The 124,272-nt window shown below is 33.3% G+C and overlaps 2 protein-coding genes across 2 annotated transcripts; one reads left to right on the forward strand and one right to left on the reverse strand.

Moving 5' to 3' along the window:
• The first annotated feature begins 9,929 nt into the window (after positions 1-9,929).
• Positions 9,930-29,887, forward strand: Oatp33Eb (Organic anion transporting polypeptide 33Eb). The gene is made up of 9 exons (XM_089650156.1): positions 9,930-10,236; positions 20,946-21,134; positions 23,554-23,745; positions 26,190-26,390; positions 27,495-27,764; positions 27,844-28,366; positions 28,609-28,772; positions 28,859-28,999; positions 29,403-29,887. The coding sequence occupies exons 1-9, from the start codon at positions 10,140-10,142 to the stop codon at positions 29,879-29,881; spliced, it is 2,256 nt and encodes a 751-aa protein (XP_089506282.1). The 5' UTR covers positions 9,930-10,139; the 3' UTR covers positions 29,882-29,887.
• Positions 29,888-30,153: 266 nt separating this feature from the next.
• On the reverse strand, positions 30,154-68,087 carry LOC149425231 (uncharacterized). The gene is made up of 18 exons (XM_089650750.1): positions 67,230-68,087; positions 65,691-65,960; positions 64,025-64,180; positions 63,177-63,470; positions 62,155-62,515; positions 61,689-61,836; positions 60,578-60,780; positions 59,514-59,617; positions 59,088-59,343; positions 46,849-47,168; positions 41,746-42,015; positions 40,933-41,091; positions 37,740-38,033; positions 36,486-36,846; positions 35,321-35,468; positions 33,383-33,597; positions 31,579-31,682; positions 30,154-30,492 (listed from the first exon to the last, which is right to left on the reverse strand). The coding sequence occupies exons 1-18, from the start codon at positions 67,549-67,551 to the stop codon at positions 30,173-30,175; spliced, it is 4,305 nt and encodes a 1,434-aa protein (XP_089506876.1). The 5' UTR covers positions 67,552-68,087; the 3' UTR covers positions 30,154-30,172.
• Positions 68,088-124,272: the final 56,185 nt, after the last annotated feature.

Raw genomic sequence — 124,272 nt, forward strand, 5'->3', positions numbered from 1 at the left:
AAAGATAAATATGATTTTTGAAATTGAGGTGACCACTCAGACCAGTTCTACTCTTGTTAAATATTTTTTTATTTTTATTTTGATTTTACATAGCTTTTGTGAAGATTAGCAGAGTGTTGAAAGACCAGCGCATCCAAAGTTGAAGCATCCATGTTGAAGGACCAGCGCATCCAAATAACTACTAGTTCCGATCAAGTTAAGCCCAAACGGAACATTCAACTGTAAGTTGAAAATATAAGAGAAACACTTTAATGGTTTGATCAAAGATCATCGGTTTGATTGATCAGTCCCCAATCATTTAGCACGATTTCTTTAAAAAAAATGTTTGTCGATTAGTTTAGTTATTAAAGAAATAACCGAGTGTTACGATTTAATTATATATTTTAATTCTCTCTACTCACATCATTAAGAGCTTAAAATTTTTCTTGCGCAATTATGGAGGATCTAGCGAGCAGATGATTGAAATCCCGACACCTGCATTCAACCATATTATATAAAATTAAATAACGTAATTAGACCAACCTCTCTGCTGTTATATTTGTAACGGACAATATTTGATTATTCGGTAGACAATAATTACGGTTGAAATATAGATCTACAGTACAACCGTAAGATTAACTAATAATATTTATTTAATTTATTCGATATTATATTATTTTACTGATTTCGGCCCTGTTACGACACGGTTACGCATCAGTTTCCTCGATTTCAATGAAAATTAAAACCTCGGAATGTTGAAACGTTTTTCACCCATCAAATGAAATCATTTTTCACCATGCTGCTTTGTGTACACGTAACATATCAAAATAAAACTTCTTAGTTATATTCAGAATTTGCACGTTGTCAAGCAAATGTTAAGGCGAAGCTTAATTCCAAATCACTATTTCGATTAATCTTTATAACGAATTGGTGTACATTATGAATATCAAAAAATACGTTTTAGATAAATTGAAGGTTTTCCTATTGTTACAAATAAAAAATAAATTACTCAATTAGAAATACAAATGTAAACTTCTGAAAAAATATTTTTTCAATAGAAATGTACGAACGCATAAACAAAACAACTTTAAAAAAATACAGTATTATAGCTAAGATTATCTGTGACAGTTTCACTTGATTAACTTTTTTGCTTTCTTATAAAATTATTTACAAAATAAATAAAAACCAGCTTTGTACTTTCTAGACTCCGTTTGTCAAGCGATTTTAATGCCTATTACCTACAATTTAAGGTATACCAAGAATATACTTACACATTTTTGGCTTATAGCTTCCTAAATGTATGGTCGGTACGGAAATTAAATTGTGATGTGATTCACACCGATATGAAGATAAAGCTTTAAATTCCTATTAATTTAATATTAGTAATGACTATTATCAGGTGAATTTACACCTGCTAGCTAATAGCAAAAACATTTATTATCAACAAGTTTATAGCTCCGCTTTAATATCTTTTCTTTTACATCTCCATTGTTTATGAAAAATTGGGAATACAGAGCTATCAGCAAGTACCTACCGTATGTACACGATGGAAGATGCTGAAAAGGGTTCCATGATAACTCAACACAGTGACAATTCAACACACTTTTAAAAAGTGATATAAAGTCATTAGAAACGATGAAATTTTTTTTTAACCCAAACTAACCTAACCTAACCTACTTATCCCAGTTAATAAAGTTTTTGTTTCATCACTTTCCATGACTTTACATAACTTTTTAAAGATGTGATGAATTATCATTGTGATGATTTATCCGGTCACCGCTCAAAAGAACTAGCGTCATTGATCATTTCGGCACCGAGTGCGGGAAACACACAACACGCGCGATCAATATTTGTACATGATTGATATTTGCAAAAAGTTTTAAGCTTAAAGGTTTTAGGAAAAGTTGACATAAGAATGCAATTGGATTCAGGCTACCGTGCCCAAGTTAAATACCATAATGAGCTAGTTAATAAAAATCGATACATCCTGTCCAAACTTATTGATTGCGTAAAATTTTGTGGTGCATTTGAATTAGCTATGCGTGGACATGACGAAAAAAGAGACTCGGTTAATCCCGGAGTGTATCGTGGTTTAATTGATTTTGTGGTCGAACTTGATATGGCAATGAAGCAGCATATGGAATCAGACTCTATATTCAAGGGTACTTCAAAGACAATACAAAATGAAATATTAGATGCAATTTTGGAAGTGTATCACAGCGAAGTAAAATCACAAATTTCAAAGTGTGAATTTGTAGCGATTCAAGCGGATGAAACGACTGATGTATCCACAGTTATACAAATGGTAATGATCATTCGTTACGAACGGAATGGCGAAATCTGCGAACGGTTTTGGAAGTACTTAACACCAAAATCCCACTGTGCCGTTGGATTATCAGATTCGCTGTTTCAAGAACTTGGCATTTTAAATATATCTCCGAAGCAATTCATTGCTCAGTGCTACGACAGTGCTTCTGTAATGAGTGGGAAAATTGGCGGGGTTAAGGCCAAAATTCAAAATGTGTTTCCGTATGCGCATTACATCCACTGCTACGCCCATCAACTAAATTTAATTGTAGAAAAAAGTGTGTCCCAAAGTAAAGAAGTGAAAATGTTTTTTTCGAATTTGCACACATTCCCCAAGTTTTTTTCGCGGTCGTCGAAACGAACAGATATTTTAAATGAAATAGTGAAACGCAAAATTCCCTCAGTTTCTCAGACGAGGTGGAATTTTAATATAAGGACAATTAAAACCGTTGGTACTAATCGCGAATCCCTAAATGAGTGCATGCTGACGATTTTGGAATCCGACAAGGACAGCAATACCATCAATCAAGCTGATATGCTCTTACGCTACCTCAAAGATGAAACATTTATTTATTGGTTGAATTTTTTCCAAAAAATTATGCCGCATTGTGATATTTTATTCCGACAATTGCAGTTAAAAAACTTAGATCCCGTTATAATCCGAAATAACCTCAATGAGTTTAAAAATCTGTTCAAAATGTACGCAATTTTACAGACAATTTTCCTGAGCCACCTACTAAACGACTAAAAACCACCAAATCAATTGTTTGTAAAGAGGTCTGCGATACAATTCTGTCCGAAATGAAACAACGCCTTGAATTCAGTAAACATCTTTCTGCAGCAACATTACTCGATTGCGAAAAATTCACCGTGTACAGGTCAAGTTTCCCAGAACATGATTTCAATTTAACGCTTAACATATGACTTCCTAAATAAAGTTCAGTTAAAAGGTGAACTCTGTGCAATTTACGCCCGCCACGATTTTTCAAAAGCTGACGGAGCTTTATCAATTTTACAACTTTTTTATAGTACTTGTTTATTAGAAGACTTTTCCGAGACTGTGAAATTACTAAAACTTGTGTGCACCATTCCAATGACTTCAGTTGAAAGCGAAAGATGTTTCTCAACGTTAAAAAGAATAAAATCCTTTTTACGAAACACGGTTAGCCAGGACAGACTGAACGCTCTATCAGTGTTAAGCATTGAAAAAAAGGTTTATTCAGTCTATGCCTGATTTCAACACGAGAGTCATAGAGGTCTTCGCTAAACAAAAGGAGCGGAGAATAGAACTTCTTTATAAATAGATATGTACCTTTATTTAATTTATTTTCTGACTTAATGTTGTAATCTCTGTGTTTCCTCCTTCCTACAACATGGGACTCTTCAAGACCCATGTTCACTCCTTCCTCTCCACAAAAAGACCCTCCACACAGCATCCCCAAAGATGACATAGGCCCTGAGGGAAATTATTTTCTTCAGGGCCTCCTGTGTGGAGTTAATATAAAAATTTTTGAAAAAATCCGGTGAACCGCCACATATTTTGACCACCGGCCGCCACTGAGTGTTACCACTCTGTAAACTTGTTGAAGAGATAAACTAACAGAATTACGTTGTGGTCGTTTCCGTGTACCAGAATATTTTTTATTTATTTCTGCGGTAATCGATAACATATTTCGAAAATAAGAATTCAATCTACGGCAGATAATCAATTTTATCGGCATCTCTGATCTCTGATCTCTAGTCAAAATGTCTTATGTAAATTGGTGGCGTCGCTCAATGGTACTCATCTTAGACAGTGATATTTATAAAGATTTACAGTCTTCTCCTTCGTAGTCCACTATATTGTAAATAACCAAATGTGTAAAAAATGTAAGCAATAAGAATTAGTAAACTTTTTAAGGTCACTTTAGAAAAAATCTCCAGAGTCCTAAATTCTCAAGTCTTTTAAAATAAATATATAAACTCTGCTTTTGCCACTAATCTTCTAATAAATGTAATATCAATAGTGATGGAGGGTAAAATAGCAAATGAAAACTTCTTACTAATAGTATGTTTATCTGAAGTGACCTGTCTATTTCAGATAAACAGACTTTTGCCACGTATCTTCTAATGAATGTAATTTCAATAGTACTGGAGGGTAAAATAACAAATGAAAACTTCTTACTAAAAGTATGTTTATCTGAAGTGATCTGTCTACGTCAGATAAATAGACTTTTGCCACGTATCTTCTAATGAATGTAATATCAATAGTAATGGAGGGTAAAATAACAAATGAAAACTTCTTACTAAAAGTATGTTTATCTGAAGTGACCTGTCTACTTCAGATAAACAGACTTTTGCCACGTATCTTCTAATGAATGTAATATCAATAGTAATGGAGGGTAAAATAACAAATGAAAACTTCTTACTAAAAGTATGTTTATCTGAAATGACCTGCCAAGTAAGTATTTTTGTAAATAATAAAATTACAGAGAGTACCTATAAATAATAATACTCGCAATATTTAGCTGATTTAAATTCGCCGTTTTCGTGAAAAAATCACACCAAGGGCCCTGTGTAAATATATACACTGCATAATAAATAATAGTGGCTTACAACTAAGATCTATATATATAATGACTTACGACTAAGGTTTATAACTACTGACTTACATAAGCTTATATCTATTGACTTACAACTAGGTATACATAACGACTGGCTTAAAGGAACTTATAATATATTTCACAGCGCCCTTCAGATGATTTTTAACGAAAAAGGCTCTATACATTTTTTAATTTCCGACTTTATGTTCGGGTTAAATCTTCCCTATAGGAAAAACTAAACCCTTCCACACACTTTTCCACAAATTATCATCTAGTCAATCAAAATTATGCAAGTGCATTATATAAGCAAAATAAATACAAAACAATACAAGAACAACATGTCAACTCACCAGAGATCAAATGGGAAAATAATTCACCAACTCCAGATATTTTCATATCAGATGGTTCGGCTGGGTAGAACTCCTAACAGGCCCTATAAATCCTACTGATCCCTCAACATAAATATTTTAAAAATCTTTCGTTATCCTACATGTATTCAAAATGACCGACTTTTGTATCTTTATATATAAATTTTTTGATAGATCCAATAAGCCTAAATTTTTAATGAGAGAGCTAGGTATAATGCCAGTAGCCGAAATAACGAATGGTAATATATTTATTGTTTGAGAATGCCAAATTCTTTTTATCTCATTTTATTATCTGATTATTATTATTACTATTCTAATCGTCTTTCTATACCACACTTCTAGTAATAATTTTTTCAGTGTTCAAAACAGAACAAGATAATAAAATGATGCATATATTTCCAAGTTTCAGCTATGAAATTCTCGGAATGTGTATGGCGTTTGTCCTTAGCGTGCCATGCTAAAGCAATGATGAGTTGTTCCGGAGTTAGAACATACCTATGTAACACAATGTTGGTGCGTAATAGTGAACTATAATCAGTGACTGAAAGCATTCAGTGGGAGTCCCATCACTTTACTGACGTTTATCACTGGTTCTTCTTCCTTATTCACTGATACTCTTTGAATTAGCAATGTAACATTGGAACAAGTTTTTTTATTGAGTTAAATTTTTTTTATGTGAATACCGTCCCAACTCCCAACTGTTCATGATTTCCTGAGGTTTTTATAGAACTGAAGAGAGTGAGGAAATGGAGGAGAGAGGGGAGAAGGTTGAGAACTACCTGGCTATTCACATCTGGTCATCAAACAAATAAGTAAGTCAGAATTAAAAATTGTTTTTTTCCAAATCATTACAGTAATATTACACATAATTGATAGGTATGCACACAGATAAAATTTCGAATATTTAGCGATATTGTTGAAATACCGTTATAGTGTCAATGTTGAATTTTCGTGAAACCGTAAATATTTAGTCGTAGGATCTTGTGTCGATCGATGTACGTGCTTTGCATCATTCAGTTCCTAAATATATTCAAAATATTTATGTACATTGGTAATATTTCAAATTCCTCCATTATTGATTTGAGATAATAATCGTATATGCTCGTATATTATGCTACGTACACATACGCGAGCCGAACTGCCGAACTGAACATCAACTTATAGGAAAGGAATAAAGCAACCGCAAAGGGCGTGAAACGCCGCTTGCAGTTTCTTCGTTCCTTTCCAGTAATTTATATGTAACATTATGTGTCAATAAACGACGTTGATTAGATTTTAACATTTAGAAAAGAATGTTTATTTGATAAAAACTTTTTCCTAAAATCTGAAATAACCTCTTTAGGTACTCGCAGAACGCTTAATAAATTTATTTTATAAAAACCTCTACATAAAATCTGAAATAAAGTGCCTAGATACTCGCAGAATAGTTAGATATTTTTATTTGTTAAAACCTTTTTTAAATCTGAAATTACCTCCTTAGGTTCTGGCAGAACGCTTAATAAATTTTATTTGCTAAAAACTTTTACATAAAATCTGAAATAAACTCCATAGGTTCTCGCAGAACACTTAATAAATTTATTTTTAAAGATTGTTTTGATATTTATATCTAAAATCGTTTTTAAATATTCGTCTCACAATATTAATATTATGTTGAACTACGTGGAATACATAATTAAACATTTTACGTAAAATTAAACAGGATTTTTATAGAATATGAATATTTTTAGATTTCAGTCAAGTCCGAACTTGTTAGCAATAAGAATCGAAAATAAATTTGTGCAAAGGTCAATCTTGAATCATTTTATCTATTTATTAACGCTTTATTAGGTTATTTGCATACCTATATTACGAAAAACGGTGTTCACTGATACTTGTAGTTTTTAATTGCATAATATGTCTGCCAAGTCAGGATAGCATGTCAAAATGCGACACAGCTAATTGTAGATTAGCTGTAAATGCACAAGAAACCTAATTACATGATAATTAAGTATTTATTTAGGTATTGCCAACAGTGTCCTTACCATATTTTAAATAAAATGAAAGTTGTTTTCATGCGTTTACCGACCAAGAGTTCCAAAATAGAAATAAAGAGAGATATTGATTTTTTTACATTAGCTCCACACAGGAAGCCTTTAAAATATTTTCCCTTAGCATCTATATCATCTTATAGGATGCTGTGTGGAGGGTCTTTTTAAGGAAGGAAAGGAGAGGGAGTTCTGGGAAGGAAAAATATGTGATATGTGGTTAGGAATCTGGGGGTCAGTATGTCCAGGAATGACGGACGTATGAATCCACTACTTCAACTGCGGTGCGAGGCGATGGATCGAGAGAGTCCGGCCGGTGAGGTCAAAAGACCTCCCTCAACCAGTCTATCTCGATCCGGCCCGCCACCCATCAGGTAGGTAGACGTATCCGCCACTAAGACCTAGACAAACCTTACCCTCACCCGGGAACCTCAGTCTTAAGTCACCAAACAAAGTGAACCACTTGGGTTAAGGCGATGCCATACGTAGTAATGCAAAATCATGTGTTTTTGGTTTGAAAATTTGGTCGCCTAGAAATGTTTCAGATGCTTTAATTAAATACTGCGAGTAGAATACATCTTGGCCTTCGAAATTATTATTTTTTAGATAAGACTTTTTATAAGCCCAGAAAAAAACAATGTATAAGGTCTATGAAAACTGCTTTAAAGTTCAAAATCTCCTACTTACGAACCCATTTTCGGTTATAATTTTATTGTATAGTGTGGCAAATTAAGTTATTTATAAAATGATCGGAAAAAATTTAAATATTTATGCCTGAACATCCACAAAATAAAATAAAAGGCACTTTTTGGCCATGCTTTTTTCTTGCATAAATCAAAACAGGCGGATGGTGTTAAGCGGGAATTTAAACATTATCGCCATCTACATAAGGGTTGTTATTGATAGCGGCTCAATTTAAAATACTACACGACGTAGTGCATCGCCTTAACCTATGACAGAGGAGTTGGTTACCCGCCTCGCAAATTGTAAAACGTGACTGAAGCGTGACTGTCGCCGAGCTACGACCAAGTTTGACGGCCGACATAGTCCAGTGGTAACGCATTGGACTGCCATTCCGAAGGTCGCGGGTTCGAACCCGGCGTGTGCAAATAAATTTTATTTGATTAATTTGTGTTATTTCACAATTAATTAATTAAAATAATATATAGTATATTTGCGGCACGTTCCAGAGTGGAAGATACTACCAGTATCGCCCTGGTGTAAGACCACCATTCAGAATTGAAACGTTGCTCCAAATGGCTTTAGCCGTGTTTAGTGACTAGATCTGAATAGCCAGGTACTTCCCCACCTTCCTCTTTCCCTTCCCCACTTACCTTCAGCCTCACAACATCCCCCAATTGGGGATGCCATAGTCTCACTGGCTCCAGACGGGAGCAGTTGGGACTCTTGTGAGGTATTCACTGTAAAAAAAAAAAAAAGTGGACAATTTATAATTATGTGTTTGGTATGTAGGTAGAAACAAAGGAGAGGCGCAGCTGTGCATGCGATCCGCAGTAGACTGGATGAATGATGTATTGATTATTTATTGATGTTTCACTTTTGTGCGGGCGGTTTCATGCTAAGATGGTTCGTGGTTCATCTACCTTGTCTCTATTATATGGGGTTAATTGGGTGGAATTGAGTGGAGTTGAAAGAAGATCTGAAAGTGGAAGATTGGAAAAGTATCAGGTGACTAAACATATGTAAAACCATTGCAAGAAGTGACATCTAGTTTCGAATATGAATTTTAGTCTTTCATACGAGTTACTTTTACTTTTTTTCAAAGAAAGACAATCACACCCGGGTTACGAACAACCTGGCAATATTTGATAATCTCCTACTACCACCACCGTAAACGGAAAATGTTGCTTGTGTTGTGATGGAGGACTTATCCAGCCGAGGAATTGAACGCACTGCTCCTGGGTGGGACCCAAACGCGATGCCAACTTAGCCACTGACCGGTCAAAGGATATTATATATTATAAGAAGTCTATAAAATAATAAGTCTATATTAAAAATCTGATAGTATTGTGAGGCTGAAGGTTGTGGGGATGGGAATGATATGAGGAAGAAGATGATGGGATGGCTATTCAGATCTGGTCACCAAACACGGCTAAAGCTATTTCAAACAACGTTTCAATTCTGATTGGTGGTATTACACCAGGGCGATACTGAGAGTATCTGCCATGCTGAATGTATATAGAGGTTCATGTTTATTTATTATAACATAAATTATAAGTAAATTATCATTCTGCTATTTGAATGGTTGACCATGATTATTACGGTATTTGTAATGATTTTCATGATAATGATACAACATAATAATTATGTTGTATCCATCAATGACATGCCACATCTATAATAATAATAATTGTAATAATTGGTTCATGTGGAATCATACGGTTCAAAAATTGCCGTAGCGCGGTAGTGACATCTTTTTATCTGTCTCTTTCAACAAGCAAACATTTATTATCTCTCAGAATACCTGAGTAAGTGTTTAGTGCATTTTCCGCCAGGTGTCTTTGTGTTTAGTGTTGGAAGTTATCAGAATCGCTATCTGCCGTTCTTATCAATCGTTATCAACACCTTTGCTACAATCAATTTTTATCTCATTTTTTATGAGCCACATGGGTGTGTTTTTAATTCTGTCATAATTAGAACACCAGTCAGACATTGCATTTCAGCTATAAACGAAGTTATTTCGATAATATTTTGTATTTTTGTATCAAAATTCGCACTGTTTGCTTTCTAAATACATAGTTGATAGAGTCTGTGTGGATTTATAGGGCATAGAAACCCTTACTGAGTGAAGATATGCCGATAGTGAAGTGTCTCCAATTTAGTGACTAATAGGAAGAGGCTTCCCTCGTATTACGACCATGGCCAGTATGGCCACTGACAGACGCGGGTCACTCCTGAGGACTGACTCAGAACATGCAGCAGAGTTTAGTGTCCCAACAGTCAGTATTAAAAAAGGTGATTTTTTTAGTTGCTATTAGCGGAGTGTATCGCAATTATAATTTAGCCATATACGAGTATGTAACTCAAAATGTCTATGTTACGTGTAAATTAAATTTGATGGTTTCAATTTTATCTAATTACCTTTAGATATCTAATTTTATAATAATAAATAATAATTGATTTATGACCATTTAATGCGTTACATAAATAAATGCCTAAAGTAAATACACAAAAATGTGGAGATATGTATAAAAAATGTTTGTTGAAGATATTTGATCTGCATATATTTTGGGTGCTTTTTTTCGTTCTAGAAATTTTTTGTTACTTTGGAACAGTTATAAAATCCTTACTGAGTGATGAGGCAATACAACGAAAATACAAGTAAATATAAAAAAAATTATTACAAAAAAAATATCCCATAAAGCCAAATTAAACGGTTTGGAATAGTTGAAAACGCCAAACCGAGTACAAACACGCACTGCGGATGGCGTTTTTACTTAAGACGAGACAATACCCCAAAATAAAGCCAGAACCTTAACGATGTAAATGAAGCAGTCATGCATAAAAATATGTGATGCACAGCCCTTGTGTATTGGAGAGACCTGCGGTTGAATTTGCCCCAACAAATCTCAAAAATAAAGTGGGAAACTTAACGACATAAGTAATGAAGCCGTGTAAAAACAATATTCGGAACGGGGCCCGGCGTAATGAACCGACCAATGGTCAAATTTGTCCTAGCAGGCCTAAAAAATCGATTATTCTGCGGGGTTTATTTTAATTATTTCTGATGAACGTATTACTAAAATCTCAAATGTTTCTTGAGGGGATCCTTGGGGAATTTACTTATTAATCGTCTAGAAAAATAAAATCTGATGCTCGTCGCTAATTTTATACTTGAAAAACTTTTATACAATTTTCAGACATAATTAAAATGTGAGCGTCGAGCAAACCCCCATTATTTTCTTTTTCATTACCACCATGGATCTCTGGTGAGCAGCGTGTTTTGTGGCTTTAGTTTTACTGCGCTCGCCATTGACTAATCAATGGCGCTCGCCCAGTCGATACTGAATAGAAAACCTCTGTGCGTGCGCCACCATACTATTATTACTATGGGACATATTGCGCGTTTTCAATCCGCTATCCAAATGTCACAGAAAGAAATCGCTAATGCATGCACTTATAGATATAAAAAGCTATATGTGACATTTTTCGACGATTTCCAAACGCTTGCGTTTAATCAAAGTGGTGCTAAGCCAAAAATAATAAGTATCTTACAAAGTCTTACTGTTATTGGAAGAATTATATAAAACGGATTTATAAGTGAGATAAAAATCGGATAAAAAGAAGAAAGGTTAAATACTGTCTAGGAGAAAATAATGTATATTATAGATGATGACTGTTAATACTTATTTATCTATTTCGGTGAACTTTAGCCATGATTTGATATTTTTATAAGAGTTAATGTTTTGACGTAACATGATCTCTCCAAAGGTTGCAAGTAGTGATTTGTACATTTTAGGGGCGATAAAATTACTATTCATTTGGGTTAATCTGGTTTTGTTATGGGGTACTGCATGTACATGTGTGCCGTGTCTTTGACTAGAAATTGTTTTCAAGCATGTAAATAAATTTGTTTGGATGAGTAAGTTTATATTTCGTAGCAGATAATCTTGATAATTGATTTTAGTACAATTTCCGGAGGATTTATGTGATTTTCGTAGGTTCCGCCACGACCAAAGATATTAGGTTCTTCTAATATCTTTGGCCACGACCAATAATTTCATAGGAAACGATTGAATGAACTAGTGCATCGAAAACATGTGTTTTTTTAAATATATTCATTTGTTTAAATATATACGTTCAGTATCTCAGTTTATTTTTAGTTTTTTCTTCATGGTTGGTCCATTTCAGTTGACAATCTATATTTACACCTAAATAATTAATGTGTTTTCCTGGTTTGATCTATTCCCAGCTTAAGCATATTGTCTGATTACAATTGACATTATTAAACTTCAGCTTAAGATTAGTTTTAGGAGCTGACTTTTGAGTGTTATAGAAAGGAATAAAAATATTTTTAACGTAATTTAAAGTTAGAAGGTTTCTATATATCTAGCCATTCATCCGTACTTCGTACTCTTTTTCGTAACCATTATACGAATACGACAATTACAAAAGCATGTACATGTACAAACAATTAAACAATTCAAAGGGTTGCTTTAAAGGAATAGAAAATACGTAATTCTTGTCGTGTTGTATTTTATCTTGTTTCTTTCTATCTCTTTTTCTATTCCCTGTATTTTTAATCGAGCATAATCTATTTATGACAATGTTTTAGTGGGTAAGTACCTTTTTGTAAATTCCTATCTTGGCTTTGTACTTACGTGCATATCTCTGTCTGTTTCTTTTTTGTTTTTTTCTTGTTGGATCTAATTAACCTTCGTTTTTCTTACTTTGCAATGGTTACTAAGTGAAACTTACAATTTTGATTATTTTTGTACTTTTCGTATATGTAACTTTTGTTTTCTTTTTTTGATACCCAAATACATATTAATAAATTGGATATCTCATAACGCTATTGGTGGATGCTTTTTTTAGAGTGCTTTCTAATTTGGGGTAAAATTTCGATTGACAAGGACCAACGGAGAGAGGCATACAGAATTAAAATGGAAAACTGGTTTATTTTTCGACTTGTGAAAATGAGAAAAAAATGACACGAATTATAGCAATAGTTAAAAAAACAAATCTTTAAATAAAATAAAAGGTTTTTAAATTGCAATACCTACTTATTGTAATTATATGTCTCACAAATATTATTCTATCTAAGCTCTATGATTTATATGTATGAAACCGGTCTGTGGCTGAGTTGGCATCGCGTTTGGGTCTCACCCAAGTTGTGAGTTCAATTTCTCAATTTGTTGTCCTCACAACAACAAGCAACATTTTTTACTTTGGTGGTAGTAGGATATTTTTAAATCTTGTCATCTTGTTCGTAACACGGAATGATTGTGTTTCTTAAAAAAATAAGATATTTAAATATGTATTAATTTGTATTATCTACGTGAAATGTGGATTTTTTAATCTAGAGGTACAATGTAAAGAATTAATAATTTATCAGAAGACAATGATATATTGATATGTAATAATTTTAGATATTATTTTATTATAATTTATGATTATATTTTATTGTTATATATTATTATATTATATTATGGTTAATTTATTTATATCCAATTAAAAAATATAATGTGATTTTATTTCGAATTGAGTTTTGTGGCACACCGTTATATTAATAGATAATATTAATTAATCTTCGTAAAAATCTTTGTTATTCTTACAATCACCTGTAAAGAGCGTTTTGTTTTTATTTATAATTATTTGTACGTTTTAGCAATGTACAATACACGTACAAAAATGCACAGTACACACACAACAATGTACAGTAAACACAAAACAATGTACAGTACACAGACAACAATGAACAGCACACACACAAGAAAATTGCGCTTAAATAACAAAATTACCTATTTATTAACTATGCTTACTGTGTACATTATGTAATTATATATTTTCAAATTCAAATATAATATTATCTTAATTTATTACATTTAATTTCCACGCCTAATCAAATTGAAGATTAGCGCCATTTCTAAATTTACCATTCCTTATCGGTAATGTGAAATGATTTGGCATATCTATAACTATTCTAACATCTCTATAAACAAACTTAAAACAGAATTCAAATTTTAGACGTTCGTCAGCAATACATTAAAATTAAAGTATTGGATAAAATAATGTACGTATTAATTTATCAAACAGAAAAAAAGTGTTGTTGAAATATCGGGAAAAACCCGTTAAGAGGAAGCTACAAGCCAAAAATGTGTATATTCTTGGTACACCTTATATTGTAGGTAATAGGCATTAAAATCACTTGACAAATGGAGTCTAGAAACGTTCAATTTCAAGCACAAAACTGGTTAATAATTTTATAAGAAAGCAAAAAAAATTAATCAAGTGAAATTGTCGCAGATAATCTTAGCTATAATACTGTATTTTTTAAAGTTGTTTCCGTTATACGTTCATACATATCTATTGAAAAAAAATTTTTTTTAGTAATTTACATTTATATTTTTTATTGAGTAATTTATATTTTTATTTGTATTCTACTCAAGCGAAACGATAGGAAAACCTTCAATTTATCTAAAGCATATTTTTTGGTATTCATAATGTACAATAAACTCGTTATAAAGATTAATCAAAATAGTGATTTGGCACTAAGCTTCACCTTAATCCTCGTATATACGTACGTCGGCGTGCAAATAGTGTAGTAGTGAGTGAGAGGGCTACGGGGTTTTGCTCACCGTGCCACAATGCGCGATTGTCAGTAATATCAGGCGTTCTGCCGGCTGTAATGGAAGATTCATTCATTTTATGCGGGGCCTATGTTTTTCCTTCTTTTCTGCACTAATAGACAATATTTTACTCATACCCGTGTTTCCATATGTATCTATTATTAAAAGAAGATTTACATAAGTAATAATAAATGCAAATAAGTAATACATTAAATATGTATGTATTGTTAAAAACGGATTTACATAAGTAATAAATGTAAACTATTGATTTTTAACCAACTTAATAAAAAATAATAAAATCCTAAATGTGTAAGTACAATGTGTGTAGACCGGTACATAGTAATTATAATTATAATAACGGTAATAGATTTTATAGGGAAAGGTTTAACACGACGAAACGGGCATAGAATCGGCAGTCAATGGGCACCGTTTAAATGCCAAAAATGTTGAAAATTTTATTAAATTTTACGGTGATTTAAAACATTCCAACCTTGGTGATTGCTTTCCACGCAAACAAAATTGTTATTAATTTGGCAGAACGACGCAAATTTTCTTTACATTATGATAAAAATATATATTTGGTATCTTTGTGGGTACAAAGTACATAAGAAGATTATTAATTGATTTCAGAGATCGACGTAAATTACATACGTTCACAACATCTTTTTTCAATGAAATAAGAAGGTTTGTTTGTTTGTTGCTTTGTAGTTTGATTGTTATTTCCGCTTAAACGTTTCTATAATTTTGAACGATTCCTTTTGAAATCCGTGAATCACGTATCAATGCTATGAGCTCCGTTATCTATGTTCTACGGTGTCAGATAAAATATTGATCAACGAGTGCTGATTAATAAAATATCGAATATTTGCGAACTGAGTGTGATTTTTCAGTTATATAAATAATGAAGTAACTTTTATAAAATTACTGAAAACCTGTAATTTCGTGTTCCAACATAGACGATGAAAAATCTAAATCGAATGGCGGTATTACATATCACAAATGAGTATTTTTAATATATTTAAATAAGTTTACCCGAGTTTATAAAGATGCCCAGAGCCGAATTAGTTAAAATTAGCATTTAATACATTTAAAGTTTTACAATTATAAGATTACCAATTATGTATATAAGCAGTACAAATATTTGATTAATTTATTATTCATAATGTTATTTTGTATTTGTGTAATATCATATTATTTTGTGTACATAAATAAAATTACCTTTCTTTCACCGATTTTTAAAAACTAGTTAAATTTCCTTGCATGTTCTATCGAATTGAATTAATTTGTTTAATATTATAATGAGATACTTATGTCAACATCTTTTTTATTGTTTTATCAGATTCGTGATTTGAGTTGGAAATCTAAACACCACCATGTTATTTGCTCTGTTCATTTCATGAAATTACATTTCACCGTTTCTTTTTGAGGACATAGAATGTTGAATAAAAGCGCAGTTCCATCACTTTTACTGCAACATCCCGATTACTATGAGGAATCGTCTAAAATATACTTTATTGTATTTATGTATGAGTATTTATGCGCATATATTTCCTTTTTAAAACAACCTAACACTTTTGTATTATTTCAGTTGGATTGTTGTCTCTTCAAATGCTTTGTCAAAGCGACAACTTTACAAAAATTAGAAAAAAATCATCTAACGCAATGTGCTTAGACTCCACTCACCCAGAGTGTATAGATTAAAATATTTTTTATAGTTTATAAGTCATGTATTATTATTTTCATTTTTATAACCTACCACTTATTGTGTACATGCTTATTAAATAATCACGAGTTATAAACGCAAACTATGTCGAGTAAAAACATATTTAAAAAACAAATAAAAATACATATATTAACTTTCAGGTTTATTTTTGTATTATAAATTATGTATCAAGGTTTTAAATAAAATAAACCAATAAAATGCTAGATAATTTTATAGTTACTAATGAGCGACCTCTCAGCTATTGAAATATGTGTGATGTATATTTTTTTGTTGTTTGTTTTTGGGGTGTTATGCCGTGTTGCGCTAACTCCTTATTTAGCTAACGTTTCGGACAACGTTACAGTGTCCATCATCATGGAAGATGTGTAATTGATGGTTCCACGATAACTCAACACAGTGACGATTCAACACACTTTTAAAAAGTGATATAAAGTCATTAGAAACGTTGAAAAAAATTAAATTTAAACCTAACCTAACCTACTTAACCCAGTTAATAAAGTTTTTGTTTCATCACTTTCCATGACTTAATATAACTTTTTAAAGATGTGATGAATTATCATTTTTATGATTTATCCAGTCACCGTAATTGATAGTGGTGAAATGTGTGCTTAAGCACGTCTGTGCGAACCTTGTAGCCAGCTTCACTACTTCACGAGCTGGTTTTACAGTAAAATTTAAAATGGTTTACTGTGTTTAGCTATTGAGCTTAGCTCCGTCGTCTCTATTAATATTAATAATAATGGGATTTTTGTGAATTTCAATTGCTTCCGTAATTAGGCGAGCTCTGTGAGTTTTGGGTCTTCCCGGGACTTCAGGAACAAATCCAAAGTAATAGCCGGTTTCTATCAAATGCTCAGCGATTGCCGATTTGTCAGAATGGCCGAGTTTACATGCTCAAAAGTGTTCTGAAATCCTTTTGGAAATAGTCCGCTCTGTCTGGCCTACATAGACCTTGTCACATCCTGAGTCTGTATATATTTATATATTATATAAATGTTTTTTTTTGTTAATAAAAAAAATAACATCGTAGCCAAAATTTATAAACATAAATCCACAATCCGGCCCTGAATCTACTTACCGTATTACCATGACAACAGCTAGTAGGGCGGAGTTTAACTCTAAAAATATGCTTCATTCTCTTGTTTGGAATATGGGTTCTATTCATTGTCTTTCAATGACTTTTTACTTTCACGGGCGCCGCTAATCATCTATTTTCGACAATATCAAATTTGACAGGGGTGTTGTAAATCTGAGCCTTTGTAAATATGACAAATACATTTTTTACACAGGATAAGAAAGGCGTTGAGATCAAGTGATTTTCGATCTATAAATTTATTTATTATTTTTTGGGAAAATATTTTTTTTTAAACTTTTTTATTTTTTTTATTGTTTTTATTTTTATTTTTTTAAAAGAAAGTCAAATATTCCCGGGTTACGAATAATCTGACAATATTTGAAAATCTCCTACTACCATCACAGTAAACTGAAAATGTTACTTGTGTTGTGATGGAGGACTTAGCCAGCCGAGGAATTGAACACACTACGCCTGGGTGGGACCCAAACGCGATGTCAACTCGGCCACCGACCGGTCTAATATACAATGTTGGCGCTTGTAAATAGCCCCAACAAAGGCGGGTTTTATAACCTAGAAAGTATAACAACAAATCATTACGCAGCGTTCTCACCTGAAAGATTATGGTCAAGGATTGTCTTAACCTATAATAAAAACGTGCACTAACCTAATGGAGATCCCTTCTTGCAATAGTAAGTCTTCGTCTGGCCCGTGCAATATGGGCAGCAGATTCTCTTATCAGTTGGAAGATCAATCAATTTGTTTTATGGTGGTGAGGAGAAGGAATTATTCAATTTTGCAGATGACACGTCATTTTCCATACAAAAGTACAAAGAGACAATAGAACACCGAAAAGCACGATGCCAAATAGTTATTTTTTTGAAGTATTTTATCAAAACAGACTAGCCATTTGTTATGCATTCGGGTAAGTACCTACTAGATTAGTGAACATTATATCTTTAATTAATCTTTAAAGTACTTATTTAAAATACTAGGAAATTATAAACTAACCGAAACAAAATATATAGTATAATTTTTTTGTTTTATATAATTTTCTTTCAAATTTAATTATATTCTTTTTTCGTGCTGTCTTATTAGAGACAAAGTCCCAAATAGGAATCCGTAATTGGTTTCATTTTGGCTACATACTACACATATACAAACTGAAATAATGTAAACTGTCTGGATAAGCACCATAATATAATTCATATTATGGTGCTTAACCAGACAGTTTACATTATTTCAGTTTGTATATGTGTAGTATGAATGAGCCAAAATGAAACCAATTACGGATTCCTATTTGGGACTTTGTCTCTAATAATACGGCACGAAAAAAATAATATAATTAAATTTGAAAGAAAATTATATAAAACAAAAAATCTAAAACAAAATGTCAACACGGTTGTCGAGGAAGTAATGAAGCGTCCAGTCTTTTCGTGGTGGTCTCCGTTAAATGTAAATAACGGTTACATTTTCATACCTGTCTACTAATCACAATTTGATCAAAAGTTAAAACGGACCGAGATCAGCGTCTCAATATTTATTTATTACACGCCCTATTGGGCTTTTATACACTACAAAGTTTAATAGTTGAGTATCACAGTTATCATAAATTCTACAAAATTAAAACAATAAATCAAACATAATACAACAAAAGCATATAATAAAATAAGATACATTAATAAAAATGATAAGAAGTCTCACATAAATAGATATTCAAAATAAAAATAAAAATATATATTTATATATTGCGGAAATAATAGATGTCTATTTGTGTCTCGATATATAAAAGAATTGAAATAAACAATATTTATATTGATTATTTTTAAGATGAAATATATCTCCCAGATCAGAATATTTATTTCCGAAACTGTGAAGTCTTGGAATAGGGGAATTTTGATAAGACAGTGTCCTGGTGTTGTAAAAATAAAAGGGCAGTAAATTTCGGCAAGATCTTTTGGGTATGTGGATGCTGATTAATTGGAGTAACTCAGGGCAGTCAATTTTGTAATGAAGTATTTTATGTAATACTATTAAATCTGTGTTTATTCTTCTTTAAGAAAGTTTTAATAGGGACAATTTACCTAGTAAGTAGTTATAATCAATGTTTTCTACAGAAATATGCAATTTATAGTTTATATACTTCAGGAACTTATGTTGAATCTTTTCAATGTTATCGGAATGAATATTGTAAAAGGGAGACCATAGCGTAGAGTTATACTCGAGTTGGAATGTAACAAGGGTTTTATACAACATGATAAATGTGCCTTAATTATTGAAGTCTTTTGAAACTCTCAAAACAAATCGAAGAGTCTTAAGAGCCTTACTGATAATGTTATTAATATGATACACAAAAGTTAGTTTGCTATCGAACAAAGTACCTAGGTCAATAATTTCACTGACGCAAATTAAGTTTTTATCATTTAATGCATATTGAAAAAATATTTTATTATTTATTCTGTAAAAATTAATGAACTGACATTTCTTTATGTTCAATGCAAGTTTGTTGATAGAGCACCATTCAAAAAGATTTCTCAAATTAGTTTGTAATATAATGCAATCATTTATGTTATTAATCTCTTTATAAAGTTTCATATCATCAGCAAAAAGTAATACTTTTATGTTAGTAAATATATTAACAATGTCATTTATGAATATAATAAACAAAATGGGCCCTAAATGAGAGCCTTGTGGCACTCCACTTGTGGCTATAAATGTATAAGAATTTGTGCCATTTATTTTCACATTTAGACTTCTTTTGGACAAATAACTAATAAACCAATTTAATAAACTACCATAAACTCCAAGTGTGGCTAATTAATTAATTAATATTTTGTGACACACCTTAACAAAGGCCTTGCTAAAGTCAGTGTATATTGAGTCAACCTGGCATCTGTTTGCTAAAGAATTGGATATGAAGTTTTCGTATATTAGTAAATTAGTTAAAGTAGATTTATTTGAACAAAAGCCATGTTGGTAGGAAGCTATAATTTTTTGTATGTTGGAAGATATTTTAGAGAATACAATTTTTTCAAAAAGTTTGGGTATCGCTGATTGGATTCATATCGGTCTATAATTTGTAATGTCCATTTTTTCATATGGCGTTGATCGTTAATTTTGTGGTCACCAAATGGGATGGTGTTTGGAAGACCCCATCCAAAGTTTTGCCGACAGTCTGTACATGTAAAACAAATGTCAGTCCACTGATAGTCGTATATTGTAAGAGAGGCGTACCTACTCATTTTTAACATTATTTAAAATATAAATTTTGAATACCGCACAAGATTCCTAACTGCTCCCAACCGTCTGAAACCATGGGGAAAGCTGGACAATGTCATTCCCAATTATTTTGTTATGTTGTTAGGTTGAAAGTCGTGAGTATGTAAAAGAGTTGGAGAAAAAAGTTGGGAAGACATGGTCTATACAGATCTGGTTACCAAACAGGTATAAAGAAATTTCAAGCAATGTTTTGATGGTAAATGGTGGTTTTCACCGGAACGATACTGAGAATATCTACCAATCAGTAAACATATTTCTCAATTAAAGTACCTACATTATCATATTTTTTGTTTCCTTTCAGGCACCATCGACTGTGGTATCACTGCCATTCCCTGCTGCTTGCCGGCCTATTTCCACAAGTTTGCCACCCCCAAGGTGTTCCTGCTAGCTCTGGTCCTTCTGGGGATCTGCCAGGGTTCCGCCCAGGCCTACTTTGCAGCAACTGTGCCTTACATTCAAAAGGCCTTTGGGTACTCTCCAGTTATCATAGGTATATTAATTAAATATTTTTTAAATTAATCTTGAAGAAGTTTAAAAAAAAAAAAATGGTATGTATGAGGAGTGGGTTGGAATTTTGGGGTCCGTATTAAGTCCGGTAATAAGTATTTTTATATTTTTCTAATTATATACAAATTAGTTAGATAGTTAGCAATTACATATATTATTAAAAATCACAGATATTGCAAATTTTTATGAATCTCTTCATATTATTCGTAATCCGATTAAAAATGGGATTGCAGGTCTGTAGCGAATAAATTGTGAGGTTTCCTAATTAATCCGTTTTTTACCAGATTTTAATAAATACTCATTTTTCTCCGTGTTATATATCGGGTTAATATTTTTTCCACTGTTGCCTTTATTCTATCTACCTGTATTGTGTTTATTTATGATAATATGCATGTTTCATTTTCTACTTTTATCATACCCAAAATAAAGTCGTAGACTACTTGCTACAACACGGCCCAAGCTAGCGAAGCAAGTAAGGGAGATCAATGAAATGTAACAAAAAATTGAATACAACAATAAAATGAAATACAATAATAAAATGAAATACAAAAATAAAATGTGATACAATTATAAAATTAAATTCAATAATAAAATAATAATAATAATAAAATAATAAATCATTAATAATAAAATTAAATATGTCATTCTCAGACTATACAAATATTACCATTCGTTATTTCGGCTACTGGCATTATACCTAGCTGTCTCATTAAAAATTTAGGCGTATTAGATATATCAAAAAATTTATAAATAAAAATGCAAAAATCAGTCATATTAAATACATGTAGGATAACGAAAGATTTTAAAAATATTTATGTTGAGGGATCAGTAGGATTTATAGGCCCTGTTAGGAGTTCTACCGAGCCGAACCCTCTGATATGAAAATATCTGGAGTCGGTGAATTATTTTCCCATTTGATCTCTGGTGATTTGACGGGCTGTTCTTGTATTGTTTTGTATTTATTTTGCTTATATAATGCACTTGCATAGTGTTGATTGACTAGATGATCATTTGTGGAAAAATGTGTGGAATGGTTTAGTTTTTCCCATGGGGAAGATTTAACCCGGACATAAAGTCAGAAATTTAAAAAAAATGTAATACAAAAATGCATTGAATACAATAATAAATAATACAATAATAAAATAAATTCAATAATAAAATTTAAATGTAAATACTTCAGAACAGGTAAGGTAAGTTAAATTATGTAACAAATTATGGATTATGGGAAATGGGAAATGGGAAATTCATGAGAAATCATTACTTGGGTGATATTGACATATTCAATACCAACTTGGCAAGTTTTGTGGATCATTTAAAACATTTATTTCAACAATACTCCTAAACACATCATGTAAACCAACAAATAGCTGTAATTTTCTGTTTTTGTTTCTTGTGTTTGTATAACTTGTTACATAGCTTTTATCAAATGTAATTTTATTCTTATTTTTTATGTTTGAAAGTATTTGTCAAATTAAAATTATACTACCAACCATGTAAAAGCCCTCTGGGCGTTAAATAAATAAATAAATAAATAAATTATACTTATGAATATACAATGCAATATTTATATATATATATACAACATTTCAATAAACGCCAATTTATCCGCACTGAAACTGAAACTGAAATGGGTCTCCCTCAATCGGCTTCTGCCGATCCGGCCCGCCACGCAGTAGGAGGACTGATGCATTCACTGCCTCGTTGAACAAACCTCACCCCATAAACCCGGGCATCACTGCTAAGCAGCAAACAAAAAGTAAAAATAAGTCACAAACGCAGCGAACCACTTGGGGTAACCTATGGCAGAGGAGCTGGTTATTCAATTAATGGTTCATGGGACGGCGCGCGTGACAGTAATCATACCCGCCTCCTACCTTACTTTTAAATTAACATCTTCTTCTTCTCCTGTTTCCCAAAAGGGCAATATTTACCCTGCACGCTGCCGTCCAGAACAACTCTGCGGAACCTTACTTAGTAAGCGTTCAAAAAGAAGAAGAAGAAGATTGTTTGAAAGGGAGATATGTAAATACTAATGTTAAAGGGAGCGCACTTATAATTGATAAACATAATAAATAATCGAAAAATGTTAAAATATTTAATAAAACACGACTCACTTAAAAAAGAACAAAAATCTCTCGAAAAATGCTTAAGTTGCATTTAAAGATATACTGCGAATTTTTTCATACCTGACATGTAAAATAATAGAAAAAATGTGTTTTTAAAAATTTTCGGAGCATACTTTGCGATTCACGGAATTTTTTTGTTTTTCTATCGAGGCAATTTTATATAATTACCATTTTAGCATAACTAATGTACAGATATACATTACAAATACAAATGCATTATTATGATCCATTTTTTGATACTGAGCAATCAATGACATATTATTTTTTAAATTTCAGAATGGCTTCTGGTATCCCACGACTTATTCCTGGGAGTGTTCGGCTTGTTCGTCGCCCACCACGGCACCAAGTTGCACAGAGCGGCGTGGTTGGGCGGGCTGGCCTGCCTACAGGGGGCCTCCTGCTTTCTGGTCATCATACCCTATCTGGAGCACGCGTCCAAACATGTCGGAATCATCACCCTCGCTACTGGTAACCAAGCGTTCCGATATCTGGGAATATAATTCTCGAACACGGAGAAAACTTACTGATATTTTCATACTGTTAGTTTATTAAAAATCTGGTAAAATTATTCGTTTTTCTGGTAAAAATGGGACTGCAGGTCAATAATCAATATCAGGCCAACGAATTGAAAGAGTTACAGTAAAAAACGAATATTTTATGAGGACGGCGGAACATTGATATTAAATATTGATTATTTAGATATTGATATTGAAACACTGGTATTGTCGCATTCCGTCATGATAGGTATGAGAAAAAGAGCACGTGTTCTCGATATACTTTATCAGGAAGTTGGCATGCTGTCACTTTTTTAACGTGATCATTTTCCTCCGTGCACTGAAAGATAAGCCGATAGATATGTGATCTATTGGTTTATCTATTACACCAATTACTCTCTTACTACAACAATTTGAAAGAAAACCGATGTCGTCAGCTTTTTTTGTTTAAATTTTTATTTTATTTACTGGGCCCTAAGAAGTAGTGTGTAAAGAAAAGGATACTATATCACTACCCGTTTAGGAAGCGTTGTGAGGCTATGGTAGGGGCTTTAAGATAGGATTTATTAATGCGGGTCTTGATAAGCCCAGGTTATACGAAGGAAGAAACACAGATTCCAAAAGCATGATCCTCATACGAACCGACTTACACAAAAACCACCCATACTCATGAAGTCAACATCAACCATGAACGGATGTTCCGCTCGTATCCGACGGGTTTCACGCATTTGCACCGTTGCCGGTGCATTGAGGATCAATGCTGCTAACTCATTCAAGCAGGCTTCAATGGAATACCTGTAAAACCGACTCAGCATGCCTACATTACGTATGTGCATTGGCGATGGCAACCGGCTTGTTAACAACGGATGTCTATCAGACGGTCCGCCCACATTTACACAGAATCAAGTAGGTTTGTCAAGAAAGTTGGGTCTCCTGCCCAGAGTTGGCTCCCAAATTCAGTTTTGGACGTACTTTTTCAAAAAAGATTAGGTACCTACCTATATTTTCCTCGCTAGGAGTTCGCCTGTATTGTGGACGACATTTCTAAGGGTAAATTGATTCAGCATGTACAATGGAAAAATAAAAACATAAACACGTTTTAAAAGTAAAAAAGCAATATAAACAATTAAAATAACTTCATTTCCAAGGGTAAATTTACTCAGTACAGTTGAAGAATTTAAATTAATAATATAAAAGCAGTATTCATTAGACCTTTCTGCTCCTAGGCTCCAGTGAATATATTTGATTATTTACACCAGAAGTAAGGAAAACCTTCTTTCACAAAAGTTTCTTTCATGCGTACGAACACTTTCACAGTATACTTTACGTTTTATATCTTCACTACGACCAAAACAGAAGAATATTGAATACACGTACCTTACACGTACGGTGAAAAATTTTTTCTCATTATTTTGGCCACACCGAGTTAAGGCGAATTTGGATCAATTTATAGTAGGTAGCTACTTTCAAATGTGAGGTTATTCTGGTCTTGCGGGTTATCGATATTGGTTTGTACAGTGTACATGTTTCGATAGCTCTTGGAATATTTCCCGCCCGAGTTTCTTGTGTACAAAATATAAAAAGATGAACAGAATGGAACTCTGAGAGGATGCCACCAGAATATAGAAAGCTCTACCTTGCATTTGGTGTCCTTAGTTTCCCTCTCTCTCCACGGTGCATTGCACGTAACCCGGAATTCAACTAGCAACCTGTGTTTGGTTGCGCGGTAGAAAAGGTACTGTCTTGGTACTTCCCTTCTCCTGGTGAGAAAGATGATAGGACGGGTATTGGGGTAGGTAGGTAGGTAGTAGATAACAATCGGCTTTATGCCCGAACAATACACTGATGTGAGAATTTTTGTTGTATGATTACTAGATTCCAACATTTTCACTCTTGAATATCTAGTTTAAAAATCTTACAGTTAGTACGTACATAGGAACGTATTTTTGGCTATGGGCGCAATCGATGTAATAAGTTTGAATCTATTTGAAAATGCTCATTTGATTGATTGAAAAAACAATTTGACGTACCTAGGTAATAATTCGACTTTGCCCAACACTACCGTGCAATAGGAATAATATTATAGTGATAAGGGTGGGGAAATTCCGGTTCCATTTAAGGATAAGAAATTGTCCTTAGCCTTAAAATTATTAACGACTTTTATATTAACTTCGATTCTAGTTCTTTCGGATGACCGCAGAATTGTCTTTAACCTTAAAATTAATGACTTTTTCGTTAACCGCGATCCCAGTTCTCTTTTTCTCAATTTTAGGATTAAGGACAATTTCTTATCTTTGGGTGGAAGTGATACTATGATACAGTACTTTGCAACTTTAACCACAGTATTATTTTCGACTTTGTTCTTGTCTTGTATTTTAACTCATTTTGCATCATCTATTTATTTTTTTATTCCAACAGGACCAAGCCTATGTCGTAATGAAAAGACATCGAACTTGGAACTTGAGGGACTGACTGACCCTGATGATTATTGTATTTTAACCTTGGTGGTGCTGTTCACTCTGCAACTTCTCAATGGCTTGGCAAATGCCTCGTTTTATGCACATGGATTTTCATATCTCGACGACAATATTAAACCTAAGAATAGTCCCATCTACTTAGGTAAGAATCATTATCTAATTTATATTCCAACCTTCCAGTTCTTATGTAAAAATTGCAAAATAATGCCCAGGATTCCATGGACAGTCAAATTAATATCTTTCCTGGAAGAGCTAAGCATCCACAATAGACTATCAACTGTCTGTATCCTTAGATATTTTGGACACGTTGCTGGTTAAACTGAGAATTCGGGCCTGGGAGAACATGGTCACTCTCAAAGTGGAAGGCGGGAGAATCAATCACCAATGCTTTGGAATGATCAAATATCACCTGTGTCTGGAACATCGCGTCAGGACCGCTAGGGATACGTGGTGGAGTCTTGTTCACCAGAGAAATTGGAGTGGGGCTCTTGACACTTTAATATAATCAATTATCATCTGTGTATGGAATGTCAGTCGCGTCGGTGTCCTACAGTCCTACCTACTACTTTTAAGCAATTATATTATTCAAGTAAATAATATTTATTTATTAAACTATTGTATAATTAAATAAACTAGCTCCCCAATCAGACCCGAGAATATTTCTCTACTAACTGGGAAATTAAATTAGTTAATTAAGAATGCTAAGTTTTATGTATGTACCTTTACATTATAATTTCTATAAAAAAAAATTATACTTAATAATAGGGATATTCCTTACCGAGCCGATATTTATGGTCACATTAATGTAGGCATATCCTTACAACATGCAATGTGGGGGTAAATGACAGAAAGTCCACTATTATCCCATTGCTCTGCTCCTAAAGGCGTAAGGTTGGAAGATCACAGGTCTAAAATTGTGTAACTATATTTTTTGTTTTAATGGATTAACAAACGTGGCAAACGTGATCAATTTAAAACAAATAATATGATGATGTTTCAAATTTCGATTTTCGATTTCAATAAGTTTCGATTTTCGATCATCAGTGAGGGTCACGGGCAGTTTCACTTTACGTTTCAGTTCAGTTCACTTTACGGGCAGTTTTTATAGGAACTTGAATAATCTTGTGATTCCTTTTTTTTACCGAAATTACCTCTTGCTTTTGATATTTTTTTAGCCAAGTCAATGGGTTGGCGGGTTGTATCAGAAAAATGAAATGTATTTATAATTCTAATGTGTTATTTTCAGCCATCCTGATAGCAGTGAGAATGTCATCCATACAATTCGGATCGTTCATTGCCTGGACCCTCCTCGGCCATGAGCACTCCTGGTGGGTAGGATACCCTGTCATCGGTTCCTTGCTTATCCTCTTCGGTACATTGGTGGCCACCTTCCCCAGGGATCTGCTGGATGTCGTGATGGATAAAACTGTCGCCATCATATTGGAGAATGTCAGAGGAAACTCATCTCACGATCTAGATGAAGATCTGGTAGAAACCCCCGAAAAACCAGAAACTGGTAAAGGCTAAACAAAAAATATATACAAATAGGATTATTGCATGTGTGGCTTAATAACCTCTTGTCTTCCCTTTTGCAGGTTTCTTTTCATCGCTGAAGCGAGTTTTAACGAACAAAATATTGATCATCAACACATTATCGTCTGTCTTCATGTACATGGCAGTGGATAATTTTGCAAGCTTCGAAGCCAAGTACATGGAATCCGAATTTCATATCCCAGACATTGAAGAAGGGTTCAGCGATCCATGGACTTCAAGATTAGTTAGAAACGTCCTAAAATTCCCTATCATTGCTCTCTGCATACTAATATCCGGTCTGGCCATCGCCCAATTTAAGCCCAGAACAACTCGATTGGCTGGTTGGAATGTTTTTACAACTTTAGTTGTTGCTTCTGTTTTCATTGGTTTCACATTCATAAGCTGTCCGAAGGATAAACTTACAGGAGAAAGTAAAAACGAAGTTTTAATCAAAGATTGCAGTCGCACGTGTGAATGCGATAGCAGTGCTAAATTTGATCCGGTTTGCACTGTGAATGGATACTATACTTATTATGATCCTTGCCAAGCTGGATGCAGAAAAATTAAATACGAAAATAACGTCAGGTAAGTGTTCCGAGGAGGATTACTTTTTAGTAGAATACAACTTTAGTTACATGAAATTTTTTCGTCATTTAATTAAATCTTGGAAGTTTCTCTTCACCTTCCAATACAAATGTTCAGAAACCGACAACACCTATAGCGGTAGATGTCTAGGCAATTTTGTCAAATTTTCGTAAGTAAAACAAAGCTCATGTTTATGTATTCAATGTGTTCAGAATCTCAACTAACAATTTTTTTCATTTTAGAACTTACACTAACTGTAGCTGCAGCGTTACCGTAGTTGATAAACATCTCTTCCCAACGAACAACGATGAAAAAATAGCTACTTTAGGTGCATGTAATAATGAAAAATGTGCCTTCCAATGGAGACTTTTCCAAGGACTGAGCGTGTTCGCAGCTTCTTTACTAGGTAAATATTGAAAACTTACAGTTGTATTAATTAACTATTTGGCGATTTATGTTTCAGTTTTTAAAAAAATTGTATTTATTTTTCAGCTACTGGGTATGTAGGAAACTTGCTAATCACTCTGAGGGCCGTCCTTCCTTCAGACAAATCTTTAGCAATAGCTTTAGATCTGTGTATGGCAGGAATACTGGTGCATGTTCCAGGGAAAATTGTTTATAACGTTATTTCGGGTATGTAAACAATATGATGTTTTTGTATAACTTATAAATTCAACTCAAACTTATGAAACTCAATTGTATTGATGATTTATCAAATGAGTTTCAATTTTTATTGTAACCCTTTTGACGTGTTTTTGAAGGAACATGGCATGCCTTGTCTAGGATCAAAATATGATAAATTTTAATGGGTTGTACATTATCTCAGGATAAACAGAAACTTTCAGTTGTACCAGTAAATTTAAAATTATTTCATTTTAACCCATTTGGTTTCGTGGTCCATTTGTAAATATATCATATCAAATGGTATAAGTAATTTAGTGAATTGAAAAACATATTTCAAAATTATGTAAAGATGTAATTGTAATAAAGTTTCGATTGGAATTTATCGATATTTTTAATGATTTTTTTACTTCAGATGCAACGTGCCAGTATATAAGTAAAGAAAACAAAACGTGTAGTCTCCATAATGACAAGTTTGGAGAAATCCTCACCTTACTAACAGCCGCCCTGCTCCTGGTGTCCATACTACTGGACTGTCTAGTCCTCTACTTCGTCAAGGACTTGGAGATCTTCGACGCAAATGATAAAGCCTACAGTTTACAGAGGAACCACTCTGTGAGAGATGATTTCAGTAGGCCAGTGAGTGTGCAGCCGATGTCTGAACCATCAACCTTGGAGCAGAGAAGGCCTCCCAGACCAAGGAGTTCTGTCAGATACTCCAGTGCTGAGGCGGAGCCCCTGACCTCTGACCATAACTCCTTAGTGCAAGAGACAAGGCAATCACCCAGAATGTCTTTCCAACCACAAAGTTCTGATGGCAGACCTTTGAGCAATCAAAATGCCCAGAGAGATTTGATACAAGAGTTCAGGCAACTGAAATCTACGCAAATATGAATTTTGCTATTCATGTATTTGCGGAGAATATCATAAATTAGACTTTTAAGTGACTTACGTTTTACTATTGACAATCTGATAAGGTATTCTTGTATTTACATTAACAACCACATATTACATAATTTAGCTGTACATTCATTTGAATTATTTAACAAGTGGATTCTTACCGACTTTTTTCATTATTGTTGTTGTTTTTTTTTTTAATTATATAGGTATTAAATTAAATAATTCGTTTTGCACACATTAAATTGTATTTTTGGTTTGTGTTATAAAATTGATTTATTTTCGTGGCTACATCTGCTCCCGATTTGCAACACTTTGTCCAATTTCTTGCAAATCTCTGGCTTCGTCGTCTTCTTCACAATTACTGTCGACCTTTTCATTTTTATCGTTTCCACTTTCAAGTTTGTTATTTTTTTCCGCCATTTCTAACGGATCACCAAACATGTTCAAGTCACTAACATTTAACCAGATTAGAATATCAAAGAATAATCCTATGCAGAAGAAGATGGCCGCGTTGTAGTTTAGTTTTTTCCGCAGCAGAGCGGCATTGTAGAGCCAACAGTTTCCATTGTCTGTGCAGGTTTTACCCCAAACCAGGCAGGTAGAGTCTGAAAATGAAACAAATATTTATCTTAGAATAGCGGGATTTACTAGTGTGTTACTTCTGGCAAGAAGTCGGAACAAACCATTAGTAGTAATATTGCGGTTTTTTTTAAATTTATCAATCTCTATAACAAAATTTGTATATGGTATCACGATGGCGATATAATAAAATATATATTATATTAAAAAAGGCTAGTAAAAGCTTTTAGGTAAACATCTATATTATATTTATTGTCTTTGTGTTAACTCAATTTTAAAACAAAGTAAATCGAATTTGATAATGTTGTTAAGTTCAGCTAGAATTTTATTCTTTTTTACTGTGACAACTATTTTGGCATTCAAGGTCATTATCAAACTGTGGTGACGTCACATTGAGATGACTTGTTGAAATGCTTTTGTTTACACCTCCTTTTTCTTTATTTTTTATTTGTGTGATTTTTCAAGTGTTATTAATATTTTCGGTAAACAAAATCATAAAAAATTAGTCGTCTCAATGTGGCATAACTACAGTTTAATAATGATCTAAAAAAATAAATTGCTTTAAATATATATATACATATTTCGACTTAATAATAATATTGTTATATTTGATTCACTGTAACTTGAAAAAAACTTGTATTCAAATGAATATTTTTTTAAACTTTTTACCTAGCAAGATAATACATTATTTTTTTATACAGCAGGTAGGTATTTGTATATTAAGAATTCATTTTACAAAAATAAATCTATCAACGTAATTAATAAATGCGTATTTTATTTTAAATTTAAATAATATATTTAGATACTTTGGTGAAAGGGGCGTATAAATGTTAGTATAAGTATACATGTTTATTTACAAATTATATCTATACTTGTATTTAGACTGTGTACCTATTTGTGCAACCATTTTAAGAAAATTGTTTTTTATATTATAATTCTCATTCATTCATTCTAAAACCTTTAATGATGTTTCCATTAAGAAGTCTCTTTAAAAAATCATAAAAGGATAATATTTTAGTATTTGTTTGAAAATTTGAATGTTTTTATTTTATATTCGTACTAAATGATTCTTCAACCCAAAAAATAAAACAGAAAATTAAATAGAAACTTACCCATAATGTAGCCAAAATAGATAGGAGAAGGAATGAAGCCAAACAGACTTATTGCTGTCATTCCTATACCTAGGGAAACTGTTTTATCTCGGTCTTCCACACACCTAAACAAATCAAATTAAATTTTAAATAGATATAAATAAAAAAAAAACGGAAACAAACAAACTGAGTAAGGATTGAACCTTCCTCTCCAGGGACTGGAGGCAACTTAGCTGACAACTACGTCGTATACGATTGGGTAGGACAGACATTTATTTCCCATATTATCTGCAATGATTAGTGTCCGCGTGTACTCGATAAGTGTACTCCTGATTGCCACCATTGATAAAATGCATTTTCATCGACGACGAGTCTATCTGCCAAGTTTCAGCTCGATCAGATGTCGGGAAGTGGGTTAATTTCTACTTCAAAGATTTGCATTCATGCGATCACGAAAAACAAAGATTTGCATTCATGCAATCACGAAAAACAAAGATTTGCATTCATGCAATCACGAAAAACAAAGATTTGCATTCATGCAATCACGAAAAACAAAGATTTGCATTCATGCAATCACGAAAAACAAAATTAAAATTCAAATATATGTATTTCAAAATAATACATAACGATTGACAAAACATAGTATGGTGGTTGATTTTTGAGGCAACGTTTCAGACAGCCTTCCAGGGACCATCACCAAGGTAGATGTGGTGATTGTCTAAAAGTAATGCCGTGTCGTCATTCTTCTGCATATGTGATTTTCTACGGCTAGTTTTGCGGATAATCACTAAGTACGGAACCCAAAAAGTTAAAGCGTTTGAATTAATTTTTTTTTTAAATTTGCCCATTAATCCTGAGGATGGACATCGCAAAGCTGTTTGAAACGTTGAATCGACGAGGGAAAGTACAACAACATGGGTTAAATTTGGATTTGAGGCCGAAATGCTTAGCAGAACGAAATGATTATATGTTAATATATTATTATAATATTTTTTTGATCAAAAGCGATTACAAATATCTAGGTTATTTTAACGAAGACAAACATTCCCAGGTTACGAATAACCTGACAATATTTGAAAATCTCCTATTACCACCACAGTAAGCGGAAAATGTTTCTTGTGTTGTGATGGAGGACTTAGCCAGCCGAGGAATTGAACACACTACGCCTGGGTGGGACCCAAACACGATGTCAACTCAGCCACCAACCGGTCTATATGTGCAACTTTATTTATTTGTGTTTTATTATAAAATAAAATACCATAAAACAATTAAATTTTTGCGAGTAAAACGTAATTATTAAATAAATAATCTTGCCTAACCACTATGAAAATAAAATGAAATATAAAATAAAACATTGTTTTTCAGGTAGAAATTTTTAATTCAAATACGAAAAATTTGAGTACTAACATAAATCAGTCGTTTGTATATTTAAAAAAAAATTTAAAACCATGAAATTTTTTTTTGATGAATTATACTTTATTTTATTTTGAATTATATTTATATAATAGGAAGGGCAAAATCATATTTTTAAATAATTATCATTAACTCACAAATAATTGCCCAAGTTGCTCCTAAAATAATGTGATTAATAAATGCATGGACCACTCTGAAATTCTCGGCAAAGTAACATTATACATACGAAACAAAATGCTACCCTTTTCTGTGACAATCTTTCATGCTGACACACGTATAAATCGGCTGCATAATTTTGTTAACTGATTTTGGGAATGTTTTATGTTTAAAGATTCCGTACCAATAAAATACGCTAAAAATCAATCACCGTGATTTAAATGAGTATAAGTATTATTAATTGTTCTTTACGTACCTGACGCTCAGGAGGAAGTTAGTGACTCTACCCATGGCACCAAAGAACTTAAGTGTGCACACTATGACCAAGAAAAATATGAAGTGTTGCAGGCAGTCTACGTCGCATGGACCAGAGAGGGCTGACCCACCGATGTATGAATCGTCACCGGGCACATAGTCTTCCATGATGAGCGATGAAGAGTTGTTTTGAATGCATGAACAATTTGTGTAAACCTGAAATATATTTTTCAAGATTCAGTTTGGTAATTGGCAGTTAGCAAAATAAGGCTATTTGGAAAGTCACAGATTCACGAAATCCATAAAACCGATGGTACATCTGCTGTTTTTTGGCTGTACTATATCAGAAAATATGCGATGAAACAGGATAATGTTTAAAAAAAATAAGAGTAAAAATTTATTTTATGACCGAATACGAAAAGGAAAATTAACATTTTTATGCTATTGTTTTACGTTAGAATATTGAAGTAAATCAGATGTCTAAGCCGGTCTCCTTGATAAGTGGTAAGGCTCTCGACTAGCAATTCGAAGGACGCGGGATCAAATCCCAGCGTGCGCAGGTAAATTTTATTTGATTAATTTACTCTCAGTATCGGCCTTGTGTAAGACCACCATTCCGAATAGAAACGTTGCTTAAAATGGCTTTAGCCCTGTTTGGTGACCAGACCTGAATATCCAGGTACTTCCCCAACTTCCACTTCCCCATTTCCTTTCCTTTCCCACTACCTTCAGCATCACAACATACCCCAATTGGGGATGCCATAGTCTCACTGGCTCTAGACGGTTGGGAGCAGTTGGGACTCTTGTGCGGTATTCACATGAAAAAAATCAGTTTTACTTCCGATCAAGTAAAACTAAAGGCAGTTACACTAATCAATTAGCATCATCATACACATTAGAAGAAGAAGTAAAATTATCTGACAATTTTAAAAGATAGGTACACGTTCATTCTGTTATTCCAATAGAGGTCTGCGTAAACAATGCCTATCAATAAATTAAGACATAGTTACACTTTCATTCTCTTATTCATATTTGAGGTCTGCGTAAACAATGCCTTTCAATAAATTAAGACATTAGGTACACTTTCATTCAGTTATTCACATGGAGGTCTGCGTACACAATGCCTATCAATATATTAAGACTTTAGGTACACTTTCATTCATTTAGTCACATGGAGGTCTGCGTACACAATGCCTATCAATAAATTAAGACATTAGGTACACTTTCATTCATTTATTCACATGGAGGTCTGCGTACACAATGCCTATCATTAAATTATTATTGTTGAACTCCATAATACGATTAGATTGTCATATTTTTAATGTTAGATTCAGTTTCCTTCGCTATATAATTTATTATTATTATAATAATTTTATAAATATTATATTATCTGAATACGTACAAATACTTTTTATTTAATTTTTTACAATTAGTCAGTCTGCAGAGTTAAAATTATGTTCATTTAAGATAACTTTAAAAACTGTTTTCATAATTTTTCAGTTTTTTTTTTGTTCGCATTCGTAATTGTATTCAATTTATCTATTTAATATTTTATTGTAATTAGATTATGTTTTGTATTGGTATTGCGCAAATGAGGTGTCACATTTATGAAATGGGAATAATTTTTCCTGTCGCAAGCGACTTTTGAAAAACTAAGATTTTCTCGTTAATTTTTATTTTTTTTTGTTTTTTCGGACTAGATCATTACATTTTAATAACTTAAATTCTATGTAAATAATTTTTTTTTGATGCTTGTTTTTTTTTTTAATTATTTGACTATGCACAATTTGTAAAGGAAGTATATTTGTTTTATACTCAGCTCTCTAGCTCTCAGCTTGAAATAACATTTGATTCTAAGTATGCTTGTTTGCTGCTGTAACGACTTATTAAGATAATGATATCTTGCTAATGATTTATTAAGATGATGTTAATTACTCACTGGCTTCCCATTATCTCCGCTGTACTGCTGTGTACATCCAGCGTGACAAGCCGAAATGAAGGTTTCCTTGCTTTCCACGGAACACACGGGGGAGAACTTGACGTAGTCACACTTGCAGTCTGCGTTACATGACATGTTGTTGTTAATCCTGGAAAACATCCACAAAATGGTGAAGGTATACTACAGAACAATATGAATGTTGTAATATCCGACAGCCGATAAATAAAAAAACGTAGGCACAGGCAAAATCGTTTGAATGTATTTGTGAACACCGATCGTATCAAAGGTTTCAAAAAAGTTATTAGCGGGTAAGCCAACATTCCTCAAAGGGTTCCATGATAACTCAACACAGTGACAATTCAACACACTTTTAAAAAGTGAAATAAAGTCATTAGAAACGATGAAAAAATAAATTAACCTAACCTAACCTAACCTAACCTACTTAACCCAGTTAATAAAGTTTTTGTTTCGTCACTTTCCATGACTTTATATAACTTTTTAAAGATCTAAATAATCATTGTGATGATTTATCCGGTCACCTCCTCAAAGATACTCGGTGCGTAGCGACGTTTATCAATTTCGTTTAAATTTATACTCTCAATTCAATTCGAAAATATGTTATTTTATATTTTTGTTTCATTCTTTATCTTCCTAACCTAACCTAACAATAATATTTTTATTCGTGATTGATCCAAAATAAGTATTTTTGATTTATTAATAATATCTTCAAATTATTGGTAATCCGGTTGAAAACGACCTTAACCAATGAATTAACAGATTTCACGGTAAACTTTCAGTAAATTAGGAATATTTTATCACGATATCGGAACACGTGTTCGTGGTGCACGAATGCAAATCAAAAAAATTACTCTTAGTTTCTCATGGCTGTGTCGGCGTGCTCACAATAGCACCGGGCAAACCCCTCTCAAACCTAACCTAATCCATCAGATGGATCAGTGTGGGGATCGTCCAAATGGTGGGCAATAAAAAACAAGAGGAACGGTGTTTGCTTACATTTGATTAAGAGGGGTGGGGCAATGCGATAATATGTTGATCCAGCTACGATTAATCGTGCAGTTTTAGTTTCGAATGTATTTTGCGCATGCTTTATCAGAAGTGGTGTAAAAAGTGGCAATTGAGATTATTAAAGTTGTAGATAACTTACTCTCCATTGGAAAACATGGGCATCTGTTCATCTACTGCTGTACACCCGAGGGAAGAGTATCCGAGAACTCCCAAGAGAGTGATCAGTCCAATAATGGTGTTCCACAAGGCCATGTATTTGGCCTTGGGCTTGAATCTCTGCAGTATAACTCCGGAAATGAGAACCCCAAGAGCTGAGAAGACAAGACCAACTGTGCCAGTGACCAGACTGGACACGGAGGCTGACTGACGGTACTGGGTCTCAATGTACTTGGGAAGAAAGATCCAATAAGGAGTATAGCCGAAACAGTATGCGATGGAAGCGAGCTGGTTGTAGTTGTATATGGAATTCGTCATAAGTCTTTTCACAGTTGCCATCATATCTATGGGAATAATGTAACAAATGCTTTTTTCAGAAAATAATTGAACAATTATAAGGATGAAAATAATCAGAATATAAACTATTATGAATCTTATTCTTCAAACAAAAATACTAAGGACGGGTTTTACAGAAAATTTGAACAAATATTCTTATTTCAATGTTCATTTTCGGGTTCTGTGAAAGTCCCATCCAAGTTTTGTTATTATATCATTCTAGGCCAGCTGCTTGACATAACTGAAATTATAACAGAACATGAAAAAAACCTCCACAGAACTAAGAAATGACACACAACTTGAAATTCTAAGAATTGTTCAAATTTTCCAAAATAACCCGTCCTAACATACACGAACGAAAATAATGCGATTCAAAACATCACCTTTTCAAAACATTTTTTTTTCATTCGATTCTTGAAATGAACCGAATTCATAAGTGAATATCATTTTTAAATATCTCTGGTCAGTGCGGAAAAATTCAATTTCTCAGCAGAACAGTAGCAGTTTAAAATGATCGCAGTAGATTTTAAAAAAAGGTTTAAAGTCTTAGTTTTAATGGGTTATGTCTCAATGTTGTGAAGTCCATTTTTTTCCATAATATTAAATTGCCACTGCAAATCGAACGATAATGAGTTTCACCGATTTGTTTGCTTTAGTGAAGTTTGTGTGGAATTATCATTAAAATATAACACACATGATGTGAAGAAATGGCATACATATCAAAAAAATTTTTTTTTTCAGATATCATAAATTTGGCATTTTACGTTCAGACAAAAGGATGGGTTGTTAGTGGAATGACATTGAACGTTTTTCTGTATGGCTAATCACAACATGACCAAAAAGTTAAAAACTACGCTATCCAAAAGTTTTGATTGAAACACATAAGATTTTGAAGACTCACCTTTCACTGAAGGTTTTATAAACACTTCCGCCTTTGAGTCCTTGCTCTTCTGTCTCAAGAGTTGTTTCCTAGCAGCCGCCCTCGGCAACTCCTTGGGCAGCATGAGCAGCAAGGTGGAGAAGAAGGTTAAAAGGGCGCCCATGAGCAGCCACCCGACCCACCAAGCGCCCAGCCATCGAGGATCCGAGTTGTCGATGGTCGGGGTCAGGCCCGGGGCTATGTACATCCTGAGGAATATGGACACGAGGGCGTACCCCACTGTTGGACCCATTGTTCTGATGAAGAATGTGAAACCTGGAATCATTCAAAACATTGAATGAAAGATTGAATAAATTTGACCGGTCAGTGGTTGGGTGGGCATAGCGCTTGGGTCTCACCCGAGCGTCGCGTGTTCGATTCCTCGGCTGGCTAAGTCCTCCATCACAACACAAGCAACATTTTCGGCTTTCTGTGGTGGTAGTAGGAGATTTTCAAACATTGTTGGGTTATTCGTAACCCGGGAATGTTTGTCTTTCTTTAAAAAAAAAAAAAAAAAAAAAAAAAAAAAAAAAAAAAAAAAAAAAAAAAAAAAAAAAAAAAAAAAGATGATGGATGGAAATCAAACAGATTTACCAGAGTAGGTATGATTTTTTTAATTAATTTATACACTTAGCCTAATGGGCTGTTGGTTTCTGGAATTCATTGAATTCAGTGATGTTTTATGTATTTATTAATCATAACATCCTGATGCGCCTATTTTATATTTTTAAAGTTCAAATGATTTAGTGGATATACAGAAAAAAGGTTTTAAAGCTTAGATAACAAAACAACCAAAAACTTATTTAATACGTGGCAGGTATAAACGTGCATTGTATATTTTCTTCTTTTTTTCTATGATTATATATAATCATCGAGAAAGAGGATTCCATGGTAACTCAACAAAATGAGTGACACAAAGCCATTAAAAACGAAGGAAAAACTAACCGACGTAAAATTCGAGTATTTAACCTAGTTTTTGTTTTATCACTTTTCATGGGATTTTTTGAAATTTTTTTTTAATTTGGTAAAATATTTTTTACATTTTAAGTTTTCCAGTAATGTTGGCCTCACTGGGTGGCTTGCCCGTGCTGCGGCCTCTATCACTTTTTAATTGTGTGCAGATTTGTCATTTTGATGATGTATCCGGTCACCATAAAGAGAATGAAAATAATATAAAAAATAATAATATCAAGTAGGTTCATAATATATAAGAAAGTGCATGATAGATAAATGAAAAGAGAGGAACAAGTTAAATAAACATAAATAAAAATACAGTGTGTGGCAAGCCTACGCACGACGGAAGTGAAACTTTTAGTATTCTTCTCTCTCTCTTTTCATTTCATTCTTTCTTTTTTTCTGTCTATTGACATATTTATAAGTAGCATGTGATAAAAAAAATTAAAAGTTATAAATATATGGGATTCGAACCCGGGTCCTGCATAACGAGTGTTGAACGCTCTGCCTCTAGACCGCGAGGAGAGGTATCTCGCGCGACGAGAACCGCGTATACAAAGTGTACTCCTCATAAAAATCATCTTAAAAAAGCCATATTACTACCCAACTATAAATGTTTTTCAAGATTTCCCGGTTCCCCCACTTACAAAAATTTATGACAAAATTGCACTTCTACAAATACATAAAGATTTCTTTAGTAAAAATAATTTACCACAATTGAATATTAGCAAAAGAATAATATCTGTTGGAGGACTAACCGTGCCACTAGCACGAACCACAACAGCACAGCATCACTATATATTCAAGGGTGTAAAATTATTTAATAAATTACCCCTTGATATACGATCGGAAGAAAACTACGAAAAATATTTAAAAAAAAATTAAATTAAAATACTCTTGTACCACCTCATAACTTCACTTATTGTTTAGAAATATGTTTTTGCCTTTTCAATTCTTTGAATCATCTATTAACTAACCAATATTTTTATTACTTTTATTGTTATTTTTTGTTAAATTACAAATATTTTTAGTTTAATTTAAACAAATGTAAAAATATTTTGTTGTCCTCTCCTAAACACAAGCAGCTGCTTTATTAGGAGAGTGATTGAAATATTGGTGTTTATATTGTCATTAAATTGTAACCTTGTTTATATGTTTCAATAAATAAAAAAATTTAAAAAAAAAATTTAAAAAAAATTGACTTGTCCCACGCAAATTTTCGTTTTCAAACACGGCAAATGAATAATATCACATAACGTCTCGTTAACGCTTTATATAGGGTCGAATCGAAGATATATCGGCAGTGTGAAGTCATATCTGTCGTTTTTCAAAATATTTCCGTATATTTGTCCGTTTTGGAAAAGATCTATCGTGTTTTAACAGTCTCATACCCGTATGGAGTCTGAATTTGAAAAACATTTCTAAATTTTGAAAAACTCACTTACGGCTGTGTTTTTTACTAAAAGAACTTGTCACGCACGTCTGCGAGGGTAATTAGTCGCGTTATCGGCCTTGATTAGTAATTTTAATGATCAAAATAAAAATAATTAGTCAAAATACCGAGCGACTCTACCGGCTCGATATGTAAGCTATATTTCGACCAAAATATCATATAGTCAAAATATCTAAAAGTCGCAGCACGAGAGCATTTTATCACTTTTCCTCGTATTGAAAAAATCACAAAAAGAAAAAAAAAAAGTTAAAGCTGGGATCGAACCTCGGTTCTTCACGACGACAGTCGGGCGCTCTGCCTCTAGACCGCGAAGCTGAGTTTGGAGAGTGACCTAAACTAGGTATATAATCTTAGCTAGGCTCCTATAGCGAAATGATCACGGTTTTTCGTGACGGTCATGAGTCGGTTTTTCACCGGTCCTCGAAAATGCATGACGCGCGTAAAGAAGTTTCACTTCAATAATATATATGTATATATTTGAATGCGTTGCTTTCAATAATAATAGCATTATGTTAGGTAAAAATATCAGTCATGTCGCAATACAGGTAGACTTATATTAAATATATCATACTGAAACAACTTTTAAAATTCACATTTTTAATTAAACACTTTATTGACTTATTCTCAAAGAAAGCACATACAAAAAGCTGTAAATGGTTATCTGTATTTGTTTATGGTGACCCTTGCAATATAACTGTAATACGAGTACCAATTAAAAAAAGATTATTATCTTATGTTAATGATTGTGTGTTAAGAAATAATACTAACTTATGATAACTGGAGACTTTGACTTCTTGATGTTGTCATCCATGTAGGAGTACCCCAAACTGTAATATAACGTCCCCCCGATTCCGGAGATAAGCTGGGCCGCAAACCAAATAGCCAACGGCGCGATGGATACTTCGCCCAAATCACACTCAGGATTTCCTACAAAAATTAATAAAATTACTTTCTATGTTGCTCAGTTCCTGGAAGCCGTTTTGAAGAACAAGGTCTCATCTCCAAACCCTGACAACCACCCTGAACACAATCACATTGTTGGGAGATTACTGCTATCCTACACATCCCATAAATAATATGCAAACAGATGAGAAAGTACAAGTAAAATTAAAGGGACTGGACTATGTAATATAAAAAAATAATTGAAACATAGGACATGACATATCAGGAGGGGTATTGTTATCAAGTTTAATTTGTAGAATTTCTTTTAAGTTTTAATTTTTTTCAAATATTCGATAATATTATTCTGTTATTTGTAAAAAAAGAGTATATCTATAAACAAGTTATTCTAAGAAATTTGTATTATTATGATATATTAAAGAAACTAAATAAAAAAAATTACAAAACATCCTTTTGTTTAATTTTTTTAATGTTATCTACAGAGCTGATATCACATTTCACGGGACATTGTTTGTTTGAGGTTTCAAATAAAAACACTTATTCATTGTGTTAGTAATCCTTGCATACCTTTTTGCTTTGTCGGGAATGTCGGGACAGTTATAAAGATGACTTTATTTTTTGAATAATTAAAATAAGAAATAAATAAGTCAACATTTCATCTTATGAACATTGTTATCTCACCCGTGGAGTTGCAGAGATGTTTGTTTTTCAGTACTTCCGTGAAATTTTTAGACGAATCAAATTGATAGTCATCTCCGTATTCATACGTTAATTGAAGTGCGTCTTCTCCAGGTCCAAAAAGAAAATGTGGAAGAGCATTTAAGAAGCAGAAAATGGCTACGGTGAATATACCAAATGCTAACCACCTCGGCCGATGTCCTCTGCCCGCATAGTAACTTAAAATTACAGCCCCAAATAATTGGGTCAGATCATTTCCTATAGATATTATACCTGGAATTAAAGAAAAAAAGCAATAAGGAATTTGAGTCCATGTTTTATAAATAAAATCAATGTCCACATTGAAACTTAAATACCAGTATTGTTTTTTTAGGTTCGTTTTCATAGTTAAATTAAATCTCCATGTTAGAATTTTTTTAAGCCCACCAAAACCACCATAACCCGAGCGGAAGAGGTAGATGGGTGCGTGACGTCATCTGTGCTCTGAACGTCTACCGTGGGTAGTACTGGGTAGGCATTTTGTATGGAGATTTTCTATATTCTTCACAAGGAATTCCAGTAGTATTTTTATCAATGTTAACCGCCTAAATAATTTAAGAGTATTTAAAAAAAAATATATCAGAAAGTTAATTATTTTTTTATGTTAGAATTTAAGATTCGTGCCGAAACATCGCAGGATATTTGAGGTGATAACTTACAAAAGCGGCGCTATAAAAATTGTCCAATATTATTATTATATTGGGGTTCACACGGTATTATTCTTATACCTACGTAGCTCACAGGCTAAAACGTTGCTGCAGTTTGAGGTGTACTCGCCAACGGGATTAAACCATCGCTCTTGTAAATTTGAAATGAGTTTCTACTGATTCATTTTTACGAAAATCTTTGGTAGTACGTAAATTTAGTTGCAGTCGCGCTGTCATTTGAGTTGAGTTGTGAGAGAACAGTTTCAATAATAATAATAATATTTGACTAATTTATATAGCGCAGTTTTCGTGAGAAATCACCTCAAGGGCGCTATTACCGCTTTAAAACATAACCTTCTAAAATGTCATAGTAAAAAGAATTAAAAAAAATAATAATGCTAAATGGTCCCCCTTTTACAATATTCATTCCGATAAAATTTAAAAGATTCAACGATTCCTGAAGTATATAAACTATAAATTGCATATTCCTGTAGAAAACATTGATTATAACTACTTACTAGATATATTGTCCCTATTAAAACTTTCTGAAAGAAGAATAAACACAGATTTAATAGTATTTCATTACAAAATTGACTGTCCTGAGTTACTCCAATTAATCAGCATCCAAATACCCAAAAGATCTTGCCGAAATTTACTACCCTTTTATTTTTACAATACCAGGACACTGTCTTATCAAAATTCCCCGATTCCAAGACTTCACAGTCTCGGAAATAAATATTCTGATCTGGGAGATATATTTCATCTTAAAAATAATCAATATAAATATTAATTATTATTTTTTTTGATAAATTAATGTTTTTAAGACAAGATTTTATTTATGCATAGCACAAAGGATAACAATTATTTTTATAAGCAATAATTGTTCGCCTGAAACACTCATCCACATTGAAAAAATCTCCTGATAAAAAATACATGACGCCAACGGGACTCGAACCCGTGTCCATTCGATTTCCGGTCGAAAGCTCTGACCACTGAGCTATGGAGGCTTATCTCTTACCCGCGAAATTATTCAATATATGCTAGTGTTTCATTCAACAATTACTGCTTGTTACATTTTTTTCACCTGAGAACAACCAACTTTATTTTATATATGAGAAAGGCATTGTAAGTGCTAACTCTCTCACTAGATGGCGTTGAGACAAATTGTCTACATTTTTAGGTGAAATACTTGAACTTGTCAAATATTAATTATTATTTTTTTTGATAAATTAATGTTTTTAAGACAAGATTTTATTTATGCATAGCACAAAGGATAACAATTATTTTTATAAGCAATAATTGTTCGCCTGAAACACTCATCCACATTGAAAAAATCTCCTGATAAAAAATACATGACGCCAACGGGACTCGAACCCGTGTCAATATTTGACAAGTTCAAGTATTTCACCTAAAAATGTAGACAATTTGTCTCAACGCCATCTAGTGAGAGAGTTAGCACTTACAATGCCTTTCTCATATATAAAATAAAGTTGGTTGTTCTCAGGTGAAAAAAATGTAACAAGCAGTAATTGTTGAATGAAACACTAGCATATATTGAATAATTTCGCGGGTAAGAGATAAGCCTCCATAGCTCAGTGGTCAGAGCTTTCGACCGGAAATCGAATGGACACGGGTTCGAGTCCCGTTGGCGTCATGTATTTTTTATCAGGAGATTTTTTCAATGTGGATGAGTGTTTCAGGCGAACAATTATTGCTTATAAAAATAATATAAATATTGTTTATTTTAATTCTTTTATATATCGAGACACAAATAGACATCTATAATTTCCGCAATATATATAATTTTATTTTTTTATTTTGAATATCTATTTATGTGAGACTTCTTATCATTTTTACTAATGTATCTTATTTTATTATATGCTTTTGTTGTAACATTTAATATTTTTTCTTTTTTCGTTGTATTATGTTTCCTTTATTGTTTTAATTTTGTAGAATTTATAATAACTGTGATACTCAACTATTAAACTTTGTAGTGTGTAAAAGCCCATTAGGGTGGTTAATAAATAAATAAATAAATAAATATTATTCGTACTGATGTCTAAAACATACAAGATACATTACGATGCAATTTATCGATGTTCCTTGAAGTTTTTACACCAAAAATGGTATATGCGATCTATTCTCTGACAAATTATTATATAAAATTAAATTATATTAACATGTATTCAATAATTATGTATAATAATGGACAAGATCATAGTCACAAACATCGATAAAACTAAAAACGCAACCACAAAAATCATCTATGAACCTCATATCATAAAAATACAAAACTTTATGGCAACCTTTCCCGTTTATTCGCAAAAAACGCCATGTAACAGAAAGAGATGCACAGAGATGTTTGGATTTAATTATTATTAATTTCAGATTTCCTTCGACCAATCATGAGAGCGTTTGTAGAGTATTATATAACTTTTAAACGACTTTCCAAGAACGATTTATTAATTCTGAGAGTAAAAATATAGAATTATGTAAGTATATTCAAAATTGGTGTTTTTTTGGTCCACATGAACATATTTTTCAAAAGTAAAAAATATTTTGACAAAATAGTACCGTCGACAAATGAAATTGAACAATTAAACTATTTTTATTTTATTTATTTACACATCTCAGTAACTGCTTGATTATGTTGTGTTGATTTAACTATAACATTTTTTTGATATATACGTAAATGCAATAAATATCTATTTTATAAAAAATATTTATACCATATAAATGTTGATTTAAAATAATAATAATCACCGTTCTTTAATATTTTTGACTGCAGGTGCTTATTTGTCTCTTTTTGTTTGTCTATTCTTATCTTTGTTAATTTTCACTATTTGTTCATCCTAGCGAAGAAACATTTAGTTAGATATAATTAAATTTATCGATTACGTTGATTAAATAATGGTGTGTCAAAAGTTATTTAAATCATTGAAAAGATCGACATTTTTAAAGAGATTCAACGACTGACCCTTACAAAACAAACGTAATGTTTATATAGGGTGGCTCTTTTTATAATAAAGTTGACAGCTCTAATGACACAATATTAGTAAAACATGTAACAGTAACATAAAATAATATAGATACTAGAGCAATACTACATATACGACAAATCGCTAAAAATACATTGCCAACGCTGCTCTATTTTGTAGGATTCAACAGAGTGCGGGTATGCATTACTCTTAAATAAATCTATAAATGGAGTGAGTAAATATATCAATAGTACCCCCAACCTTGTTGACCAGATCCAATTGGTTAGTAAGTGTGTTTGATAGTTGTTGAGTATGTACTGCAAAAGAATGTTACATTTTGTATTTTTTTGTTCCTGGTCGGCATGGAATTTAATAGTGGCAACGATGACAGGGCTGTCAATTAAATTATTAATGGCTGTCTGACCAGGTCTGACATAATTCTACTGTCAGACAGCGTTATTAGATTTAATTGATTCATCAAATTGCCATAATTTATTTATTAATTTAAACGTCCTGATGGGGTTTTAAATTATACATATTTTAAATGATTTACTGCATAATACAGTGAAAACAGAAGTTTTTTATTTTAAAAATATAATTAAAACTAATTAATGTATTCATTTGAAATTTTGAGCTTAAAATTTATGTACCCAAGAAATATGTTCTGAACTCGTTCTATATTGTTAGAGTGAACTTTATGCAAAGGGGACCAAATGGGTGAATTATCTTCCACTTGGCTGCTAACTAATGAAATATTGAGGGTTCTTATGCAATCGAAATTGAAATAAATTAAAGTTCTGCAGAGGAAGCCAAGCATATTTAAAGTCTTATTAATTATTTAGATTTTATGGAACGCTTCACGACAGAACGACACATTAATATTGAAAAAAGTAATTATACAAAAATGAGAAAAAATTCTGAAACAGTTCGTAAACTTCGTCGACAGATGACACATATTATGAGCTTTTTAGAGCTGCGAACATTAAATTTAAAAAAAATGGCGCTCCTTTTGAGATATCCTATACAATATTTATAAAAGAACAACCAATCAACAATCTAGAACAACCTACTTGTTGAACGAGAAGCACTTGAAAATGTATTGAAGTACCAACCTGTTAACTTAAATAAACAACATTTCAAAATCGTTCCACCTTAAACGTCAACATCATATTCTAGCACTTTAATGAAAATCCGCCCCATCCGAAAAGCAGGAAGACAAATTAAAGTATTATTTCCGGGACCAAAAAGAACCAGGTAAAAAGGCGGTCCAAATCCTTGGAGTTGAAATTTTCAAATCCATGAATGATTGACATAAAATAGGCAAGTAATAACAAATCAATATAATAGTTGGAATCAGCAGACAATCTATCATTTCAGCATGGATGAATATATATTATTGCAACAAATTTAAATTTAAAATTAAAATTAAAATTTGTACTCACCCATTGTTTTACTAGGAATTTTAAATCTTTTCTCCATCGTTGTGATGGTACCACTGAAATAAGCATATGTTGCGGAAAAAAACATTCCGGAGATCCCATACAATAACACGAACATTTTCTTATTGGCAAATTTTTGAAGAAGGGGTCCTTTGAATAGCCAGATTCCACATGATGTGTCCTCGGTGATGGGCATTTCTTTATAAAAACAATCTAATTCCTCCTTCAACATTTTTTCGTCGTCGTCAATGTTTGTTGATATTTTCCGGGAAACTCCTTTCATCACAATTGAATTATTTTCTGTCATTTTCACTAATAGTTCACTTTAAAATTTATCACTTATTCACTGTTATCAACATCTAAATAGTCTTATCATAAATACTTCCAGAAACAATCAACTGATGTTTCCTAAGGGGTTTTGTCAGCCTCCTTCAAAGCTTACGATTGAGGTCCAACTGAGGAACGAATTGTCTAAACGATATACCTAATACCTGCCATCTTCATGCCCAGTCACTACCGATAACAGAAGAGATAACCAGTACAAATAAGAATAGTTTTTATAATAACATGCATACCATTTAAATACGAACCATTATCATTGGGGTGAAAGTACGTATGTATTCAATGCCTATTGTTATAATACATTCCGATTGTATTTCCATTATTTAGCATTCAATATGTTAAAGTAAAGGGTTTAATCTCAACGACATTGCCAACAGAAATGTGATTATCAATCAATTTCACAATGAGTGATTTCATAGATTTTGAGACAAACTAATTACATTGAATCAAAACTGAGATTGTTAACCTGTTTCATGAATAAATCATCATAAGTGAACAATTGGAAAGACTTTTAATACTGTGCAGATCTTAGAAAAATCTCCGTAACAAAGCGAAATAAATATAACGAAGGTTAAGGTAGACATTTAAACTCATGTCAATGAAATTAAAAAGCTTTGTTTAGTCAAGAAAATGAGATAAATATGTCCCTGATAAGAGCTCTCCAACATAGGCGCTACTGAATTAAATTCACTTAGGACGAGTTGTTTCTGAGAATTTGAAGAATTCATAAAATTTCAACGTTCATTTTCGGGTTCTATAAAAGTCCTATTGAAGTTATGTTATTGTATTATTATAAGCTAGTTGCTTAAAATAACTAAAATAAAAACAGAACTTAAAAAAATCATTCACAGAACTTGAAAATGAACGTTGAAATTTGACGAATTGTTCAAATTCCCCGAAACAACCCGTCCTTGCACAATCAGACGTTTCACTTTGTTGTAAGGTGTTATCTGGAAATTATGGATAAGCAAACAAAATTTTGGCTGTAATTTAAGGCATTTCTCGAAATATCTCAAAGGAAAAGTTTAACGTTTTACATACATACATTGTGATCATTGAGTTAATATTTAAAACAAAAAACTTAATTTATCGAAGAAAAAATAATTTTCACTGTTGAACCTGATTTAAACACGCTTTAACTTTAAACTATAGTTTGAAAGAACAGTAGATTTCATGCTCACATTAAAAAATTCACTTTTCTTGTATCACAGAAAAAGACGTCAGAAGACAACATGAATATACGGATAAGGCAACTTTAAAACCTGCCCACGCGCCAAACACTGGTCGGAGGATTGGCCGAACTTCCATTGACTTCTAGTGTTTCATTTAAGCCAATGTTAATTGGAAAATATGCCATTTCCTTCGACGGTTTAGTAACGTCAAACATCTCCAGCCAAGATTTGGAGGACAACTGATGGTCAGATATTTAAAATTCCAGGTTGACTTCAAATTCCAGGCTTTGGTCGGATGAAGAATGAAACAAGTAATGTTTCCCTCTTGTATCGGTGTATGGCTATTGGCTATACGTTGTGCCTGTCACATACGTGTTACTTTAATACATAGGGTTGGCAGTACATATATATGTCATTAATTCAGTGTGCGTCTGAATATCGGTGCTAATATATAGAAACAATTAGTTGAAATAAAATTGAAATATGAATATACCATCAAAACATTTATTTTAAAACAATATTTATAATGTGATTAACCAAATGATAATAATATCAGTTTATGTATTTCGTTTTATAAATATTTCGAGTCCGACCTAATTGCTTATAAAATAGTTTTAAATAAAAAAGATAATTTTAGAATAAATTTCATTACATTTTATGCCTTGCATTATTTTAAAATTTCCACAATTCTGACAGTACCATACGTTTTACCACACACACATGAAAGAAAAAATATTGATATCATTAAAAAACTTAATACTGCTAATTTATTGAAAAGGTGGTCAAGTTTTTGTTTTTCTGTTAAAAACTGTGGGCCTTTAAGGCGAAGCTTAATGCTAAATCACTATTTTGATTAATCTTTATAACGAATTGGTGTACATTATGAATACCAAAAAATATGCTTAAGATAAATTGAAGGTTTTACTATCGCTTCGCTTGAGTAGAATACAAATAAAAAAAATTAATTACTCAATAAAAAATATAAATGTAAACTACTAAAAAAAAATATTTTTTCAATAGAAATGTATGAACGCATAAAGGAAACAACTTTAAAAAATACAGTATTAAAGCTAAGATTATCTGTGACAGTTTCACTTGATCAACTTTTTTGCTTTCTTATAAAATTATTTACAAGCGATTTTAATGCCTATTACCTACAATATGAGGTATACCAAGAATATACATATTTTTGGCTTGTAGCTTCCTCTTAATGAACGAATTGACAGAGTTTCCAACAAAGTATCAGTTGAAAGCGAATGTTTTATGAGGACGGCGGAACGCGTGTTCATACAAATATAGATATTGATTACTTATATTGTCGCATTCCGTCAAGATATTTATTAGGAAAAGAACACGTGTTCTCGATATATTCTGAATGACTAATTTTATCAGGAAATTGGCATGCTATCACTTTTTTATCAGGATCATTATTATTCAGTTGTAATTGTTTTGTGACCCTGTGTTACATGCTCTTACAGCAGTCCCTTTTCCTGGAAATACTTCAGGCGGTCAACTCGATACTACTATCGCATTGTAATAATATTTTCACAATCAATTATTATCTGGAATTATTCCCTACTTAAACTGAACAATTTGAGCTGAAAATAAACCATTCTTTGCCACAAAAGTTTAAGCAAGGTAATTTATTGCTCCTAAAAAAAGCACTTAAATACTCGCAAATGCCCCATGCATTGTTCTGCAAAATTAGTACGCATAAAACACGTGTGAGCTATGTGGTGTAATAATTCCTGAAATACAAAATACTCGTACACCACTGAAACAAGTTCTCGAAAATATGTTCACTCATATGTTAAATATGTTAAAACTTTGTACGTCAACTCAAAGTTACTTAGTGAGAGATTCAGCTGACATTATGAATCGAATTGAATCGAAAATAACGGCATTAAATAGTAATGCTCAAATGTCTGAAATACATATTATGTATTGTACGCAAGACACTTCAAAATATTTTTTTTTCTGTAAATGTGTAAATGCAATCATTGATTGTTTTTTCAGAGAAGCCTTTGAATCTATAAGTGTACGTGCTTTATTATGGTATATTCAGAACGGTAACCAGCTCAAAACATCAGACGTCAGGGATTTGTATCGTGTCATAGAGTCAATGATATCTACAGTTCTCCCTATCCTGGTATGGCTTAATTGTACAGAGGTGGAATCAAAAAAGGTTTTTTTTATTAAACATATCTGCTTTGTTTAGATAATATTCATGAAAATGTCGCGTCTCATTGTTTACCTTGATTAATAATAACTATCGTAATTTTATTCAATTTTATCAATTTAAAAAAATATCGTTTCCACACAAAAATGGCATCCATCGAGGTCTGCCATCTTTGGGAGTAGTTTTCGACAACCTTCTTGGCGTGGGTAAGGCTCTCAACTACGAATTCGGAGGACGCGGGCACAGTTGCCATATCAATAAGTTTTCTCCGTGCACACGTTTCCATTCGAAGAACTTTAATCGTGTTAAGCAGAAGTTGTTCCATTGAGTTATGAATGAAGGACAAATCGGTTTTAATTCCATTAAAGAAATGTGTTTACTTTTTAAAAAGGCATGTATCTACTCTTGCTTAGAATTTTTACATTATAATTCCAGATTCAATTGCTGTGTCGTTTTTTACGCTTTGAGGTATTTGAATTTGACCGCATTTACCGTCCGCAGTCCGCCCACTGCCCCCTGGAAACTGGCTCGGGACCATTGGCTGATGGCTGATGACTGATGACGGTAGCGAGCAGTGAATTAGATGATTGCCGGAGAGGTACGGAGATGTCACTCAATGTGTTCACGTTACTCGCAACACAATGCGCTTATCCCACCTACACTCTACTGATTATTGAGTTAGTAAATCCTACATACTATGCATAATACTCACTCAAATACTGAGCTAATTGGTTCACGAATAATGTCAAATACTACACCTGTGCATAATACTCACTCTCATACTGAACTAATTGGTTCTTGAATAATATCGAATACTACAACTATGCACAATACTCACTCTCATACTGAGCTAATTGGTTCTCGAATAATATCAAATACTACAACTATGCACAGTACTCACTCTCATACTGAGCAAATTGGTTCTCGAATAATTAGTAAATCCGACATACTAATCATAATATCCTCTCTCATACTGAGCTAATTGGTTCTTGGTTGGCTCTGAGCTATTACCTCTAGAACAATTACAGCATATCCACCTGACGCCTGTGCTCTAAACGATATAAAGATATGATTTTTTGTTAAATTAGGGGAATCTATCAAACGGATCACCCGTTTCTGCACAAAGACAAGGTTTTTTTCAAATTTTGAGGCTCTGACCCCAGAGGTGGCAGCCAAATTCTACAGTGAGGCGCACTTGTGATTTGTGCAAGGTTAGCAGTTGTGTATTATTCGAGTATCTGCGGGCCCTACACAGAACGCCCAGCTTCCGAATAGCTAACTTGACTCTGGTTCTCTGTTTTCTATACCCATTAAAAAAGAACTAGACTATATAATACTAAACAATAGTGACTTTTTGGCTATTAGATTCCTACGTACGCACTTTAACACTTCAGTCAAAGTTTAAAAATACCATCAAAGTATTGGCTGTTCTACCATATTCCACCATACGTAAAATACTGACTTTTGGTCGAGTGGATTCCTACGTACATGACCATGACACTTATTGACATTAAACTATTACATTAATATACTATCATACTGTTCCTACATACTTAAATATCAGAAGTCAGTACCTCCATAAGTTCCATCGTTAATGCATTGGTCTTCAGCTAATAAACACAGAATAATACCGCAACGAGTACCGACTTTTCCTCGTGTTCCCTTTCTGCTCAATGTGTGTTTTTTAATGTCATGTTTTTTAAGGTCAATTATTCAAAAAAAAATCAGCATCACCCACAGAAAGAAGAACAAAGAAATGCGAATTTGGCATGTTTCGTGATCCAAAATTCTGGAAAATTTGACCATTAATTACTAAAACAAACCTGTGTTTAATCGTCTTAATGAAATTCAAATTGGATATAAGAGAGACAGGGAGCTTCTTAAATGAGTTGTACACAAAAGGAATCCTAATACCTGGTTTATCAGGACTTATGGACTTATCAGTGGCTACATTGGTTTCCATTTACGTTTACGTATAATATATTTCTGGTGTGTATTATCTACTCACTAGCATCTCCTCACGTGCGTATATTTTATTATATTTAATAGTAGTTTTGAGTGATATTCGTGGACAACTGCACTACAAAGGTCATCAACATGTAGGTATGCATAACCCAAAATTCATCCGAAACGAACGCTTTTTACTAAAAATACATATTTATTATTGATATTTACGGTCAAAGAACCCTGCACTATCTTGTTTGTAGAATTCAACATGACAATCTAGTGAAAACATTACCAAATATTCATAATTTCAAATCCATATTATGATTTATAGTAGCTGTAGGGTATATTTTGTACACAGAGAAAATGAGGAATACTAATTTATTAACAGTCTCTTCAAATTGTGGAAATCCGGTCAAAAACGGGATTAAAGGCCCTTAAATAATGAATTAATAGGTTTCCCGATAAACTTTTAGAAAAACACGAATATACGAGTATTATCACGATATCTGAACACGTGTTCTTAAAAAACCTTATATTTATACAATCTGGTTTGCTGAACCATTTATTGGATAACACCCCTGCCATAGGTCACCCAAAGTGGTTCGCTACGTTTGGTTATTGTGGTTATTGTGTCAGATTGGGAGAGGCTGGTTTGGGAAGACCCTTTGACCTCCTCAACTGGTTTCTCGATCGATCGCATTGCGCCACAGTAGAAGGGATAAATTCATACATCCGTCACTCCTGGACACCCCTCTTACCTTCTACCTTCCCGGAACATCCTCTCTTTCCTTACCTTAAAAAAGACACCCCACACAGCATCCCTAATTAAGATATATTATTTTCCTCAGGGCCTCCTAAAAATTATGTAAAATAATTTAAAAAAAAATCGTTATTATCTATTACCAAGGCAATGCAGATGCATGAACACTTGTTCTATATATTAGCAATGTACTAAAAGTTTATCAGGAAATGGCCTGCAATCCCGTTTTAACCGGATTAATAAATTAACAACACTCATTTTTCTACGCGTATTATTATCATACGTTTTATAATTTAGGTACCTTCCACCTTCTAGCTATGCCATGCGCCTTTACCAAAGCCATACTTTTTAAGTTCAATACATATATATCCAAAATATGTAACAAACAATATGATGTCTTATCTCAATTTCAAGGATATTCCAGAGATCCATCCATTACGAAAATAGTATTTTTAATCCGAGACTAAATTAATTTAAGACAAAAAACAATACAAATCTCAGAAGTCGAAAAATATTTTGTTTTGATTTGTAACTACAGGAACATGCAAAGATATTTTCTGTTTTCCAATTAATATAAATCTAACGAATATTCTTATGTTCTAATGATCTAATGATGCTGCATCAGTTAAGCAAGATTAAAAGAAAATCTAATACTAGTATTTTGTTATACAAACACGATACACGTACGGCCATTTCGATGATTCATTCCAAATCAATGTCTGCCTAAGTAATTATTAATTAGTGATATGGGAACTAGACAAATAAACGTGTTTGATGGTCGAATCCATTACGAAATGGGATGACATGTCTAATTTGTGTGACCAAACACTCTTATACGACCGAGTGTATTAAAATATGCGTAGGGCGAATAAAATGCCTATCGAAGAAATTTCCTTTAGGGTATTGTGTAATTTTTATTTTATTTGCCTATCTATAAATTTTTATTTTGTCCAATTTATTTTTCTTATATTATTTGAGTGATTTATTTTTGTTATTTCAAAATATGGAATGTATTGAATTGCACTACCCCTGCATACATTCTGGAATAAACTATTATTATTATTATTTACAGAGGAAATGTTTTATCGAAAATGTGCAGTTAATTTTTACCTGAAATCTAAGGAATATACCTTTTTATGGTTTCATGACGAAATTATACAGGCTTCAACTTCACATGGAATTACGCACGTAATTTTGTTGTTGTTTTAATGGGTTTACATTTCAGAGTGTGAAAAAGCATACTACATGACAAAATCAATTAACAAAACATTGCTTTACTTACACTATCTTACGTACATGTAAATAACATATTTGTACAAAACAGAAAATTTGAAAAGAATCTCCAAAGTAACTGGTATCACCCAGACAAACAAAAACATTATTTTATTTTATTTTTTTACTATAATTTTACCTCCAATAACCATACTAGACTTATTATGGTAGTCGTACATGCATTATGTAAGAACTAACAAAATAATATTTTGTAGAACAAATAATAAATCAAAATCAATTATATCAGATAAGGAACAAATAAAAACAGTGTGGAAAAACTACTTCTATAAACTTCTCAACCCTAATAGCGACCTGAGAAGTCACCCTACCAACATCCCCACTGAATCAAGTAATGAAGAATCAGCGAATCCACCAACAATGCAAGAAATAAATGCTGCACTAAAGAAACTTAAAAACAACAAATCACCTGGGAAAGACAACCTCCCGGCAGAGTTGTTCAAATATGGAAATGAGCATCTGAGAAATCTGCTACTCAATTTAATAACTAAAATATGGACACTGGAAAAAATACCAGAGGAATGGCAAATAAGCATAATATGCCCAATTCACAAGAAAGGTGACAAATTAAAATGCGAAAATCATAGAGGAATATCACTTCTATGCACAGCATATAAAATCTACACCATGATACTGAAACAAAGAATTGATAAATATGCAGAAAACCTACTGGGAGAGTATCAGGCAGGCTTCCGCACCGGTAGATCCACAACAGACCAACTGTTCACCGTCAGACAGATCTTGGCAAAGTGCTGGGAATTTGACATAGACATACACCAACTATTCATTGATTTCAAGCAAGCATATGATAGCATAGATCGGGAGTGTCTATATGACATACTACTACAATTCCAGATTCCACCTAAATTGGTTAGGCTCATAAAAGCCACAATGTCAGACTCAAGATGTCAGGTCAAAATAGACGGAGAATTGTCGGAAGAATTTACAGTATCACAGGGACTTAAACAGGGGGACAGTCTGGCTCCCACTCTCTTCAACATTGTGCTCGAACATGTAATACGAAAAACACTAATAGACACTGGCTCCAATATTTGTTTCAAGAGCAGTCAAGTTGTCGGATATGCGGATGACATCAACATTGTCGGAAGATCAATTTCAGCCATTAAGGAGGTCTTCGACCCTTTAGAAATAGCGGCGCGGGAAGTAGGACTGCGAGTTAATGTTGACAAAACAAAAATGATGGTACAGAGCAGGAACCCTTCGCACAGAAGAAGAAGTAGTGCACTATTTAAAGACAACTACTCATACGAAGTGGTCGATCAATTCACCTACCTGGGCTCCAGCCTGACAGAGAACAATGAGGATCCAGCAGAAATCAGAAGAAGAATCACAGCAGCCAACAAAACATACTTCTCTTTGGTGCCAGTGTTTAAGTCACGTAGTGTCCACAGAAAAACCAAAATAACCATATATAAGACCATTGTAAGAACTGTATTGGCATATGGATGTGAGGCGCTGACACTGACAGTAAAGATGGCTGAAATGCTGGATACTTTTGAAAGAAAGGTGCTGAGAAGAATATGTGGACCGGTGAAAGAGGACGAACAGTGGCGTATCCGGCACAATAGAGAATTGTACGATATATATAAGGCCCCTAGCATCTCTGCACACATGAGACTCCTCAGGCTGAGATGGGCTGGTCATGTACAGAGAATGCCGGATACACGCGTCCCAAAAAGAATTCTGACTGGTCACCCAGGTAAAAAGAGAAAAGTGGGAAGACCCAGACTGAGGTGGGAAGATGAGGTAAGAGGGGATGCAGCACAGCTTCTCCAGGTGACAAACTGGAAGTCAGCCGCTGAGGACAGGAGGAGTTGGAGGCGACTGTTGCAGGAGGCCAAAGCTCGATATGGGCTGTAGCGCCATCGAAGAAGAAGAAGAAGAACAAATAATAAAACAAAAGGGAAAAGGACATATTATGATAAATCAAAAATAAATAAAACTTAAATATTATTATAAAAATTTATTTATTAGTAATAAAAATAAAGATTAAACTGACTAATACAAAGATATTTTAAAGAAAACATAAATATAAATCAATATATTAAAAGTAAGATTAAAATACATTAGGAATGATACCAATTATTGAATATCAATAAGAATATTAAAGGGTAAGGGTCATTTTTCTCTGATAAAATATTTTCAAACCAGTGAATGAACAGATAGTTCATTAATTAGATTAACTATTATCTGACAAGACCAATTAATTCAAATTGTAGCAGTAAAACATAAATAAACAATAAAAAATATCAGTTTCTTGACAAAAGGAAAAACAGACCATATTTCCCACCAAAAATATAATTTGTCTATAGTAGGTTTCGTAGTTTGGTCTCATACAAAATCAACTCTCAAAAAACAAATCTTTGTTATCCCGCCAACATAATTGTTGAGATCAAACATCAATGTGAACTTTTCTGCGCTTTGAAACACGTATTGCCAGTGTGAGAAAAAAAATCAACCACATACTAATAGTATATGCAGTTCGTATAATTTGAAACATTCTGGTTTTATTCATTCACTGGATGGTTTATGCGTCTCAATACTAAGGACGGGTTATTTAACAGAATTTGAACAATTCATCAAATTTCAAAGTTGATTCGAGTTCTACGAAAGTTCTTTTCAAATTATATTATCATATCATCATGGGTCAGATTATTTCAGTTACAACAGTTCCTTCACAGAACTTGAATTTTTAGTTTGAAATTTGATGAATTTTTCAAATTCTGTGAAACAACCCATTTTTAATTAGGCTGTTGTTCCGTCAAAACGAAATTTCGTTTTTTTTTCGAATCTGAATTTTATTTAGCCAAATCACATGGTATGATTTGAGATTCTTACGGCCAAAAGTATTATAGTGATTTGTTTTTGGGGTATTATGCCGTGTTGCGCTACCTCTTTCTATGGCCAACGTTTCGGTCAGCATTGCAGTGTCCATATATATAAATACCACTCTCACTCAAAAACCTCAACATTATAACATTTAAATCTCAAATAAAAAAACTGGATTCTTAATACAGGGAGATCTGAAATAGAAATATACTGAAATAAAACACAGACTAAAACCGAATCTACTAAACTGAACCATACAAAAAAACACTACCTTACTTATTTTAAAATTATTTAAAAAAAATATATATATACTACATGATATATGTTTATAATTTATTTATTTGGTAAATATTTTTTACATTTCAAGTTTTCCAGTAATGTAGGCCTCACTGGGTGGCTTGCCCGTGCTGAGGCCTTCATTTTATAATATGAAAATATAATCTACATAATACATTTAAAGAGAAAATTATATGTTACTTTGTTGTAATATTAATTTCTTATAATTAAATTATAATATGTAAATGAAATACTCAGCACGGGAGATCCCATTGAGGATATCATTATCTCTATATGTTACTAAGAAAAGAAGACAATAAATCATTATTATTATATTTTAAAAAAAATTGGTAGTATGTAATTCCAGTATGTGTAATTTAAGCAGGTTCAATTCTCTCCATGTTGAATAATTTAATGCATGCGTAATTTCGTCCGTGTATTTGTAGGTACGTGTTATTCACGCCCAATGTTTTAAAAACCCTTTTTATGATATGAGGTCAGGTTGTTTCATTCATGGATTTTGAACAAAATCTTAATTTTTCAATTTCTGTTCTAACAAATTAATGGTTTTTTTCTCATGAGTTGGAATGTGCGTTGTGCATATTTGCAACTTACAAGTGGTAGGAAATGGTATCTCTCCGTCAAAAAAACTAAATGAACTCAGTCAATTTGTTATAATATGGTATTATACTATAACAAATTGACGGAGCATAATTACATTCCATATACAAACTAGAACTGCTCGATCTAAAGATCTTTTTAACTGCAAAAACATTATCAGGATTGCTTCATATAGATACTCGCTTGTACCTAGGATTGCATGAATTTGGCAATACTTTTGCAAAAATAGTTGATGTGTTCAACTGAACGGAATATAGTTTCAAGAAGGCAATAATAATTAATGTCGACATAATACTATCTTTCTTCATGGGTTCTATATAATTTAAAAAGCACATTTTACTTCATGATTACAATTACGTTATCAATAATGTTATATGGTTTGTGGAGGAAAAGTCATCTCACAGAAGTTATATTAAGATGTAAGTTAAAATAGTAAAAGTTTTGTTGTAATACCTACGTAGTCGGGTTGCTGTTTAGGTTAAATAACATGTATTGTTATAAAAACACAGATTATTATCAAATAAGAACACCTTTGGTTTAGCATTATATTTGTAGAGGAAAAACACTTTGTAGAAACCATCAGAAATTCAGGGCAGTACATAAACGTGTAACAAAACAAGTCCATCTTGAATTTAAACATCTAAATGAGTAAAACATTACATAAATGACAAGGATAAGTACTACTCACTGCGTACTTGAGTAGTAAGTTATCGGAAGACAAAAAATCATAAGGTTTAAGTGAAAGTTAGTATGTTTTAATTTCATATCGGATAATATTATTTGACTGCATCATTCGGTTGCAGGCAGCAGTGCCTTTATCTGCATGTTTGGAATGTTTGTCTTCTCAATTTCCACTTTATTTTCATTCTGCGTAAGGCTCAACGTGTCATCGAACATATTAATGTCTTTAATATTCAACCAGACAAGAAACTCGAACAAGGTTCCGAGGGACATGAAGAATGCTGACGAGTAGTTAATGCTGTTCCTCATCAGGGTGGCGTTATAGAGCCAACAATTCCCTTTCTTCGTACAAGTCTTACCCCAAACCAAACATGTTGAATCTGTAAATATGAAAATTATTCTATTGTAAGACAGATGGACTAGCCAATCAAAAACTTAAGTCGGGACATGTGTAATTGAATCTGTCATCAGTATAATGTAAAATGTTATTGAAGCAAGAACTATAGAATGCGTAGGAATGATTGATGCTTTATTTTATTAGAAAACTAACCCATTATGTATCCGAAAATGATTGGTCCTGGAATAGTCGCACACAAACTTCTTGCCGTCATTTTAATGCCAAGAGAAACGGTTTTGTCCCGTTCTTCCACACACCTAAAAACAATATTAAAACGAGCACATTTTCAAAGTTATTTTTCAAACATGTTTTATAAATATAAACAAAGCTTTTTGTCATCCTCAACCAGAGAGTATCAGCCTAGTATTCCTATTATTTAACATTTTTGATCAATTATTAAATAATAGCTGACGTGTACCCGCCGTTGCTAGGGGTTATCTTTAGGATATAGACATCGCGGATTTTCCTATAGGCTTTTTTAAGGTATAGATTTCCAAAGTACATTATTTTGATGTATCTCGTAAGGTTTAGCCAGCGTTTTTATAGACTTTTCTCTACTTTCTATAAAGATCTATGTATTTTTATTTTATATTATAGAAACAAACAGTAGATGATTTACAAAGTTGAAACAATATACAGGAATAAGATTCTTCATGTTGTATACCTATGATATGTTTCCTTGTAATGTCTGCTAAGTAGTATGTTTATTCCTTAATTACCAGGTGACTTGTGTAGTTTATAGGTGTGTGTGTGTGTGTGACGTGTATAATGTATGTGTGTTTGTGTGGGTGTGTCTGTCAGTATGTATGCGCATTGAATAGTTTAAATTATTGACATGATGCCACGTTTGAATTTGGGCAGTGAATCCGAAAAAATCTCAATTTTAGATTTAAGACAAATATTATTTAGAGTATTTATTTATTTAGTATGAAGAGCTCGGTTGATTGTCGAATTAGATGCTGCATTTGTTTTATAATTTAGCGTGTAGAATATTTATATATTTCTATCTTTCGGAGAAATTCTCTAAATGATAGTGAAAACCCTGTCAAAATACTTTGGGTAGTTTAGAAAAACTACTCGCACAAACAGACAAACAGGGATAGCGACTTTATTTTATACTATTTAGAGATTACATTAAATATGTATCTTATGAAGAAGAAGAATAAAACGATTCTGTAAAAATAACATTTGGCTTTCTGTGTGTTTTATAAACATACCTTAAGGTTACTATGAAATTGGAAACTTTTCTAGACGATCTGAAGAACTTGAGGGTGCAAATCAAAACCAAGAATATGATAAATTGGCGCATACAGTCCACATCACATGGACCAGATGTAGCTGATCCATCAAGGTATTTTTCAGCTGATAAATAATATTCCTCATCTAAAGATGTGTTCAGGCATGAACAACTGTTGAAAACCTGAAAAAATCACAAGATGGGTTGTACAAGGAAGCAAAATATGTCATACATATCACAAGATGGGTTGTACAAGGAAGCAACATTATGTCATACATATTTTTAATCAATTTACTTTTACGTTTTAAAAAAAATATTCAAAATTCTGTACACATCTCTTGTTAGAAGCATTCTAGAATATAGCTCTTCGATTTGCTAGTCTGTCTTTGATAATCATATTAATATCATTGAAAGAATCAAAATTTTTGTATTAATTTTAGACTTCGAATAATAGAATATGAGTTTTTATTATATTCATTGAAGATGTTGAAGTTAAGTCGCAGAAGAAAATTTTTTGATTTTATATTTTTACACAAAATTGTAAATGATCAGTTGGAGCCCTCATATATTAATGTTGTTTCACTTGCATGTTCCTAAGAATAGATCAAGGTTCCTTGTATGTATTATTGCAACAATTATACTACGGTTACAGGCTATAATTCTGTAAAAATAGATTACCCACCATTGGCAACTCGTATGCTATGTTAGCTGATGTTTTTAATAAGCCTCTATTGAAATATAAATCTATAGTGATTAAAAATGCAAGCAATTCATAACGTGATCACTGCATAAAACGTTTTTTTGTTTTTGTTTCTTCTTCATTTATTTTAATTACTTTGTACTAGTGTGTATTATTTTTTTCTTGTTAACTATATAATCTTTCATTTAAATTGTTGAATTATATAATCTTTACAATTTTTCATTTATTTACATATTGTTTTATGACTATCAATAACTTTTATGCATGTAAATGGCACTTGTGCCTTAAATTTTAAATAAATAAATTTTTTCCGAGAAGATTTCCATTGTACCTCTTTTTTAACGAAATATTTTTTTATTTCAAATAAGGTTACACTGGCCTGGTCACTTACTGGTTTCCCATTGTCCCCAGCGTACTGTTGAGTGCAGCCTGCATGACAAGCCGAGATATATGTCTCTTTGCTACCCACAGAACACACAGGAGAAAACTTTGCATAATCACACCTGCAATTGGCATTGCACGACATGTTGGTGACAATCCTGGAAAACGGATAATCAATTAATTTGAATTCTGTTAAGAATTTGAACAACTCATCAAAATTCTGTGAAAGATTTTTTCAAGTTCTGTTATTATTTCAGTTCAGTCAAGCAGCTAGCCTATAATGATATAATAACAGAACTTGAATAGGATTTTCACATAACCCGAAAATGAACGTTAAAAGTTTATAAAGTGTTCAAATTATCCGACACAACCCAGAGTTCTTTTAAGATGGGACTATTTTCTGGTTGGATTCTGGTTATATTTCTTTGAAGGTGGGACTGCTTTGAACGTTCATAATATTTAATTTCTTGACTTACTCTCCGTTTTTTATCATCGGAATCCGTTCATCAATCGCTGAGCACCCGATTAGTGAGTACCCTATGACTGCCATTACAGTAATCACGCCAGTCACAACATTCCAAAAGGCCATCTGTTTGGCCCTCGGCTTGAACCTCTGTAAGATTATTCCAGAGATGATAGAACCAAGCGCAGAGAAGACAAGCCCAATGGAACCCGTCACAAGACTGGCCACAGAGGAGGATTGCCTGTATTGGGTCTCGATGTACTTAGGGAGAAATGTTCCGTAAGGCGTGAATCCAAAAACAAAACAGACGGTGGACAATACACTGTACACGAAGATGGAATTTTTAAATAGTCTCTTTATTGCACCAATCATGTCTAGAACAGAAAATAGTTTCAAATTATGTCTTTTATGGCAGTTTTTTTTTTAAGATTATGTTTCAGTGGTATGTGATCCATAGAAATTGTTATAACTCCGGGTTTGTCTTACAACTCTATAAATAAAACTCCCAGGGTCATCAAAATACTTGTTTGTGATAGATAACAATAGATCCGATTATTATTAGCATGTGGTTGGAACGGTTCTAGGCCTCATCCTTAGGTTGCAAAATAATGTATTATTGTCTCAATACCTGCATTATCGACAACTATGTGAGGTGTTTTTGCACAAAAACGGCACTATACAAGTCATCCAAGTATTATTATTATTATTATTATGTATGGGTATCCACTTTCTACTACCTAGTGCCATCTGTAAGTAACCTCTTAAAATACTCTCTAGGATATCACAGAAATTGATTTATATGTGCTACGTCATGCTACGTAATGTTAAAAAAGTACTAATTATTAAAAATATTAATTGGTTATAAATATTTTATTTTTACAAGGACATGTTTTCAAATTCCCGCTGCATTATTAATTATCTGGCTGTATTAATGAGGTCAGAGTCCTTGATATTTGACCCCAACCACCCACCACACTAAGAAAGAAGGAGAACAAATAACGGATACGCCACTGATATGTTGACTGAAACATGTACCTTTAATTGAGGGCTGTATAACCTCCTTCTTTTCTACAAGTTCTTTCTTTTTCCAAAGTAACTCTCTTCGTGCTGCTGCTCTGGGAAGTTCCCTGGGTAGCATGACCATGGCAGTTGAGGTTAGACCAAGTATGGTGCCCAGGAGCAGCCAACCAATCCACCAGGCTCCCAGCCATCGAGGATCCGAGTTGTCAATGATCGGAGTAAGTCCTGGTGCTACGTACATCTTCAGAAATATGGAGACCAGGGAGTAGCCTATCGTTGGGCCCAAAGTTCTAATAAAGAATGCTAAACCTGTAATCAATCTAAATATGTAAGTAAATTTTTTATTTGATGGTAAATGTTTCCAAAGAATAAAAAGATATTTAAATAAGTTAAAAATCACGGTATAATCTTTTAATTATTTTGTTTTTTAAATTAAAAATAGTATCTACTGTCATTTATATTTTTAATAGTAAAACACACTAGTTTTTAAATTATTTAATTTTTTTCTTTATTCCGTGTTTTTTTATTATTACAATTTTTGGGTATGTTATCACCAAACTAGGCACATGCCCGTGTTGTGGTGGTTGACTAACGAATTCAATTTTATATTTTACTATTTCAATTTTTATGGTAAGTAAATTCTGTTTAATACGTATGCAGGACAGTGTAATAATGCGATCAAAGTATTACAGCATCCAAGGTGCAAAATAAACACAGCAAACACATAAGGGTTAAAATAAAAATAAATGTAGGTACACTACATACATTACCTTTATTGCGACTTAATTGTCTTTTGTGCCATCAATTATACACATATTATTGTAATACACTACGGTATGAGTAAAAAATAAGTGTGGACTAACTTATGATTCCTGGAATTTTTGATTTCTTGATGTTATCGTCCATGTAGGAGTACCCCAAATTGTAGTATAAAGTACCCCCAATACCCATTATCAGCTGAGCAGTGAACCAAATGGCTACAGGTGCACTACTCACCTCTCCCAATTCACACCCGTTAGCTGGAAACAGAGAAGCAGAGTTTGAATCATTTATTTAGTACGTTGATTACGTAATAAAGCTCATAAACCAGAAGTTGGTTGTAGTTTTAATAATCAAGTTTTTAATACAATTTATCTTTCAAAGTTAATAAAGAAAGTTTACAAATCATACATATTATGTTCTTTTTGTCTGGTATGGATTGGCACAAATTTGATTGACCCTTCGCTGTCATCCGAGAGAACTTGAATCGCAGATAATGAAAAATTCATTCATTTTTAATTTAGGTATAATTCCTAATTCTTGAGTAGAACCGCAATTGCCCTTAGAAGGCGAAACTTAATGCTTAATCACTATTTTCGATGTATCTTTACTACGAATCAGTTTACATTACGAAAACCAAAAAATATTCTCATGTTAAATTGAAGACTTTCCTTTCCCTTGAAAAATAAATTTGTGAATTACTTAAAAATAAACGTAGACTATACTAAAAGAAAGTATTTTTTCATTAGAAATGTATGAACGTGCATAAGAAACATAAAACATACGATATTATGGCTAAGATTATTTGTGACAGTTTCCTTTTTTTCTTTCTTATAAAATTATTCAATATATAAATACAAAAAACACTTGAAATTCGCCTTTAGTTCATTTGCCAAACGATTTTTGTGCCTACTAACTCTATTCTAAGGCTGAGAACAACTCATTATGCTTAAGTGGAACCAGAAACGCCACTCTGGATTAGTTTACTCTCGGACAGAAAAGGTAGCTAACACATGTTTATTATTTTTCATACTATGTAGTTTAGAAGTAATGCAATCTTTTCGGGTCTAATAGAGTTACTGCCGAACAGAAAACTTTTATAAAATTTGTTGAACATGTCAATATAAACAATATATTTTTTTATTATTTATTGTACGACAGACAGGTACGTCCAATTATGGTACAATTTTATTATAACTAACAATACATGTACATAAATTTTTTTAAACATGGTATAGTGATATTAAACACATCTATATCCGCTTGTAGGGCATTTAGCAAGGTCATACCTCTTGCCATGCTATGTTGGGCAATGACATCTGCCCGACCCTGCGGTATGCAGAATAGGTCGTGGCTACGATTTCGACAGTATTTATCAGGAACGAATAAGCCACAGCATGACAGGAGATATGGAAAATCGATAAGGTTTTTTAGTAACTTTAATTCAAACACCATGAGTCCGGCATTAGGCCTGGTCTCCAGGCTTTGATAATTTGTCTCCTTTAGCAGTTCCACGGATGCATGAATTTCGGATATATTCCGTATGATCGCATGTAAACATACCTTAGGATTTTTTTTTTGAATTTATTTATAATATTTATGTATTTAAGTTGATAAGGTATCCAGACAGTACTGGCGTACTCCAGCTTGCTTCTGACCACTCCGTTGAACATAGTGGTCATTGCTTCTATGTTATTGAATTGTTTGCAAGTATATTTGAAATAAGGATGGAATACTTAACAATGACATAGATAATCCCTCTTATCTCACCTGTTGAGTTGCATAGTTGATTATTCTCCTGCGTTTCCGTCGAGATTTTGGACATATTAACTTGGTAGTCACTTCCATATTCATAAGTGAGTTGGAGGGCATCGTCTCCAGGACCGAATAGGAAATGTGGAACGGCGTTCAGAAAGCAGTATAGCACTACAGTAGAAATACCAAATGCTAACCACCTCGGTCTGTGGCCTGCCCCAGCGTAATAGCTGACAATAATGGAACCCAATAACTGCGTTATATCGTTGCCTATTAAAATGAACCCTGAAATCCAAGAGAAATTCAATAAATATAGATAAGAGTAATTAAAAGAGAATAATAATTACACAAATGAAAGAATATCTTTGTTTTAAACCACTTTATTAAATTTATATACGTCGACCGGTTTTGGTTGAACTCAAACTTCATCAGGACAGTACAAATATAAACTGACAGTACAAATATAAATCAGTTTATATTTGTACTGTCCTGATGAAGGTTGAGTTCAACCGAAACCGGTCAACGTATATAAATTTAATAAAGTGGTTTAAAAAAAAGATATTCTTTCATTTGTGTAATAATGTCAAGCCACAAAGTGTTTGCTTACTTCGATAATAGAATAATAATTGTTGAAAATATTATAAAGCGATCCTGGACAGTGGATATATTACTATTCTCTACAATTATTACATTTCCATACATTAAAATGGCAACATGGATAATTTGTGATCAAACATAAAAAAAATTAAAGAAGATATAAGGTTTTCATCAGATAAAGGCACATAATAAAGAAGAAACTATCTTTGTTATTTGGTTATAAGCCTCGCCACTTGCGCTCTGTTGTAATGGTGTAACAATCTATTTGAATTCCGATTTTCCTGGATAAAATGATGCAAATCTTATAGAAGCGGAAACTAACGATCGAGCTAAAACACGGCACAAATCCTCAATGTCGATGAAAATGCATTTTGTCAACTTTTGGTGGAAATCACGCAAAACGCGCGGTTACACATGCATTTCTCTGAAATTGTATAATATTACAGCGGCTCAGTTGTTAGCGCGGTTGAATCCAGTCTCTGGGGAGGTAGGTTCAATTCTCAGGCAGACAAATATATTTTTTAAAGTTAATAATTGAGTAGGGTTCAATCTTCAGTCAACCAGAATATTTTTATTTTAATACCTACATATATGGATAAAAAAAATGTATTAAGGTAAAAACACTTTGTTTTTCACGGGTTGATTTTTTTTACTTTAATTTTTAGCTTAACATATCACAATTTACACTTCACTTTTTAGTTCAACAATTTATTCATTTAAAATCTTACCTAAATCTAGTCTTAACTTACTCTTTAAACTTACATCCATTCTCATTTGAACTATTCTGTTGTTGCAATTTAAAACCCTTATAACGATCGCAGCGCTCTCAATTTGTCTACTTTAAATATCAGACAGTACAAATAATTTTAATTATTTGGATTTTTTATTTTTTGAGTGCAGAAAGTTTAATTGAGCGTATTTTCCTATAGTAATATATAATATGTAATCGTAACTCACCCATCGTTCTGCTAGGAAGTTTAAATCTTTTCTCCATCGTTGTGATAGTTCCACTAAAATAGGCACTGGAAGACCCGAAAAACATTCCAGAAATTGCATACAAAAAAAAAAACATTTTCTCAGTGGCTAATTTTTGTAGAAACTTCCCTTTGAGTATCCATATTCCGCAAGATGTGTCTTCGGTGATGGGCATCTCTTTGTAAAACTTATCCAACTCTAACTTCAACATCTTTTTCTTTTCTTCCACACCTTTTTCAGCATTATCCTGTGACCCTTTACGAGAATCTTTTTTACCAAGAGCTATTGAATTATTTTCTGTCATTTTTCTTCTGTAATCCCACTAATTATATATAATTTAATTTATTTTTAGTGTTATGAGTGTCTTATTATGTTTGTATTTATGTATTATGAGGTATTGCACAACGAACACCTTCACACTGCTATGAAAACTTTTTTGGTAATTTAACGCGCTGCGATTAACTAATATTGAATGTTTATAACGTATTTATCTTAAACTGTGAAATTTCAATACCACTGCATCATAAATTTTGTTCAGTACAGAGAAAAAAACAAGTTGCGAATTACACTCAGACGTGCATAATATTTCATTAAATAATCAGCATATTTTCAAATTTAACTCAAAAGTAAAACTTTTACTGAGTCAAGGGGCATAGCAATGGGGAAAAATGATAAAATTATGAGGGATCACTTGGTTGTAAAGGTGACCCAAAAATAAATTCACGCACTAAACATGTTGAGAGATCACTTGATCTTCAATGACTGTGTTTGTGTTTCGTTTAAGCAAATGCTAAGTGGAAAATGTTCTATTTCCTAGAATGGATAGACGTTACATCTCCACACGAGATTTGGTCCGCAACTGATCTTCAAATGTTGAATTGACTTCTATTTACAGGGTTAGACGGAAAAGAGAACCCATGAAAATATAATTAATAAAAAAATCAAATCTACAGTAGCAATGTAATACAACAATTCCGTTCCTTAGAATTTTGATCAAAATCTCACGTTTCTAATCGTCCAGGAAAATCCGTTGGATACTTAATATTTAGGTCATTTGTCCACAGGGATTCGCAAGTATCCGATACTAAGCGATTCAAGTATCCTGGCGACTAGCGCCATACATCTGCGCCGAAGTTCGTACATAGTATGAAGGCACACGTTGCGGATATTTTGTAAACTCGTCGGCGACTCCGGTCTCCTGCGACCAGCCGGTAGGTCGTCGCAACTCGCAAATTCTAAACTTTATACATGGCGTCACTTGTGTCAGATATTTTGTAACAATACGTGTGCTTCAGATCAATGCGAGGAACAAAACTTCCACAAAAAAAGCCAGCTACAGCAACTGTTTAGTTGTGAGTGAGGTAGTGGCATTCCAGTTTTGACGTTTCGAGAATTCAACAATGATTATGAGTGATGGTGACACGGGACTCGTGATTGCAGGAGTGACATGTACGAACGGTCCGCGACAATTATTTGCGACGTAAGTACACGACATAGGTAGCTTGTTTATCTTTATTTTGCTTTAGGCACCACATTTTATGTTCGTTTTTAGGCTCTAAGACAGCAGGTTGATGTAGAGGTGGACTCACTGAAAAGGGTTGGAGCTGGATGAGAAGACCCCAGGATTGCAGATGATTTGCTAGGCAAATTCCAGTTGAGTAAGATTAGATTTTTTAAATATAAAGGTACAAATAAGAAGAAACGTTTTTTGTGGCATAGACTATAAATAAAAAACTTATTCCAAAAAACTTCTGACAAATGTAACGCTTTCCTTTTATTAGTTTTCATCCGAGATTTAATCTTACAGGGACATCCTTTACAGTGACAAAAGACATTTTGCAAAGTATGTACTTTCAGCACTTTATATGATAATAAACCGAGTATTGGTTATTATTATTCATATAAAGATTTCTATGGTATACACGAATATATCCTTCAAAGTGCACATTTAAAATACTGAGTTTTATAAGCTGTTCATATAATTAAAAGCGGAGTCCCATAAAACCGCTTAAGTCGAGAGGACGTGAAAGGGTCGGAAGGGTGGTGGAAGGAATATATTTTCATAGACTTGTTGTAAATTCCCTCTCCCCTCCACACAACACACCCCCACCACCCTGCCGCGGCTGACCACGTGACTATCCAAAAGCTTCATTTCATTAATATCCTCCTACATATTTCTGTTCGCACGCCAACAAGGTGGTTTTAAAGCTTTAAAATAAACTATAGTTGTCCACTACTATTCTCTATTAAGGGCGTATTTTTATGTTGATGTTGACAAACATACTTGACATATCTTTATTATTAGGTAATATCATTTTTAGAAGATGCAGTTATTATAATATTAATTTCTGGGATCTTTCAATTCAACTAAATCATGTACAACGAAGGGAGATGAGGGCTGTCTTGCCACCCACTCCTCGCTTCATTCACATTCATATATTATCGTCTCATACATATACTTATGTTATTCTGATTCTTGACACGACCCGACTCAAGTATTTGATTTATTTGACTGTGCAAAGTCTTCCTCGGGCGTCCACTACTTCTTTTACCATTAACTTCCGTGTCGTATTATGTCTTCAATACACTTCTTCGCTCTTCTCTTCGCTCTGATCTACTCGCCCAAACCATTTAAGAGTCTTTTTCTTTCATCGTCATTTTATTATTAGAATCTCTTCAATTAACACGCTAATACAAAGTTATACTATACATTAAAAAAAATCCCATAAACTGTGGTTTAAGCAAAGGTTAAGGTATCGAATTAAGGCCTCGATAAATAAATTGAAAACCCTTCTCATTCTTCGTCTTCTGGTGTTTTCTACTATCGGAGGCTGAATATCATCAGATCAATCTCTAGCCAGCGAAATAAACATCATAATGCAATTTATTAACTATCAGAAAAAAATTATGACGTTCCCAGTAAAGCGGGGAAGAAAGCAACACAGTTGTCAGTGTAGGGGGAGATGAGTGTTTGCAGTATGTATGCAGCAGGTTGGTTGCGTTGGTCAAAGCGGTACTTAACCCCGCATTATATAAATAGTGAAAAGTTGCCCCCATTTCCTCCCAACGCCGCACCGCTTTATGGCCAGAGGGACAGATTGGCAGAGATAACAGGAAAACTAGTCGAAAGGGGGAAAAAGTATGAACTCTCAATATCAGTGTTATTTTCTTCTTAATAACTGCAAGACTTTGCGAAGTTGCATTCATATCCACATATCACACATATATCAGTTGTAATTTGTAATATTTGAGAGTGAAAAGGACGCTCAAGTTTTAGAATTTTTTATAAATATTACTAACTACTCACGGAGAAAAATTAATAATATTGAATTTTTTTATTTTATATTTTCCGACTTTATGTCCGGGTTAAATCTTCCCTACAGGAAAAAGTAAAGCCTTCCAAACACTTTTCCACAAATGATCATCTAGTCAATCCACATTATGCAAGTGCATTATATAAGCATAATAAATACAAAATAATACAAAAACAACACGTCAAATCACCAGAGATCAAATGGGAAAATAATCCACCGACTCCGGATATTTTCATATCAGAGGGTTCGGTTCGGTAGAACTTCTAATTGGACCTATAAATCCTACTGATCCCTAGATATAAATATTTAAAAAATCTTTCATAATCCTACATGTATTTAAAATGACTGATTTTTTATTACTAAACTCTTCAAATTAGAATTCAGGCCCTTACGAATGAATTGATAGGTTTCCTAATAAACTTTTAGTAAAATACAAATATATCATATATTATCACGATGTCGGAACACGTGTTCATAAAAATCTTAATATTGCCGCATTTCATCATTGTATATTATCAAGCCATATGCAGGCACATGAACACGTGTTCCGATACATTGGGAATTTATTAAAAGTTTGTCAGGAAACGGCCTGCGATTCCGATCTAAACCGGATTACCAATTTTTTTGATAAATTATCAATGCTCATTTTTACTCACATTTTTTCAATGTCTGAGGCCTGAAAACAAATGTGTTTCCAATCGGCTAGTTTATTTTCAGAAACCACATAAAAGGTGTAAAAAATAATAAAAAGGTTCTTTAAACCTATAAGAACAGTTTCCGCCAAGAACGTATCTTTTAGTATTGGAAAAGTCGTTACAAATATTAGTAAGCATTCAGTCTATTTACGGATCTACTCACTTGACTTCCATAGGAAATCAAAAACGTCTTCAGTTTTAACCATATTAAATTTAATATAGCTTATTATCACTATATAACTGTGTAATAGCAATGTGTGTAATGAGTACTGAGAGTTTTTCAAGAACTGTTCATAATTTCTGAAACTAACTGGTATCAATAACAATTGTTTTGGTTACTTATTTATTGAATATCCACGGTATAAATATACCATGCACCATAATTCATGTCACAGAATAACAAATAACTGTGGCATTTGATCAAAAAATGGCGACAGAAAGTATAAAATTAATATAAGAGGTGTTATGTGTATTTAATTCCGGCCAACGTTGGACAACGTTTACTTTCAACAAGACGGCGCTACGTGCCACACAAACAACAAAACCATGGATCTTTTACGGGAAAAGTTTCCGGACCGTATTATCTCTCGAAAAGGTAATCACAATTGGACACCGAGATCTTGTGATTTAACACCTTGCGACTTCTTCCTTTGGGGCCACGTAAAAGAGAAGGTCTACGTCAACAGTTCAGCGTCTATTCAAGACCTCAAAGATGGAATTCGTGAGGCCATCGAGGATATAAGACAGCCACTTTGTGATTTGGTTATGGAAAATTTCATGAAAAGGATATGGTCCTGTAGGCGTGGTCGTGGTGGTCATTTGACTGATGTTATTTTTCACTATTAACGGCATACTTTCTTCTTTATAATGAAATAAACATTAAATCATTTTTATTAAAAAATGGCATTTTTATTTGAATATCAAAATAACACCTCTTATTGGAAAATCCTGTATTATCAACAACCATGAGTAGACTTACATTATATTAGTTATGATTTAGAAGATATAGCCTTCTTGTACCTAACTTCTGTGCAGTTAAACAGATCCGCTACATCTGCATACCTATTACTAACTTCATGTAATCTAGGTACAAGCGAGTGTTTGAAATGCTCAGTCTTGGAATTGTTTCAATTGTTACACATGTTAGAAACATTACCATAGAAACGTAAACAAAATAAGTTATTTCTGTTCTTCTACTCAAAGCCTTCATTTTTATGAGGGTGCTTTTTACATTGGTAACGATATTGGGGCAGCTTTCCGGCAGACTCGTTTCTGTTTGGCTGCTAAGCCGCGGGGGCGCCAAGTGGGGCCCTCCATCGACCCCCGCCCACTGCCCCCGGTTGCCACGCAGTACACGGAACTACTTTAATTCGCTTAACCAAATGTCGCTTATTGACTGTTTACCGACGCTTTGGCCCACCGCACCCGCGTGCTCGTGTGTGTGCGGCCTAAGTAATGAGGGCTAGAGTAATCCAACATATTACCCTGATCAATGCAATATTAATATTTTTTACAAATCACAATATTTATCACGACTACTGCTGATAACCGTCTGGAGCCAGTGAGGATATGGCATCCCCAATTGGGGTGTGTTGTGAGACGAGAAATCTGGTCACCACACACGGCCAAAGCCATTTCAGGCATGGTTTTGAATCTGGTAGTACTACTAGGGTACTTTTACACTGTAAAAGAATTTAACAATTTAACCATTTACATTTCAAAATTTGCGTTGAGTGGTGAGTAATGCTCGTGAAATATAGAAACTTAGACCTCACACCAAATTATACTAAACGAAAATGATAACCACTCATAAAAAAGATCAGTTGAATTATTATGTTAAAGGATTTTTGGAGGCACAGCAAAATGGGTACCGCCGCCCCGGGGACTATTTATTGGATAACTAACACCTCTGTCACAGTTCACCCGAAGTGACTTAGCAGTTTGGTGTCTTAGCAGGGGTGCCCGGGTTCATCAAGTGAGATTTGTTCAGATCTTAACGGTGGATGCGTCTGCCCACCTGTTGTGTGGCGGGCCGGATCTAGAGAAACTGGTTGAGGGAGGCCTTTAGACCTCGACGGCCGGATTCTCTCGACCCATCGCCTTGCCCCACTGCTGAAGGATTCATACGTCCGTCATTCCTGGACACATTCCACACAGCATCCTTTAACATGATATAGTTATATATATATATATACTTTATATTTCCTGACCCACGGCGTATTCTTGACTTGATTCGTCTTGTCACTTTATTTTCTTATATTATATCTACCATATGTCTTTACTTTCATGTACCTTTGTCTACTCCTGTATTTTTTTTTACTTCATTCGTGTTATTATTTTGTAATTTGGACGATGTCCGTTAATAAATAAATAAATAAATATAGGCCGTAAGGAAAATTATATTCTTCCGGTCTTCCTGTGTGGGGTTTCTGTAAAAAAAATAATTAAGAAAAATAATGTAATTTTAAAGTAATTTGATAAAAAAAATCCGCCGCCTGAAGATGTTTAAATCTAACACATTTATTAATTTGACACTCAACCCTTTCTGATTTTGACATTGTATAACCCTCTGGCAATATTTTTTAATTATTCGTAAAGCACTCACTCCACCCCCTGAATAGGCTGTTTAAGATTATAAAAATAATATTATTCTTAGTTGATCTAAAACTTAAGTGCCACCTTGTCAAAAAAGGATTGAAAGATATTTATCATTTTATTTATAAATCTTTTCTTGCTTAAATCCCCATATCCCTAGTGTGTACTGTACTAAAATATCTATGGGATGTGTGGGATTGTGTGAGTACCGCACAAGAGTCCCAACTACTCCCCAATTGGGGTATGTTTTGAGGCTGAAGATTGATAGGGAAAAAGGAAGGTGGGGAAGTACCTGATTATTCAGATCTGGACACCAAATTAATGATTGATTTCTTGCAATGAGTTTTTAAATTTTAATATTATTTTTATTTTTCTACGAGTAAGGTAGGGTAGGCAGTATTTGCGTGCCTGCATGGAATGCACGCCGCTGATTTCACTTATCTCCGCACATTTTGAAACGAAGACCATTATTATTATTTTATAGTTTTCGTGTTGAACGATGTCGTCTTCCCTTCCTATACCTATCGAAACGATGACCAAGGACACTCTTGAAGGATAAAATCCCTTTTGACGGTATCAAGTTATATAATTTTTAACAAAAATGTATTAATTTGTTATCTGACATAAATAAACTAACATAAACACAACTCCACACGTAACTACACTTCACATTCAATACTTACACAATTAATCACCAACATGACGGATTACATGGAATATACAGACTCGGACAACCAACACTTATGTGTAAGCACAAACGATTTTAATCTATGGACAGACATCACAAAAGAAAAAAATAGAATCAAAATATTACACCAACATACATAGCAACTTAGATCAAGGGTACAAATGCATGGCGATATATCTAGATTTAGCTAAAGCCTTTGACTCAATCTGCCACAATACACTTTTAAAAAAAATTGAAAACACGGGTATCAAAGGCAAGGAACTCCAACTATTAAAAAGTTATATGAGTAACGGAACACAAAAAGTCAAAATTAACAACCATACTAGTAAACCACTGCCGATTACATATGGAGTTCCACAAGGAAGCATACTAGGGCCCGTTTTTTTTTACTATTTACATAAATTAACTTTGTAGCATGAAAATAGACGGTAAAATAGTTAGCTATGCTGACGACACAGTTTTACTCTTCAAATCTAAGGATTGGAATAATGTATATAACATAGCGAATTTGGGAATCTCGTAAGTGAAAACATGGCTTGACTCAAACATAATTACACTTAACATATCACAGATAAAACTCACAACATACAGTATAAATAGCACGGGACAGCCAAAAAACAACACAAATACCATAAAAATACACGAATGTTTAAACACTAACATCTGCGATTGCCCTCCTCTAGAAAAAAACAGAACAAATAAAGTATCTAGGAATCGTAATTGACCATAACCTTAGATGGATACTTCACATCAAACAAATCACAAATAAACTTCTCAAAACAATACAAATTTTCCTAAACATAAGAAACATATATAAAATAAAACAATTGAAAACAATATATTTTGCACTCTGCCAATCAATAATAGAATATAGAATTATTGCTTGGGGAGGAGCAACAAACTCGGCTATTAATTACATAGTAACCGCACAGAAAACGATCTTAAAAGTAATACTAATAAAACATAGACTGACTGATACAGAAAAATATTCAACAGCTGTGACGTACTAGATATACGCCAATTATACGTTAAAACACTACTAAACTATATTTTTGATAAAAAAAAAAAAAAATTCAACATACACAAAATAACACTAACAGACCAGTTAGACAAGCGTACAAAGAAAACATAAAAACTCCGACAGTAAATTCAAGCTTTGGACAAAGACACTACCAATACTATGCTATAAAAGCTTTCGACAGTGTAAAACTTGAAATTAAAATTGAGGAAAATAAAAATAAATTCACACACAAAATTACAAAATGGATTAAAGAACAAAAAATACAATATTACCTACAAAAAATAGAACCTACACGTAACACACAAAACCAATATAAACATACATCACTCACAAACACACAAGATCATATTTTAAATGAATTATTTTGTCTTTAAATGTATTATGTAGATTATATTTTCATATTATAAAATGAAGGCCTCAGCACGGGCAAGCCACCCAGTGAGGCCAACATTACTGGAAAACTTTGAAATGTTAAAAATATTGTACCAAATGGTCTTAAACTAGATACCTTCTAATTATAATCTACAATGATTTCTTGCTTCATATTTAAGCTTCCCAAACATATACTGAAACATTTCGCAAACATCATTTCAATGATTGTGATTTACCAATTTTTATTAAATTCACGTTAGTTTGTTGCTAAGATGAAAAGAGAAGTAGTACTTAATAACAGTTGTACGCAATATATAGTAGATAATGAAAGCAGCTATTATATTCAGAATAAAGTACGAGTATGATTTCTTTACGCTACATTATTTATGTAAATTCATTTCATTTTTACAATGGAACTTAATTGTAACGCAAACCGCCGAGGTTTAAGAGCTTTTATTTTTCCATTCCCATTCCCATTTTTAATTTCTTTCTTAATCCACCGCCCTCTCACCGTAAAAACATCTTCTGAATAAACAACACAAAGAAAAACACGTTTCACTATGCAAACGATCCGCGGGACATTTTTAATTTAAAAAGCTTTAATTTTAAGAGTCTTCGATTAACTAACAAGGAATGGGCGCCATCTAGGGATTATAGCTTCGAGTATAAATATTCGTTAAGATCCAGACGCACACCGAAAAGGGTCATAAAGTCCGGTATTTAAAACAAGGCCACCTCAATAAAAAAGATCAACCATTCTGTATATTTTTATCCCCACGTATAGGGCAAGATTTGCTCTTATAATTAGCAAAGCTTTCTGTTGTTTTTTTAGATTGGATCCATCCGTGGTTTTAAGTCCGCTTTTCCCGCCTTGCAGAATCAAGATGGCGACCGCGGATATTAGGTTTTTAATTTAAGGAAACCTTGTTATTATTGAGGCTGTTGATTTAAGGGCTATTGGGAAGGGCGGGGAGAGACGTGACCTGTTGTAGAAAAATGCGATTGTTCACGGAAGCTAAAGGTTTACAATGGACAAGATTGGGGCTAAGAGTGTAATAGCGATTGAGGGAATGAAAGCACTATAAGTCACATAAATACGGTTTTGCAACAGAATAAAACTACATACCTAGTTCTTCATTGTCAAAGTTATAATATGGTGTCATATCTAGATTAATTCATGTACATAAGTGAAATAATTAAGTCAACAAAATCTCATTAAATACACGCACATTTATGATAAACATCAGTGTCCAAAATGTAAAGACATCTTTAAATAAAGACTAGTCTTCCCAAAGAAAAAAGGAAAACTATATTTAAAAAACTGAATACGCGTAACATTAAAAAATGCAGTAACTTCATTTCGAACCATATTTATATTTTATAATGTTAAACATCCAGTTCTATCATACACTCTATGATGTTACTTTTTTACTCCTACACCAAAGTCAAGAACTAGTTCTTGAGTTAGTTCTTGTGCTAGAAATCATTGGTGTAGAAATACTAAATAACATATTTTTTACAATTTTTTTCTTATGAAATTCACTCTGTATTTTTTTTTGTAACAATATTGTAATTTTTTATATGTTATATATTTTAAACGAATAAATTGCGATAACACTTTTATTAAAAAAAAAGTCATTTGTTTTAATTATTTGGCTATCAAATTGCTTTATGTGCGTGTTACTGCAGGCTTCGAAAAAATATTCTTTCAGCTATGTTAATAATCAAGATTACATGACTAATGACAAGAGTAATATTACAATATTTAGTACGTTTTTATCTAAGCCACAATCAATCAAGGCTTAGTCCTAGTGAGGTTTATTTTTATGTGAAAAAAACGTGTTTTGAATATACATATAGTGAGATGCAATAAATAAATAAACAATAATGAAAAGAGGAAATTTTCAGTGAAAAATCAGTACTACCACTGGGCCATTACAAGCAATCAAAACAAGATATATTTTCCAATAATTACTGTGCGCAATTAACTACTCACACTGATCTAGTAGGCACTTTTTTGTATCAAAGCTATCTGAAAGGTTTTATACTTTTGGGTGGCTAAAGACATTCAGTGGAGGGTGGCCAGAAGATGAGAGAGGTGGAGAAGGGGGTTAGAAAAATGGGGTGGGGTGTCTCCTATCAAAGATGGCCGCCCATGATAAAGGAGAGATGAATATCCCGAGTATCGGATGCTCCGGTATCGATCTTGAATCTAAATTCATATTATATATAGACTGTAGGAAGATTTGTCGTCCACTTAGCGAAGGAGACATTTGAAATTTAGATTTATGAGCAATACGAATGCAATGTAATGCCTTAAATAAACGCCTTCTGACCGGAAATCCGACACCGAAGACTTATTAGCTGGCTTATCGAGGGAGGAATTGCTCATTTGCATTTAGTACTTGGAAAATGTGGTGTTTATTCTTAAGAAAAAAGCCTGCGTTTATTTCATGATCGTTCAATATCTTTTATCAATAATCTTAATAAAACTTTTAAGTTTATGAGACTAATTTAAAGGATCTTCTTGTCAAGTTCCATTTATTTATTTTTATTGTATGCCAACCTGTGTTTTCACATAGATTTTAATAACAGAACATGCCAAAGGAACTATCTGAAATAACATAAGTTTTTGAATTTGAAAAACTCTGAGTGAATCCGATTTTCTATTACTACTTACATTCGAATTTAATTGAATCAACAAGACACGAGCCAGTATGTAGTTAATTTTTTAAATTTGTTTTAGTTTTTTTAATGTACAGAATAGAAATAACAAAGAATACATACCAACCGCCCAACAACATGCACACGTAAAACAATAAGGACCTACTAATAAATGTATTTTAAATTTTAAACAACCATTAATGCAGGGTAAATTGTTGTTTGGGGTAAATGTGTAAAAAACTAGAAATAGGGTAAAATAAAGTTTGGGTGCAGTCAAGTTAAAATAAGATATTCAAGGTCTGTAGGCTATCGTTAAATATGTCCGGAATCTTGCCACTAAAGTGGATGTCATATAGTCGACACATTCGCAAAAGAGGTTGGGAGATGTTTAAGTTGTTTCTTTGGAAAGGAATATGGAAAGTTTCGGAGTTTCTTAGTAGTCGGTGATCGATATTGATTTCGATTGTCATTATCCTCGACCTTTGCACAAACTGTGATTATTAACGACCTATGCACAAGCTATTGACAAGTTTTAGAGTTATCTTCTTTGACCACGTTTCAATGATCACGTTGAAATTATTCAAGTCTCATTTTGACAAAGCAATGTTTAAAGCTTCATAGCTCATAATGGAAGAGATATTTTGGGTTGTGGTAAGGTTGTGCTAATGTCATGGTGCCAGAATTCATCGAAATTTTGATAATTCAATAACGAATTTCTACTTAATAGAAGATGTAGACAGTAATTATCCATCGGCGTACTTCCATACTTTTATGTGGAAATGTACCTTAATTTTTTATGATACCAACTTTTTTTAAAGACTGTAAGTTATACTAAATACAGGTAATCGAACCCTCTCACCTACCCTGTTGTATGTATGTAAGTATAAGGAGAATAAAAATGGTCTCCTTCCATTGGATAGTCTCCTGGTAGCGGATCACGTTTGGTCCGCCTTCTGGCTGTAGCATGTAAGCTCTGGGGCCTTAACTGCCGCCCACCGCCCTCGCCCCCGCCTTCTCTGCCGCCCAACGCCACCTTGCGCCAGGATATGGACAAGGATGACAAATAATCTACATATTTTTAAATGTACTCTCACTGATTTGTGATATTTACTCGTAACTAAGCCGATGAATTAATACATCAAATCATACATTAAATTCGTTAAACCAAACATCACTATAGTTTTATTCGCACATGAATGATATTTTACACACTTGACTTTAAAAATAAGAGGGAATCCACTATCTAATGAAAAAAACTACCCCAATCCCCTTCTCCTGCGGCCCTTTAAAGCAGAACTTTGATACTTCTTTAAGAAATTTGGCACAATTTTCGTTCAAAATAATATGAAAATTACTGTCTACATCTGCCTAAAGGCCTGGCAACGCGAGGATTTCGGCTAGTTTAATATATAATTAGTCACTGATTATCTTTAAACTATGCAGAAATGTGCTTTGAAATAAAAGTACCCACTCTTTGTAAAGTTCAAAAGCCCTGCAGTCGTGAAGACTTCCAGTTCGCCTACTTGATCCGGTCACGTAATGAAAAATTACGAAAGCCTTCAGGCTGAGAGGTTCTATACTCCACCGGCTCTGTCCTCTGCCCACCTCCCTTGGCATGTACCCCGTCCCCATTCTCCGTACCCTCTATAGCATATACCGTAGATTCCAGGCCAAGCCAATGCCGGACCAAGAGACTGGGAAGCTCAAGATTTTTTTAAATATATTTTTTTACAGGGGCAGCTAACATGCAACAGGGACGCCTGGAGGCTCCTTATAGAAGTGGTTCCGGACCTGAATATGACCATGGAAATTCATTACAAGATGAGCAAAAAGTCGAACAATACGTAAAATAAATACTTAAACGAATGATATACTGAAAAACATTGTCTCAAAAGTTGATGACCCAATAGGTAGATGTGACATTAAAAGATACCAAATAAATCTTATTATATCAAAGGGCATCATCAAAATAAAAGTAAATACATTTATAAAATCTGGCTATGACAAAGTCATTTAGTTTGTTTCATCACACAAATATAATCTCTCTGTTAGAAGTGTTAGCACCTATAAAACGCTGGTAAATGTATATTCTCTATTTATCAGGATCGGATACATCATTTTGTTTGTGGGCGTCTAACGTTAAAAAATGTATTGCACATAGCACTCTTTTTAGGGTGAATTGCTTGATACAAAAAAAATGTATTCATTTGCCTGGACAATCGGGACCTGGAAAATCGGGAACCAATCGATTCATTACTTTTATTCGTGATTTTTACTGTAAATTTACTGTCCATCAGAATAACGCATAAAGTTAGGGTAATTCCACGTCGGCACGATAAACTTAGAACCTACAACGTGCATGTGATACCGGTTAGTAACAGGTATAATAACTGACCAGTTAGTGACCAGTGTAACGGTTGTCGTGTTCCCTATACTACCAGGCATGTACCATCCTCTGCTAGTCCTCCATCATTGCATAAGAAAACAGTTCCGCTTATAATTATTACCTAAGGTACGAATTCACATATTTTCAAGCAAAATGGAATACACAAATTACTGTCATAAAAATCTGTACATTTGATTTCTTATTTATTATTTTTTTTTTTATTAATTAGAAAATTTAAGAAAAATAATTTATAGAAAATAGGTAGAGGACTTTCGCTAAAACCAATTGCATCCTGGCTTCACAATATAATATTTTCCAATAAACGTGACATTTTTGTGCTTCTATATAAAATCGCTCCTGCCTTAATTTCTGGAGGGCATTCGCGTCGGGGTTCAACTTTATATCTTAAGATGAAAAAGCGTCGTGGGCTTAATTGGAAGACTTTACTGATTCATCCCAGACTTAAATTTTGAATTTAGAATAAGGCATTCTGGGAAGACGTTTTTGAAAGCGCTGACTGTCATTAATAAAGATGAAAGAGTAACATTAGTCGAAGATTTTAAGCGCCGCCAATTCATAGAAAAATAATAGGTACTTACAGACTTTTTGTGACAGATCTTTAAAAAATCTATTTATATTTAGAATATAAATATTTGGCGGGCGGGCGACTTGGGTTAGAGTTTTATAAAAATCTACAGTTTTATTCCGAGATTGATGGAATTTCGCACACTTTACATTCAAAACAAGAAAAATGGCTATGTCTATATCTACACTAGATTAAAAAAACTCTATGCGTAAAATCCGGGTAACGCCGGGGACTTTAGCAAGTATGTAACAACAACAAAAAACAAGTGATTCTGTGAATAGTTCTTTCCAAAAATTTTTTCTCTTATTTAATAAATCAAAACCAAAATTTCCTCTGAAATCATCAAGAATTGTTAGTAGGCACTTTTATACCGACCTACATGATTATAAATATTTTTTTTATTTCAAACTCGAATTACACAGTTTGTCCAAAGAAATGTCACCACCTCAACGACAAATCTTTGTTCAAACTTTTTTCAGACAGATAATATTGATTATTTCGATTTGACAGCTCGTAGTAGATACCACGATCATGCGAGCTCTGATGGGATGAAAAGTTACTATATGTAAAGGTAAACCGGAACTAGGATGTAACAAACAAATTTACGGATAGATGAAACGGCAAACGGTCGAGTTAAATCAGGAACGTTAATAATGATTTCAAATAAATGGAATAGAGGATAGGAAGTGGAAGAGGAATGTTGGGAAGTAACTGCCTATTCAGATTTTGTCACCATTATTAACAAATATCAGCGTTGAATGATTTTTAGTTGTTGAAACATCATTAATGCTGAAAGACAGGTTACGTGATAATGATGTGAAATTGTGATTATGATATTACTGTGAGTTTTATTTTAAAAGGTTGTTCTATAACAAATAAGTGGAAAGTTTTTAAAACATAATGTAAATATGTATCGTCACATAAAAAGATTATGAACACAATCATTATGTAAATAATATGGTCTTATCGTTTTTACATAATTATATACCTCCCGAATTCGTAACCATCACACGTATTAATAATAGTATTTAGTATTTTCCGGCGAGGACCAAACGAATACTGAAAAAATAAATTTACAACTGTAAACAATACATATGTTTTATTTATTTTTAATGGAATTATAGGCAGCCATGAATTACTGAGCCTAATCACCTTCAAGGTATCAACTAGAACTACTCGATCGAAAATTCTTTTTAATTGCAACAAAAATATTAGGACCGAGTCATTTGGATACTCGCTTGTATCTAGATTACATGCAGTTGGCAATACTTTTGCAGAAACTGTGGATGTTTTCAATTGCACTGAATATAGTTTCAAGAACATACCTCAATAATAATCTGATAGTATTATTACGCCAACGTCTGGACGGTTTCTGCCCTCTGATTGGTCAAATTCGTATCTTATGTTTCTGGTAACTTCCTTGAAAATTTCAATCCCTCCTTTACCGGCCGCTGGAGTAGTTTCCCTATTGGCACCTCTGGCGGCATAGCAGCGAATTATAGTGTTTCATTTGAAATAATCCATAACAAATACGCACGATTTCATTTATGTAAACTACTGTTATTCTTCACTTTTTTTTAATTATAGGTTAGGTTATGTTAGGTTGGGTTATAAAAGGTTAGATTTGGATAGCCTAGGTTAGGTTAGGTTAGGATAGGTGTGGTTTGGTTAAGTTAGGATAGGTTATGTTAGGTTAAGCTAGGTTTTTTTTACCTACAAAAATATTTTTAAAACTTGCATTAATACACTTATTTTAATAAATAACGGATTTTTTTAACACATAATATTATTTACGTATATAATAATTTCGCACCATTTTGACAGAACACCTATATGAAGTTCGCGCATAATACGCGTTTTTTTGTACGAAGTGTAGGCACTGCCAACCCAATAAAAAACATGAAACACAATCGGAAGCTAGAAACGCTTCGTTAATTGTAAAATTTGCCAAAAAATCTCTAATCTGACATGTACTTATATGTATAATTAAATGATAGGTTAGGTTAGGTTGGGTTATTATAGTTTAACTGTTGTTAGTATCACATAAACTGGGCGAAGCCCGACGAAGTGCCGCCCGCAGGGACTAGCATCAAAAAACCCGCGGAGCGGGTTTTTAACTGCTAGTAATTACTATTCTTCTGTATGTGTTCTATAATAATGTTCTATTTGATTTCATGATTACTATTCCACAAAATTATTATGTATATCACATGTATATAAAATACAGTATGAGCGTATATTCTAAATTAATAAATATTTTATCAAAAATATGTATTTTCCAGTGGAAAACATCTCGATCTCATCTCCTTGAATAGAGATCACAATTTAGAATCGAAAATTGGATTTTACTATGTTCAGTAACCAGATCGAATAGTATCTCAACCTTTCCCTTCCCCTCCACAATTGCAACATTCCACATAATCCAAATAATCCGATTGCCATAGTTTAAAACTTAAGATTTTAAATTCCCTGATGGCAAATAGAAACGTTCGTGCGGTAGGTATCACAAAAAAGCATTTCTTTATTTTAAGTCTAATGAGGGGTTGTTTCACAGAATTTGAACAATTCATTAAATTTCAAAGTGAGTGCAAAGTAACTGATTCATGATGATATGATAACAGATCTTGGATAGAACTTTCACAGAACTTGAAAATTAACTTCTAAAAATGATGAATCGTTCGAATTCTTTGAAACAACCCATCCCAAGTATACAAATGTTGTTTAGTTATGCACATTCTGGAATTTGAACAAAATTTCGAATAAATAATTTTCTCAATTCATAATATAATTAACGTACCTGCCTACTGTGGTATGGTTCTAATTTTGGTAATAGTTCCAATCTATGGTTCTATTTTTAAATTTTAACTTCTATAATATAACGCGCTACACAGGAATACTTCACATTACTTACCAACTTACCCGTGCACTAACAATCAAAATGGGTGTGTTTTATTATACATTATAGCTTATACTGACTTTTGTAATTTTTATATTATTTTAATTATTTAAAAAAAATAAAAAATAAACAATATCGGCCGGTTTAGGTATGGGTAGTTACATTAATCGAAACAGTTTTAATTACAAAAGAAACAATTTCGGGTGTAAGAAAAAGTCGGTTATAATTTTCCGATAAATATTCATCAGCATTGCTCTGAAGCAATTATTTTTTAAGCCTTTTAAATTTTCTTATTTGCGAAGCTAACTCGGAGATTCGTTTCTTTTCTTCTCGCAGCGAATCTGCAAATAAAAACAAACACTTTTTTATACCAATGTTTAAGTTGTGCAAGCGGGTGGGCTGGTATGGGAGGGGGGTGATAGAGGGGGTGGAAGCTTTGTGTCCCAACCTTGTAATCCCACTCAAATGAATCGTTCCGAAACTGAGTACACCTTTAAGTAATAAAAGAATAAAAGAGTTTGTGAGCTTTGGCCATTTTAAATTTGCTGGTGGGGCTAGGAAAATGGATGGAGTATTTTTTCTCCGTAGATTTATGTAGTTTTACTAAAGTAGTTGGCTATTATTGAGTGGGTGGAAATAAGCTACTTTTATTGTAAAAAAACATTTAAATTGACACATTTTTCAAGAACAAAATAACATCGTGTTTCAACGCTAGAAAGCAATATGTAGGTAGTAGTGATATAAAGTTTTTAACTAACTAACTAACTAACAATCACACCGTTTCCCCGCAGGGGTAGGCAGAGAGGACGGACCGCCAAACATCTCTGTCTTGGCACACACTTCTTGCCTCATTCACATTCATACGTCGTCTCATACATACTCTTCTATTATTCTTACTCTTGACATGGCCCGACTCGAGTATCTGATTCACTTGATCGTGCGCCTAATATGAAATAATATAATATGCTACTAATATCCTTGGTTAAAATTATTCTAGATGGGATACAAGTATTTAGGTGGTAATAAACAGTAACAAGCCTGATTATTCCCACTAATTTGTTATTTGGCTGCAAGAAAGCGTATCCTCCATATTTTTTAATGAAATTTTGTAAAGCTTACAATATCGTTTACTTCGAATCACAAAAAGAGCCTTTAACGCAAAAGTAAGAGCTTTTCTTTATACAAACTTAGATTTGTAAAAACAAAGTTTTCCATTGAATTCACTGTACCGAGAAAAATAAATACGTGTCCTTTCAAATGATGCGTACCACCCCCATTTAAGAAGTGGAAAAATAATGATTTAATCCTACTTTTTCGTCGTCGGGCATATAAAAATATCTCCACCCCTCTGAACGTGCTTCTGATTGGTTGGGGGTGGAAGGGGAGGCAGCGGGAATAGGGAAGAAAGGGTGGTAAAGGGGGGTGAAAGAAATGATTTTAATCTTTGCTTTGTAAAGGTGATTAAAAGGGATTAAAGGTTTGAAAGTATGGTGAGTATTTTATCTCCTTTCTTCGTGATGCTCGTAGGGTGGCCGATGGGGGTACAGGGGAGAGGTATCTTGAGGAGAAGCACCTCTAAGAACAGAATGAATAGGTGGAGATGAACTTTTTTAATAATTAACTCAGTCACGGGGTCTTAATTTCTTTTGATTTATATCTGAGCTTCCAGTTTGCTTTGAATACAAAGTATTCCGATATTTTTATTAAGGGCACTTTGATTTTGTTCTTGTGCATATTAATGAACAGACGGCATGAACTTTCAAGTTTTTTTTACACAGATTATGAAAAAAAAACAAGAGACGGAGCAGCCTACCAATACAACTTCTCACAAATATATCACTCACTCACATGTATATATGCCAAGCCAAAGACGATTGTGATTTGTGTAAAATTACCAATACACAAAACAACTATTTGTGTTATATTAATATAATCTCCGAACCATCTTTCATCACAAAAAGTCTTGGTGTTACTACTCGGTGGCGGTAGATCTACGGCATTACTAAAATACCGAAATTTTTTATTTTCTCTAGCCGGTGTTTGAACCAATAACCTATGAGTCTCGAGCTTGTGATAAAATACCTCTAATCCACGAATAACACTTAGGCTAATGTAGGAATATATTGCACAAAATTTACCTGAGTAGTTAGCAGAAAACTTAATTCTTACCAATTAGCATCGTATTTCGAGATCAGACACCCAAAAGATACAACTACATACTCTATTATGATACGAGGGCCGGGACTTTGCTTAAGTGAGTTGAGATCCTAATGCTAAACTAAGATTCGTGTCTTAGTTTCAGTTGTATAATCTGGTGAGGTGACGCCTAGTGTACAGGCAACCGCATTAGCACTTGTGCTGTGTAGATTGCGGGGGACAAGATTTGGGTGTTTGTTAAACCGATTCAGGTTACGCAGGCGATTGTATTTCGAGGTGAGAACGAAAGTACGACCATGTGTTTGCTAAAATGAACTATTTATTAGTTATTAGAACTTTTGGTTACAAGGGATTATTACCATGTTTCATGTAAATAAAACCTGGCGAAGGAAATGTATTAGAGGTAAATCCGTGTATAAAACAAATTGTTTTATTTTAAAATCAACTATTTTATGATTGAATATGCCAGTGGGTTTTTAAAGGGCTAGTTTACACATGTTCATATACGTATTAAATATACATCACAAGGTTAAATTTTCAAACCGCCTCGTGGTCACCAATCCAAAATATTGATGTATGTTGGTATTACTAATTTATTAAATTAAAAACTACTCTAAATATTAAAGGTTAGTTTATTTAATAAAATAATTTTTTATCTTGATTATTTTAGTATCACGTTACCGGAAATCAGAAATTAATTGTAATTACGAACCGTTGAACAGCCTCAAAGCGAAGTTACTCGGAGAAAAATGAGTAGTACTTATTTATTGAGAATCTTCTCAAATTATTGGTATTCTGGTTAAAATAGGATTACAGGCCATCGAATAAATTACATTTCGAATGCATATTCACACATTTCCAAAAGTTTATCAGGAAACTTTCAATTCATTCGTCAATGGCAATATAGTTCTCCGGGTATAGAGAAGCATTAAAAATATTGTTGGTAAATATAAACAAAAACATAGATTCCTTGAAGATAGTGCTTAGATATACAAATATATTATCTGTTCGTTCGATTTAATAACATTTTTTTCATTTGTGTAAATACTTAAGGATAATACTCGTAGTATAAATTTAAAAAAAAAACGCAATCACGAGAGTTAATTGAAGAAATTGTTGGAGATTTCGCGACCCACCCTTATATCTTAAGCATTACTATCCAGCCACCTTGCCTAAGAGGGTAACTAAGATATGGTGTAATTCCCCAGAGAGCAGAGATAAGTGTGGGTCTCCGCGGTTTCGGCAGACTCTAAGACACCACAAGAGGCTCACAATAAGCAATTGGTACCCGCCACCAGCCACCATAACACAGCCTGCAGATTCCCTAAAAGCCTTCTTGGGTACCGGTGAACACTTGCCTTGGCAGGTGTAGGTGTGATGTAAGATTAACTCACTAACTGCATGCATAGGCATATTTCAAATTTACCAGACTATAGACGAATTAACGATTGAAAATACTCAAATCTCATTTACAAAGCATTCCGTCAAAGTTTTCAAATATATAAAAGAATGTTTCACTAATATAGGGTAACAATTAACAAAGAAAATCAAATAAAAATTAACAAATAGCATTTCACCAGAAGAAAATGATACGAACCAGACAAAAAAAATAACTGAAGAAACCAGTACTGAAATTAGAAACGTAATTGCAACTCTCGATGCTTATAAACCATCGGGAAATAATATAATCTAAAAAAAAAACAATAAAATAATTGAAAATTGTACTGACCTTTCCATTGACATATTCGGTCAATATTTCTATGTGTAAAGTTGTCTTACCTTCTTGTCTTAAAAAAATCCATAGTTATGCCCATCTGTAAAAATGGAAATAAAAATTATGCATATAATTTCCAACCTATAAGTCTCTTAAGCACCTTTTCAAAAATACTGGAAACTGTCATGAAAAAGCAAATTGTTGAATTTCTGAAACACAACAAAATATTATCACCATGCCAATATGACTTTAGGAAAAACCTAGTACCAATGATGCCATAGAACATTTGATAAGCATAGCCGTAAAGAATATAGATGATGGGAAAAATGTTTCGCTTTATTCATAGATATTCATAAAGCTTTGACACAGTAGACCATACAATACTACTATTTAAGCTTAAAAAATAGGAAGGGCTGAAACGAAAATGAACCTATTGACTATCTTATCTCGTAACTAAGTGTACGAACACAAAGAACGCGTGTTTCGGCTTTCAGATTACCAGCACTCGGTGCCTGAGTCCGCCGGAGAAGATAGGCGCCGAGTTGTGGACACATAGAACGCCGGTTAAATCCGCGCCATTTGCGCGGTAGCCTGTCAGTTTTAACAAAATGTCAAGCTCGTCGGAAGAAGATTTTTTACTTTTGTAGAATTCTTTCTTGAAATTAAGAAATAAAACAATTGGTATTCATCCAATTAATAGTAGTAGAAAAAGTCATGGTGAATATCATCACTTGTTTAGTGAGCTTAAGGCGGACGAAGAAAGATTTTTAAATATACCTTAATTCACTCGTGACATTTGAGGTTATTATAAAATTTTCTTAGTTCGTACCGTTTTCATTCATATCCTTACGCACTTGTCGACAACATTTCTGTTGCTATGTAAACTTCTTTTATCCCAGATCGGCGATTTGTTAAAAACAGCAGCAATTAGTAAGTCGCTCATTTTGACAGGACTTGTTTAATTATGTTTTGACACTAGCTTCCAAAACAAGCTTCACTAACCGGCCGCACCGGCGAGCCGGAATTAAGAATTCATTCCGGTAAAGCTTCTCGGCGGGCCAGCGCGCGGACATAAATCTGAACCTGCCTTCACTATGTGCGTTCTCACACGTTTAGATACAAACATTCTTGTTGGCGCGCCTGCGCCAGTCGGCCGCTTACTCGCCGGCTAATCTGAATGCCGAAACACGCGTTCTTTGTATTCGTACACTAAAAGCTTTTATTAAATATGCTGACGTGTACCCGGCGTTGGTCGGGACTTATGAATGGTTGGCGGTAAAGTATTGAGGTTGTGAATTCTAGTATAGGTACCTGTCAACTGGGTGCACTTTATAAGTGGAAATATGCACTTGATCGTGCCATAACTACCTTGGGCGTCCTTAACTTCTTCAACCATTCACTTCCAATTAATGCATTGTCCTCACACCTCTTCTTTCGTTCTTATTATTTATTTGATTCGTGTCTTTATCGAGCGTCCCCGACTATTTATACCATTAACTTCACGTAGTATTATAAAATCTAAATTTTTACTGTTAAAAAACTATAATATTTCAACTTTAATTCAACTTCATATCTCATTTCAGTGCAGTGATAATGAGTTAAGTCTTCATAAGGCGTTATCGACTTTTTCTACAATTCACTACTGTATACCATATAGTTACTTTCAAAAAAGCTTCATTATATTGTATTTAATTCGACTCCATATCTCATTTCAATGCAGAGATAATGCGTTAAGTCTTACCGGGAGTCCCCGACTTCTTCTGCCTTTCAAACCACTCTCTAAACACTCCTGACACTAATAAGAAGACACTTTCAATTTTTTTACGAAATCGGTCCAGTAGTTTTTGAATCTACATGGGATAGACAAAAAAACGTTAATTTTGATGTATTATATATAAAAGAAATATTAAAAATCTTGATTAACTTTATCTAAAGATTTGTATGGTATTAATATCTTAGCATGCTGAAATATCTGTCAAAAACCCTACCAATTCAATCCTATTCATCAATCTAGTTAAATGTAGCCTATTTTAGTTACAAATTTACAATTTTTAGGAATGTGATTGGGATACCACATTAAAAAGCACTAAACATTTTGTAGTTTGATGCAGTAATGCATGTTGAAAATAATAACACAACCTGAGAGAAAAAATTGAGACACCAATAAACAAACTTTTTCTCAACAAACGAGATACGCTTTTTGACTGCTTTAATAAATACTAGGTACTTTGGCAGCTTCATGTTTAATCTTCGCAATTTCCTTCTAATATTAATTGTGTACCTAATTAAGAGTTGTTACTCTTGTTATTAAATTTGTTCTCAGAATCAAAGCTCCGAATACAACTTTAAATACAAGACTCTCCTCTCTGTGTATTCTAGTTTCCAAACAAAGCCCCCCGAAGCGATCTGTTTCCAGGCAAATAAGACATTTTTGATACAGCGTCAGACGGAGATCACTCCGTCTGAAGATAGTATTATCAAAGGATGAAACTATAAGGCACTGGTACAGGCAGGAGTGGAAGACAAAGCTCGGCAGTCTCTCTATTGAATATTCATTTGTTGATTCTCCCGGCCGAGAGAACGCGGAACAGCTGGCCGCATCATGGGCCATTATCAACTCAGATGATGTTCCCTCAAACCAGAGACGAGGGTTTATGACAGGGGTGCTTCAATTATAAAATACTGAGGAATAAAACTTTTGTTTTATTTTATATAAGCGACTTATTGATAATACGGTCTCGTGCATTTTTCACGATATGGAGGGCTTACGACTTATACACAATTAAAACTATTGTGACAAAATATAACATATGTGTTTGTTGGAATGTTTCTAACTAAACAAATGTTATTGAGAGTAGATAAGTATTTCATATTTAATAGTGTTATTTAATATCTGGGTAAACGAATCATAAATTTTTACTTGTTAATTTACTAAAAAATAGGATGTATAAAACAGGTAAAACATGATATGGGTATAGAATACGTATAAACTCCTCAAATTGATTCGACCTACAGCAATAAGTTAATTCTATGTTACCTGTTTGTACATATACCTACAGAATTTTGTTTTTTGTAACTTATCAGTCTTATCACAGAAAACACAGGCCAAACCCAAAATTGTATCTTTAATTGTAAGTACGATAGTTGTAAGTCTCTAACTTCAAACGATAGTTATTATTATCATTATTGTCACTGTAGCCATTACTACATAGCAGTATTCTAACTTAGATAGATTTATGCTAAATTGTACCTGGTGGGTATCCCATACAATAGAATCAGTAAAATAAGAGGTTATCAGGAATATGTAGGTTATTATAAAAAATCATAAAAGTACCCATCTTCCTATGACTGTACATGGTTTTAGTAATCACGGTATGCCTAGGATAATTTGTTGTTGAAAAGTTATGGATAATGGAAGTTATCAAGCACAACATCCAAATAGTAATTCCAAATACATTTATTCGTAAAAGTAGAAAATTATAACATTAAAATCAGTATAATATGTGACCTTTCTTAACTTTCTAACTAACTTAGCATTTGAAAATGGTTAATGTGTTTCCAAAAACTAAGTCGTATAAAACTAGAAATTTTCTGAAATCCACTTTAAAGACGAGTTTAGCTTACCTGTTCGCAGTAGATGGGCGATATAACGTAGAAACATCTGACTACGTGGATGGGTCTGAGACAACGTATTTAAACAAGTGAACCGGATCTTTAGATTCAGGGTAGTTTACCGTCTTTTATCACTCAACCACTCAGCAGGCAGTGGTTATACTAACTACTAACTAACCGACACTGACGAGATGTACATTGTACAATGCTCTAGATAGTGGAACAGCCTTATACAGGGGTAAGTAGTAAGCAAGTAGATCTTATTGTGATCAGACATTAAACTAACTGGTTTTATCAACAATGGACTCGGCGGAGTGAGGATGCGTTGTCTAAGATCACTTAATTTGATTGCTTTACCAAAATCAGGCTTCTGCTAACTCACTGAGACGTGACAAACCTTTTAGTGGACCGTAACAATTAATTCTAAGAAGTTAGTGGGCGTTGAAAGTTATTACTCTGCGAAGTATACATTTTGACGCAGAGAAAAAGATAAATATTTCTGAATTTTTTTTTCATCATCACTCAAAGGCTTTATAGAAAATATACATTAAGTATCAATTTATCACTCAAAAAATTTAAGATAAAAAAGTCATTTTTTATCAAAAGCGTATGGCTTACGAAGGTGGTGCTTTAATTGCCTTTTATTTGTTGTTGTACGAAAGAATATCTACTTATTTAGTCAGTTAAGAGCACAATAGAGATCTCAAAACACAAAGGAGTTCAGGAGCCTCTGAATCCAGGAACTTTTCTCCTTTGACCGCTTAATTACCCGACAATAATCCCTTTAGCGGGAAGATCTTTCAGGCTGCGCGAAGAAAGCTTAAAAATTGCGAAATAATTCGGGGAGGAAGAAAAATGAAGCAAATATTCAAATGATACCCGGCGCTTATGCGTGGCATTCATCACTCCATTGTTAGGGCTACAGGGAGCTTAGGAGCGGACGTTTTGTCCTTTCAGGGACTTCCGGTCGGAGGCACCGTCCTCGATCAGTTTTACGCCGCTACGATGCTACGACGGCGAAGAGACTCAACGCACTCTGCGACTGTGCGTACTACCTACGACGCGTAGAACTTTAAATGGTAAACAAATAAAAAATGTGTTTTTTGCAATAATTCGAAATTGAAAAAAAAATAAAATTTTTAAGGTTTACGACTTTATGTCCAGGTTACATCTTCCCCAAAGGAAAAACTAAACCCTTCCACACACTTTTCCACAAATGATCATCTAGTCAATCAACATTATGCAAGTGCATTATATAAGAAAAATAAATACAAAACAATACAAGAACAACACGTCAACTCACCAGAGATCAAATGGGAAAATAATTCACCGACTCCAGATATTTTCATATCAGAGGGTTCGGCTCGGTAGAACTCCTAACAGGGCCTATAAATCCTACTGATCCCTGAACATAAATATTTAAAAAATCTTTCGTAATCCTACATGTATTTAAAATGACTGATTTTTGCGTTTTTATATATAAATTTTTTGATAGATCTAATACGCCTAAATTTTTGATGACAAAGCTAATGTGATAATTTTAAATTGCTTCATTATTATTCACGAGTATTTATCCTCTCTAATCCGTATTCAAGCTCCAATCTCCGTATGTTCAACAATAAAGTTATTTATGGAGTAGTAAATATAAATTTCTATACATAAAACAAAACTACTAAGACAAGGGCTTGCTTGTTGGCTTAAAAACAAGAGCTTTTCAAGCAGCTAATTCATTTAACGATCGGGAGAGATACAGTATCAGAGGTAAACATGGCAGGTGGGGGTAGGGGGTGGTATGGAGGGTGTGGGCCTGGGACAGCACTGATTCAATCACCCGAGAAGCAACCTTTGGGTAAAGGGTTTTATGCTCACATAAGAGCAAGCGCTGAAAAATAATGCATAGCACATCGGATCTAAAATTTAAAAGTGGCTTAAGTGCTTTAGGTATTACTGAAAACTCACTTTATAATATGTAGGTAGGAAATGTAGGTATCCATCAAGCGCGGTCCGTCCATACATGTTGTGGATGCTCCGCATCCCTTGCATTTTAGAGTATAAAGATTTGGCCGTAAACAGCAATACTGCAATTTAAATATTTCTAAAAATCATATAAATATTATTATTATAAGACATCGTGCATATTATCGTCCCGTTTCTGTGTACGTACATTGAACGACACGATACAAAGAGTGCTGGCGATTTTAAATACACATACATTCTCAAATACTGTGAAACGCGTAAAACATACTGTGGTGTGGAAGCGATCTGTAAACCGTATCCAACAATGCTAGAACGTACGTTCTTTCCGCGCATGCGCACTGAGACCCGCAAGCCAATATCTACGTTAGATTTATACGATATTAATGACAGCATCCAACGTACAAAAATCGTCTTTACTGCTCATGTGTATAATGCAGAGAATCGTATACTCTATTACTAATCCATTGGGTTGTAAGCGCGCGCTGCTTTGGCAGTTTGCTTTGAGCTTGAATACTGAATTCGAATTCTTATTGAATACTATTAACATACAATTTACTTTTTAATCATAATTTAAATAAATAAAAATGGATACCCAAAATAATATGGATACTTTGCCAATGTGTTCTGAATGATAATAGTAAATTGTGTAGTTGTATAATTGAATCATTAATGCGAAAAAGTTTTGTGTCTCGGCCATTTGCGGAAAAGAAACATATTCTGGATACTGGTAATATTGAGTTATGGAATTTAATGGATATATGAAGATAATTTTAGACGGTACTTAATTGTATCTTGTTCGTGGGCTAGCGTTTAGATGTGCATATTTTATATCGAGTACGTAGTAAGTACGAATATAAACATTTGATGTCCAGCATCCCTTCTACAAAAAGTCACCGACTGCCACTGTTATTCATATCACTTTAGCGTCAAATTCTAAGGTTTGTGTAACTATATTGACTAGTAATGGGAACTTAATAGAACATTTTTTAATACTGCCGGTTTTTAATGTCACCTCACAAAGCTGGAATATCATTGAAGCTATTTTTAAATTTAAAAAAATACTTGGCAATTCAATGTAAATGAAGCTATGAGTTTTCGTGTGGAATTATTTCAATAATATTAGAAATCGAACTCTATTCAACTAATTAAATCAATTGATAGGCAAAATTTGGAAGGCAGATGTGGGTACCTCTACCCCTGCCATAGGTCACCCCAAGTGGTCCGGTACGTTTGGAGACTTAGACTTTGGAGCAGTGTTGCCCGGGTTCATGAAGTGAGGTTTTTCAAGGTCCTGACGGCGGATCCCACCTACTGCATGGCAGGTCAGTCCTACCTACCCCTTGTACCTTTCTTATCTTCTTAAAACTTTCTCTCCTTCCTTTCCCTCAAAATACCCTCGCACAGCATTCCCAAAGATTACATAGGCCCTGAGGGAAATTTTTCCTCATGGTCTCGCGTGTTGAGCTATTTGGCGTAGGTATAAAGTTGAAAATCTCTAATTACATAAAAGGACTTTTTTTTTTAAATAAAATTTAATGTAATTGTTTCAAATTTAATAATAAAATAAAGTACATTCCTTGCTGCTCATTTTAAATCGATAGAATTGTTCTGAAATTTAAATCACTTTATCAGAAGGTACAACAATAATTGTTACGACAAAAAATATGAACCTTTTCCACACGAGATATCGGCAGAACGAGTTACCCAATCATCCCCCTTTTAGTCCGCAGTTTTTAGTAGGTAGTAGGTAGCTACGAACGTTGGTATTTATCGGAGAACGGGTGCGGGGGGGTTTGTTAGCCATCTAGCTGAGCAATATCCGAGCACGGCCGCGATTCGTTTAAGTGCTTCTTTTGTACCGGCTTTCACTTCTGTGCGCTTGTTAATTCGATTGGAAGCTCAAAAATTAAGTTAAAACACCGTCTGTACCCGTGGGATACGAAGATATTCAGCTCCCGGTCCACCCCTTTCAACCCCCTGTCAACCTCCACACTGCTGTTGCCCTGGCCTCTTTGAGAACAGTTAGAGAGGACTCGTTTGAAATACCTTACTTAGTTTTTTTCGCAATACGGGTTGTGTAAGCGTATTGTAAGCGTATACACAATAATTATCTCACGTTACCATTGTGTTTTGAACAAAATGCCATAAAGAGAGAATATTTTTTTGTTATAATCTACGTGTTTATAGATGGCGTTAATTAAATTATTTAATTAAAATACGCTTTTCGCAAGTTAAACGTTAAATTATTAAAACGAATTTTTTTATTATACGCATATGAATAAATAGTTTTGTACGTATAAAAACTCAATTCTTTCAATAGAGGCATACAAATACAAAATTTGATTGAATCACCCATACAATATTGTATTTGTATGACTTAATTGAAGGAACTGAGCTTGTTTACGGAAAAAAACTATTTATTCATATTCATGTTGCGTATGTGCGTTGTTATGTGTTGCCCATATCCTCAATTAATTAAGTATCTCCACAACTACAAATCATAGAGAACACATCGATCACGCAGCAATATAGTGCAAAATATGCCTCGGTCACATGCAATCCCAAATATCACCTTATATGGTGATCGACAGAAGAGGGATAAGCGCTAACCCAAAAATCATTCCCATAAAAGGAATGATTAACTACGGACGAGGGGGAAATAAGAGAGGTGGAGACGAAACAGGAGGGGAAGTGGAAACACACAGGGGACGGGACTTGAGTTGGGAGAACTCGTCACTTCAGTTAAGAGAGCTGTGGACTTCAGTTGTGAGAGTCAAGAGTCAAGCCGCGCCGTCTGCTATCTGAGTGATCACCCACACATAGCAGCGAGGCAGAATTTACTCTAAACATTGGATGGTTAAACCACACGAGGAACACGAAAGAAGCAACCCAAACGACCTACATCGGTCCACAGCAGAAAGCGCTTTAAATATATGGTACCTTTAACAAACGTAATTAAATAGAACCAGTAACTTTAGCATACAATTATTCCATACAATAGATTGGAAAATATGCACAACTTTGTTGCCAAATAAATGGTTAAACTGTATGAAGTGTTTCAATTTTAATGGTTCCTTGAGAGATGGCCGGAACTAGCGATCAAACAACGGGCGCAAACAAAAATATTATAAAGCATAACTTGCAAAACGCGTATTTTAATAAAAATAATTAAATTAAGGCCATCTATAATCACGTAGATTATAACAAACGTCGCATTTAACCACACGTTTTTCAATATAATTATGCCTATGAAGATCAGCGTGATTAGACCAGAAAATCACGGCGCAGCGTTGATCAAAATACTGTTTCATAGTTCCTTGTTTTTTCAATGAGAAGAAACCTTTGAAGTAAATGCTGGGAAATTAATTAAAGTTGCATAACTGTAATATTACAATTACTGAATGTACAAATCAATACCTTAGACTTTAGAGGGAGGACCACGGTAGTCATATTTAAACAATTGACCAGCGTTTTTTCAAAACTCAACATAATATCCGAGTTCAAATTTTTCTGATACCATTTGTTGATTATTCAATTGCTCTATATATGTAAGTGTGTAATAAAGGTAATTAAACTCAGATATTATTGTGAAAAATAAATTGCACGTTGAATATCAACAAACTAACAACTTTATTGCACAGTTTAACCGCAAATACAGGAAATATGTGAATCTGGGTAAAGCATTTGTTGATATTTGAAAAAAAACCCTCCTCGATTGTTCAAGAAAGTAATTTTTGTCTAGGCTGAATATTCGGAGGTCCGTAACATAATGCTCATTAAGGTCTGTAACAGATATAATAATATAAGCATTTCAAAATATGTAAGTTGATTAAAAATATTTTTTTGTTTGAACACAAAACTCTTTGAAAAATTTGAAAAATTTTCACCTGAAAAAAATTATTATCGTGATTTATTTTGGGGGTACTATGCCGTGTTACCCTGCCTACTTTAACCAACGTTTAGAAAAATGTGTAGATTGTGATGATATTTTTACTTAATTTAAAGCATTTTTTAAAATAAATAATATTTTGGTTTTCCGCCAGTTGAATTTATCTTTTTATTAATACACGATAATATGAAATGACATCTAGGGAATTTCATTATAATTCTTGATACAAGCCTACATGTAATTTTTGTCACTTTTCAACACAAAAAAGTGATGTTCTTAACTTTTTATGAAAAAAAACAGCTTTCCCATTTCGGCTGGGAGAAGAACGTACTGATAAGTATCAAAATAAGTTATTCAATAACGAAACCAAAGACACTTCATTCAAGGTAGTAAGCAAGTTGATTGATATATGTCAATAATAAATACCTAAGGTTCGAAGCCTTCTTTTCAAGCAGTCCTCGTTCTTTCTCCTTTTCCAACCCTCCCCTCTCCCTGTACCTGTCATCAGCTAAATCTAATAACAGCCTTCTACGCCCGATTACTTATTAATCTAAATGTATTTGTATCGAATTTTCATGCGAAATTGAATCTGGCCCCATAAGCCTGGTCCGAAGGAGGCTATCGGAAATGATAGCGGTTTAAATGCTTTCGCTTTGTGTTCTGGCTTTGACTAGAGGGGAGTATTAGACTATATTGCAGGGTTATTTGATTCTGGGGGTTTTGTTCGGTTAACACAATTCAAAGAAGCTAATTTAATCAAGATAATCGCATTATTTTACGATGTTACAAAATATTTTCTTTGGAAGATTTTAGTGAGAAAGTGATTTTAGCATAATTTTAAAGGATGGATTGTTTTATTTTCATTTGTCTGCTTTAGTAGTTTGTATCACGTTTAATAAGGTAAAGTAGGACAATGTTATTTAAGGCCCCGTAGTAAGCCTCCAAAAATGGTTTGAAAGGAAGATAGGTAAATACGAATGTTGAAAAACGATAATAATTAAGCAAAAATAGTGAAAATATTTCAGAAAACACGACTCGTTCGAAATAGAGCAAGAATCCCGAGAAATCGAGTAATGCTTTAGTTGCATTTAAAGATACTAGTGTGATTTTTTTCATGCCTATAACATATTAAACAAAGAAAAAAACGTTTTTTAATAATTTTTCGGAGTTTACTTAGCGGATTTTTTTCTATCGGGGGAATTTCACATAATTAACGTTTTGGCATAACAAATGTATAGATATTGTCTTAAAAAATAACATTTATTATTTTTGGAAATAAAAAACTTAAAGAAACTTGTTATAAATGGGGCCTAAATTGTGAATCAGAAACTTAATGTCAATGAGGAAAGAAAAGTTCTAATATTATGAATTTAGAACAACTTGGAATTTTTACGTTAAGGCGATGCACTACGTAGTAATGCAAAATCATGTGTTTTTGGTTTGAAAATTTGGTCGCCTAGAGATGTTTCAGATGCTTTAATTAAATACTGCGAGTAGAATACATCTTGGCCTTTGAAATGATCAAGTATTTTTCAGATAAGTCTTTTTATAAGCCCAGAAAACAATTATGTAAAGGCCTATGAAAACTGATTTAAAGTTCAAAATCTCCTACTTACGAACCGATTTTTGGTTATGATTTTATTGTATAATGTGGTAAATTTAGTTATTTATAAAATGTTCGAAAAAAATTTAAATATTTATGCCTGAACATCCACAAAATAAAATAAAAGGCACTTTTTGGCCATGTTTTTTTCTTGCATAAATCAAAACAGGCGGATGGTGTTAAGCGGGAATTTAAACCTTATCGCCATCTACGTAAGGGTTGTTATTGATAGCGGCTCAATCTAAAATATTATACAACGTAGTGCATCGCCTTAACATGGCTATCTTCACCTGGCAACATCATTTCTATCATGAGGTCTGGTATCAAGCTGTGAATTATTAACATAATTTTCTAAAATTGGTTTTCACCTTCTCTTCTTATTACAATATATTAAATGTAATAATTAAATGTATATTAAAACATTATAGTTTTGAATTGTTTTATATATTTCTAACACACAAAATAATTTTATAATTAGGTGAATTTTTGTGTAAAATTTAATTATTGTTTTCCCAATTTGCATTATGCGTAGGTACCTCCCATGTTTTTTGAAAGGGTGAAATTAATTTTTAATTGAATAATCAGTGGCCAAATTATCAGTTACCCTAGAGTTTTTCTAATCATTTGAGAATTGACAGCTCTTAATGCACATGCAAATTTTGGTAATAAACTTGATAGAAAAATACCTATAGTGAGTCAGAAAACTAGAACATGAAGGGGAAAGCGATTCACAGCGCCTCGAAATGATCAATTTTCCCGTACAACAGGAGAAAATGTACGAAGTAATTTCGCTAGTTAGGTTAGTCATGCTATAAATTAAGTCATAGTTAATACTTCTGCTAGAACAACTATTTTAGAAACTGTAACTAATCAGGGATGTTCTACTAGATATTAAGAGATTTTTGTATTGTGTTTTTTTTCTGAAATACATAATATTTCAAATGAAAAAAATATATATTGTATCATAAATACCTAATTTATTGTTAATAAAAATTATAAAATCGAACGGAAACGGATAAAAAAAATACATTAAAGTATAAAATAAAGCCGGAAATTCAAAACAAATCAGATAATAATAAGATTTTTGCACATTTGACTAATAATTTGACCACCCACTATAGATAAATTGATATAATGTAAGCTGCTTTGATGATCATTGAATAAACATAAGCAACTTTGTGATGTTGAAATATATGAACGTAAATCTGTGGATGCTTGAGAAGAACTATTCATTTAAACCATTCGTTGCATTAAATTATGTCACTCATTCAATGCGCGCTCTGAAGAAAATCGCGCTTTTCATTAGCTACTTTGGTATAAAGAAACTTAAAGACTAAATACTAGAGAGATGTAGGAATGCTTTGGGAGAAGTGAAGTAAGCGAAGGAATTATAAGAAGAAGCGGAAATATCTGCAAGAAGTCGTTAATGGATTGGAATCCTCGGCGGTTCAAGTCGCGGAAAAGCCACGCGAAATTAAACCATCAAAATGTTGACGTTGTGGCTTCGTCCAGGGTGGTATTGAGGTAAGAACTGAGGAAAATTTTAATATTAAAACGGAGGCGTTTTGCTGTTTTTTTTTATAAAAGTGAAAGCTGAACATTGAAGAAAACTGAATATAAGTAAAGGAAAAAACACACCTATTATTTTATAATTTTGGGAATGGGTAACGTTACGACGTTACGAGAACCACAAATTTAATCATATATACACTAGTTTTACTACCACCCTAAATTTATTTGTTTCTCAGTATCTGCAACATTCTTTTACGAAACCATTTTCACATTGAGCTTTTGCAAATGTACGACTTAAAAATTACTTCTTCTTTTTTCACACACAAGAAATAGATATAATTATTTGTATTTTTTGGGCATTGACTATGTAACAATTTCTATATATTTTTGTTTTATTGAGTTTTATTTTCCAATGTAGGTACATTTGTTATTTTAATTTTGTTTACTTTGCTACCAGTTTCAACACAACCGTGTCATTAACTAGCAATATTAAAATTTAAGATTAGGTCGGGGAGGATCTTAAAAAAACAATCTAAACTATATAAAATTTGTGCAAAAATCATCATAAAAGTAATAGGTACTTAGAAAAACTACCTTGTCACAAAATCAATTTTTAAACTGAAACCAGTACCAAATGTCGAGCACATATTTAAGCAAGCTTCCATTTTAGAACTGCGCAAAGAAAAAAATGTAAATTAGAAATGGAAATGGAAATCATTTAGTACACCACATTTTAAAACTGCTCTCATGCAAAACCATCACATTTACCAAGCTATAAAATTGTGGGAGACGGTAGGGAGAGACGAATAAAAGATTTTGTTGGAATCACACAGTATTTATTGATAGTCAGTGTAGTTTTTGTTTGTGGTTGATTATGAATTCCTCCATATCGATGCTCGACACTGTGGTGGAGATGATCGATGGCGAATCCACCAGGCCGATACTCAACATCGTAGAAGCGGAGATGTAAGGTGGTGGAGTGTGATCAATGCGATGTAGTCAGTAGCTCGACGCCATTAGACACTACCCGGTGGACACTAGACTTGATGGTGATGATAATCACTGGTGGTGGAGTCCACAGATCTTCCTGATGCTCCAGTGAGATGATGTTCGGTCTTCGATGCCATGACGAAGGAGCCGAAGATGCTGTGGACCTGTGGATGGTGTCGATGATGACGAAAATACATGTGTATGAATTTCATCCACATTTTATTTAGATTTATTTATTTATTAAAATATATCAGATAAATAAACATGTTGCCACTTCCTACGTAAATTCAAAGTCATTAACATGTAGTTTATAGACCTTCAGGTAATTCGCAATCCGAGCGGTAAGAAGCAGAAGTGTGCGTGACATCATCCGTGCGCTGAACGTCCTGCGGTTAGTGCATTTTGTATTCTTTAGTAAGTAACTAAATTAAGGGTATTTTTTTAAATATAAAATTTTGACATTGTCATTGTTTTTAGTTAACAAAACCTTCTAAAATATCAGGATCAAATAACAATCGGTAAAACTAAAACGACAAACAAATCATCTCAAAAACTTAAATCAACAAACCTAACTACACAATACAAAACTGTATAGCGACCTCTCCCTCTTATTATCAAAGTACGCATGTAACAGAAATAGGTCTTTTATTATTACGTTGTAATAACTTAACACCTAGTACCTTATTACGTTGTAATAACTTAACGCCTAGTACATTTGATATAGCGTATACAAATTAAAGCTTTTAAATCATTTTTAAAGAACGATTTATTAATTCTTAGAGTAAAAATATAGAAATATATGAGTTTATTCAGAATCGATGTTTCTGATCTACGTGAATATATTTTTTAAAAGTCTAAATATTTTTTATTCTAATTCCTTATTGCAACCAATTCCACCCTGTCCATGAAAGCTCTTGGAATCCAAAGTTACTGGTAAAAAGTGAATAGCCTCGGTACACAGCACGGTGGAGAGATGGCGGGTGTATTTCATTAAAGCATATAATTGCCAGGCGAGCTTTGGGAATTAAGATGATACTAGCCACGGGCAGTAAATCACAACAGCTTAATTATCTCCCCGTACAGCCTTCGGGAGCAGGACCCAGACCCGGAACCTTCATCATTTGCTTTCCTGCTACACTGCACCACCGTATAAAAATATCCACAACGATTACACAGATTATTTTAGAAGAAGACATTCTTATACTTGTTTTCCGTGTACATTAAATGTGGTAATATTTTTTTTGCTAGGCAATTACATATAATACGCATAGGTATACTACTCTCCTACAATTAAAAATACTAATTTAGGTTGTTGGTGCATGGGTAAGTTGGTAAGTAATTTGAAATATTTCTGCATAGTGCGTAACATTCTTCAAGAAATTAGATTTATTTTTCGAAATTGGAACTATTTATCATATCAAATAAGTCATGAAGTAGGTACCAACCTCATTTAATTTATTCTTTATTTGAAATGCGTATTTGTTAAGTTTATATTAGAATGAAGATAAGTTACTGAGACAACACGCATGGTTTCAGTGAACTAAATCCAGTGGACATTCGTATACATATTATTCACATGTTCACATAATCGTACATATTCTTAGAATGGCTACTCTTGTCAAAAGCGGTGCTACATTATTGTTCGATTAGTATGAATATAACGTGTCTTGTATAAATTTTTAAAATGTCACTGGTAATTTTTCAAGTTAACTACCTTCCGAAGCGTAAATTTCTCACATTAAAAAGCATTGAATGATCTAGAGACAAATTAATTTTAAATACATTACAAGTTTTCTATACTGAATAAGTTGCTTAACCTTTGGCATGCCTAGATTCAAAGCATGACTTGTTTAACCATGAGGGGTAACTCAGTTACCCCACGAATTTCATCAATTTCATTTACACATAAATGTTTTTGCAAATTATGCTTATGGATTTCACTACATTTTATCAATTTCATTTACACATAAATGTTTTTGCAAATTATGCTTATGGATTTCACCTTTAGCGTTTTTTCATTAAATAATTATCATATTACCTATACTTAGTTATTTTAACCCATTACCTCCATGATTTTTTTATTATTTTTATCAACTTGAATCATCATTATAACCCGATAGTATAGACTTAAAGGAGAGCCCAAAATCAGTTTTAGAATTTTCCGCCCGCCCACCCTCTCACCGGAGCGTCTAGAAAATTGATGTCTAAACGCAACGCTTGGAGGTAACCCTCCTAAGCAAAATTTACGTCAACTGTGGGTAAAATGCAGTAAACTGTATGATTTATATTGATAATTTAAAATAAATAATTGCCATTATTAATAATTCAATGAAAATACAATTTATTAATGGAAAATACGCAAAATAACAAAAAATTCAAAATTAAAAAAAACCTTCTAGAAATAAGAAAACTAACCAAATCTAACCAAATTATTTTCTAAGTGATACCGTTCGAAGCAGTCAAAATGAAGGGCGCGGTTGCAGGCCCGGCATCGATAGACTGCTGGATTTTTTTTACATAGAGCACAACGAATTCGAGATTCGCCACGATATGTCAAATTAAATTCTTGCATTCGACGCACACGATTCCCATCTTCTGCGTCATGGCCTTCTTCCTTCACACGAGAATCTCCGAATTCGGCTTTGACCTGATTTGGAAAAGACAATAAAAGAGTACGGGTAACCTCCACACGGAATGCCTTCTGGGAAGGTTTTCTCTGTCGCCTAGTCATCTGGTTTCCCATATCATGCTCGTACTTCCTAAAGAAGCATAGCAACTTCCATCCATTTAAAAGAGTGCTGCTCAGGCAAGATGCAAATAAAGGCCAGTACCACTTCTTTGACCGAATGTTGACCCGATAATTTTGTATACCATTATCATGGAGGTCTACCCCACCCATTCCCAAATTATAATTTCGTGTTGGCACGCTGGGCAACCGATTTTTTTTGCATGCTTCCTTCAAAACTTTGCCTTTTTTGTCTTTCTTCAATTTCTGCCAACTCTGCACTTGACTTACTGGCTCCATTCGATCATAGTTTGTGGCCACTGTTACTTCACGGTTGTCCTAACCAACGGCATACGAAGATTTGGCTTTCTACGTCTACCACCGCATCAAATTCACCTGCTAGGTAAATATTCACTATGCGCAAGGGAAATATAGAAGAAAATGTTACCTTTAGGCAATTACTTTCCTGTCTTCAACTTGCCTGAAGCTTCAAGGTTAGGGAAGCGAACTGGCTTACATATGCCAGTAGCGCACATTCTTTTATCTTTCAGGATACACATCAAATGGTGAGATGTGAAGAAATTGTCCATAAATAACTCATGGCGTGCGGGGAACTCTACATATATATTCCATCATAGACAGTACGAAGGATAATCTTTGACCTAATACGGGGTCATATGTATCAGATGCTCAGGAATATGGCATTGCTTGGAAACAGGTAGCCTTCGGAGGAAGCAAGACACCAAATCTCGTAGCCAACTTTGATTGGCTTATTCTTAATGCACATCTTGCAATAATGTCGACCGAAATATGGCACCATTTGCTCGTCGATGGAAAATTTTTGTGCAAAAACATCAAATACAAATAAAGATGGAACGTTAGTCATTATCATACCTTAGCCATTCTGTCGGTTATATCTAGATTGTTGTTATCGCAAAAATGTATATAGCGCTTTATAAGCTCGAAATGTGGACGTTGGTTCCTTTTTTGATGACGCTTACACCCAAGGTCGGGTCAGACGAATAATAATCTGTGGTAGATGGCAATGTATTGTAGCCGGTCAACACAGAAACCAAGAAAACGCTTCAATTCGTATATATCTTACTGGAATTCGGTATTGGTTTTAAATCGAGCGTATTTGATCATCCTCTCAAGAATAAACTGAATCACTTCGTCATCGAAGAATAATGAAAGCACTTGAAAAGCATTATAAGACTTCAGCTTTTCGTACATATCTTTATGCACCACATTCAGCGGTTCAGGAACGTAACAATTTACTGTAGTATTAATTTTTTGGCTGGTGGTGCATTTGAAATAGATCGCAAGGTATTACGACTCGCACCAGAAGATGTCGAAGGCTGATTCCAGTCAAGTCGTGATATGCCATCAAATCATCGTCAATCAGCTCTTCGTCCGTCTGTTTATCAACATTCTCTGTTTAAAAATATCCGAAAACTGCAGCCTAACTATTATTTTTAATAAAAATCACCCATAAAAACACAACAAAACCGTATTATTTGAAGGCAAGCTAACCAAAAACATATGAAAACACTGTCACAGCTAACCTCCAAACGTTGCGCGCAGGCATCACCTGATTTCAGTGACATCCAGCGGTCATCTTATGCATATAATACTATGTTGAAATAGTGTTGTCGACTATTTCATCTTTTGACAACAATATGTGATTCACACATGTTTTATGTTTTTCCGTTTTAATTTTTTTTTTTTTTAAATGGGTCTATTTTCAGGGCTTTAGTAAAAAATATATTAAAAATAGAATAATTAATAAAATTTATTAAATTATATTAATTATTGAAAGCTAACATACCAATCTTTAAATGCTGCATAACAACTTGGTGGAATTTAGCTTTATTCACAGTGAAAAAAAATCATACTTTTCATCTATTTTTTGATGCCTATAGACATCGTCATGGAGGTAATGGGTTAAAGAACGGCCGGGGTTGTACTGACATGTAACTTGTATGAACATTTGGTACCTGCTTTGTTACCTTTCCTCTTATGCAGCTTTGGTAATCGCGTGAGTGGTGAGATGGCGCGCATAACTCTGCCGAGCTTTTAAGCACATAGTTTCAGCTATGAGTACTGTTCCAGCACGCAAAAATTATTATTTGTAGCCGTGTAGTATTAATTTACGTAAAAATTAAATCTGGTATATTAATTGCTTATGGGTTTTAAGGAATACAAAAATTAACTAAATCATAAGTCTCTATTCAAAATTGTACATGAAAAATATTAATTTTAGAGATTTTGATTACCCCTGTCGACAACGGGAAGGTTAAAATGATTGGTACGGGAAATAAAAAGATTTTTTTTCAATTTTAGAAGGATAAAATGTCTATGATATACTCAAATGATAATAATTTGGATGGATCTTAAAAGAGATAATGATGAAACGATTAAAAAAATTGTATTTAAAATTTGTATTTGTTGAAAAAAAAAAGAGATTAAAAGTGAACACAAAAACATTGAAATTAACAATCATTATAAATAATGTAATACAGTGGATTGAGATTGTACCATCCTCCAAATCCAATGGATTAAAAAAATTATAGTAAAAATATTATAATAGTATACATATTATATAATAGACGGAAAAAATATTTTATGTAAGAAAATGGCCAAACTAACTCAAGTGCAAAGTTGCACAGCCCATTTTTTTATGCACTTTGGTGAATTTATCATCTATTTGTCGTGAAAAATGACCAACTTTAAATGCTTGATTTTTTTAAGTCATTACTCCTACCAACATTGATCAGAAATTAAATTGGTTATAAAAATATTTTTTTAATGTGAGTCGAAATAAAACTCGTTTTTACTCCACCCCCTCTTCGATTGCTCCAACCCTTATCTCTTTCCTTACACACATCTTTGGTTTTTTCGAATAGCAGAATATATCCCTAAATAAGTTGGCCATAAATAAGACATTTGAATATATTCTGATACTCTTTCCTAAAAATAAATCACGTCTTGTCTTTGGTTATTATCCACACACAAGAGAATTCGAGTTAACAGTCTGTTGTATCGAGTATTTGTTCAGGAATAAATCAAAGGAAAGAGACTTTTTTTTTATCGCGTGTTTTCTGTCTTCGGCTATTTATGTATTCATGTGATTTAGAGGTTTTTTATTTATTTGAAAAACTGGAGCGATTTGAAGATAAAATTTATTCTTGTACAAGTAAAATCGCGGTTAAACAATACGAATTGTAGGAAGTGTAGCTATAAGTACAATACAAAAAATACGCCAGTATTTTGAACGGGGTACTTAAGTAGAGCAGTCATTCTGTGATTATGCTTTTTGAAAAAATCCTCGTTAATAAATATTTAAAGAGCAGAGATAAAGATAGATAAAGAGCATTTAAAAAACTAGTATTCACTTTTATACCACCTATAACTTTTATTATCAGACATTTTGTACATTAGGGTGTACTCAAAGAAAACTCGTTTTTGAAATTTAATATTTAAAAAATATATTATAAAACGTTATGTCTATGAACCCACGTATACCACAAAAAATTGGTCGAATTGAAAAACGTTTTTTTTTTCCAAATTATACATATATTTTTAGCTTCGCCCTAATGATACACCTTGCAGCATTTTATTTATTTACTTTATTTGAAATTAAAACATTTTATAAAATATGTAACACATGGGTACGCATGAATAGGACGTTGAAAATTGTACAGGTATAGAAAACGGCTCAGTTAAAATGACACAAAGAACTAATCTTTAAAGCCGTCAAACGAAAAATATCTATAAAAAATCAGCATTTCAACATCTGGCAATAAAATAATCATACAATAACGGCACATGGCAGGTACTAATTGGCCGAGATCGTATTCGAACTGAAAGATGTTCCCTGTGCCGGCACCCCAGATAAGTTTCCTCGCCACTTCAAATAAACCGTCTCTTCCTGCGGTCATGAGTCCTCTGAGAAAAAATAAAAACATGTCGAACATTTTTATTCTAATCGCGAAAACATATTTTAATTCCCTTATAACGACTGGGTAGGTTCGCACTCAAAGCGGGAGGAACCCTATAATAACCGAGCTTATTTTTGCTAGCTTATTTTTTCCCGGGAAAAATTATTAGCGGGTAACATTCGCGAGCTTTTCGCATAAAGACGCCACCAGAACATTCTAGAGCTCTTCCCTCTTCTTCCCGTTTTACTCTTTACCGCCCCCTTGTCACCGGTCGCCGTCCCCCTTCCCACCCCCGCGAAGAGAGTTGGGTAAAGCAAAGAAAGTTCATCGTGTAGATTTTTACCATCCAGTAGGGAGAGTGTTCAAAGGGATTTTATCGGCAGTGCATGTTCAAGTATTCAATGATGTTTTTTTTAACAATTCCCAATATCTCCGATTAGATAAGGTTACTATTTATAAGTCCCACAAGCCCTTTTGTTGAAACTTTGTGTTTAGTTTTGCAGTAATGTTGTAATATAAACAAAACATTTCTCCATTCTGGTAATTAATCGCATCTCTTTTCATATAATCACGTCTCATAAACAATGACGGAAAACATATTTCAAATACTCTTGGTGAGTTGGTCTGTAGATTTTTCCGTCAGATAATTTAAAAGCCCGCGTATAGTAATATGTCTTCCTATAAGTAGTCAACATTAAGAAATAGTGTATCAAATAAAAATAACACCCAAAGTACCATTTTCTCATGTTTTTGCTTAAGAAATCTTGTTCGTAAATGCGTACTCTTCAATTTAAAAAAGTAAGATTATGTCTGAAGGGAACCAACATTTCTGTGCTTTTTGTAAATCTGAACAACCCTCATATCATACTCACCCCCTTAAGAGGTGGGAGCTTCCCTCCCACACCGCGACTGTAAGGAAAACGAACCGATAAATAAAATACATTTTTTTGCGATCCTGTCGCAGAAGAAAAGTTATTCCCGTCCCTGGCTGGGCTAAATGTGCGGGCGGCTCGTGGCTGAAAACTGAAATAAGGCAACATAAATAATCTACCTGATAAACAAAACAAAAAAATATCTCTTGAACCAGAAATTTATTAAGAATTTCATAACCTACTGTTACAAGACTGTGGTTCTCGAAGAGCCTAGTTTTTTAATAATTTGTTCTTTAATTTCCTTAGTGTCGTTCAGTATTTTACGATACATAGCCTTCTTTTCTATTTATCTTGGTTTGTATATTTCCTGCTTTGGTCGCAATATTAAATAGCAACAACAAGCAAGCAAACAGGCAAAGTTGTGGAAACCGCGAATACATTTGAGAAGTTTAAATGAACAATAATTAAAAAAAAAAAAGTGGGTGTGTCAAGCCTACGCAAGACAGAAGTGAAACTTCTTTTGTTAAACCGTATGAACCACAATCAATTACGTATTTCACTCGTATTACACTCACGACGCAGTATACTAACCAAGCAGCTGATGCTTGGCGTGGCGCAGTTCGCTGGTGTCTGAGAGAGAGGAAAGAAGAGAAGAGAGAGAACGTTCGTGAGCGGCTCCCCCACCTCAACAAGCGCATATGGTGAGAGAGGGACAGTGAACGGTGAGCGGTGGTGGGGGTACCCGCATTTTCGTGTCGATCCTGACTCGGTTTTACTCCGTCCCCGAATTACGCGCCTAAAGAAGTTTCACTTCAAAAATAATATTAACATTTAGGTAAATTTGTTTGAAATCAAGTAGTTTCAAATAAATATAATATGTGTGTATATATTATAATTATAACAAGACACAATTTAAATGCTTTCTTCAAAACGTATTAAGAATAACATTCACATATATTTGTGACCTGGACTGAAGGATGAAGTTTTCCCTTATAATATGAAAAAGGATTGATAGAGAACTATCATAATGTCCTTATGTATATTACGTGTTCGATTTGGGAGGTGGTTATGGGTACCGCCTCCCGGGGAACCATTTATTGGGTGAACAACACATCTGCCATAGGTCACCCCAAGTGGATTCCTGCGTTTGGTAACGTAGCAGGGGTTCCCAGGTTCATGGGGTGAGGATTGTGTAGGTGTTAACTTTGGATGCGTCTGCTTACCTACTGCGTGGCGAGCCAGATCGGGAGAGACTGGTTAAGGAAGACCTTTTGAGCTCTCCAGAAGGAGATAGATTCATACCTCCCTTCACCCCTAGACACAGACCCTCAGAATCCTACCCACCCCTTGTACCGTTTTCCTTCCTTAAACTTCCTCTTCTCCCTTTTCTTAAAAATACAATTCATAAAGCATTCTCAAAGATAGCATAAGCCATTGAGAGCTTATTAAAATGTTATCTTCCTAAAAATCATATAAATGGCCCTTTAAGCAGTAAAACACAATTTCTGCTTAATTCCCATGAAATTTTTCCACACTGAAAGCTGTGAGTGAAATATGATGATCTCGAGAGGAATATATTAGATACCACATTACCTGCAGCATTTGAAAAGCACTTCCACCGTATGGGACGAGGATAAAATATCTCGTTTAAAAATAAATATTTTTTGCTAGGAATAGCTCTCCCCCCGCCACTGTGGCAAACACGATCTCCGTATGGCTGGCTCTTCATTTGATAAGTAGTTTCGTCTCAGAGCGAGCTCCACAAATAAGTCGATATCTTTCACCTGAATACCCGCCTCTGCGATTGCTACTGCCTCGCAGAATGGGTACTCCTGGATACGGGCGAATACCCATACATTATCGGAGACACGTGACATAATTATATGATGGCTAATTATATATACCGAACCTGTCAATGTGAAGGGATTGTGAGACTCTAAAAGTCAAGATTTATTTTTGTATTGTACGTGAACTTTATTTTGCAATATATACTGTTAACCTGACCAGACATTGTATTATAAATTCCAACAAATTCTTAAATTCAGAGTGGAGTATACAGTTTCCGCTTCTCTACACTGAGAAAAATGAGTTTTGTTAATTTATTAAAAATCTCTTCTAATTATTGGTGTTAACAGGTGTTCCGACATCGTGATAAAACGTTCGTATTTTACTAAAAGTTTATTAGAAAACCTATAAATTCATTCGTTAAGGGCCTGCAATCCCGTTTTTAGCCGGATTATGATTAATTTGCTTACGCCTGTGAAACATTTCTAGGCCACCAAATTTTCAAATCAAAAACACATGATTTTAAATTACTACGTAGTGCATCGCCTTAACATTTAAATTTAAGAATTAGAATGGTTGTCATGTTTTCTCTCTTATTGTGAACCAGATAAAAACTTATTATAAAAGCCTTTGAAATGTGGATATATAAACATATTTCCAATCTTAAAATACCATAGACATTTAAAATATCTAAGGAAAATCAATTAGAAGTTTTTTGTCGAATGACAGAGTTGTGAAATTGAATAAATAAAAAACTTTTCTACCTATATCATAGTCATATTATGAGATGGCCTAACTATTAACCGAAACTATGCAGACCATTTCCATATCAATAATTATACGTGCCAGAAAGACATTATCAAACCATTCGACAGGTGCATAGTTTTGACGACATGTTATTTCTTACATACTTGTGTGAATTTTAGGTATTTATTTTTATTTATTTATTAATTTTTTAAAAACATTGCATATTACAGTGATATTTGGCTATCCAACTAGGAGATTAACCTATTTTAGGACAGTCAGAAATAGGCAAATTTATTAAATGCGATTCTTGTTTTGTCTAGTGTATTGACTTTTACTTAATTATTGCACTTTATAAATAATATGAAAAGTTTTCTTAGTGGATACAAGAAGTTGCTAACTATATATTTTAAATAATATAAACGTAGAGAATAGACTAAAAGAATATTCAAATATGATAATTCAAAAATAGCAATATAGTAAAAAATTATTGACATGTGAGTTTATCAAATTGAAATTTTACTTTTAATTTAGATGAAATTAATAAGCTAGAGAATCAAAAATAGATAAAACAAAGAAAGGAGATTAAAATACAATAGAGAATAAAAATAAGCAAAAAAAATAGGGAATTAAAAAATATGCAAAAAAGAAAAAAGTATTTGTATATATAAATATAAAAAAAATAGAAACGTGTAAGCTTTTCAACCATTCCGTGAAATCTTACTTTTGATTTGGTGAATTTAATGCGCCAGAGAATCAAAAATATATTTAAAAAAAAAGAAATTGAAAGGAAGTGTAGAAATAGATAGAAGATTAAAAAATGAATTAATATTAAAAAACATGTGTGCTTTTTCTCCATTCCATGAAATTTTGTTTTGATTTTGTTGAATTAATGCTCTATGAGGTACATATTAGTCATTCGGGAACAAAATTAATGTAAACTGTTTGATGCTTTATTATTAAAGTGGAATGCTGGGGGATTAAGTTGAATTTATAATAACTCAATGCAAGACCTAATCCCTCAAAGGCAAATGGATAGCTTCCAATGTAAGCTAAATATGTACACTCAAATGAGAAGATGCCAGGTACCATAATAGTAAATGGCCGAATATTACAAGAAAGGTAGGTAAGTTTAAGCAGGGTGTAAAGCTTAAATTAATAATATTTTGTTATTTTTTTGATAAATTAATGTTTTTAAGACAAGATTTTATTTATGCATAGCACAAAGGATAACAATTATTTTTATAAGCAATAATTGTTCGTCTGAAACACTCATCCACATTGAAAAAATCTCCTGATAAAAAATACATGACGCCAACGGGACTCGAACTCGTGTCCATTCGATTTCCGGTCGAAAGCTCTGACCACTGAGCTATGGAGGCTTATCTCTTACCCGCGAAATTATTCAATATATGCTAGTGTTTCATTCAACAATTACTGCTTGTTACATTTTTTTCTTTTCTTTTTTTTTCTCACATAAAATAAAGTTGGTTGTTCTCAGGTGAAAATAAGCCTCCATAGCTCAGTGGTCAGAGCTTTCGACCGGAAATCGAATGGACACGGGTTCGAGTCCCGTTGGCGTCATGTATTTTTTATCAGGAGATTTTTTCAATGTGGATGAGTGTTTCAGACGAACAATTATTATATTTATTTATAAGTTGGTAGTAAACAATAATATTTAGATTTTTTTAATGTGTGTATATATATATATGTGTGTAGATTTTTTTAAATTTCATTTATGTTAACTTAAAAGAAATAAACATATTTCACTTTCTTCACTTAAAAACACACATTAAAAAAATCTAAATATTATTGTTTACTACCAACTTACATAAATACATTTTAATTTTGCTCGCTAATCTTAAGAGCAGACAGTTTTTTTCTTATTTTTTTCATTCTAATTACTGTTGTCGAGCTAGTGGTAAAAGAAACATGGCCTATGGTAATTAATTATGTCTAATTAATTATCAAATCACGTTATTTAACACGCAAAAGAATCTCTACTACTCCCAACCCTCTGGAACCAGTGAGACTATGGCGCTGGGGTATGTTGAGGCTTGAATGTTGTGAAGATTGGAAGGGTATGAGGAAAATGAAGGTGGGGGAATACCTAGCTTTTCACATCTGGTCACCAAATACGGCTAAAGCCATTTCAATTCAGAATGCAACGTTTCAATCATGAATGGTGGATCCAGGGCGATACTGAGAGTATCTTCCACTCTGAAGATGTGTGTAAAAATATATAAATCTTCGTTTTGAATTCAGAAATTTTGGGTTTCATTTTGAACTAATATTATTTGATTAATATTGAATGATTTGCCTGTTTTTTTTTATTTAAACTTTTGAATGTACTCTCCATTCAAAGGCAAACACGCATCGGAGAGATTTTCTATTTCGTAAGAGAACAAACATATTTTTATTGGCTGCTTGTTTTAGTGGCATGCTCTGTTCCCATTCCAGGGCTGCTGGGTGGGTGACTGGGTGCCACCGGTGTTTGTGGGTGGGGCTGGGTGGCGGTTGTGCCCACCGGGTGCCTGGTGCCGGGTGCCGGTTGCCCGCTAGACTAGATGGCAGTGTGCTCCAAACCGAATGCAAAACAGATAAAATACTCATTCAATTACAGTTACATGTGGGAAATAAGTTATACGCTTCTGGTGGTACACCCTATCCAAGAGGCAGCATTATTTCTTCCATAAAGGAGTTATTTAATTTTTAACTGTAACAGAGATTTTTTTATAGGGTCAACAATAATTTACTTATTTTAATAGAACGATTTGTTAGTCTCAACCACCTAAATAATATTTTGCTAAATCAATTACTTATTAATTACATTAGAATCGATTGATTTTATGCATGCAAACTTATTTATAATATGCCAATGAGTGTGTTTAAGTATATTGTGTGTCATTGAGTGTGGTTAAGCATGTTGTATGCCTTTGAGTGTGTTTAAGTATATTGTGTGCCTTTGAGTGTGTGTATGCCTATGAGTATGTGGCCTGTGTTATATCTATCTGTCTATGTATCTTTATGTTTTTGTATTGTAGTCTCTTGTAAAATAATCCTTCTATATCTATATTCTAAATATTGGTTTCTAGTTATATTTGTGTTTTAGTGTTATAATAATTATTGTGAGATTGACATGCTTACAAACTGCTTTGGCAGTTTTGCAGAAGCTTATAGTGATTAAAAAAAAATGGTTTAGAATTTCACTCGACGCAATAAATGCCTTCATTAAGAGTACGACAACTATATGGAAAGAATTAGCTAGAAAATCTACCGAATGGGTATTAGCAATTCAGATTTGGTCACCAGGGCGATACTGTATACGAAAGATACTGGCGATACTGAGCAGAGTATTTTCCACTGTATCTTTATACGATATATATATAGATATATATAAACGAAATAATAAAAAACTATACATTGCACATGAGAGAATATTAAATTTGATTACCTACTTACAAATGGTTGACACATTCTATTATCTTTTTGGCGTCGAGATCCTATATAAGAAGGCACCAAACGAAAAAAATATGTATAGTTACTCAAATATATTTAGCTTATTCAAAATTTAAAATAAGAAATATTTTATTTTACTTCCTTTTAAATCGGTTAAAACTATCCAGTGGCGTAGCTTGTAAAGGGGCCCTCGGGACCAGTTAGAGTAAGACGATGGGGACATTACTACTTCAAAAGCGGCACTGGAGTTATTATTGTTTATTGCTGCTTACTGCTGCTACGCCCCTGTAATACCCGTTGCTATTTTCTCAGGATGATATGCCTCGGATTCTGCATATGGAGAAAAATCCTATTATTTGTTTCAATAAAAACTTTTATGAAATATTTAAAGAGAGGAAATGTGTGGAAGAAACGTATTTAGCTGCTTTCAAATAGAGGAAGTATGTGGATGAAATGTATTTAGCTGTTTTCAAATAGGAAAATGTGTGGATGAAATGTATTTAGCTGCTTTCAAATAGAGGAAATATGTGGGTGAAATGTACTTAGCTGTTTTAATAATTGACGAAATGTGTGGTTGAAATGTATTTACATGCTTTCAAAAAGAGGAATATATTGACAGGGAAGAAATGGCTTATATATCTCCAAATTTTTTTTAAATGAATTATTGAATGAAATGGAATCTTGGAAGTGAAAATTAACCCACTTCCCTAGATCCGATCGAGTTTTAACTCTGCAGATAAACTCGTTGTCAATGACAATGCATTATATTATTTCTATTCACATGCGAACATATACGCATTTCTCTGAAATTGGATGATATTACATCAGTTAACATATGAAAAAAATGTTTGTCCTACCCAATCAGGATTTGGCGCAGTTGTTAGCGCGATTGACTCCAGTCCCTGGGGAGGAAGGTTCAATCACCAATCAAACCAAAAAAAAAATTCTAAACAAAAATAATTTTCAAAGAAAATTAAAAAAATGGATGTCTTATAGTAAAAAACACTTTTTTTACTATAATACATATGTGATATCTCATACGATTTTTTTTGCTTAGTAGCAAGGGTGAAAAGAAGATACACATAAATAAAACAAAAATAGAAAAAGCCTCTTCACGCGTAACCTCAATGTCTTCAATTATTGCTTTTGTGAGAGAACTAGAAATAGGTATGTACCTAATACAATAACGACCCGGCTTTATTTAGCTACCAGTAGAGATATAGTTGGCACTTTTATAGCGCCATTTCCACGTTCGTGCCTGAATTCGAAAATGCCGTGAAGATACTTGTATGAATATAATATGAGAGCAAATAAACTGAAATTACCCACTAAACTTAACTCGGCACACGAGTCCTGCATACATGTAAGCTGTGCACAAATGGATACATACAAAATGTTCCAATTACATTTGCTTACCATCTGTGACACACAACATTTTTTATGTATTTATAATACAATACAATACACCTATATGGCTTATCATGAACATGATACATACTAGTGGTATTCTGAAACGATATATTTATTCCCCAGTCATCCCATTTTAAACGCACAGAATATCATCGCCGGTGATATTACGAAATGATATTTCTTTTGTTTTGTAACGAGAAGAGCTTCTTCCGAATGAAATATTCAAAATGTGAATAAGGAATGTAATACAAGAGAAACGGAGTCGGCTGAATTTAATCAATTTTCAGAAGACGCCTCTGGAACGATAAATTCATAGTGAGAGATTTGATAGCTACGTAATAACACCAACAGATGTTCCTGTAAATTACTTACACAAGTAAACGTATAGCAAAATTTATTATATTTTCATATGAAAATCTTATGAACACTTTTAATGTACGTATAATAATCACACGACACCGTTTATGCATTGAATTTTTCAATACACGTTCACCAATCTCGGCGAGAGAAATCAGGGATTCGAACGCGGTATATTTTACTACCAAAGAATTATGCCGTGGACATAATACTAATTGTATACGCTGTATAAATTCACATCTCTGGATATGTAAAAATAATCATTACCACAAATCTCATGTTAATCTCTTTAACATGAGATTTTCATGCATCTAAAATATAATATTACTTCAAATTAAATTTCTACTAATTTATATATTGCATAAGCCAATTACTTCAATTCAAACACAAACCATTAATATTGGTGGCACATAATGCTGTATAATAATGCGCTATTGAGGCAGAGATAGGCTCCGCCTCCGAGAGCCTCTGATTTCGCGTAGGCGAAGAGGGGTAAGGAAGTTACAAGAAACGGTAGCTGACTTGGTCGTGCGTTGTTTAGTTTGATGCATACCTCAAACAACAAACACTCCCATAGTAAAACCGATTTACGATCAGCTCTAGCGACAAAGATTTGTTTCGGTTTTTGATTTGTGGTGTACGCGGCAGTGCCTATGGATTACGGCCATTATTTGGATTAATTTTGTTTGACAAATTTGCAGTTGGCGGGTCTATCTTGTGTTTGTATCTAGTAAATAACTTGATCACGTTTGAACATTTTTATTATTAAAGTTTTACGTATGTAATAATTTGTATTCTTTTCTAAGTATTATAGTTTGATGTAAGTATATATATAATAATAATAATGTTTGGCTTATTTTCACAGAGTCATTTTTGCCAACAATCATCTCAAGGAAGTTGTTCAAATATATATATATATATATATATATATATATATATATGTGTATATAAACACTAAATTAATGTAACCGGCGTACAACTAAGATTAATAATAACTGATGACTTGTATCTAAGACTTATAACTAGTCACTTATACTTACCTTTACATACAACTTTTTATTTTTGTGCCTCCCCACTTTTCAACCCCACAAACCACCACTGCTTGTCAAACTTGGACTTTGAAGCGAAAGAGTTATCATTTTTTAATTCAAGAGATAGCCAAAATAATACTCATTTATACCTACTTACTACTTACTGCTGATAATGTGATAATGCAAATCATGATGATAACTGTGGGTTTTTCAGGAATCTTTCCATTGCATCAATATGATTAATTTTTTTATGATTCGTTTGATATAATGGGGTAGCCAGAAGAATTCAAGAACTACAATATCAAATTATTTAGGAATCAGAATAATGCGTATTAAGGTGCATTCATTAATAAGTTAAAATTCCATCTACCTCCCACTATCTACGAGATTCGGAACATAAATGCAGAGAACACGAACAACCTACGTTGTAGATGTATCGGAAGGGATATACTCTCGGAAGTAGGATGTAACTTATCCATTTGGCGCCCATACGTCGAAACTCTGAACTAGAACCGGAAAGGTCTGAGACTGAAAGCCAAGGCTAATATTAATGACATTATTATATTAAGAGCAGTAGGAGACTCGATTAACTTGATTGGGGATGGGGGGGTACCTGAGACGAGTCATTGGCACAGGCAAAGGGTTGAACGTCTCGGAGATGAAGGAGGGTGTTTGATTGGGAATTCAATAAAGTGCTTGAGACGGAGAGGGACTTCTCAAAAATTTTCCTACCCTAATTTGGTTATCTGATCAATCATTTCAACACTCACGCAAGATCTATGTTTAATTTAGGAATTTCTAGAGATGTGGATAGAGATAAAGTTGTGCATTTTAAGAGAATCTAGTTGAATCTCATGGTATTTTTGTATAGGCTACATCCTATCTACAAAGAAAATAGAAGGAAAATGCTAATAATATAAAACATTTGGCGGAATGCTTAAACTGGGCAATATTCAATTGCAATTGATAAAAAATTTCAATCCCTACTCTCTCTCTCTCTGGTTTCAATCCTGGGATTGGTTTGCAGCAATTTCATCTAATCTCCTTTTCCATTCTTCCCTGTCTTGTGCGGCTCTTTTGACTTCTGCATATGATGAGCAGCGCACGTCCACCAGCAGGTCCTCCAGGTACTCTCGGTGTGGGCGTCCCCTAGAGTTGGTCCCCTCGGTCATACCCTCCATTATGACATGCAAGAGGCCTTCTTGTCGTATAACATGGCCGATCCATCTTGCACGCCTTTCGGACAAGGTCCTGAGCAGGTGCCTTCCTCCTTCGATTATTTGGAGAACCTCCTCATTTGTAATATGGTCTCTCCAGGAAATTCCTAACAGTCTTCTATAGGACCACATCTCAAAAGCCTCTAGTCTCCGTTTATCTCTTTCGGATAGGCACCATGTTTCGCAGCCGTACATCAAGATACTCCATACATAGGTCTTGATGAGGATATAATAAAGTGATATAATATATGATATAATCCCTACTAGTAAAGTTAAATCAAAAACATCAGAAATATCTATTTCTGTTAGTTGTAAAATGTCTATGTTGGCTTTTGAGTCAGGAAAAAAATAAAATTGATTTTATATTTCACTGTCCCAAGTTTTATTCAAATAATGCAACAATGTAAAAAACATTTTAAGGTGTAAAATTATTTTTCGAACATCTTTAGAATTAGATATGATTTGAGATTTTTGGGGTATTATGCCGTGTTGCGCTACCTCATTGTTAAGCCAACGTTTCGGACAGCATTTCAGTGTCCTTGTCCTATATTTTGTAATTATTCATATCTTGACTCGACGCGTGACGCCTGAAAATCCGTTATGTACTATTTCTTAACACTTTCGATGAAAGATTGTTGAAATGAGATTTAAGGTGCTGTGCTAGTAATTTCCACAGCGTTATTAACATTATAGGGGTTCTAAGTGTATCGTGATACCTACATTTCATTTTTTGGTTGTCCAGACGCCTTTTATTACAATTTTTATACATTAATCAATACCAACAATCGATTTTGAATATTTATGTAAAACCTATTAGATGTGCTACAAAATAAAATGGATTCGAGGTTTTGGGATTAGTGATAGTGTGTCATGATATAATGGTGAAGATTAGATTGAAAAGAGATTATTGTAGGAATAAAAAAAACATAACAGATAATTTATTTCAGTCCACATAAGACTACCAACTAAAAAACCTTGAAATATGTACCTATAAAAAAATATTATAGTGAAGAAAAAAATTCTGTCTGCAAATTGGAAGGTTAGGTACTTCAATTTTGCCATCTTACAAAACACATTAAAAATACTGTTTTCAGTTCTAACTCTACAATAAATTAGTTTATCGTGGAAAGATAACTAGGTAGGTAACCTTAAAAATAAAAAGTTTTAACATTATTATTGATTAACATAACTTTTTGTATCATACATCTAAATTTAAATAATGTGTAATAAAATATTTTTTATTTTATAGATTTTTAAACATTACAATTTTCAACTACCATACGAGCTAATGCCCGTGTTATGGTAGTCATACTAATTATACAATGTGAAAAAATAATAATAAAAAATGTCAAGAGTGAAGATACAATATATACAATAAAGACCGGTCGGTGGCCAAGTTGACATCGCGTTTGGGTCCCACCCAGGCGTAGTGTGTTCAATTCCTCGGCTGGCTAATCACTCCATCACAACACAAGCAACATTTTCCGCTTACTGTGGTGGTAGTAGGAGATTTTCAAATATTGTCAGGTTATTCGTAACCCGGGAATGTTTGTCTTTCATTAAAAAAAAATGTTTTTTTTTATTAATTTTTTTAATTAAATATATTTTTTGAAATAAATAAACATATTTTTGTTAGATTTATTTGGATATTGTGCAAATATTGATATAATGGTCGCTAATAACACCTGCAAGCTACACGTATCTTTATAAATCTAAGTAAAATAATCTGAATAATCACTACTAATTTTAGTTTACTATTTAATGAATCAAAAATGTTGCTTATCTCTCAAACCGATAAGCATTAATATTATCAATGTTTCTAAACCCCAAAAAATTGGCACGCAAACCTGCCGATGGTAATCGTGAAGCAAAGATTAACTCCTGACTGACAAAGGGCTGCTAAAACGCCCATTGAATATACCGACGGGTCCAAATGATCCTTTTAGAGTAAATTGTTAAATTTACCGTAGTGGTCTGACTTTACCGAAACCTTTCATACCTGTTCTTTTTTTAATTGTTGTATGCGAACTGCAATCAATTTACCGGTTCTGGGTAAAGTCGAAAAATATCTAAAAAACGAAAAAGAAGCGTATCGTTGCGAGCTCGTGCCAAACTAGTTTAAATAAAAATAATTGAATTCCTTTTTTTATATGAATGTATACAGCACACATTATTTTAATTTTGGTGAGTGAAAAAATATTGTACGTATAAGTTACACGCTGTCTGTAAGTAGATGAGATAGTAATTAATATTTGCTTAAAAAAAATAAGTATAAAAATAAATATGATGTTGGGAAATTGTAATACTTTCTGTAATTCGATTTTAGTAAAATGAAATAATCGATAATCTAAACCAATTTTATAAAAGTCTTCCGGAATGTCTTTTCTGAACAAATAAGTTAATTTTCTTTTTCATTCCTACCGGTATTGCATTTTTTCCTTACATTATTTTCACTTCCATTTTCTGCCTTCCATACGTCTCGAGATCTAGATTTAAAAAAAAATACCTAAGTGAAAAGATAATATAATTGCGTGACTTATTGAATTGAACGCATTCACCTTAAAATTATTGCTCTGTAAGTTTCATCATTATGAAGCTCGCCGGACTAAGGGATTTTCTGCATTATACAGAAAAGGCATAACTGATAGACTTTGTGCAACATCAAGTAACAAACAATAAATAGTATTTGCTAATTTACTATTATTTCTACGTCTTCAAGCGGTAAAGTGCGCGCTATATCTCAGGTATCACTTGAGCGGTGACGTTCTGACAGGTATGTCCACGTGACCGTATTTCCCGGAATCCCGGCTATCCAGCGATCATCTCCCTAGTCCCTGCTCTAGAGCCAATGCACCCTCGCCCTCACCCTCACCCTGCCCCTCTCCCACAGATACAGTCACACCATAACAACATCGCAGATCACAGAGGCTGAGGAGAGAAAAGCTATACTTTATCCGTTTCATTCGTCGTGACTTCGCATCTTCTGGGGCAGGGACGAATGAGGTTTCGCAAATGAAAAACACGAATTGCAGAAAACAGAAGGAGGAAGACATGGCACGATCAAGTGGATTAAATAATTGATTTGGGTCATGTGAAAAGTCAGAATAACTGAACAGTATATATTAGACGACATATGAAAATTATAATACAAAGAGTGTTTGCCAAGACAGTTGTGTGTCGGTCCATCCTATCTGCTTATTCCTGCGGGGAATGGCATGAAGTAAAAAAAGTAATTTAATTTTTCGAAGAAAACTTCTTCTAACTGCTTTTCACTTTGTGATGGCATTATTTATTTTTTATTAAAACACAAATAACTTTGTTTACAAAGTAAACACGTAAACAAAGTTATTTGTGTTTTAATAAAAAATAATTTAATTTGTTTCATTAGAAAGACGTATCGTCAGGTAATTCATAAATCATAACTGATAAAGATTTTTCTTTCTCTTAGAAAAAAATCTTACAGTTACAATTTTTTATTGGTAATAAAAGATCAGAATGTGTGATTTAGATTGTAACGTGATATCATTTTGCACAAAAGAAAGGGGAGATTATATTATTTTATCGAATGCCATTTTTACTAAACTAATTATTTTGTATTTTTATAAATGAATTACAATTATTTTTTCAATTTTAATTTTAGTAAAGCTAGTTTTTTCATGAAAAAACACCTACCTCTCATAATATATTGCAATCGACATGAAGGATATTTTTTTTTGTAGGTTTGCACATGGGTACGGACTTTCGATGTGTCATATTTACTAACTCTCTTCACACCTTTTTATTCGAATGTCGCACAAGAGTTTCAATTGCTCCCATTTTCTGGATCTGTCAGTAACGCTATTTTATTTTATATATTTATTTTTTATTTATTTTTTATTTATTTTATAGCAAAATTAATTAAATTATAGTTTTACATTTCACTTTTGATACGTATTGTGTATGATACATACGTAGTGTAACGTAAAAATGATGTGTACTACTGTGAATGATTTATTTTATAATGTTTAGTTAACACCTCACTGTGAGAACCTATACTAATATTGTTTTCACGAGATTTTTGAGAATAATTGTTATGAATTGATTATGTGCATTATTATTTGTTAAAGAATCTTATAAGACTATAAATTAAGAGTACTAATAAAATCTGTACCTTTTTTATCCAGACCAAAACATTGTTTGATTATACGTGTTGGTGTATTATAGGTGAATAATTTCAGTGATGAAGGCGTGTTACCATAGAGTTTATTTGCCTAATACTTTATATGTCTTTTTCCGTGGGTGGTATATTTTAATGGGATATTGGGGTGAAGTTAGTTGAAGATCTAGTTAGGGATTATTGAATTGGATTTGAAAAGATGAAGATTCGCAAATTTTGCGTAAAGTTGTCTAATTATTGTCATCACGTCTAAAAGCGTGAAAATTTCAGCAGAATGTGAAGAATATTTTTTTATAAATTAGGTATCTATCGTGTTTTGTTTTTTACTTTTAGATCTATTCAAATATTAGTTGCACTTCTCCAAGACGATAGTCCAAATAAGTGATTATGGATTGAGAAAGATAAAAATTTAGTATTATGCGTTCGAACATGTATTTTTAAGAGGAAAATTTTTCATTTTTTTTGGTTGTAATATAGTTTATGTGTAAGTTCAGCGCGGGTTTGAGTCAAATGTGATTCCTTGATATTGTATTTTTTTATATTTGCGGTTCTTTAAGAACGGGTTGTTTTACAGAGTTTAAAAAATTCATCAAATTTTAATGTTGATTTTCAAGTTCTGTGAAGGTACTATTCAAGTTCTGTTATTATTTCAGTTTT

Source organism: Hesperophylax consimilis, chromosome 3, assembly GCF_061612785.1.
Source record: "Hesperophylax consimilis isolate HC1 chromosome 3, BYU_Hcon_1.0, whole genome shotgun sequence".
Classification (NCBI taxonomy): Eukaryota; Metazoa; Arthropoda; class Insecta; order Trichoptera; family Limnephilidae; genus Hesperophylax; species Hesperophylax consimilis.

What these genes read in the sequence shown, in the direction of transcription:
- Oatp33Eb (XM_089650156.1), top strand. Translation starts at nt 10,140, where the DNA reads ATGGCCAGTATGGCCACTGACAGACGCGGGTCACTCCTGAGGACTGAC. An exon ending in AATCATCACCCTCGCTACTG is followed by an intron (nt 23,746 to 26,189) that starts GTAACCAAGCGT and finishes TTATTCCAACAG; the next exon opens with GACCAAGCCTATGTCGTAAT. An exon ending in GTTCGCAGCTTCTTTACTAG is followed by an intron (nt 28,773 to 28,858) that starts GTAAATATTGAA and finishes TTTATTTTTCAG; the next exon opens with CTACTGGGTATGTAGGAAAC.
- LOC149425231 (XM_089650750.1), bottom strand. Translation starts at nt 67,551, where the DNA reads ATGACAGAAAATAATTCAATAGCTCTTGGTAAAAAAGATTCTCGTAAA. An exon ending in CATTTTCGGATACATAATGG is followed by an intron (nt 59,344 to 59,513) that starts GTTAGTTTTCTA and finishes TCATATTTACAG; the next exon opens with ATTCAACATGTTTGGTTTGG. An exon ending in AAAGTCTCCAGTTATCATAA is followed by an intron (nt 38,034 to 40,932) that starts GTTAGTATTATT and finishes GAATGATTCCAG; the next exon opens with GTTTCACATTCTTCATCAGA.